This window comes from Bombina bombina, chromosome 1 (assembly GCF_027579735.1).
Source record: "Bombina bombina isolate aBomBom1 chromosome 1, aBomBom1.pri, whole genome shotgun sequence".
Taxonomy (NCBI): domain Eukaryota; kingdom Metazoa; phylum Chordata; class Amphibia; order Anura; family Bombinatoridae; genus Bombina; species Bombina bombina.
The window spans coordinates 670,763,364-670,907,542 of NC_069499.1; positions in this window are offsets into that span (position 1 = coordinate 670,763,364).

The following is a 144,179-nucleotide window of genomic DNA, read 5'->3' on the forward strand; positions in this document are numbered from 1 at the left end:
CATTGTAAAGGACTTCTAAGCAGCAAATCAGTATGTCTATCCCGGGACAAGCAAAGGAGCGAGCTTTGTGCACTCTCATCTTATTTCCCTATTCAGTTAAAGGAAGTTTACTATGAAATCTCATAAGAGTTAATGGAAATCTCATGAGATCACAATAAAATAGTTCATGACCTCAGCACTGTTGATGCTGATTGGCTGCTGTTCATTTCTTAAATTTTTTATTTATTTTTTTACCTGCAGCTGGGCAGCAGCTGAAGTATAACTTTATACACAGAACTAATTCTGGTGAGCTGAGGAAATTGTGAGGTAAAATATCTTCCTTTTTTACATAGAGATGCTCAGGTGATACTTTCCGGTCCGGTCAGCTTTTCACAGTTATACTGCATCAGTTTCAAGTGATTTAGCATATAAGTATTATGTCCCTTTAACATATATATGTATGTATATATATATATATATATATATATACACTCAATGGCCACTTTATTAGGTACACCTTGCTAGTACCAGGTTGGATCCCCTTTTGCCTTCAGAACCGCATTAATTATTTGTGGCATATATTAAACAAGGTGTTGGAAACATTCCTCAGACATTTTGGTCCATATTGACATGATAGCATCACGCAGTTGCTGCAGATTTGTCGGCTGATCATCTAAGATGCAAATCTCCCGTTCCACCACATCCCAAAGGTGCTCTATTGGATTGAGATCTGGTGACTGTGGAGGACATTGGAGAACAGTGAACTCATTGTCATGTTCAAGAAACCAATTTGAGATGATTTGAGCTTTGTGACATGGTGCATTATCCTGCTGGAAGTAGCCATCAGAAGATGGGTACACTGTAGTCATAAAGGGATGGACATGGTCAGCAACAATACCTGTGTAGGCCGTGGTGTTTAAATGATGCTCAATTGGTACTAAGAATTAAATTCAAAATTCTCACCCTTACATACAAAGCTCTCACCAACACCACTCCCCTCTACCTATCCTCTCTAATACACAAGTATACTCCAGCCCGCCCACTAAGATCCAACAATGACCTGCTCCTTGCATCCAAGACTATCACCTCCTCTAATGCTAGACTGCAGGACTTCTGTCGCGCAGCACCTACCCTCTGGAACACTCTCCCTCATGCTGTCAGGCTTTGCCCTAATCTTTCTTCCTTTAAATGTTGCCTGAAGACTTTTTCTGTTCAGGGAAGCCTACCACCCAACTCAATAATAAATTAATTTCACTTACCTAACATTTCCCTTATCTAACTCTGTATTAACATCTTTCTCAATCTTGCCGTCCTCACCTCCTGTTTCTCAACCTCCTACCCTTCTAGATTGTAAATTCCCATGGGAATAGGGCCCTCAATCCCTCCTGTATGTGTTTGTAAATTTTGTCCTGTCTCTTATCAGTCTTATATTGTTTTAGTTAAATGAATTGTATCCATAGAGAGCGCTGCGGAATATGTTGGCGCTTCATAAATAAAGTATATAATATAATAACAATAATATAATACTAAGAGTTTCAAAGTCTGCCAAGAATTATCCCCCACACCATTACAACACCACCACCAGCCTGAACCGTTGATACAAGGCAGGATGGATCCATGCTTTCATGTTGTTACGCCAAATTCTGACCCTAACATCTGAATGTTGCAGCTGAAATCGAGACTCATCAGACCAGGCAACGTTTTCACAATCTTCTATTGTCCAATTTGGTGAGCCTGTGCGAATTGTAGCCTCAATTTCCTGTTCTTAGTTGACAGGAGTGGCACCCGGTGTGGTCTTCTGCTGCTGTAATTATAGAATATAGTGACCAGCGCCAATAAAACATAATTTATGTAAGAACTTACCTGATAAATTCATTTCTTTCATATTAGCAAGAGTCCATGAGCTAGTGACGTATGGGATATACATTCCTACCAGGAGGGGCAAAGTTTCCCAAACCTTAAAATGCCTATAAATACACCCCTCACCACACCCACAATTCAGTTTAACGAATAGCCAAGAAGTGGGGTGATAAGAAAAAAGTGCGAAAGCATATAAAATAAGGAATTGGAATAATTGTGCTTTATACAAAATCATAACCACCACAAAAAAAGGGCGGGCATCATGGACTCTTGCTAATATGAAAGAAATGAATTTATCAGGTAAGTTCTTACATAAATTATGTTTTCTTTCATGTAATTAGCAAGAGTCCATGAGCTAGTGACGTATGGGATAATGACTACCCAAGAAGTGGATCTTTCCACACAAGAGTCACTAGAGAGGGAGGGATAAAATAAAGACAGCCAATTCCTGCTGAAAATAATCCACACCCAAAATAAAGTTTAATGAAAAACATAAGCAGAAGATTCAAACTGAAACCGCTGCCTGAAGTACTTTTCTACCAAAAAACTGCTTCAGAAGAAGAAAATACATCAAAATGGTAGAATTTAGTAAAAGTATGCAAAGAGGACCAAGTCGCTGCTTTGCAGATCTGGTCAACCGAAGCTTCATTCCTAAACGCCCAGGAAGTAGAAACTGACCTAGTAGAATGAGCTGTAATTCTCTGAGGCGGAGTTTTACCCGACTCAACATAGGCAAGATGAATTAAAGATTTCAACCAAGATGCCAAAGAAATGGCAGAAGCTTTCTGGCCTTTTCTAGAACCGGAAAAAATAACAAATAGACTAGAAGTCTTACGAAAAGATTTCGTAGCTTCAACATAATATTTCAAAGCTCTAGCAACATCCAAAGAATGCAACGATTTCTCCTTAGAATTCTTAGGATTAGGACATAATGAAGGAACCACAATTTCTCTACTAATGTTGTTGGAATTCACAACTTTAGGTAAAAATTCAAAAGAAGTTCGCAACACCGCCTTATCCTGATGAAAAATCAGAAAAGGAGACTCACAAGAAAGAGCAGATAATTCAGAAACTCTTTTGGCAGAAGAGATGGCCAAAAGGAACAAAAAACTTTCCAAGAAAGTAATTTAATATCCAATGAATGCATAGGTTCAAATGGAGGAGCTTGAAGAGCCCCCAGAACCAAATTCAAACTCCAAGGAGGAGAAATTGACTTAATGACAGGCTTTATACGAACCAAAGCTTGTACAAAACAATGAATATCAGGAAGAATAGCAATCTTTCTGTGAAAAAGAACAGAAAGAGCAGAGATTTGACCTTTCAAGGAACTTGCGGACAAACCCTTATCTAAACCATCCTGAAGAATACTGTAATATTCTCGGTATTCTAAAAGAATGCCAAGAAAAATGATGAGAAAGACACCAAGAAATATAAGTCTTCCAGACTCTATAATATATCTCTCTGGATACAGATGTACGAGCCTGTAACATAGTATTAATCACAGAGTCAGAGAAACCTCTTTGACCAAGAATCAAGCGTTCAATCGCCATACCTTTAAATTTAAGGATTTCAGATCCTGATGGAAAAAAAGGACCTTGAGACAAAAAGTCTGGTCTTAACGGAAGAGTCCACGGTTGGCAAGAGGCCATCCGGACAAGATCCGCATACCAAAACCTGTAAGGCCATGCCGGAGCTACCAGCAGAACAAACGAGCATTCCTTCAGAATCTTGGAGGTTACTCTTGGAAGAAGAACTAGAGGCGGAAAGATATAGGGAGGATGATACTTCCAAGGAAGTGATAATGCATCCACTGCCTCCGCCTGAGGATCCCGGGATCTGGACAGATACCTGGGAAGTTTCTTGTTTAGATGAGAAGCCATCAGATCTATTTCTGGAAGTTCCTACATTTGAACAATCTGAAGAAATACCTCTGGGTGAAGAGACCATTCGCCCGGATGCAACGTTTGACGACTGAGATAATCCGCTTTCCAATTGTCCATACCTGGGATATGAACCGCAGAGATTAGACAGGAGCTGGATTCCGCCCAAACCAAAATTCGAGATACTTCTTTCATAGCCAGAGGACTGTGAGTCCCTCCTTGATGATTGATGTATGCCACAGTTGTGACATTGTCTATCTGAAAACAAATGAACAACTCTCTCTTCAGAAGAGGCCAAGACTGAAGAGCTCTGAAAATTGCACGGAGTTCAAAAATATTGATCGGAAATCTCACCTCCTGAGATTCCCAAACCCCTTGTGCCGTCAGATACCCCCACACAGCTCCCCAACCTGTAAGACTTGCATCTGTTGAGATTATAGTCCAGGTCGGAAGAACAAAGAAGCCCCCTGAACTAAACGATGGTGATCTGTCCACCATGTCAGAGAGTGTTGTAAAATCGGTTTAAAGATATTAATTGAGATATCTTTGAGTAATCCCTGCACCATTGGTTCAGCATACAGAGCTGAAGAGGTCGCATGTGAAAACGAGCAAAGGAGATCGCATCTGATGCGGCAGTCCTAAGACCCAACATTTCCATGCATAAGGCTACCAAAGGGAATGATTGTGACTGAAGGTTTTGACAAGCTGATATCAATGTTAAACTTCTCTTGTCTGACAAGGACAGAGTCATAGACACTGAATTTATCTAGAAACCTAAAAAGGTTACCCTTGTCTGAGGAATCAATGAACTGATTGGTAAATTGATCCTCCAACCATGAACTTGAAGAAACAACACAAGTCGATTCGTATGAGATTCTTCGAAAATGAGAAGACTGAGCAAATACCAAGATATCGTCCAAATAAGGAAATACCAAAACCCTATTCTCTGATTACAGAAAGAAGGGCACCGAGAACCTTTGAAAAAAATTCTTGGAACTGAGGCTAAGCCAAACGGTAGAGCCACAAAACTGGTAATGCTTGTCTAAAAAGAGAATCTCAGACACTAAAAGTGATCTAGATGAATCGGAATATGTAGATACACATCCTGTAAATCTATTGTAGACATATAATGCCCTTGCTAAACAAAAGGCAGGATAGTCCTACAGTAACCATCTTGAATGTTGGTATCCTAACATAATGATTCAATAATGATAGATCCGGAACTGGTCTGAAGGAATTGACCTTCTTTGGTACAATGAAGAGATAAAATAAGACCCCAGCCCCTGTTCCAGAACTGGAACTGGCATAAATACTCCAGCCAACTCTAGATCTGAAACACATTTCAGAAATGCTGAGCCTTTGCTGTGTTAACTGGGACACGGGAAAGAAAAGAATCTCTTAGCAGGAGGCCTTAACTTGAAGCCAATTCTGTACCTTTCTGAAACAATGTTTCTGAAACCAGAGATTAAGAACGGAATTGATCCAAATTTATTTGAAGAAAACGTAATCTGCCCCATACCAGCTGAGCTGGAATAAGGGCCGCACCTTCATAGGTACTTAGGAGCTGGCTATAGGTTTCTATAAGGCTTGGATATATTCCAAACTGGAAATAGTTTCCAAACTGATACCGCTCCTGAGGATGAAGGATCAGGCTTTTGTTCCTTGTGAGGAAAGGAACGAAACTGATTATTTACCCTGGAAAGAAAGGGAAAGCAAAGTTGACTTAGAAGACATGTCAGCATTCCAAGTTTAATCCATAAAGCTATTCTAGCTAAAATAGCTAGAGACATATACCTGACATCAACTCTAATGATATCAAAAGATGGTATCACCAATAAAATTATTAGCATGTTATAGAATAAAAATAATGCTATAAAATTATGATCTGTTACTTGTTGCGCTAAAGCTTCTAACCAAAAAGTTGAAGCTGCAGCAACATCCGCTAAAAATATAGCAGGTCTAAGAAGATTACCTGAACATAAGTAAGCTTTTCTTAGAAAGGAATCAATTTTCCTATCTAAAGGATCCTTAAATGAAGTACTATCTGCCGTAGGAATAGTAGTACATTAGCAGGAGTAGAGACAGCCCCATAACCTTAGGGATTTTTGTCCCAAAAAACTCTAATCTGTCAGATGGCACAGGATATAATTTGCTTAAACGTCTAGAAGGAGTAAATAAATTACCCAAATTATTCCATTCCCTGGAAATTACTTCAGAAATAGCATCAGGGAGATAAAACACTTCTGGAATAACTACAGGAGATTTAAAAACCTTATTTAAACGTTTACATTTAGTATCAAGAGGACCAGAATCCTCTATTTCTAATGCAAATAACACTTCTTTAAGTAAAGAACGAATAAATTCCATCTTGAACAAATACAAAGATTTATCAGCATCAACCTCTGAGACAGAAACCTCAGAACCAGAAGAACCATTATCAGTATCAGAATGATGATGTTCATTTAAAAATTCATCTGAAAAAAAGAGAAGTTTTAAAAGACTTTTATGTATACTAGAAGGAAAAATAACAGACATAGCCTTCTTAATGGATTTAAAAATAAAATCTCTTATGTTATCAGGAACACTCTGAAAATTAGATGTTGACGGAACAGCAACAGGTAATGTAACAGTACTAAAGGAAATTTTATCTGCATTAATAAGTTTGACATGACATGCAATACAAATAACAGCTGGAGAAACAGATACCAAAAGTTTATAGCAGATACACTTAGCTTGGTAGCTCCAGCATTGTGCAGTGATTTTCCTGAAGTATCTTCTGACTCAGTTGCAACGTGGAACATCTTGCAATATGTAAAAGAAAAAAACAACATATAAAGCAAAATTGATCAAATTCCTTAAATGACAGTTTCAGGAATGGGAAAAAATGCCAAAGAACAAGCTTCTAGCAACCAGAAGCAATAAAAAATGAGACTTAAATAATGTGGAGACAAAAGTGACGCCCATATTTTTTCGCGCCAAATAAGACGCCCACATTATTTGGCGCCTAAATGCTTTTTGGCGCCAAAAATGACGCCACATCCGGAACGCCGACATCTTTGGCGCAAAATAACGTCAAAGAATGACGCAACCTCCGGCGACACGTATGACGCCGGAAACGGAAATAGAATTTTTGCGCCAAAAAAGTCCGCGCCAAGAATGACGCAATAAAATGAAGCATTTTCAGCCCCCGCGAGCCTAACAGCCCACAGGGAAAAAGTCAAATTTTAAGGTAAAAAATGTTAAATTAAAATGCATTATCCCAAATATGAAACTGACTGTCTGAAAATAAGGAAAGTTGAACATTCTGAGTCAAGGCAAATAAATGTTTGAATACATATATTTAGAACTTTATAAACAAAGTGCCCAACCATAGCTAGGAGTGTCACAGAAAATAAGACTTACTTACCCCAGGACACTCATCTACATATAGCAGATAGCCAAACCAGTACTGAAACGAGAATCAGCAGAGGTAATGGTATATATAAGAGTATATCGTCGATCTGAAAAGGGAGGTAAGAGATGAATCTCTACGACCGATAACAGAGAACCTATGAAATAGACCCCGTAGAAGGAGATCACTGCATTCAAATAGGCAATACTCTCCTCACATCCCTCTGACATTCACTGCACGCTGAGAGGAAAACCGGGCTCCAACTTGCTGCGGAGCGCATATCAACGTAGAATCTAGCACAAACTTACTTCACCACCTCCATCGGAGGCAAAGTTTGTAAAACTGAATTGTGGGTGTGGTGAGGGGTGTATTTATAGGCATTTTAAGGTTTGGGAAACTTTGCCCCTCCTGGTAGGAATGTATATCCCATACGTCACTAGCTCATGGACTCTTGCTAATTACATGAAAGAAATATAAATACTCAAACTCCAACTAGAAAATAGGACACCCTCTAAAGAACTATGATAGAAACCAACAGATAAATAAAAATACTAGGGAGCGCTAAAAAAAAAAGCTAAAGAGTATAGTAAAATCAGAACAATGAAAAAACTAATTTAAAATCAAAACTTAGAAAAAACCTATATCTCACAAGCGCAGAAGATTAACCACAAAAGTGGACATAGGAATGATCCACAGTTATAAATATATATATATATATATATATATAGATAATATAATATATATATATAAATAATATAAAATGAGTGAATGTTACCAATAAAAAAATCAAAAAATGATATGTAATGTTAATAGCCAGAGTGAGATGCCGGTTACACAATAGCTGAAATATAAAAAATTGTAATTTATTACACAAAACAATATAGGTCGACCTATTGCAAAATATCACAAATTATACACAAATACAATTTTCACAGAAACAAGAAATACAAGTGCAGCAAAGTCTATATGGCTCTGTAGGACACGGCTATTGCATTGCACCCAAAAGAAATCTGTAGTATTCGTATGAAAGCCATATTCCAAATTGCAGTCTGTTTTTAAAAGTCTTGTATGTCAATCCACCAGAATTTATGCGAAGGAACAGCTGGTTGTGAAGGGCCGTCCTAGCAGTGATAGTAAGTGACGCTGTGTACCTATAGACAGAGAGTCCTCTTAGTGTATTATCAGGACCAATACCAAAACGTATATCTGTACTCACATGTCAGAGAGCAGGAACCGGCTTCCAATCAGCACAAGCACCGATCGTGCCTTAGACCACCCACGGAGAATTTGCGGGTTAGAGTAGTAAAGCAAAGGCGCTAGGCTATATGAGTATGAAAGTTGCGGCTGAAAACCCAGGTGATGCAGTGCAGTTTTTTTTACAGGTTTAGTATTGATCCAGCAAAACTAAACTTCCAAGAACTTTTCTTAAAAGGGCCAATACTGCCGTTCTCAACAGAAGAGGGTTTATTCGCCTGAAAAATAAAAAGCTCCCGTGCTGGAGCTAAAATTAAAGAGCAACGCGTTTCAAAACCAAAGTTTCTTTCTCAAGGTCTAATGAAAGATGACAGTTTGCTTCCTTTTAAACACAGAACTGACACCTGATCTAATTAATTAACTTCCACCTGATTTTTAAACAGAGTTTTTAACTTCCACCTGATCTTTAAACCTGATCTTAAAACAGAGTGCAAATATGCATATATACCTCAATATAAAATATCAAGTGAAAACATCTAATACAAAAATCCATATGATTATAACATTAAACCAAGGGTAATTTGTTTAGAAAATAAACAGAAAAAAACATTAAAAACAGAACAGTAAGTATAATACATATATATAATAAAATCCGGCATCTTCACACTGGCATAATACATTAATACAAAAGACTTAAAGTATAATAAATATGTAAAATTATTTTATAAGAATCTATTTTATTTAAAATTATTCTTAAAAAATGACGCCTGATGGGAATCAAACCAACGACCTTTGATATCCAAAAAACCTTTGATATCCAAAAACAATATACCATACCACTAAACCATCTTTCCATATAGGGGTGGATGATTATTTTAGCACAATAAATACTTTCAGAAAGATAAGTAAAAAAGTGAAAAATACTACAAACACTACGGGAGGCAAACCCGGGACCTTTGAGTCCCCAAAATATAGCTCTAACCACTAGGCTATACTTCTTTCAACTAGGGTATTTAGAATATTTGAAATATTTATAATCAATATATCAACCAGAATACCTGTGTCTATAGATTTAATCTGCCTCAGTATTTAGATTTTAAGGAACCCTTTTTAAGAGCAGTATATTTTAAATTAGCATATTTAATATATTCAAAATATTACAAAATCCAAAAATATATACTCAAAAAAGTACTCAGAAATGTCCAAGATTCGAACCTTGGAGCTATTGTGTCTAGAACCGAACCGAAATTGGAGGTATAATAGACAATCTGATAATAGTTGGAGATATAACAAAAATAACCAACAGAATGAACAGGATAGACCCTGAGGACAGCATAATGAGTCATATAATGACAATAGATGGAAAACAAGGCCGGATTACGGCCTAGGTAATAGAGAATATAGAAATTTTGAGTCTCCAAGGGAGTTCACTACAAAAAATAGGTTCCATCCCCTCACTTTCCCTGAGATAAAATACACCCAAAATGACCCAACACCCAGTACAAGCAATCAAGGGAATTCTAATAGCAATTTTTTAGAGAAAGAGCTAAATTGGAGAGGGGACAATCCAAACTCCCCCCTTATAAATCAAAGAAAAAGAAGGGCATCCGAAAACGGGGAGGAAGAGGGAGTGGATCACAGAAACGTCAAAATAAAAAGAATATAGTAGAAGAAAATAGTAGTATTTTTAATTTGAGCAAAGTTGAACTTAAAACCAAACAAAAGGAAGTACTGAATAGGGGATTTTCCTTTGCACCGACACAAAGAATTAACAAATTTAATGCGTTCATTGATGCACACAAATTTATAAGAAACCTGACAGTAAAGAAATGGTTTCTTCGCAATCCCTCTGAGAGATGTACTAATGTGAAAGTAGAAACAAGTAATGTATCATCATTCATACACACTAACTTAAGAGATAAATCTCGCTTCTATCCTAAATACATAAAAGGTGGGTCAATTGAAACTTTTGAAAAATTGGTCACGCATGATATACAGAATTTAAACATAGATGGAAGTAAAATTAGAAGATCAAATCTGACTAAGGCCCAACTATCTGAGATTAAAGAACTAGAGGATAACAATTTGGTGGTGGTAAAACCAGCAGGCAAAGGAGGGATTGTCCTAATGGACAAAGATAAATATTTAGACATGTGTTACCAACTCCTAAATGATAAGGATACATATCGAATTTTAACAAAAGATCCAACTAGAGATTTTCTAAACGAGTTGACCAAACTTCTAACAGAAGCAAAGGAATTAGGTATCTTAAATTATAAAGAAATGGGTTATTTGCTTCCCAAAGATCCTAAGATTCCACTTATGTATTGTTTACCAAAAATCCATAAAGATAATCTTAACCCGCCCGGAAGACCAATAGTTTCCGGTATCAACTCAATTACTGCTAATCTGTCGGAGTATATAGATCTATATCTCCAGGATTATCTAAAAGCCCTACCTAGTTATCTAAAAGACTCGACTGATGTACTTCGGATACTAGAAAACATCGAATGGGAGGAGGATTGTCTCCTCGCCACTTGTGATGTATCAGCATTATACACCTGTATCAAACATGATCTAGGCATAGCAGCCACAAATTTTTTTCTAGACAAAGATCCCAGTTTATTAATAGAACACAAGAACTTTATTATTAATAGTATTAGATTTATTTTATCACACAACTATTTTAACTTCAATGGTAATTATTATCTGCAAGAATGCGGCTCGGCTATGGGGACCAGATTTGCCCCTAGTTACGCAAATCTTTTTATGGGTCTATGGGAGTTAATTTTTTTGGACTCCACTGACTTAGGGGCAAATCTGGTCTCCTTTAAGAGGTATACTGACGATATTTTAATTATATGGCGAGGTACTCAAGAAGAACTGGAATGGTTCTTCTCCAGAATGAACGTGAATGATAGGAATTTAAAGTTCACATACGAGATCAGTAATACCAGTATAAATTTCTTAGATCTTAATATATATGTGGAAAATGGGAAATTAATAACAAAAACTTATTTCAAACCAGTAGAAAGTTGCCATCTAGAGAGATGGAAAATGAATATTCCAAAAAGCCAATTTTTACGCATTAGAAAGAATTGTACACGAGAGATAGATTTTATTGATCAATCAAATGTTTTAGTTAATACATTTCTACAAAAGGGTTTTAACCCTGACCTAATAGAATCAACTAGATCAGAGGCTTTAAAAATAGATAGAGCCAATTTACTGATGAAGAAAGATATAATAAAGAATGAGGATAATAACACTAATATAATTAAGGATACAGTACTTGTGTTAATGTGGAGGCCTTAAATATTCCATTTATCACTCAATTTAATGTGGACAATAAAGAACTAGAAGGTATTTTAAAAAGACATTGGCATGTCCTTAGGTCAGATGAGACTTTAGGACCTTATTTGACAAACATTCCAAAAGTTGTGTATAGAAAATGTAGGAATCTTAAAACTAGATTGGCCCCAAATGATTTGAAAACCATAGGACAGTATAAAAATAGAAACCAAGATCTAAAGGGAAATAAAATTACATTTTTTTCCCTTGTTTGAGCTGTAAAGTGTGCAAAAATTCAAAAAAGAATAAAACTTTTAAATCAAATGTTACTAATAAAGAATTATTTATTTGTATAGATGCACAGATTCCAATGTTGTTTATCTATTAGAATGCTTTTGTGGGGCCCAGTATATTGGAGAATCCACAAGGGCTGTAAAAGACAGGATTAGGGAACATATAAATTCCATTGAAAATATGGATTTAGAAAGAAATAGAGAATTGCCTGTCCCCAAACATTTTAAAATATGTAACAATGGGAATATAAAACATCTCTCTTACACTGTAATAGACAAGGTGAAACCAAACTGGAGGGGTTCTAATACACAAAAAGAGATCCTTAAATTAGAAGCGAAATGGATTTTCGAATTAAAAACCCTTACACCACAAGGTTTAAATATAGATTTTGATTTAGGATGTTTTTTATAATGGCATTTTTTAGTTTTTAGTATTAAGTTTTAGTAGTTCCCTCTGGGTCTATCTTTGCTATGAAATTATTCTTAATTAATATTCTTAACTATCATATATTTATTATTGAATCTTTTAGTTAGACCCTAACAGATAGCACAGTGGTTAGGGAGTCTGTTCTAGACACAATAGGTCCGAGGATCGAATCTTGGACATTTCTGAGTACTTTTTTGAGTATATATTTTTGGATTTTTGAATATTTTGAATATATTAAATATGCTAATTTTAAATATACCGCTCTGAGGAAAGGGTTCCTTAAATCTAAATACTGAGGCAGATTAAATCTATAGACACAGGTATTCTGGTTGATATATTGATTATAAATATTTCAAATATTCTAAATACCTTAAATACCCTAGTTGAAAGAAGTATAGCCTAGTGGTTAGAGCTATATTTTGGGGACTCAAAGGTCCCGGGTTCATTTCCCGTAGTGTTTGTAGTATTTTTCACTTTTTTACTTATCTTTCTGAAAGTATTTATTTTGCTAAAATAATCATCCACCCCTATATGGAAAGATGGGGTAGTGGTATGGTATATTGTTTTTGGATATCAAAGGTTTTTTGGATATCAAAGGTCGTTGGTTTGATTTCCATCAGGCGTCATTTTTTAAGAATAATTTTAAATAAAATAGATTCTTATAAAATAATTTTACATATTTATTATACTTTAAGTCTTTTGTATTAATGTATTATGCCAGTGTGAAGATGCCGGATTTTATTATATATATGTATTATACTTACTGTTCTGTTTTTAATGTTTTTTTCTGTTTATTATTTTCTAAACAAATTACCCTTGGTTTAATGTTATAATCATATGGATTTTTGTATTAGATGTTTTCACTTGATATTTTATATTGAGGTATATATGCATATTTGCACTCTGTTTTAAGATCAGGGGCGCGATCCGATATAGATCGCAGTTTGTGGCGCAAGCGAGGGAACCGGCGTCGCCCGCAGTTTCAGCTCGCAACTCGAGCTATCCCATATAAGTCGCCGTCAGATGCTAACGTGCCGTAAGTCTGACAAACCAGCGATGTCCAGAAATCTGCGTAAGTACAAATTTCTGGCGTCGCCAGTGACTTGCGGCACGTTAGAAACTGCCGGCGCCTATAAAACCTGACTAAAGTCTAAAACACCCGCACTGTCTAACACGCCTCCCTAACATAGCCCGACAAGTCTAACACGCCTCCCTAACATAGCCCGCACTGTCTAACCCTCTATCCGCTATCCCCCCTCACTATCCTAACAATAAAAAAGCTATTAACCCCTAAACCGCCGCTCCCGTACCCCGCCGCAACCTAATAAAGTTATTAACCCCTAAACCGCCGCTCCCGTACCCCGCCGCCAGCTATATTATATCTATAACCCCCTAAAGTGAGCCCCTAACACCGCCGCCATCTATATTAAAATTATTAACCCCCAATGTAAGCCCCTTACACCGCCGCCATCTCTATTAAAATGATTAACCCCTAATTTAATCTACCTACCCCGCCACCAGCTATATTATCTATGTTAACCCTAAGTATATTATAGTTAATATAGGTATTACATTATATATATTAACTATATTAACCCTAATTATATTAGGGTTAATATAGTTAATATAGTTACTATAGTATTTATATTAACTATATTAACTCTATCTAACCCTAACACCCCTAACTAAATTTATATTAAATTAATCTAATTCATTTATAAACTAAAATATTCCTATTTAAATCTAAATACTTACCTATAAAATAAACCCTAAGATAGCTACAATATAATTAATAAAAAGCAGCCGTACTGAACTTGGAATGAGGTACCTTTAAATGACGTCATCCAAGATGGCGTCCGCCGAATTCCGATTGGCTGATAGGATTCTATCAGCCAATCGGAATTAAGTTAAAAAAATCTGATTGGCTGATTGAATCAGCCAATCAGATTCAAGTTCAATCCGATTGGCTGATCCAATCAGCCAATCAGATTGAGCTCGCATTCTATTGGCTGATCGGAACAGCCAATAGAATGCGAGCTCAATCTGATTGGCTGATTGGATCAGCCAATCGGATTGAACTTGAATCTGATTGGCTGATTCAATCAGCCAATCAGATTTTTTTAACTTAATTCCGATTGGCTGATAGAATCCTATCAGCCAATCGGAATTCGGCGGACGCCATTTTGGATGACGTCATTTAAAGGTACCTCATTCCAAGTTCAGTAGTTGGCCGGGATGGATGCTCCGCAGCGGCGGAGCGAAGAAAGAAGATTGAAGATGCCGCCGGAAGAATGAAGACTTTGCTGCCGCTTGGAGGAAGACGTCGCAGGAGGAAGAATTCTTCTTTGCCGCTTGGAGGAAGACATCGCCGGAGGAAGAATTCTTCTTTGCCGCTTGGAGGAAGACATCGCCCGGATCGGATCAGGAGTTCGGCCCGGTGTGGTGAAGACAAGGTAGGGAGATCTTCAGGGGGGTAGTGTTAGGCTTTTTTAAGGGGGGTTTGGGTGGTTTTAGAATAGGGGTATGTGGGTGGTGGGTTGTAATGGGGGGGGGTATTGTATTTGTATGCAAAAGAGCTGAATTCTTTGGGGCATGCCCCACAAAAGGCCCTTTTAAGGGCTGGTAAGGTAAAGAGCTTTGAAATTTGTTTAATTTAGAATAGGGCAGGGAATTTTTTTTATTTTGGGGGTTTATTATTTTATTAGGGGGCTTAGAATAGGTGTAATTAGCTTAAAAATCTTGTAATCTTTTTTTATTTTTTGTAATTTAGTGTTTGTTTTTTTTGTAATTTAGTTTAGTTAATTTAATTGTATTTTTAGATAGATGTTTGTAGTTGATTTAATTTATTGATAGTGTAGGTGTATTTGTAACTTAGGTTAGGATTTATTTTACAGGTAATTGGGTAATTATTTTAACTAGGTAGATATTAAATAGTTAATAACTATTTAATATCTATTATACCTACTTAAAATAATTAACAATTTACCTGTAAAATAAATATTAACCCTAACATAGCTACAATGTAATTATTAATTATATTGTAGCTATCTTAGGGTTTATTTTATAGGTAAGTATTTAGATTTAAATAGGAATATTTTAGTTTATAAATGAATTAGATTAATTTAATATAAATTTAGTTAGGGGTGTTAGGGTTAGATAGAGTTAATATAGTTAATATAAATACTATAGTAACTATATTAACTATATTAACCCTAATATAATTAGGGTTAATATAGTTAATATATATAATGTAATACCTATATTAACTATAATATACTTAGGGTTAATATAGATAATATAGCTGGCGGCGGGGTAGGTAGATTAAATAAGGGGTTAATCATTTTAATAGAGATGGCGGCGGTGTAAGGGGCTTACATTAGGGGTTAATAATATTAATATAGCTGGCGGCGGTATAGGGGGATTAGATTAGGGGTTAATAATTTTTATATAGGTGGCGGCGGTGTAAGGGGTCAGATTAGGGGATAGATAAGGTAGATGACAGCGGTGTAAGGGGTTCTAATTAGGGGATAGATAAGGTAGATGGCGGCGGTTTTAGGGGCTCACAGTAGGGGGTTAGTTTATGTAGATGGCGGCGGGGTCCGGGAGCGGCGGTTTAGGGTTTATTAACTTTATTAGGGATTTCGGGGGGGGATCGCGGTTGACAGGTAGATAGACATTGCGCATGCGTTAGGTGTTAGGTTTATTTTAGCAGATCGCGGTTGACAGGGAGATAGACATTGCGCATGCGTTAGGTGTTAGGTTTATTTTAGAAGATCGCGGTTGACAGGGAGATAGACATTGCGCATGCGTTAGGTGTTAGGTTTATTTTAGCTGCCAGTTTAGGGAGTTACGGGGCTCCAATAGTCAGCGTAAGGCTTCTTACGGCTGCTTTTTGTGGCGAGGTGAAAATGGAGTAAGTTTTCTCCATTTTCGCCACGTAAGTCCTTACGCTGCATATTGGATACCAAACTGCGCGGGTTTGGTATACCTGCCTATAGCCCAAAAAACTACGGGCGACGGCAGAAATATACACGCGTAACTTAGGATAGCAAAACCCGCGCAAATATTGGCGTCGCCGGCTTTTGCGGGCGACGATTTTTATCGGATGGACCCCCAGGTTTAAAGATCAGGTGGAAGTTAAAAACTCTGTTTAAAAATCAGGTGGAAGTTAATTAATTAGATCAGGTGTCAGTTCTGTGTTTAAAAGGAAGCAAACTGTCATCTTTCATTAGAGCTTGAGAAAGAAACTTTGGTTTTGAAACGCGTTGCTCTTTAATTTTAGCTCCAGCACGGGAGCTTTTTATTTTTCAGGGGAATAAACCCTCTTCTGTTGAGAACGGCAGTATTGGCCCTTTTAAGAAAAAGTCTTGGAAGTTTAGTTTTGCTGGATCAATACTAAACCTGTAAAAGAAACTGCACTGCATCACCTGGGTTTTCAGCCGCAACTTTCATACTCATATAGCCTAGCGCCTTTGCTTTACTACTCTAACCCGCAAATTCTCCGTGGGTGGTCTAAGGCACGATCGGTGCTTGTGCTGATTGGAAGCCGGTTCCTGCTCTCTGACAGATATACGTTTTGGTATTGGTCCTGATAATACACTAAGAGGACTCTCTGTCTATAGGAACACAGCATCACTTACTATCACTGCTAGGACGGCCCTTCACAACCAGCTGTTCCTTCACATAAATTCTGGTGGATTGACATACAAGACTTTTAAAAACAGACTGCAATTTGGAATATGGCTTTCATATGAATACTACAGATTTCTTTTGGGTGCAATGCAATAGCCGTGTCCTACAGAGCCATATAGACTTTGCTGCACTTGTATTTCTTGTTTCTGTGAAAATTGTATTGGTGTATAATTTGTGATATTTTGCAATAGGTCGACCTATATTGTTTTGTGTAATAATTTTTTTTTTTTTATATTTCAGCTATTGTGTAACCGGCATCTCACTCTGGCTATTAACATTACATATCATTTTTTGATTTTTTATTGGTAACATTCACTCATTTTATATTATTTATATATATATATTTTATATTATCTATATATATATTTATAACTGTGGATCATTCCTATGTCCACTTTTGTGGTTAATCTTCTGCGCTTGTGAGATATAGGTTTTTTTCTAAGTTTTGATTTTAAATTAGTTTTTTCATTGTTCTGATTTTACTATACTCTTTAGCTTTCTTCTGCTGCTGTAGCCAATCTGTTTCAAGATTCAACGTGTTGTGCGTTCAGAGATGGTATTCTGCATACCTTGGTTGTAACAAGTGGTTATTTGAGTTACTGTTGCCTTTCTATCATCTTGAGCCAGTCTGCCCATTCTCCTCTGACCTCAACAAGGCATTTTCGTCCACACATCTGCCGCTCACTGGATATTTTCTCTCTTTCAGACCATTCTCTGTAAACCCTAGAGATGGCTGTGCGTGAAAATCCCAGTAGATCAGCAGTTTTTTTAAATACTCAGACCAGCCTGTCTGGCACCAATAACCATATCACTTTCAAAGTCACTTAAATCCCCTTTCTTCCCCATTATGATGCGCGGTTTGAACTTCAGCAAGTATTCTTCACCACATCTAGACGCCTAAATGCATTGAGTTGCTGCTATGTGATTGGCTGATTAGCAATTTGTGTTACCAAGCAATTGAACAGGTGTACCTAATAAAGTGGCCGGTGAGTGTATATATTTATATATTCCAATTATTACTCAGTAGGGGTGGAAAAAGGGACAGTGATCAGAAAGAAAATTTGTTTAAAAAGAGCTTGAAAGAGTGATTAGAAGAAATATATTTCCAAAATGGCCACAACCTTCATGAAGGTCATTGCAAGGCACACAATACTGCAAAATCTGTATCATCTTATGTCACTCTTACTCATAATAACTGCTGGTGATATATCCCCCAATCCTGGCCCCCCACAACTTCCTAAACTCACCCACCCATGTATGCCTTGCCTTTGACCTAAACACCAGAACTTTGGAAACCTTATCCAAGTTCCTCTTGTAACTAAAACACCCCCTTCACTTGTGCAATCTGTAAATCTTGCTCTGTGTGCAACAAGTTCACTTCTATCCACGACCTCTTCATCTCCCACTCCCTCAACCTTCTGGCTCTCACAGAAACCTGTCTCTCTCCCTCAGACATAGCTTCCCCTGCTGCACTGTCACATGGGGGTCTACACTTCAGCCACACAACAAGGCCTGGAAACAGGTAAGGAGGTGGTGTAGGTTTTTTACTTTCCTCTCGTTGCACCTTTCAACAAATACAACTTATCTCTTCTCTCACATATTCTTCCTTTGAAACACACATGATTAGCTTATTCTTTCCTCTCTCTATATGTGTTGTGATTATATATCGCCTCCTGGCTCCTCGACTCAATTTCATGATCATTTTGCATCATGGCTGCCTTATTTCCTCTCCTCAGACATCTTTGCCATCATTCTTGGGGATTTCAACTATCCTGTCAACAATCCGCTACCCCTGCTGCAAAATGTTTTCTCAAGGTCACTTCCTCTTACGGCCTGTCACTATGTTCCGACTCTCCCACTCACAAATATGGATGCTCCATTGATCTGATTTTCAGCTATCGATTCACTCCCTCAAACTTCACAAATTCCCCCTTTCCTCTTTCTGACCATCATCTCCTCACTTGTAATATCACAGCACTTCCTACTGCCCTCCCTCCTTTTAACCCTCACACAAACTCCACAAGAGCATTAAAGGGACAGTCTACAATATAATTTTTATTGTTTTAAAAGATAGATAATCCCTTTATTACCCATTCCCCAATTTTGCACAACCAACACAGCTATATTAATATACTTTTTACCTCTGTGATTACCTTGTATCTAAGCATCTTCTGACAGCCCCCTGATCACATGACTTTGTATTTATTATCTCTTGGCTTGCAGTTAGTACTGTGTTGTTTTAACTCTTAAATAACTTCTTGGACGTGAACACATTGTTATCTATATGGCCCACATGAACTAGCAGTCTCCTGTTGTGAAAAGCAAATACAAAAGCATGCACTTGAGAGGCTGTCTATAGAGCCTTTGAATCAGGCAGAAATTTAGAGGTTTAAATGTTATAAAGTATATTAATCAAACAATGTTGGTTGTGCACAGCTGGGGAATGGATAGTAAAGGCATAATCTATCTTTTTAAACAATAACAATTTTAATGTAGACTGTGCTTTTAAGTAACTTGATCGGCAACATCTTTCAAACTCTCTCAAACCTCTGCTTTCTTCCATCTCCTGCTTTTCCAGTCCTGACAAATCTATCTGTCACTATAATTCCACTCTTACTGCGGTCCTTGGCAATTTTGCACCGCCTACCATAGCTCAAAAGCCACACACACATCCTCAGCCCTGGCATACTCCTCTGACACGCTACCTACGTAGATGTTGCCACACTGCTGAGCGACATTGGAGAAAATCCCATTGTTCATTACAAGTTCATGTTAAACTCCTACTATTCTGCCCTTTACCTCTCCAAGCAGGATTACTACTACTCTTATATCTACTCTTTCTTCACACCCAAAATGTCTATTCTCCACTTTTAACACCATTCTTCGCCCACACGCACCTCCTATTCCCACTTCTTTCTCAGCTCAAAATTTTGCTAACCAATACACCAACAAAATAGATTTCATCAGAAATGAAAACATCTCAACACACTACCAGTCTCCAAACTCGCAACCGATAACTGATGTTCAAAACTCACTACTGAGGAAGAAGTTTCTGCCCTTATATTCTCCTCTAACCTCACTACCTGTCCCCTTAATCCCATCCCCTCACAACTACAGCCCTCCCTCTCTCCTGCTCTTACTCCTATCACACATATTTTGAATTTCTCCCTCAGCACTGGTATATTTCCCTCATCCCTTAAACATGCACTAATCACCCCTATATTCAAAAAATCTTCTCTTGATCACTCATCCCCATCCAACTACCGGCCTATTTGCCTACTCCCCCTTGCCTCAAAACGTCTATAAAGGCTTGTATATACACGTTCATCACATTTTCTCACATTAAACTCTGTTCTTGATCCATTGCAATCTGGATTTCACCCTCAACACTCTACAGAAACTGCAATCATTAAGGTTACTAATGACCTAATTAAAGCAAAATCAAAAGGCCACTTTTCTCTGTTAATCCTTCTTGATCTGTCTGTTGCCTTTGACACTGTTGATCACACTCTCTTGCTCCAAACCCTCCAATCTTTTGGCATCAGTGATACAGCCCTCTTGTGGCTCTACACTTACCTGTCTAACAGGAACTTTAGTTTAACCTTCTTTGGCACATCCTCTGACCCTTTACCACTCTCTGCTGGGGTACCACAAGGCTCTGTCGGTCCCCTTCTCTTCTCAATTTATACTGTACATCATCCTTAGGTTCCTTAATACAGTCCCATGGGTTTCAATACCATTTGTATGCTGATGATACCCAAATCTACATCTCTGCACCAGACCTATCCCCTTCCTTACTAATTCGTGTCACTAACTGTCTTTCTAATATTTTATCCTGGATGTCCTCTCACTACCTTAAGCTAAATCTCTAAACTATTTAGCTCCTTATTCCTCCCCCCCTTTTTCCAAAATCCCTACCCCCAACTTTTTCTAACTATTGATAATAACATCACTTCCCCAACCCCGGATGCCCGATGTCTTGGGGTCACACTTAATTTAAATCTCTCTTTCACTCCACACATTCCTTCTTTGGCCAATTCCTGCCACCTTTACCTTAAAAACATTTCCAAAATGTGCAACTTCCTCACACAAGACACAAGTAAGACTTTAATCCACTCTCTCATCATTTCTTGTCTTGACTATTGCAACTCCATTCTCTCTGGCCTCCCTAGCTGCCGTCTATCTCCCTTACAATCCATAATAAATGCCTTTGCCAGGCTAATCTTGCTTACACATCGCTCCTCATCTGCTGCACCTCTCTGCTAGTCCCTTCACTGGCTTCCTCTAATCTCCAGAATAAAACACAAAATCCTGACTCTTGCTTTTAAAGCTCTCAATAACACTGCTCCACCCTATAGTTCCAACTTTGTCTCTAGATACTCTCCCTCCCATCCCCTTCACTCTGCTCATGACCTCCTTCTCTCCTCCTCTCTTGTTACGGCCTCTCATTGCCATCTACAAGACTTTTCCAGACTGACCCCTATTTTGTGGAACTCTGCCTTCCTCCACAAGACTCTCCCCTAGTTTTCAAACTTTCAAGCGCTCCTTAAAGACTCTACTGTTCAGGGATGCATATAATATACACTAACATTTTCCTATCTTAGTTCTTTTCCTCCTTTAGTGATCCTCTTGACCCCCTTAGCATGTAAGCCTACTAGCCTAGCTGCTTTGTAGATCACCTTCATGAGAGTTGATTTACAACAGTGCAACTCTTGGCAGGGTCCTCTATCCCTTTGTCTCTCATAATTGTGTCACGCCTGTGAAAATTATTGAAATGGTTTTAAGTAGACTGTGAACCTCAAACTGCAGATCCTGCATGAAACATATCCTTAAATACTTGGGAAATTATTTTAGTTATTGATACCTAATTACAATGTAGCTAGAAATTAAGCTAGTTGTTGCAAAGTATATTGAGAAGAGAAATAGATTAAAAAATAGCAATCAGCTTAATCTCAGCAGTTCATATATGGTAATATTGCTTTATGCTCATGAGTTTGTTTGGCCCAGGAAGTTTTGCAGTGAGCATAGAAACAACAACACCAAACTACTGCAGTATAATTTTATTAGAATATATTAATATACTATTACAGGATGGAAGAATAAACAGGCTTACCGATACAGCTGAGAGAAGTGCAATGGCAAATTCCACAGATGGAATCGTAGGAGCCGTAATGTGGTCAGCTGCTAGTATGACCTGGAGTAGAGTAGCGACTGGTTTGGTCTGAGACACCTACTGAGGTTGCTGATGTCAGAGGAATCAGTTCCGTGTTTGGCTTACAGGTAATATTGCCGTAAGATAGTTTTAGAAACTAGAGACTGGTTTGGTCTGAGACACCTACTGAGGTTGCTGATGTCAGAGGAATCAGTTCCGTGTTTGGCTTACAGGTAATATTGCCGTAAGATAGTTTTAGAAACTAGAGATCTACTAGTATTTTATCTGAAATTGGGTATCTGGAAAATTTGTAATAGGATTCTCTATATAGGAGATATGTGAAACAACTCCGGATAGTCTTCAGGAGTGCAGGGAGGTCCCGGCAGGATATGCTCTGGATTGCTTCTGACAGACAGACACTGAAAATAAAGGTATATAAATTACTTCACAATAGAGATGTAGAGTAATTCACACAGCTTGGATAGAATACCAAGCAAGGTGTGGAGGAAATGTGCAGACTTTATAGTGGATCCTTAAAAAGAATGACCTCCCACATTTAAAGGAGTAGACAGTTTAAGAGCATGTCATGACAAATTGTTACCTTGCATATTAGACTAATGCTTTTAGAACTGCTGAATCTGTTGACTCTCTACAAATAACTGATAATAATAATCCTATATAATAAATGGCCAAGTATGTTTGTCAGATGCAGTCATGCGTAGTAGAGACTGCACGTGACAAACATACCTGACCGTCCTGACACTTAGCACTCAGCACAGAGCAAGGCTGAAGCATGGCCGACGGGAGTGTCGCAATGGGGATGTAGCCGGGCGTGGCGAGGGGCGTGGGCGGATGTGTTGAGGGGGCGTGACCGGGCAGTGTCACAGTGATGGGGCATGGCCGGGCGGGGTGCTGCGATGGGGGCGTGGCCAGAGAGGCAAAGGGTTTGAAAGACAGAGCCAGAGAGCGAGCAACAGAGGGGGGAGAAGGGCCAAAGAGTGTGGGAGAGAGCCAAATAGAGAGGGGAGAGAGCCAAAGTGGGGAGAGAGAGCCAAAGAGGGGGAAGAGAGAGAGCAAAAGAGGAAAGCAAACCAAAGAGGAGAGAGCAAAAGAGGAAAGAGAGCCAAAGTGGAGAGAGAGCAAAAGAGGGGAGAGAGCCAAAGAGGGGGGAGAGAGAGCAAAAGAGGGGGGGGGAGCCAAAGAGGGGAAAGAGAACAAAAGAGGGGGCAGAGAGAGCAAAAGAAAGGGGGGAGAGAGAGCAAAGGAGATGGGGAGAGAGCGCAAAAGAGAGGGGGGAGAGAGAGCAAAAGAGAGGGGGAGAGAGCAAGGGGTGGGACCGCTGTCCTGCAAAAAAATGGCCCGTGTACACGGGCTTTAGTACTAGTAATAATAATAAAGGCACACAATAACACCATCACCACATAAATATGTATGCTTTTAGCCAAATGTAGTTAAAAAAATGATATCCCAGAAATATACATAATAGGTTATAATGGCTTAGAAAAAAGTAAGTCAATAATTGCCTGAACCTGATCTTCTCACTAATAATTATGGGGCGTTTAGAGATATAATGGAAAATAAATCAAACAAACTTTAAAAATAGCTATGTTTCATCTTATATTGGCTATGTTTTCAGTCAACAATCTCTCTAACATGCAAGATAGACAAGATAAGCACACTGATATTTCCTTCAGATTTACTTCAGGTGATATCTTTTTGGACAGAAGCTGTGGCTTAACTATTAAAATGTATTTCCAAAATATGATAACTACATGAAAGTGCATTAGAGTATTGTTGCTTTAATGTTTTCCCAATGAGTTGATATACCAGCTGCTTAGCATTATATCTAGCAACTGAAAATGAATATTTTAGCGCACAAGCATAGGCTTTTTTGTATATATACTGAGATAAGACAATAAGGCCATTGTGTTAGAGAAAGATAAGGATATCTGCTCTTCCTGCCGTCTTAGCCCATTGAAATGGGCATTTTCTTGAGATCAAAGGGTTGAGGATTAAGTGAGCAAACCAGCCTTTTCCATATGTTTAAAAAGATAGATAACTTCTTTACTACCCATTCCCGAGCTTTGCATAACCAACATTGTTATATTAATATACATTATATCCTCTAAGTTTGCCTGTTTCTAAATCCCTGCAGGCCGCTTCTTATCTCAGTGCTTTTATTAGCTTTTTAATCTTGCAGCCAGACAGTACTAGATCATATAGATAACATTGTGCTCACTCCCTGTACAGGGTCCTTAAAATATGAAACCCCACAAATGTATGTCATGATTCAGATAGAGCATGCAATTTTAAACAACTTTCTAAGTTATTTCTATTATTAATTTTTCTTCATTCTCTTGGTATCTTTTGTTGAAAAGCAGGGACATATGCTTAGGAGCCGGTTCTATTTCTGGAGCACTATATGACAGCGGTTTTGCAAGAATGGTATCCATTTGCAACAGCACTAGATGGCAGCCCTATTTCCTACCATGTAGTGCTGCAGATCATGGGAACGATGCAAATTTGATAATAGAATATGAAACTTTTTAAAAACGCTATGCTCTGTCTGAATCACAAAAGAAAAAGTTTTGGGTTTCATATCCATTTAAATGTCATGAAATAAATCTCTGAATGTATATTTGATTTCCTCTCAAGATCTCAGGGATGCAAATGGCCAAGTGCAGCATTTTCAGTTTTTGCAGTAACACAGCATCACCAAAGGCTGAGCAGTCCTTAAAGAAGTCAAAATATTGTTCTTGCCTAGAAACATAGAAAATGTACCAGCAGATAATATTACAGTTACAAAAAGTTGCAAAAATGTGATAGAGTTATAAGAAACAATTTTTGTACAGTGTGATAGCTTAATCAGGAAGCAGACACCATTCTTGGGCAGCAGGTAAAGCTATTAAACACCTCATGCGTTTGTGTACAATTTATGCTGTTCCTGTTCTCCCTTGAGATGCCACATTATGCAACATTAAGGGCTAGATTATGAGTGGCGTGCTAACTGTTGCGCGTGAGCAATAAGGGGTTTATCATGGCTCTTTTACGAGTTGAAAGTAAACTTGAGCGCAATTGAATTTAACGTGTGTTGCAGGGACGTGCAGTCAGGGGAGGCAGTGCCTCACCTATCATCATGGTGCAAAAAAAATAATTTTAAATGAAAAAAAAATATATGATTTTTTGGCATGTTAATTTATGGAGAGAGGCAGTGAGCAGGTCTGCCTCTCTCCTTTGCGCAACATGACTACTGTTGACCTATGAGCCGCGAGTGCCAGTTCCACCCACTGAGTGCTTGAAGCTCAGCGAGGCCAATAAGCCCCCAATAGAAGCAGCTCTCATGGCTGCCTTTTGGGGGGGAGCCAATCAGCACCAGTCACGTTCCTGGTGATTAACAGCACCAGGTAGAAAGGCTGTGACACACTGCAAGCGGAGCGACGCTCAGCGTGTACATGCAGCTGTATGCGCTCAGTGTGTCCTGCCTTTTCATCTCTGAGCACTCTGCTGCGTCAGGACGAGTAGATAAGCTCTCAGAGATGAAATAATTGAACTTCAGAAGTGATGCGATGCGGTGCGAAGCAGCTGCTTTGCGCCGCATCGCTTGCAGTGTGTCACAGCCTGAACGTGACCGGACGTTGTCACTGGAGCAAAGGGAGGAAGAGGCAGAGCAGCTGGGACTAGAGCGGGTCAGAGCGTCAGAAAGAAGCTGGGAACTAGTGCATCTCTGCATGAGTGAGGAGACTCAGGAATAAGTGAGACAGACTTCACCTTGGGGAGAGAACAGAAGCCGCCGCCAGCCAGTTATGAGACACGGACACAACAGTAATCCTTCTGTTTAGGTTTCAGCTCGCTCAGCCCCTCCCATCCAGCTCCCATCCCTTTATGTGTTCTGGACAGTCAGTGAGGAGGCTGTACATAGTCAATCAGTGTTCTTGCACCTAAGTCCTGCATTATGTAAGTTATCAGGGCCCAAGCATTGCCTGCAGCTTGTTATTACAACACAATGGTCAGGCAGCCGTGATGAAAGTGTACAACACAAAACTAATACGTGGGCCACCCTTTATTAGCAAAAATTGTATATACTGTTTAAATTAAAAGCCACTGCAATTCCCTGATGCACTGTGACCTCCACCCCAGAAAAATGTACTGTCCACCTCACCAGTTATGTGCGCAAGGATGTATCATAAATGCTGGGCCATTGTTGGTAACTTGTCCCTCCTGCACATGAAGTTCATGCATGCAAAAGTGCCATACATCATATAGTGTTTCTTCCATTGCTTAGGCTAACAAGCTCATACCTAAAAAACTTAGGGCCAGGGGGCATTACTTAGGTCTCCATGATTTTAAGATGGTGCTGTCTGCTCAGCATGTGCATCACATTAATCTCCACAATCTTTGCAGAAGATGGCACATGTCAGGACTGTAAGCAAGTGGATTTACCCGTGTATTGTTTGATGGAGTATTTCTGGGCTTCATCCCTTTATATAGATATGACTCCTAAGGGACAAGATACCATCTAACAAATAATTATTGCAGTGGTATTACAACTTGGTTCAGGGTAACTTGCAAACCTACACAGAGGTAAGAGGTAGTTGGGCGAGATTAGTGTCTAGGTATTAGAGGGTATAGAGACACCAGTTATAGTTATCATGTAAGTCCTGCACTCACAGACAACTGAACAGCTTCCAGTGACTCTTCCATTTTGATTAAAATCTAGTTGTGTGTTTGCAAGAGAGTGCCAGATTAAGCTGTATTAAGAATTTTGTAATTTTCCCTAGGTTGCTTTGCACCAGGCTTGACTGGGGTTAAGTGCCTGATTCACTATAAGCTTTGCAGCTGGCTGTTAGTACTCGTGAGCACACAGGGCTGAGAGTTTTGCAGGATCATGGGATGCCCAGTACTGTGTGTGTGTGTTTTTTTGTGCTAGATGTTGACATAACTAACTGTTTTCAGTTTTTAAACACTTGTTAGTGCCAATAATTTAGTGATTTTATATATATATATATATATATATATATATATATATATATATATATATATATATATATATGTGCAGTGCCCTCCACTAATATTGGCACCCCTGGTAAATATGAGCAAAGTAGGTTGTAAAATGTTTTATTTATTGTTTAACCTTTTGATCTTTTAAAAAATACACAAAAATACTCTTCTCTCATGGATATCAAAAAATTGCACACAACACAGGTCTATCCCAAAAAAAAGTTAAATATATGTGTGCCACAATTATTGGCACCCCTGTGAATTCATTTGAATTCATATGAGAACAATATATTTGAAGTATATTCCAGTTAATATTTTTTTTTTAGTACACCTAGGTGACTAGGAACAGGAAATTGTTCAACCATGGCTTCCTGTTTCACATGGCTATAAATATGAAGTGACACATAGGCCAAATTCCCTTAGTCATTCATCACAATAGGTAAAACTAAGGAATATAGCTGTGATGTGCGCCAAAAGGTTGTTGAGCTTCACAAAATAGTAGGTGGCTATAAGAAAATAGCAAAAGCATTGAAAAACATAATTTATGTAATAACTTACCTGATAAATTAATTTCTTTCATATTGGCAAGAGTCCATGAGCTAGTGACGTATGGGATATACAATCCTACCAGGAGGGGCAAAGTTTCACAAACCTCAAAATGCCTATAAATACACCCCTCACCACACCCACAATTCAGTTTAACGAATAGCCAAGCAGTGGGGTGATAAAGAAAGGAGTAAAAAGCATCAACAAAGGAATGTGGAAATAATTGTGCTTTATACAAAAAAACATAATTTATGTAAGAACTTACCTGATAAATTCATTTCTTTCATATTAGCAAGAGTCCATGAGCTAGTGACGTATGGGATATACATTCCTACCAGGAGGGGCAAAGTTTCCCAAACCTTAAAATGCCTATAAATACACCCCTCACCACATCCACAATTCAGTTTAATGAATAGCCAAGAAGTGGGGTGATAAGAAAAAAGTGCAAAAGCATATAAAATAAGGAATTGGAATAATTGTGCTTTATACAAAAAAATCATAACCACAACAAAAAAGGGCGGGCCTCATGGACTCTTGCTAATATGAAAGAAATGAATTTATCAGGTAAGTTCTTACATAAATTATGTTTTCTTTCATGTAATTAGCAAGAGTCCATGATCTAGTGACGTATGGGATAATGACTACCCAAGATGTGGATCTTTCCACGCAAGAGTCACTAGAGAGGGAGGGATAAAATAAAGACAGCCAATTCCTGCTGAAAATAATCCACACCCAAAATAAAGTTTAATGAAAAACATAAACAGAAGATTCAAACTGAAACCGCTGCCTGAAGTACTTTTCTACCAAAAACTGCTTCTGATCAACCGAAGCTTCATTCCTAAACGCCCAGGAAGTAGAAACTGACCTAGTAGAATGAGCTGTAATCCTTTGAGGCGGAGTTTTACCCGACTCGACATAGGCATGATGAATTAAAGATTTCAACCAAGATGCCAAAGAAATGGCAGAAGCTTTCTGGCCTTTTCTAGAACCGGAAAAGATAACAAATAGACTAGAAGTCTTTCGGAAAGACTTAGTAGCTTCAACATAATATTTCAAAGCTCTAACAACATCCAAAGAATGCAACGATTTCTCCTTAGAATTCTTAGGATTAGGACATAATGAAGGAACCACAATTTCTCTACTAATGTTGTTGGAATTCACAACCTTAGGTAAAAATTCAAAAGAAGTTCGCAACACCGCCTTATCCTGATGAAAAATCAGAAAAGGAGACTCACAAGAAAGAGCAGATAATTCAGAGACTCTTCTGGCAGAAGAGATCGCCAAAAGGAACAAAACTTTCCAAGAAAGTAATTTAATGTCCAATGAATGCATGGGTTCAAAAGGAGGAGCTTGAAGAGCCCCCAGAACCAAATTCAAACTCCAAGGAGGAGAAATTGACTTAATGACAGGTTTTATACGAACCAAAGCTGTACAAAACAATGAATATCAGGAAGATTAGAAATCTTTCTGTGAAAAAGAACAGAAAGAGCAGAGATTTGTCCTTTCAATGAACTTGCGGATAAACCTTTATCTAAACCATCCTGAAGAAACTGTAAAATTCTCGGAATTCTAAAAGAATGCCAAGAAAAATGATGAGAAAGACACCAAGAAATATAAGTCTTCCAGACTCTATAATATATCTCTCTGGATACAGATTTACGAGCCTGTAACATAGTATTAATCACAGAGTCAGAGAAACCTCTTTGACCAAGAATCAAGCGTTCAATCTCCATACCTTTAAATTTAAGGATTTGAGATCCTGATGGAAAAAAGGACCTTGCGACAGAAGGTCTGGTCTTAGCGGAAGAGTCCACGGATGGCAAGAGGCCATCCGGACAAGATCCGCATACCAAAACCTGTGAGGCCATGCCGGAGCTACCAGCAGAACAAACGAGCATTCCTTCAGAATCTTGGAGATTACTCTTGGAAGAAGAACTAGAGGCGGAAAGATATAGGCAGGATGATACTTCCAAGGAAGTGATAATGCATCCACTGCTTCCGCCTGAGGATCCCGGGATCTGGACAGATACCTGGGAAGTTTCTTGTTTAGATGAGACGCCATCAGATCTATTTCTGGAAGCTCCCACATTTGAACAATCTGAAGAAATACCTCTGGGTGAAGAGACCATTCGCCCGGATGCAACGTTTGGCGACTGAGATAATCCGCTTCCCAATTGTCTATACCTGGGATATGAACCGCAGAGATTAGACAGGAGCTGGATTCCGCCCAAACCAGAATTCGAGATACTTCTTTCATAGCCAGAGGACTGTGAGTCCCTCCTTGATGATTGATGTATGCCACAGTTGTGACATTGTCTGTCTGAAAACAAATGAACGATTCTCTCTTCAGAAGAGGCCAAGACTGAAGAGCTCTGAAAATTGCACGGAGTTCCAAAATATTGATCGGTAATCTCACCTCCTGAGATTCCCAAACTCCTTGTGCCGTCAGAGATCCCCACACAGCTCCCCAACCTGTAAGACTTGCATCTGTTGAAATTACAGTCCAGGTCGGAAGAACAAAAGAAGCCCCCTGAATTAAACGATGGTGATCTGTCCACCACGTTAGAGAGTGTCGTACAATCGGTTTTAAAAATATTAATTGAGATATCTTTGTGTAATCCCTGCACCATTGATTCAGCATACAGAGCTGAAGAGGTCGCATGTGAAAACGAGCAAAGGGGATCGCGTCCGATGCAGCAGTCATAAGACCTAGAATTTCCATGCATAAGGCTACCGAAGGGAATGATTGTGACTGAAGGTTTCGACAAGCTGAAATCAATTTTAGACGTCTCTTGTCTGTCAAAGACAGAGTCATGGACACTGAATCTATCTGGAAACCCAGAAAGGTTACCCTTGTCTGAGGAATCAATGAACTTTTTAGTGAATTGATCCTCCAACCATGATCTTGAAGAAACAACACAAGTTGATTCGTATGAGATTCTGCTAAATGTAAAGACTGAGCAAGTACCAAGATATCGTCCAAATAAGGAAATACCACAATACCCTGTTCTCTGATTACAGACAGAAGGGCACCGAGAACCTTTGTAAAAATTCTTGGAGCTGTAGCTAGGCCAAACGGCAGAGCCACAAACTGGTAATGCTTGTCCAGAAAAGAGAATCTCAGGAACTGATAATGATCTGGATGAATCGGAATATGCAGATATGCATCCTGTAAATCTATAGTGGACATATAATGCCCTTGCTGAACAAAAGGCAAGATAGTCCTTACAGTTACCATTTTGAACGTTGGTATCCTTACATAACGATTCAATATTTTTAGATCCAGAACTGGTCTGAAGGAATTCTCCTTCTTTGGTACAATGAAGAGATTTGAATAAAACCCCAGCCTCTGTTCCAGAACTGGAACTGGCATAATTACTCCAGCCAACTCTAGATCTGAAACACATTTCAGAAATGCTTGAGCTTTCACTGGATTTACTGGGACACGGGAAAGAAAAATCTCTTTGCAGGAGGTCTTATCTTGAAACCAATTCTGTACCCTTCTGAAACAATGTTCTGAATCCAAAGATTGTGAACAGAATTGATCCAAATTTCTTTGAAAAAACGTTACCTGCCCCCTACCAGCTGAGCTGGAATGAGGGCCGCACCTTCATGTGGACTTAGAAGCTGGCTTTGCTTTTCTAGAAGGCTTGGATTTATTCCAGACTGGAGATGGTTTCCAAACTGAAACTGCTCCTGAGGATGAAGGATCAGGCTTTTGTTCTTTGTTGAAACGAAAGGAACGAAAACGATTATTAGCCCTGTTTTTACCCTTAGATTTTTTTATCCTGTGGTAAAAAAGTTCCTTTCCCACCAGTAACAGTTGAGATAATAGAATCCAACTGAGAACCAAATAATTTGTTACCCTGGAAAGAAATGGAAAGTAGAGTCGATTTAGAAGACATATCAGCATTCCAAGTTTTAAGCCATAAAGCTCTTCTAGCTAAAATAGCTAGAGACATAAACCTGACATCAACTCTGATAATATCAAAAATGGCATCACAGATAAAATTATTAGCATGTTGAAGAAGAATAATAATATTATGAGAATCATGATCTGTTACTTGTTGCGCTAAAGTTTCCAACCAAAAAGTTGAAGCTGCAGCAACATCAGCCAATGATATAGCAGGTCTAAGAAGATTACCTGAAAACAGATAAGCTTTTCTTAGAAAGGATTCAATTTTCCTATCTAAAGGATCCTTAACGAAGTACCATCTGACGTAGGAATAGTAGTACGTTTAGCAAGGGTAGAAATAGCCCCATCAACCTTAGGGATTTTGTCCCAAAATTCTAATCTGTCAGACGGCACAGGATATAATTGCTTAAAACGTTTAGAAGGATTAAATGAATTACCCAATTTATCCCATTCTCTGGAAATTACTTCAGAAATAGCACTAGGAACAGGAAAAACTTCTGGAATAACCACAGGAGATTTAAAGACCTTATCTAAACGTTTAGAATTAGTATCAAGAGGACCAGAATCCTCAATTTCTAAAGCAATTAGTACTTCTTTAAGTAAAGAACGAATAAATTCCATTTTAAATAAATATGAAGATTTATCAGCATCAATCTCTGAGACAGAATCCTCTGAACCAGAAGAGTCATCAGAATCAGAATGATGATGTTCATTTAAAAATTAATCTGTATAAAGAGAAGTTTTAAAAGATTTTTTATGTTTACTAGAAGGAGGAATAACAGACATAGCCTTCTTGATGGATTCAGAAACAAAATCTCTTATGTTATCAGGAACATTCTGAACATTAGATGTTGATGGAACTGCAACAGGTAATGGTACATTACTAAAGGAAATATTATCTGCATTAACAAGTTTGTCATGACAATTAGTACAAACAACAGCTGGAGGAATAGCTACCAAAAGTTTACAGCAGATACACTTAGCTTTGGTAGTTCCAGCACCAGACAGCGATTTTCCTGAAGTATCTTCTGACTCAGATGCAACGTGAGACATCTTGCAATATGTAAGAGAAAAAACAACATATAAAGCAAAATTGATCAAATTCCTTAAATGACAGTTTCAGGAATGGGAAAAAATGCCAATGAACAAGCTTCTAGCAACCAGAAGCAAAGAAAAAATGAGACTTAAATAATGTGGAGACAAAAGCAACGCCCATATTTTTTTGCGCCAAATAAGACGCCCACATTATTTGGCGCCTAAATGCTTTTTGGCGCCAAAAATGACGACACTTCCGGAACGCCGACATTTTTGGCGCAAAAGAACGTCAAAAATGACGCAACTTCCGGCGACACGTATGACGCCGGAAACAGAAAGATTTTTTGCGCCAAAAAAGTCTGCGCCAAGAATGACGCAATAAAATGAAGCTTTTTCAGCCCCCGCGAGCCTAACAGCCCACAGGGAAAAAAAGTCAAATTTTTAAGGTAAGAAAAATAATTGATTCAAGTGCATTATCCCAAATATGAAACTGACTGTCTGAAAATAAGGAATGTTGAACATCCTGAGTCAAGGCAAATAAATGTTTGAATACATATATTTAGAACTTTATAAACAAAGTGCCCAACCATAGCTTAGAGTGTCACAGAAAATAAGACTTACTTACCCCAGGACACTCATCTACATGTTTGTAGAAAGCCAAACCAGTACTGAAACGAAAATCAGCAGAGGTAATGGTATATATATAAGAGTATATCGTCGATCTGAAAAGGGAGGTAAGAGATGAATCTCTACGACCGATAACAGAGAACCTATGAAATAGACCCCGTAGAAGGAGATCACTGCATTCAAAATAGGCAATACTCTCCTCACATCCCTCTGACATTCACTGCACGCTGAGAGGAAAACCGGGCTCCAACCTGCTGCGGAGCGCATATCAACGTAGAATCTAGCACAAACTTACTTCACCACCTCCATAGGAGACAAAGTTTGTAAAACTGAATTGTGGGTGTGGCGAGGGGTGTATTTATAGGCATTTTAAGGTTTGGGAAACTTTGCCCCTCCTGGTAGGAATGTATATCCCATACGTCACTAGCTCATGGACTCTTGCTAATTACATGAAAGAAATATAACCACCATAAAAAGGGGTGGGCCTCATGGACTCTTGCCAGTATGAAAGAAATGAATTTATCAGGTAAGTTCTTACATAAATTATGTTTTCTTTCATGTAATTGGCAAGAGTCCATGAGCTAGTGACGTATGGGATAGCAATACCCAAGATGTGGAACTCCACGCAAGAGTCACTAGAGAGGGAGGGATAAAAATAAAAACAGCCATTTTTGCTGAAAAATTAATCCACAACCCAAAATATAAGCTTATTCTCATAATGAAAAGAAAAACTTAAAACATCAGCAGAATAATCAAACTGAAACAGCTGCCTGAAGAACTTTTCTACCAAAAACTACTTAATACATCAAAACGGTAGAATTTAGTAAATGTATGCAAAGAAGACCAAGTTGCTGCTTTGCAAATCTGATCAACTGAAGCTTCATTCTTAAAAGCCCATGAAGTGGAGACTGATCTAGTTGAATGAGCTGTAATTCTCTGAGGCAGGGCTTGACCCGACTCCAAATAAGCTTGAAGAATCAAAAGCTTTAACCATGAAGCCAAGGAAACAGCAGAAGCCTTCTGACCTTTCCTAGGACCAGAAAATATAAAAAAATAGACTAGAAGTCTTCCTGAAATCTTTAGTAACTTCAATATAATATTTCAAAGCTCTCACCACATCAAAAGAATGGAAGGATCTTTCCAAAGAATTTTTAGGATTAGGACACAAGGAAGGGACAACAATTTCTGTATTAATGTTGTTAGAATTCACAACCTTAGGTAGGAATGTAAATGAAGTCCGCAAAACCGACTTATCCTGATGAAAAATCAGAAAAGGAGATTCACAAGAAAGAGCAGATAATTCAGAAACTCTTCTAGCAGAAGAGATGGCCAAAAGGAACAACACTTTCCAAGAAAGTAATTTAAAGGGACAGTCTACACCAGAATTTTTATTGTTTTAAAAGATAGATAATCCCTTTATTACCCATTTCCCAGTTTTGCATAACTAACACAGTTATAATAATATGTTTTTAACCTCTGTGATTATCTTGTATCTAAGCCTCTGCAAACTGCCCCTTTTTTCAGTTCTTTTGACAGACTTGCAGTCTAGCCAATCAGTGCCTGCTCCCAGATAACTTCATGTGCACGAGCACAGTGTTATCTATATGAAATACGTGAACTAACACCCTCTAGTGGTGAAAAACTGTTAAAATGCAATCTGAAAGAGGTGGGCTTCAAGGTCTAAGAAATTAGCATATGAACCTCCTAGGTTAAGCTTTCAACTAAGAATACCAAGAGAAAAAAGCAAAATTGGTGATAAAAGTAAATTGGAAAATTGTTTAAAATTACATGCTCTATCTGAATCATGAAAGTTCATTTTGGCCTAGACTGTCCCTTTAATGTCCAAAGAATTCAAAGGCTCAAAAGGAGGAGCCTGTAAGCCTTCAAAACCAAATTAAGACTCCAAGGAGGAGATATTGATTTAATGACAGGCTTGATATGAACCAAACCCTGTACAAAACAGTGAATATCAGGAAGTTTAGCAATCTTTCTGTGAAATAAAACAGAAAGAGCAGAAATTTGTCCCTTCAAAGAACTTGCAGACAAACCCTTATCTAAACCATCCTGAAGGAACTGTAAAATTCTAGGAATTCTGAAAGAATGCCAAGAGAATTTATGAGAAGATCACCATGAAATATACATTTTCCAAAGTCGATAATAAATCTTTCTAGAAACAGATTTATGAGCTTGTAACATAGTATTAATCACTGAGTCAGAGAAACCTCTATGACTAAGCACTATGCGTTCAATTTCCATACCTTTAAATTTAATGATTTGAGATCCTGATGGAAAAACGGACCTTGAGACAGCAGGTCCGGCCTTAATGGAAGTGGCCAAGGTTGGCAACTAGACATCCAAACAAGATCCACATACCAAAACCTGTGAGGCCATGCTGGAGCCACCAGCAACACAAACGATTGTTCCATGATGATTTTGGAGATCACTCTTGGAAGAAGAACTAGAAGAGGGAAAATATAAGCAGGTTGATAACACCAAGGAAGTGTCAACGCATCCACTGCTTCCGCCTGAGGCTCCCGGGACCTGGACAGGTACCTGGGAAGTTTCTTGTTTAGATGAGAGGCCATCAGATCTATTTCTGAAAGGCCCCACATCTGAACAATTTGAGAAAACACATCTGGATGGAGGGACCACTCCCCCGGATGTAAAGTCTGACGGCTGAGATAATCTGCCTCCCAATTGTCTATACCTGGGATATGAACCACAGATATTAGACAGGAGCTGGATTCTGCCCAAGCAAGTATCCGAGATACTTCTTTCATAGCTTGGGGACTGCGAGTCCCACCCTGATGATTGGCATATGCCACAGTTGTGATATTGTCTGTCTGAAAACAAATGAACGGTTCTCTCTTCAACAGAGGCCAAATCTGAAGAGCCCTGAAAATTGCACGGAGTTCCAAAATATTGATTGGTAATCTCACCTCTTGAGATTTCCAAACCCCTTGTGCTGTCAGAGATCCCAAACAGCTCCCCAACCTGAAAGACTTGCATCTGTGATCACAGTCCAGGTTGGCCGACAACAAAAGAAGCCCCTTGAACTAAACGATGGTGATCTAACCACCAAGTCAGAGAGAGTCGAACATTGGGATTTAAGGATAATTATTGTGATATCTTTGCATAATCCCTGCACCATTGGTTCAGCATACAAAGCTGGAGAGATCTCATGTGAAAATGAGCAAAGGGGATCACGTCCGATGCTGCAGTCATGAGACCTAAAACTTCCATGCACATAGCTACTGAAGGGAATGACTGAGACTGAAGGTTCCGACAGGCTGCAACCAATTTTAAACGTCTCTTGTCTGTTAGAGACAGAGTCATGGACACTGAATCTATCTGGAAGCCTAAAAAGGTGACCCTTGTCTGAGGAATCAAGAAACTCTTTAGTAAATTGATACTCCTTGAGCATGTTTTCGAAGAAACAACACTAGTTGATTTGTGTGAGATTCTGCAGAACGTAAAGACTGAGCTAGTACCAAGATATCTTCCAAATAAGAAAACACCGCAATACCCCGCTCTCTGGTTACAGAGAGTAGGGCACTGAGAACCTTTGAAAAGATTCTTGGAGCTGTCGCTAGGCCAAAAGGAAGAGTAACAAATTGGTAATGCTTGTCTAGAAAAGAGAATTTCATAAACTGATAATGATCTGGATGAATCAGAATATGAAGGTATGCATCCTGCAAGACTATTGTGGACATATAATGTCCTTGCTGAACAAAAGGCAGAATAGTCCTTATAGTCACCATTTTGAAAGTTGGTACTCTTACATAACGATTCAAAATTTTCAGATCCAGAACTGGTCTGAATGAATTATCCTTCTTTGGGACAATGAATAGATTTGAATAAAACCCCAGACCCTGTTCCTGAAACGGAACTGGCATGATTACCCCTGAAAACTCCAGGTCTGAAACACACTTCAGGAAAGCCTGAGCTTTTACTGGATTTGCTGGTATGCATGAGATATAAAATCTTCTCACAGGAGGTCTTACTCTAAATCCTATTCAGTACCCCTGAGAGACAATACTCTGAATCCATTGATTTTGGACAGAATTTATCCAAACATCCTTGAAAAATCTTAATCTGCCCCCAACCAGCTGAGCTGGAATGAGGGCTGCACCTTCATGCGGACTTAGCAACTGGCTTTAGTTTCTTAAATGGCTTGGATTTATTCCAATTTGAGGAAGGTTTCCAATTGGAAACAGATTCCTTGGGAGAAGGATTAGTTTTTTGTTCCTTATTTTGTCAAAAGGAACAAAAACGGTTAAAAGCTTTAGATTTACTCTTTTATCCTGAGGCAAAAAAACTCCCTTCCCCCCAGTGACAGTTGAAATAATCGAATCCAACTGAGAACCAAATAACTTATTACCTTGGAAAGAAAGAGATAGCAATCTGGACTTAGAAGTCATGTCAGCATTCCAAGATTTAAGCCACAAAGCTCTTCTAGCTAAAAACATAGATCTAACATCAATTTTGATGATATCAAAAATGGCATCACAAATAAAATGATTAGCATGTTGCAGTAAGCGAACAATGCTAGACAAATCAGAATCCAATTCTTGTTGCGCTAAATTTTCCAACCAAAAGGTTGATGCAGCTGCAACATCAGCCAAAGAAATTGCAGGCCTGAGAAGATGACCTGAATATAAATAGGCTTTCCTTATATAAGATTCAAGTTTCCTATCTAAAGGATCTTTAAAAGAAATACTATCTTCCATAGGAATAGTGGTACGTTTAGCAAGAGTTGAGATAGCCCCATCAACTTTGGGGATCTTTTCCCAAAACTCTATTGTAATTGCTGGTAATGGATACAATTTTTTAAACCTTGAAGAAGGAATAAAATAAGTACCAGGCCTATTCCATTCCTTAGAAATCATATCAGAAATAGCATCAGGAACTGGAAAAACCTCTGGAGTAACCACAGGAGGTTTAAAAACAGAATTTAAACATTTACTAGGTTTAATGTCAAGAGGACTAGTCTCCTCAATATCCAATGTAATCAACACTTCTTTTAACAAAGAACGAATATACTCCATTTTAAATAAATAAGTAGATTTGTCAGTGTCAATATCTGAGGAAGGATCTTCTGAATCAGATAGATCCTCATCAGAGGAGTATAATTCAGTATGTTGTCGGTCATTTGAAATTTCATCAACCTTATGAGAAGTTTTAAAAGACCTTTTACGTTTATTAGAAGGCGGGATGGCAGACAAAGCCTTCTGAATAGAATCAGCAATAAATTCTTTTAAATTCACAGGTATATCTTGTACATTAGATGTTGAAGGAACAGCAACAGGCAATGTATTATTACTGATGGACACATTATCTGCATGTAAAAGTTTATCATGACAACTATTACAAACCACAGCCGGAGATAGAGAGGCCTAGTTATCAAGCCGTCTACTTTACCTGCCTTCGCCGGCCCCAATACGCCCGCCTAAGCTCGCCTACCATCACCGCCGCGGACCCTGAAAAATTTTGCCTAAGTTAGCAATAAAGCTGTCAAAAAGCCACGCACCAAGTACGGGGCGATGAGCAGCGGACTGTGAGAATTATCACTCATCCGATCTCGCTGCTCTTCGGCTTTTTGACAGCTTTATTGCTAGCCTGTCACTAAGCACCCACACTAACTACACTGTTCTACCCCCTATACCGGCGCCCCGGTATATTGTAGCTATCTTAGGATTTATTTTTATTTTACAGGCAACTTTCAATTTATTTTAACTAGGTACAATAGCTATTAAATAGTTATTAACTATTTAATAGCTACCTAGTTAAAAAAAAAGAGAGATTTACCTGTAAAATAAAAACTAACCTAAGTTACAATTACACCTAACACCACACTATCATTAAATAAATGAATCCTATTTAAAACTAAATACTTACCTGTAAAATAAACCCTAAGATAGCTACAATGTAATTAATAATTACATTGTAGCTATTTTAGGGTTTATATTTATTTTACAGGTAACTTTGTATTTATTTTAACTAGGTACAATAGCTATTAAATAGTTATTAACTATTTAATAACTACCTAGCTAAAAGAAATACAAAATTACCAGTAAAATAAATCCTAACCTAAGTTACAATTAAACCTAACACTACACTATCATTAAATAAATTAAATACAAATACCTACAAATAAATACAAATAAATACACTAACTAAAGTACAAAAAATAAAAAAAGAACTAAGTTACAAAAATAAAAAAATAATTTCCAAACATTATAAAAATATTACAACAATTTTAAGCTAATTACACCTACTCTAAGCCCCCTAATAAAATAACAAAGCCCCCCAAAATAAAAAAATTCCCTACCCTATTCTACATTTAAAAGATACCAACTCTATAACCTTACCAGCCCTTAAAATTGCCTTTTGCGGGGCATGCCCCAAAGAAAACAGCTCTTTTGCCTGTAAAATAAAAATACAACCCCCCCAACATTAAAACCCATCACTCACACATCTAACCCAAACCCCCCTTAAATAAACCTAACACTACCCCCCTGAAGATCTTCCTACCTTGAGTCGTCTTCACTCAGCTGAGCCGAATTCTTCATCCAATCCGGGCGATATCTTCATCCAAGCGGGGGCTGAAGAGGTCCATCATCCGGCTGAAGTCTTCATCCAAGCAGGGGCTGAAGAGGTCCATCATCCGGCTGAAGTCTTCATCCAAGCGGGGGCTGAAGAGGTCCATCATCCGGCTGAAGTCTTCATCTAAGCGGGGGCTGAAGAGGTCTTCCATCCAGCTGAAGTCTTTATCAAGCGGCATCTTCAATCTTCTTTCTTCAGGCTCCATCTTCATCCCGCCGACGCGGAACATCCTTCCTCCACGACGAACTCTCGACGAATGAAGGTTCCTTTAAATGATGTCATCCAAGATGGCGTCCCTCGAATTCCGATTGGCTGATAGGATTCTATCAGCCAATCGGAATTAAGGTAGGAATAATCTGATTGGCTGATGGAATCAGCCAATCAGATTCAAGTTCAATCCGATTGGCTGATCCAATCAGCCAATCAGATTGAGCTCGCATTCTATTGGCTGTTCCGATCAGCCAATAGAATGCAAGCTCAAACTGATTGGCTGATTGGATCGCCCGGATTGTGAAGACGACTCAAGGTAGGAAGATCTTCAGGGGGGTAGTGTTAGGTTTATTTAAGGGGGTTTGGGTTTGATTAGGGGTGTGTGGGTGGTGGGTTTTAATGTTGGGGGGGTTGTATTTTTATTTTTCTTTGGGGCATGCCCCGCAAAAGGCCCTTTTAAGGGCTGGTAAGGTAATAGAGCTGGTATCTTTTAAATGTAGAATAGGGTAGGGAATTTTTTTATTTTGGGGGGCTTTGTTATTTTATTAGGGGGCTTAGAGTAGGTGTAATTAGCTTAAAATTGTTGTAATATTTTTATAATGTTTGTAAATTATTTTTTTATTTTTTGTAACTTAGTTCTTTTTTTATTTTTTGTACTTTAGTTAGTGTATTTATTTGTATTTATTTGTAGGTATTTGTATTTAATTTATTTAATTTATTTAATGATAGTGTAGTGTTAAGTTTAATTGTAACTTAGGTTAGGATTTATTTTACTGGTAATTTTGTATTTCTTTTAACTAGGTAGTTATTAAATAGTTAATAACTATTTAATAGCTATTGTACCTAGTTAAAATAAATACAAACTTACCTGTAAAATAAATATAAACCCTAAAATAGCTACAATGTAATTATTAATTACATTGTAGCTATTTTAGGGTTTATTTTACAGGTATTTAGTTTTAAATAGGATTCATCTATTTAATGATAGTGTAGTGTTAGGTGTAATTGTAACTTAGGTTAGTTTTTATTTTACAGGTAAATTTCTCTTTATTTTAACTATTTAATAGCTATTGTACCTAGTTAAAATAAATTGAAAGTTGCCTGTAAAATAAAAATAAATAAAAGATAGCTACAATATAATTATTATTTATATTGTAGCTAGTTTAGGGTTTATTTTACAGGTAAGTATTTAGCTTTAAATAGGAATAATTTAGTTAATAAGAGTTAATTTATTTCGTTAGATATAAATTAGATTTAATTTAGGGGGGGTGTTAGGGTTAGACTTAGCTTTAGGGGTTAATAATTTTATTATAGGTTGCGGCGGTATAGGGGGGGCAGGATTTTGGTTAATAAAAATATTATAGGTGGCGACGGTGTAGGGGGGGCAGATTAGGGGTTAATACGTTTAATATAGGTGGCAACGGGGTCTGGGAGCGGTGGTTTAGGGGTTAAACTATTTATTTCGTTGCGGCAGGGTCCGGGAGCGGCAGGATAGGGGTTCATACATTTATTAGGGGTGGCGGCGGTATAGGGGGGCAGGATAGGGGTTAATAGGTATTATGTAGGTGGCAGCGGGGGCCGGGAGCGGCGGTTTAGGGGTTAACAGATTTCTTAGAGTTGCGGCGGGGTCCGGGAGCGGCGGTTTAGGGGTTAAAATGTTTAATATAGGTGGCGGCGGTGTAGGGGGGCAGATTAGGGGTGTTTAGACTCGGGGTACATGTTAGGGTGTTAGGTGTACACACTTCCCATAGGAATGAATGGGATGTCAGGCAGCAGCGAACTTGAACTTTCGCTATGGTCTGACTCCCATTGATTCCTATGGGATCCGCCACCTCCAGGGCGGCGGTTTGAAAACCAGGTACGCTGGGCCGTAAAAGTGCCGAGCGTACCTGCTGGGATTTTGATAACTCCCAAAAGTAGTCAGATTGTGCCGAACTTGCGTTCAGAACATGTGGAGTGACGTAAGAATCGATCTGTGTCGGACTGAGTCTGGCGGATCGATGCTTACGTCACCAGATTCTACTTTTGCCGGTGTGTAGGCCTTGATAACTAAGGCGAATCAGCCTCGCCTCAAATACACTGCAGAATTCCAGCGTATTTGAGGTTGACGGCTTGATAACTAGGGGCCATAATCTCCACAAGTTTACAACAAATGCACTTAGCGTTGGTAGAACTGATATCAGGCAGCAGGGTTCCAACAGATACTTCTGAGACAGGATCAGATTGAGACATCTTGCAAAATGTAAGAGAAAAAACAACATATAAAGCAAAATGATCAATTTCCTTATATGGCAGTTTCAGGAATGGGAAAAAAATGCAAACAGCATAGCCCTTTGACAATGAAAAAGACAAGAGGCAAATAGGAATGGGGATTTAAATAATAAAATTATTTGGCGGCAAGTATGACGCACAACGTAACTGAAATTTTTTTGGTGCTAACAACATCCGGAAATGACACACTCGCGTCACTAATGACGCAACCTTGTGCAAGGAACTCGGCATCAACTAAGACGCCGGAAATGACAAATTTGCGTCATCGGACGTACCTTTGTGGCAAAAAAAATTCCTGTGCCAAAAATTATGAAATAAACTCTGGCATTTCGCACACCCGCGGGCCTAATTTTGCCTACAAATTTTGAAAGAAAAAAACAGTCAATTTGAAAAAAAAGACTAAACCCCAGGTAAGAAAAATATTTCCTAAATAAGTTTTTTTCCCAAATATGAAACTGACAGTCTGCAAAAGGAAATACAATACATATATTTAGAACTTTATATTAATGCATAAAGTGACAAAACCATAGCTCAGTTGTCTTAAGTAATAAAAACATACTTAACAAAAGACACCCATCCACATATAGCAGATAGCCAAACCAGTACTGAAACAGTTATCAGTAGAGGTAATGGTATATGAGAGTATATCGTCGATCTGAAAAGGGAGGTAGGAGATGAATCTCTACGACCGATAACAGAGAACCTATGAAATAGATCTCCCGTGAGGAAAACCATTGCATTCAATAGGTGATACTCCCTTCACATCCCTCTGACATTCACTGTATTCTGAGAGGAACTGGGCTTCAAAATGCTGAGAAGCGCATATCAACGTAGAAATCTTAGTACAAACTTACTTCACCACCTCCATAGGAGGCAAAGTTTGTAAAACTGAATTGTGGGTGTGGTGAGGGGTGTATTTATAGGCATTTTGAGGTTTGGGAAACTTTGCCCCTCCTGGTAGTATTGTATATCCAATACGTCACTAGCTCTTGGACTCTTGCCAATTACATGAAAGAAATGTAAGTTTCCACCATCATGGCAATAATTAGGAAGTTCCAGTCAACTGAAAATGTTATAAATCAACCAGGAAGAGGATGTGTGTATATATTGTCTCAACGCAATGTGAAGAGGATGGTTCGAGTGGCCAAAATATCTCCATGGATCACAGTTTGAGAATTGCAGAAGCTAGTTGTGTCTTTGGGTCAGAAAGTCTCCAAAACTACAATCTGATGTCACCTACATCACCACAAGTTGTTTGGAAGGGTTTCAAGAAAAAAGCCTCTACTCTCATCCAAAAACAAACTCAAGCATCTTCAGTTTGCCAGACACTACTGAAACTTCAAATGGGATCATGTTCTATGGCTTTTTGACAATAAACACCAGAAGTGGGATTGGCGCACACAGAGGGTAGCCATATGGAAAACTACCTCATAGCCACGGTTAAATATGGCGGTGGCTATTTAATGTTTTTGGGCTGCCAGAGGACCTGGATATTTTGTTAGGCTACATGGCATCATGGACTCTATCAAATATCAACAGATAATAAATGAATACTTGACTGCCTCTGACAGAAAGCTTAAAATGGTCTTTGGTTGGATCTTCCAGCAGGACAACAATACAAAACATACATTAAAATCAACACAAAAATGGTTTACTGACCTACAAAATCAAGGTCCTGCCATGGCCATTCCAGTTCCCTAAATTGAACCCCATAGAAAACCTGTGGGGTGAACTGAAGAGGAGAGCCCTCCAGTGTTGACCTATACATTTGAAGGATCTGGAGAGATTCTGAATAGAGGAATGGTCTCAGTTCCCTTGCCATATATTCTCCAACTTCATCAGGCATTATAGTAGAAGACCCAGAGCTGTTATCTTGGCAAAAGGGAGGTAGTACAAAGTATTGACTAAAAGGGTGCCAATATTTGTGCCACACATATATTTAAATATATGTGTGGCACAATTATTGGCACCCTTTTTGTCAATACTTTGTGCTACCTCCCTTTTGCCAAGATAACAGCTCTGAGTCTTCTCATTACTTTGTAATATAGTTTTAATGTCTTTTGTGAAACTTTTTCGTTTTGCAAAACAGTTAACCAGAGTTCTGGGGATACAGTAATCATTCTCGCAATTGTGCTCAAGGGATCACATTTATTTTAAACTTGTAATACCAGCAGTAAGCCCGACAAGCACAAAGACTGATGATAAACACCTTATTGCTTGCACACAAACATTTGCACTACATTCGTGATCTGGCCCTTAGAATATCTTGCACGTGATAACCTTTTTACCCCATAATAGTTAATAAAGCAAAAAAGTGTAAAAAAACAAAACAAAAATATGTTTTTTTATGTTTTCATCTACTTAACTGCAAAGGGCTCCAATGCACTTGTATATATGTCTATATGTATGAACATATGTATTTATATATATTTATGTCTGTAAATAAATATATACACATATAAATACATATGTACACACCCAAACACACACACACACGCACACATCTTTAAAGATGTAAATGTATGTATGTGTATGTTAAAGCTCTTTGTCTGCCTTTTTTTTTTTTAACACCTGCGACCTCATATCTTTGAGCCCTTCTAACTTTTGTGTGCAATATTGTTTTTTAGAATAATTTTTATTAGATAGTGTTATTATAATTGTGTAACTGTACTTTGTAATGTATTTTTGATGTGTTTTGTGACACTTTTTTGTATAGTGAAACAGTTAACCAGGGCTCTGAGGACATGCTAACCCGATGAGCGTTAACCTGAATTGCGCTCAAGCAATGCGTGGAGTTGAGAATGCCCCAGTTGATCCTTATCACCTGGTTAATAGGTGCTATAGAAGGATGGAAGGTGGTTACCAGAGTCATTCTCTTAACTTCATCAGTTGTTTTTGCAACAGCCAACATTTCTTGTTGAGTCTTATTGGATACACTTTGTTTAACAAACATTAACACATATAACAGTTTTAAAATAAAATGAGAAAATATAACATAACCTAATACTGCACTAGCTTAGCTATCTGTCCAAAGGGAGCTTGGCAAGGAAATGGTTACTAACATTGTTGTCCGCACCCCCCTAGAATAACAATATATTTTTGCTGATTTCATCATTAAATACATTTTTTCTGATCAGACCCTTTCCAGAGTGGGCTAGGTAAGGTAGCCACCCTTTTTTATGGCACACCATAAACCAAAATGTAAGCCCTGGCTAAAGTTATAGGATACCTTATAATTTTAGTTTTGTATATACAGTACACTTATAAACAATCCTATTGTGACATCATTAGGATTATTTTGATACCAAAAATTACATGTCTGTCATATTTGGTCATCAAGTAACACTGAAATACCTGGACACATAGAGAAAATAATTAACATCCTGAAATCATAAGGTTTCATGACAGAAGTTATAGTACTTTGTATTTATTTTCTGGTTTTGCAAATGGTATGCTTTTATTCAGTTTATATACACAAACATGATTACCATAATAATGGCTTTTACTCTTTCTAGTTCCAAATTCTGAAAAATGTTGAATGTCACTCAAGCAGAACAGTAAATTTCTTATAACAATCAAAACACAGTATATTGTCTTTAAATGCATAGCTTAAAGGCACATTGTGCACTAGATTTTATTTGCATAAATATATAAATATAGCCTATCTGGGTATTTTTGTAAAAATGTATAGTTTTTCTTATTTTTAAATAAAATTTGTGTTTATTTTAAGACTCATAGCCAAGCCCCAAAGTTTTAGATGTAAACTGATGTATACAGACTTCAGATTGCTTATTTTTAATTTATGGGTCTTTCTATATGCAGAGGAGGGGGGAAGTGTCTGCTCTCCACCCCTTTCATTGTGTGTCTCATAATCTCATCAGCAGTGCTAAATTGGGAGCTTCTAAGTAAGTTTTTAAAAGGTTTTATACTGGATTTTTATATCAGTATCTGTGAATATTCTTCTTTATAGTAGTGTCTAATACATGCAGTTATATGAAAATTGGTGTATACTGTCCCTTTAATTATAAATGTAAAGCACCTTGTAATGTAATGTCATAAGAGCTTTACTCAAATGAACATTCTAGAATATCAGACGATTCAACAAAACTGAAAAACAATCAAAAATACAACTGAGGAAACTACAAGACGATATTGTGATCTGAAGAAAAGGGCAGGATCAAATGATATGAATCTTTATAAACAGTAGAATGTTTAAAAAATTACTTTTCTGTCTTAAGGAAATAAATTATTGGCATTTGCTGCACCACAGCTGGGAGATAAATCACTCCTTATGGAGGTGATGATGATTGCTAAAAAAAAAAACCCAGAAGAAGGCTTATGACAAAAATAGCTTTGATATTCCATAACAAAGGAGGCTTCCTATGACATTAAAGGGAATTAGAAATATTTATTTTTTTTGGTTCATCAACTTATTTTTAAACTTGAATAAATGCTTTGACTTTCACAGAATGGAATCTTAGTAAGTGACCCTGGGGTTAGGGGTGAATATTCACAGGTCAGTAATCAGAGATAATCTGCTCGGTTTAACCCATTTGGTGTTGGAGTCTATAATATTCCACACTCAACTACAAACCATAAGGAAACATTTATAAGAATCATCAGCTAGTCCACAGGACAAAAACATACTATTTAGAAACTATTAATATTGACAAAGGGCCAGATTACGAGTGGAGCTCTATTTAGCACTTTTGCTAGAGCGCTAATTGCGCTAGAATTAAACTTTTTGCGTGCATTGGGTTGCGCTAGAATTACGAGTTGAAAGTAAAAAGCTATTACTCTCATGCTAACCCGATGCACGCAAAAATCAGAATTTACAATATTGCGTGCGCAAACCTATTCCCCCATAAGGGTCAATGGAGCACCCTACTCATGCAAACCCAATTGCATATTCTCATGTGCGCTAACTCGACATGAAAATATGAATATTTCACATTCCAATGTTCTTCACATAGTAGACTATGCTCTATTTATTCACAAATACATATTTCTATATATAGCTGATGGTATTTTGGTACAATAAAACATAATTTATGTAATAACTTACCTGATAAATTAATTTATTTCATAATGGCAAGAGTCCATGAGCTAGTGACGTATGGGATATACATTCTTACCAGGAGGGGGCAAAGTTTCCCAAACCTCAAATGCCTATAAATACACCTCCCACCACACATATACTTCAGTTTAACGTTTAGCCAAATAGTGAGGTGTAAAAAGGAGTAAAAAAGCATACAAAAAAGAGGAACTGGAAAATAATATTGGGCTTTTATAAAAAAAAAATATAACCACCAAAAACAGGGTGGGCCACATGGACTCTTGCCATTATGAAATTTATCAGATAAGTTCTTACATAAATTATGTTTTCTTTCATGTAAATGGCAAGAGTCCATGAGCTAGTGACGTTTGGGATGTGGAAGTCCACAGAAGAGTCACTAGAGAGGGAGGGATAAAATAAAAACAGCTATTTCCGCTGAGAAATTAAATCCACAAAATAAGTTCTTATAAACAGAAGAATCAAACTGAGGCAGCTGCCAGAAAACTTTTATACCAAAGACTGCTTCAGAAGAAGCAAATACATACAAATGGTATAATTTAGTAAAGGTATGCAAGTTGCTGCTTTGTAAATCTGATCAACTGAAGCTTCATTCTTAAAAGCCCACAAAGTGGCAACTGATCTAGTAGAATGAGCTGTAATTCTCTGAGGCGGAGACTGTCCCACCTCCAAATAAGTCTTGTGAATCAACTTTAACATCCCTCTTGACAATCCCAATGCCTCCTCTGCAATACAACTTCTTCAACTGACTTCCTCTTTCGGCCTGTCACAATGGACTGACTCTCCCACTCACAAAGATGGTCATTCCCTTGATCTGATTTTCACCTATCAATGCACTCTTTCAAATTTAACAAACTCCCCTTTTCCTCTCTCTGACCATCATCTCCTAACTTGCAACATCACTTCCCTACCTACAACTCCCCCTCCCTCTACCCCCCACACCAAACTTCACAGAAGCACTAAGTCACTAGATCTGCATCAGCTCGCTAGCTCTCTCAAACCTCTCCTCTCATACATCAGCTCCTTTTCCTGCCCTGACCAATCTAGCTGCCAGTATAATTCCAAACTTACATCGGTCATTGACACTCTGGCCCCTCCAACCTTAGCTCAGAAACCACACTCTCATCCTCAGCCCTGGCATACTCCTCTGACACGATACCTACGCAGATGCTCCTGTACTGCTGAGTGACATTGGAGGAAATCTCGGAGTTCAGCTTACTTTCTTCACTACAAGTTCATCCTGAACTCCTACTATTCTGCCCTTAATCTTTATAAGCAACAATATTTTTCTAATCTCATCTCTACTCTTTCCTCTAACCCTAAACGTCTGTTCTCCTCGTTCAACACTCTTCTCCTCCCACCCCCACCTCCTAACACAACCTCTCTCTCAGCTCAAGATTTCGCAAGCCACTTCAAAAACAAAATTGACTCCATCAGAAGTGAAATCAGCTCTCAACATACTTCCAATCTCCCACCCCCTCAAAAGCTCACGATCACCCAAAACCCAAATATCCAAAAATGCAGCTCTTTTGCCCCTGTTAATGAGGATGAAGTTTCTGCCCTTATACTGTCCTCCCACCTCACTACCTGTCACCTCGACCCCATCCCCTCACAGCTACTCCCCTCCCTCTCTTCTACCCTTACCCCCATACTCACACACATTTTATAAGCAACAATATTTTTCTAATCTCATCTCTACTCTTTCCTCTAACCCTAAACGTCTGTTCTCCTCGTTCAACACTCTTCTCCGCCCACCCCCACCTCCTAACACAACCTCTCTCTCAGCTCAAGATTTCGCAAGCCACTTCAAAAACAAAATTGACTCCATCAGAAGTGAAATCAGCTCTCAACATACTTCCAATCTCCCACCCCCTCAAAAGCTCACGATCACCCAAAACCCAAATATCCAAAAATGCAGCTCTTTTTCCCCTGTTAATGAGGATGAAGTTTCTGCCCTTATACTGTCCTCCCACCTCACTACCTGTCACCTCGACCCCATCCCCTCACAGCTACTCCCCTCCCTCTCTTCTACCCTTACCCCCATACTCACACACATTTTCAACCTTTCCCTCAGCACTGGTATATTTCCCTCATCTCTAAAACATGCACTGGTCACACCTATCCTCAAAAAAAACCTTCCCTTGATCCAACCTCCCCTTCCAATTACCACCCTATTTCCCTACTCTCTCTTGCCTCAAAGCTCCTCGAAAAGCTAGTTTATGCACGTCTATCCCATTTCCTTACACTAAACTCTCTTCTTGACCCACTGCAATCTGGATTTCGTTCCCATCACTCTACAGAGACAGCAATTATCAAGGTTACCAATGACCTACTTACAGCAAAATCCAAAGGCCACTTCTCTCTGCTTATCCTCCTTGACCTGTCTGCAGCCTTTGACACTGTTGACCACCCTCTTCTGCTCCAAACCCTCCAATCCTTCGGCATCTGTGACACAGCTCTCTCGTGGTTCTCTTCCTATCTGACTAACCGTACATTTAGTGTAGCCTTCTCCGGAGCATCCTCTGCCCCATTACCACTTTCTGTTGGGGTACCTCAAGGCTCTGTCCTTGGTCCCCTTCTCTTTTCAATCTACACGTCATCACTAGGTTCCTTAATAAAGTCCCATGGGTTTCAATACCATTTGTATGCTGATGACACCCAAATCTACCTCTCTGCACCAGACCTACCTCCTTCCTTACTAACCCGTGTCACTAACTGTCTTTCTCACATCTCATCTTGGATGTCCTCTCACTACCTTAAGCTAAATCTCTCCAAAACTGAACTCCTTATTTTTCCCCCTTCTTCCAATGTCTCCACCCCCAAAATTTCTATAACTGTTGATGATTCCATCATTACCCCTACCCCGCACGCCCGATGTCTTGGGGTCACACTTGACTCAGATCTTTCCTTCACTCCTCACATTCAGTCCTTGGCTAAAGCCTGCCGCTTCCACCTTAAAAACATTGCTAAAATTAGACATTTCCTTACACAAGATACAACCAAGATTTTAATCCACTCTCTCATCCTTTCCCGCCTCGACTACTGCAATTCCGTCCTCTCTGGTCTACCTAACTGCCGCATAGCTCCTTTACAATCCATTATGAATGCTTCTGCCAGGCTCATCTTCCTTACTCGTCGCTCTTCATCTGCTGCACCTCTCTGCCAATCCCTTCACTGGCTTCCTCTTGCCTCTAGGATTAAACATAAAATCCTCACCCTGACATATAAAGCTCTCAACTGCACTGTTCCCCCCTACATCTCAGAACTTGTCTCTAGATACTCTCCCTCCCGTCCCCTTCGATCAGCTCAGGATCTCCTCCTCTCCTCCTCTCTTGTTACTTCCTCACATTCACGTTTACAGGACTTCTCCAGACTGGCCCCCTTCTTGTGGAATTCCCTGCCTCGCTCCATAAGACTCTCCTCTAGTTTTAACAGCTTCAAGCACTCCCTAAAAACTCTACTATTCAGGGATGCATACAACCAACACTAACCTTTCCTAACACCATTGCTTTCCCCTTGAACCCCTTAAATTGTAAGCCTATGGGCCCAGCTGTTTACAGATCGCTTCATAAGAGCCAACTACAAAAGTGAAACTCTTGGCAGGGCCCTCTACCCACTTGACCCCTACAAAAGCTATCCTGTACACCGACTATGTTTACAGCGCTGCAGAATCTGTTGGCGCTCTACAAATACCTGATAATAATAATAATAATCAAAAACTTTAACCAAGATGCCAAAGAAATGGCAGAGGCTTTCTGACCTTTCCTAGAACCAGAAAAGACAACAAATAGACTAGAAGTCTTCCTGAAATTCTTAGTAGCCTCCACATAGTATTTTAAAGCTCTTACCACATCCAAAGAATGTAATGATTTCTAAAGAGAATTCTTAGGATTCGGACACAAAGAAGGAACAACAATCTCCCTACTAATGTTGTTAGAATTCACAACCTTGGGAAGAAATTTAAATGAAGTTCGCAAAACAGCTTTATCCTGATGGAAAATCAGAAAAGAAGACTCATAAGAGAGAGCAGATAATTCAGAAACTCTTCTAGCAAAAGATATAGCCAAAAGGAACAACACTTTCCAAGAAAGTAGTTTAATATCCAAAGAATGCATAGGCTCAATAGGAGGAGCCTACAAAGCCTTCAAAACCAAATTAAGACTCCATGGAGGAGAAATAGACTTAATAACAGGCTTGATACGGACCAAAGCCTGAACAAAACAGTGAATATCAGGAAGTTTAACAATCTTTCTATGAAATAAAACAGAAAGAGCAGAGATTTGTCCCTTCAAAGTACTTGCAGACAAACCTTTATCCAAACCGTCCTAAAGAAACTGTAAAATTCTAGGAATTCTAAAAGAATGCCAAGAGAATTTATGAGAAGAACACCATGAAATATAGGTTTTCCACACCGGATACAAAATCTTCCTTGAAACAGACTTACGAGCCTGCAACATAGTTTTGATTACTGAGTCAGAGAAACCTCTATGAATAAGCACTAAATGTTCAATTTCCATACCTTCAAATTTAGTGATTTGAGATCCTGATGGAAAAACGGCCCTTGAGACAAAAGATCTGGCCTTAAAGGAAGTGACCAAGGTTGGCAACTGGACATCCGGACAAGATCCGCATACCAAAACCAAGGCCATGCTGGTGCTATCAGAAACACATGCGATTGTTCCATTATGATCTTGGAGATCACCCTTGGAAGAAGAACTTGCGGAAAAATATAAGCAAGTTGGTAAGACCAAGGAACTGCTAACGTATCCACCATCTCCACCTGAGGATCCCTGGACCTGGAAAGGTATCTGGGAAGTTTCCTGTTTAGATGGGAAGCCATCAGATCTATTTCTGGAAGACCCCACATCTGTACAATCTGAAAAAACACATCTGGATGGAGAGACCACTCCCCCGGATGCAAAGTCTGACAGCTGAGATAATCTGCTTCCCAATTGTCTACACCTGGGATATGAATTGCAGAAATTAGACAAGAGTTGGATTCCGCCCAAGAAAGTATTTGTGATACTTCTTTCATTGCAAAAGGACTGTGAGTCCCTCCCTGATGATTGACATATGACACAGTTGTGATATTGTCTGTCTGAAAGCGAATGAAAAGTTCTCTCTTTAATAGAGGCCAAGCCTAAAGAGCCCTGAAAATAGCACGGAGTTCTAAGATATTGATTGGAAACCTAGCCTCTAGAGGATTCCAAACCCCTTGTGCTGTCAGAGACCCCCAGACAGCTCCCCAACCTGAAAGACTTGCATCTGTTGAGACTACAGTCCAGGAAAGACGAACAAAAGAGGCCCCTTGAATAATACGATGATGGTCTAACCACCAAGTCAGAGAGAGTAGAATGCTGGGATTTAAGAATATCAATTGTGATATCTGAGTATAATCCCTGCACCATTGATTCAGCATGCACAGCTGCAGATGTCTCATATAAAAACCAGCAAAGGGGATCGCATCCGATGCTGCAGTCATGAGACCTAAAACTTCCATGCACATAGCCACTGAAGGGAATGATCGAGACTGAAGGTTTCAACAGGCTGAAACCAATTTCATTTGTCTCTTGTCTGTTAAAGACAGAGTCATGGACACTGAATCTATCTGGAAACTTAAAAAGGTGACCCTTGTCTGAGGAATCAAGAAACTCTTTGGTAAATTGATCCTCCAACTATGTCTTTGAAGAAACAACACTAGTTGATTCGTGTGAGATTCTGCTAAATGAAAAGATTGAGCCAGTACCAAGATATCATCCAAATAAGGAAACACAGCAATACCCTGCTCTCTGATTACAGATGGAAGGGCACCGAGAACCTTCAAAAAGATTCTTGGAGCTGTCGCTAGGCCAAATGGAAGAGCGACAAATTGGTAATGCTTGTCTAGAAAAGATACTCTCAGAAACCGATGCTATTGCGGACATGTAATGACCTTGCTGAACAAAAGGCAGAATAGTCATTATAGTCACCATCTTAAAAGTTGGGACCCTTACAAAACGATTCAAAAACTTCAGATCCAGAACTGGTCTGAATGAATTTTCTTTCTTTGGGACAATGAATAGATTTGAATAAAAACCCAGACCCTGTTCCTGAAGCGGAACTAGTGTAATCGCCCCTGAAAGCTCCAGATCTGAAACACACTTCAGAAAAGCCTGAGCCTGAGCTTTCACAGAATTTGTTGGAACATGAGAGAGAAAGAATCTTCTCACAGGAGGTCTTCTTCTGAAACCTATTCGACACCCTTGAGAAACAATGCTTGGAATCCACTGATTCTGAACAGAAGCTGCCCAAATGTTTTGAAATAATTTCAATCTGCCCCCCACCATTTGAACTGGATTAAGGGCTGCACCTTCATGCAGTCTTGGGGACTGGCTTTGGTTTCTTATAAGGCTTGTTTTTATTTCAACTTGAAGATGGCTTCCGATTGGAGCCAGAGTCCTTAGGGGAAGGAGTGGTTTTCTGTTCTCTATTCTGGTGAAAGGAACAAAATCAATTAGAAGCTTTAGATTTACCCTTAGACTTTTTATCTTGGGGAAAAAAAAATCTTTCCCCCAGTGATAGTGGAAATAATAGAGTCAAACTCAGAACCAAATAAATTATTACCCTGGAAAGATAGAGATAGTAATCTAGATTTAGATATAATGTCAGCATTCCATGATTTAAACCATAAAGCTCTTCTAGCCAGAATAGTTAAATACATAGATTTAACAATAATTTTGATGATATCAAAAATAGCATCACAGATAAAATGATTAGCATGTTTAAGCAAACGAACAATGCTAGACAAATCAGGATCTGTTTCCTGATGTGCTAAGCTATCCAACCAAAAAGTAATGGCAGGCCTTTCCTTAGATAAGATTCAATCTTCCTATCTAAAGGATCCTTAAAAGAAGTACTAGCTTTCATAGGAATAGTAGTATGTTTGGCAAGAGTAGAAATAGCGCCATCAACCTTAGGGACTTTTTCCCAAAATTCCAAATTAGTCACTGGTAAAGGATATAACTTCTTAAACCTAGAAGAAGGAATAAAAGAAGCACCAGGCTTAGACCATTCTTTAGCAATCACATCCGAAACCGCATCTGGAACAGGAAAAAACTGTAATTACAGAAGGTTTAAAAACAGAATTTAAATGTTTACTGGTTTTGTTATCAAGATGATGACTCCTCAATTCCCAAAGTAACCAATACTTCTTTCAACAAAGACCGAATATATTCAATCTTAAAAAGATAAGAAGATTTATCAATTTAAATGTCTGAAGTAGGATCTTCTGAAGCAGAGAGATCCTCTTCAGAGGAGGATATTTCAGTATGTTGTCGGACCGGTCATCACAAATTCCATTAGTTTTATGAGAAGTTTTAAAAGACCTTTTACATTTATTAGAAGGTGGAATAGCAGACATAGGGGCCTATCTATCAAGCTCCGAATGGAGCTTGACGACCTGTGTTTCTGGTGAGTCTTCAGACTCGCCAGAAACAGCAGTTATGAAGCAGCGGTCACAAAGACCGTTGCTCCATAACCTGTCTGTCTGCTCTGAGCAGAAGGACAGACATTGCCGGAAATCAACCCGATCGAGTACGATTGGGCTGATTGACACCTCCCTGCTGGCGAGTCAGCAGGGGGCAGCGTTGCACCAGCAGCTCTTGTGAGCTGCTGGTGCAATGTTAAATGCGGAGAGCGTATTGCTCTCTGCATTTAGAGAGGTCTTGCAGACCTGATCCGCACTGTCGGATCAGGTCTGCAAGACCTTTGATAAATAGAGGCCATAGCCTTCTGTATTGCATCAGCAATATATTTTTTCATATCAACAGGGATGTCATGTACATTAGATGTTGAGGGAACAACAGGTGCTGTACTAGTACTAATAGAAACATTATCGGCATGCAAAAGCTTATCATGACAACTGTTACATAAAATAGCCGGAGATATAATCTCAGCTTGCTTACAACATATACACTTAGCTTTGGTAGAACTGTGTTCATGCAGCATGGTTCCCACAGTAGCTTATGACACAGGATCAGATTGAGACATCTTGCACAATGTAAAAGAAAAAATAACATTTAAACAAAATATCCAATTTCCTCATATAGCAGTTTCAGGAATGGGAAACAAAGCATATGCTAAATAAGCAGAAAAGCAAACAACATAGCCCTCTAGAATATAAAGAGAGCAGGGAGCATAAAGGAAGTGGGGTAATATAACCAAGAAAAAATTGGTGCCAAGTATGACGCACAATGCAAAGTGACATTTTTTGCCGCCAAACAACATCCGGAAATGACGCAACTTGCGTCATAACAAGCGCGACTTGGCGCCAAACAAACTGACGTCAATAAAGACGCAGGAAATGCCGAAACTTGCAACACTATAGACGCAAATTTGCACCAAAAATTTTTCGGGCCTAAAATGACTAGATTTGCCGGTGAATTTAAAGTAAAAAACAAGTCAAATTGGAAAAAAAGACTAAACCCCAGGTAAGAACATTTTAAAAAATAACTTCCTTAAACATAATTCTCATACTGAAACTCTTAGACTGCAAAGGAAATACACATAGACCTGACTCATGGCAAATATAAGTAAATACATATATTTAAAACTTTATATTAATACATAAAGTACCAAACATAGCTGAGAGTGTCTTAAATAATGATACATACTTACCGAAGACACCCATCCAAATATAGCAGACAGCCAAACCAGTACTGAAAACTATCAGCAGAGGTAATGGTATAAGAGTATATCATCAATCTGAAAAGGGAGGTAGGAGATGAATCCCTACGACCGATAACAGAGAACCCTTGAAAAGATTTCCCATGAGTGACACCATAAAAATCAACAGGCAATACTCTCTTCACATCCCTCTGACAAACACTGTACTCTGAGAGGAATTGGGCACAGAATGCTTAGAAGCGCTTATCATCGAAGAAATAATAAAAATCAACAAACTTACTTCACCACCTCCATAGGAGGAAAAGTTTGTAAAACTGAAGTATATGTGTGGTGGGAGGTGTATTTATAGGCATTTGAGGTTTAGGAAACTTTGTCCCCTCCTGGTAGGAATGTATATCCCATCCGTCACTAGCTAATGGACTCTTACCACTTACATGAAAGAAATATTTATACATACATATATATATATATATATATATATATATATAGATGATTATATATAGGTATAGATATATACAGATATATATATATATATAGGAATATCTATTTACAAATAGGAATGTGAAATATTTAAAGTAAAGAGCTCCAATTCACTTACATATGTCTATATATGTGTACATATGTATTTGTGTTTATATGTGTATATACATCTGCAAATACATACTACACATACAAATACATTAATACATATGTACACATATATAGACATTTATATATACATATATATCTTTAGACATGTATATGTATGTATCTCCAGTCCTTTTTCCTAACACCTGAGACCTCATATCTTTGAGCCCTTATACCATTTTTATGCAATATTTTTTAGAATTAATTTGTATTAGATGGTGTTATTATGAGTGTAACTGTACTTTGTAATGTATTTTTAATGTGTTTTGTGACACTTTGTTGTTTCGAGAAGCAGTTAACCACAGCTCTGAGGGAGCGGTTACCCGACAAGCTTTAACTTAAATTGTGCTCAAGCGATCACGTTTACTTTCAACTTGTAATACCATCGCAACTTAACCTGCACGCAAGCAAACGTAAAAACCGCATATCTCTTGCGCAGAAACGTTTGCGCTCCACTCGTAATCTGGCCCAAAGTGCATTGTCTACAGCAAAATTGTGTTTTATCTTAAATAGCCATTCTAGTTAAAAAACTAAATGCTGCATTTCATTAGAGCATGTAATTCTGACATTAGCAACCCTGCTCTCAATAGAGCACGCTTCCATAGGCTCCAATGGGAGCCTTGTTCTCATGCCGTGAGACGCGGCAGAGAACCTAGGATAGCGAAGGGGGTAAGTCGCGCCGCGATGGGCAGCAAAGTGTATATATACATGTATATGAACAAGTCCAGTATAAATGGCACACTCCAACATATACAACTCCCTGGAGCACTGCTAAACACTGATACAGAGATCCAGACTATATCCCAGAGCTGGCTGGAATCCCCAGAATATACAGCAGGTCTACATAGGTAAGTGGCAAAAAATCAGCCTTTTATTAGACAATAATATGAATTGGCCTGTTACCAAATGTTTCAGCACACGCAGGAGCTTTCTTCAGTGAAGGCCCAAGTAGACATAAAGTGCATAGCAATAAAACATCCTTATATACCCTTATAAAGCACAAATTAAACCCACCTGTGTGAATCAATCTCCAGAGCAAACACATCATTTTTGCACTGTCTATAGGCCCCGCCCATCACTAGCCGCGCCTATTATTGACGTCATCAGCATCAGACACAGATACCAAGGCAACCTGTAAACACCACTGGGCATCAATGATCCATACACAATCGTAATGAAGACGCCCACCGGGGCGTGTACTGTTATCTGTACTGATCAGCCCACAGTATTATGTACAGGATTACATAGGCAAACAGTATTAATAACAAAATGAGAGTTCTGGAGACAGAGTCAGAGCAACATATAAACCTACATATTGTGTACTTATATACAAACAAGCTGCATAGGGTTATGGCATTCAAGCGTTCTAGCTAGATAGTGATGCAAAGCATAAGCACATATAACAGACTCTCTTGATATTACACTAAATACATATTGTGCAATATACTTATAATTCTAGCATCATAATAAAACACTTAAGGAGATTTACACATTGCTGTGTCAAGACCTAATGGAGCCATAACCATCTGTATTTGCAGCATATCACATAATTTCATGTCCCAAGAAATAGGTACAAACATATGCCCATATCAGCATAAGAGTACTGAGGACTTAGATACCCATAAGAGTCCATAATAATAAGCAAATCAAATCTTGATTGTAGTCTTCATCCCCATCAATCTGTTATTGTCTGGCACTAAGTTAACAATAGCAGCATGCATAAACAGCACTACTATTCAGTCACCTTGGGGACATAGTGTCCAGACAAGTAGTCTTGATTGTAGTATCCATCCTCACAGTTAAGTTGTAAGAAAACACTCCGATAGTAGCAAGCATAATCAACACTGCAATTCAATCCCCTTGGGGACACAGTGTCCAGAGCAAAAATCCAGCGTGCTTCCAACTTGAGAAGCGCTTTTCCTCTATTTTCCCCTCGTTTCAGGGGTGGGAGATGATCAATTAGCATAGATCTCAGTGAGGAGATCGAGTGTCCAGCCTGCACAAAGTGCCTTGCTACAGGTTGGTCCGAATCTTCTTTGTCAATAGCCAGGTGGATAGCCGACTTATGGTTTGCAAGTCTTTCTCTGAATGAAGTTGTCGTTTAACCGATATAGCAAAGGGAACACGGACAGATCAACATATATATATAAAGTATTCTGATATGCACATTAATCTGTGTCGAATGTTGAACACCTTATTAGTATGGGGATGATGGAAATTGTTCCCTGTAACCATACTATTACACGTTACACAATTGCCACATTGGAAACATCCCAGTTTACCCTTGGGTAACCATGTCCCTTTTCTGTAACAGTGCATAGGATCCGTAAGGACCAGTAAGTCTCTCAAATTTTTGGATCTCTTGTATACCATCCTTGTACTGGGAGTTGTCTCAAAAGGTAAAGTGTTGTCTGACTGGATAATGGACCAGTTATCTTTCACTGCCAAATCCACAAACTGAGATGCTGGGGTGTACGTAGTGATATAGTTGAGACGTACATCTGGTTCCTTAGATTTCCTAATAATAGTATCGGCTTGTGCCATAGACTTAGCCGCCTGGCTGTCAGGGTTTTTTCCTGTTTTGTTTGCCATGTGCTGCTGGCAGCCATTTTACTCACCTCTCTTGCTGACTCTGGTGCATACTGTGTGATGCTGCTCAATTCCTGCACTTCCTTTTATGGCCAGACTGGTGTACATCATCAGTGTGAGACAGGATGTAGTCTCAGAATTGTGATGTCATCACTTAATATTTAAAGGGCCTCTGTTCAGTATGCTTTGCCCTTGCATTGTCTCAGATCTGTTTGTGAGAGCTCCTGTGTATTACCTGGCTGTCTGACGTCCCTCCTGGTTTCTGATCCTTGGCTTGTTCCTGACTCTGCTGTTTTCCTTGTTCCTGATTCCGGCTCGTCTAACTACTCGCTTTGGCTCCTGACTCGGCTTGTCTGACTACCAGCTCTGGTTTTGATTCCTGGCTTGTTATTTGACTTGAAGACTTTTTATTATTTTTTGCTATTAATAAAGTTGTGATTATTTTTGCACTTCTCGTCTCAGTCTGATTCCTGACACCCTGACATTGCGCAAGGGACATGAATCCTGATGGTGCTAATAATCCACCTTTACTTGCCATCATTTCCAGGATGGATGAACAGGATCACCGCTTGGATCAATTTGCACTAGCCCTGCAAACCCTGCTGACTCGCACTGCACATTTGGACCAAAGTGTCCCGCAAGTTATGGCTGCTCCTGTTTCCGCTTCTGCACCTAGTCCTACCAGGAGCATGTCCAGTTCTGCACCTTTACCTCAGCGTTATGGAGGCGATCCTAATCAGTGCAGAAGGTTTTTGAAACCGGTGGGCATTTACTTTGAGATGTTACCTCAGGTGTTTTCCTCTGACAAAGCTAAGGTGGGATTTCTCATCTCGTTACTCTCTGACACAGCTCTTGCCTGGACTAATCCCTTGTGGGAGACTAATAAACCTGTGATTTCAAATTACCCTGAATTTGTGGCCTCCTTTCGAAGGGTATTTGATGTTCCGGCTCGCTCTTCCTCTGCTGCCAAACGACTCATGTCCATTCAGCAAGGTACAAGATCTGTTGCTCAGTATGCCATTGAGTTCCGCACGCTTGCCGCAGAGGTAGGTTGGAACAATGAAGCCCTTGTTGCCGCCTTCTTTCATGGGCTCTCTGATGCGATTAAAGATGAAGTTGCTGCCAGAGATTTACCAGAAGATCTCGAGGCATTGGTGTATTTTTTGATCCTAATTGACATCAGACTAAGTGAGAGACCCTCTTTCATGCAGCGCTTGCGGATGCCTCCTGTTCCGTTGTCTCCTATGTGTTCGTTCCCACCCATGCCTCCCTCTCCTCCCATGCCTCCTGGTCCTGAGTCATCAGGTACTGCTGAGCCGATGCAGTTGGGATTCACGCTTCTCTCCGTAGTGGAGAGGGCCTTTAGGAGGAGGGAGGGGCTCTGCCTTTATTGTGGGTTACAGGGCCACCTTTTGAAGTCTTGTCCTACACTGCCGGGAAACACTCACACCTAAGGTCCTGTCGGGGGCAGACCTTGGGTGGTTTATCCTCATCCCCGAAACCGCTAAAGGAGAAACCTTTGGTTACGTTTGTCCTTTCCTGGGTGGACTCCTCCATAGTCACCCAGGCTCTTGTTGACTCCGGTGCTGTGGGCTATTTCATTGACAGTGCTTTTGTATCAAAGCACTCCATTCCTGTTTTGCCTCGGTCCATTCTGATTACTATTGAGGCCATTGATGGCAGGCCCCTTCAGCCCGCACTCGTTACTCACAAAACTGCTCCGTTATCCATGGCTGTGTGGGCTCTCCATTTTGAAACCCTCCAGTTTCAGGTGATAAACATTTTCCGGTTGTTCTGGGTTATCCCTGGCTCCAAAAGCACAATCCCAGTCTCGACTGGCGCAGGTCCGAAATTTTGTTGTGGTCTCCGCAATATATTTCCACTTGTCTTCGGAAACCAGTTAAAGTCTTGTGCACTTCTTCGGTATCTCAATTGCCAGAGGAGTACCGAGAGTTCCTAGACGTTTTTGACAAGGTGCATGCCGGTACAGTGCCTCCTCACCGGTCTTACGATTGTGCCATAGACCTGCAACCTGGAGCCATTCCTCCTCGGGCCGGGTTTACCCTCTGTCTGTTGTGGAGAATTGTGCTATGGAGGAGTATGTTGCCGATGCTCTGTCACGGGGGATCATCCACAAATCCTGCTCTCCTGCAGGGGCTGGCTTCTTCTTTGTGAAGAAAAATGGTGGCGAGTTAAGACCATGCATCGTTTATATGGGTCTTGATAATCTTACCATTAAGAATGCCTACCCTATTCTGCTCATTACGGAACTCTCGGATCGCCTCAAGGGAGCTACGGTCTTTACTAGACTTTATTTGAGAGAAGCGTACAATCTCGTTAGGATCAAGGAGGGCCACGAATGGAAAACAGCATTTAACACCAGGAGCGGGCATTATGAGTATCTTCTAATGCCCTTTGGCCTATGTAATGCTCTTGCTGTTTTCCAGGAATTTATTAATGATGTCCTACGAGATATGTTGCAACAGTGTGTTGTGATGTACTTGGACGACATCCTCATACACTCACCCACACTTGAGGCTCATCGTTTTGATGTTACACGGGTTCTTCAGAGACTACGTCTTGTTTTGTAAACTCGAGAAATGTGAGTTCCATCAGACTCAAGTAACCTTCCTAGATTATGTTATCTCCGTTGCAGGGTTCTCCATGGATCCTGACAAGTTATCTGCAGTTCTGCAGTGGCCTCGCCCAGTTGGTCTTCAGTCTATTTAACATTTTTTGGGGTTCGCCAATTACTATAGAAAGTTCATTAAAAACTTTTCTTCCTTGGTCAAACCTATCACAGACATGTAAAGAGAATGATCCACTCCATTGGTCACCTACTGCCATTAAGGCCTTTGATAGTCTTAAGACTGCCTTTGCTGCCGCTCCAGTTCTGGCTCATCCTAACCCTGTCCTGCCTTTCATTCTTGAGGTCGATGCGTCTGAGACTGGAGTAGGTGCCCCCTTGTCTCAACGTCCTATGCCTGACGGTTCCTTGCATCTGTGTGGTTTCTAGTCTAAGAAATTGTCTCCAGCGGATTGCAATTATGAAATTGGCAACAGGGAATTATTGGCCATAATTTTGGCACTCAAGGAATGGAGGCATCTTCTCGAGGGTACTAGCATGCCAGTGCTCATTCTTACTGACCACAACAATTTAACGTATCTATCTGAAGCAAAACGTTTGTCGCCCGACAGGCCAGATGGGCGCTATTTTTGTCTCGGTTTAATTATGTGGTCTCCTACCTGCCTGGTAGTAAGAATGTTAGGGCTGATGCCCTCTCTCGACAATTTTCCCCTCTGTCCAAGGAGGAGTCTGTACCTACTCCAGTTATACCTCCTGACCATATTTTGGCTACCATACATACTAATTTGACTTCTCCCTTGGGGGAGGAGATCCTGGCTGCACAAACCAATGCACCTCCTGAGAAACCTAGTGGTAAGTGTTTTGTTCCTGAGAATCTTTGAACTAAACTTTTGCACACTTACCAATTCTGGCGGCCAGGTCTTCGTTCTGATGTTGCTGCGTATGTTGCCTCCTGCTCAGTTTGTGCACAGAATAAGATTTCTCAACATCTTCGTGTGGGTCTTCTTCAACCTATTGCTAATGGTGAGCGTCCTTGGACACATCTTTCCATGGACTTCATTGTCGAGCTCCCTGTTTCCAATGGCAATACTGTTATCCTTATGGTGGTTGACCATTTTTCTAAAATGTCACATTGCATTCCCTTGAAGAAGTTGCCTACTGCTCAGGAGCTTGCTTAAATTTTTGCCCAGGAGGTCTTCCATTTACAAGGAGATAGTGTTGGACCGGGGTAGCCAGTTTGTCTCCAGATTTTGGCGTTCCTTTTGTGCTCAAATGGGGATCCAGCTTTCCTTCTCCTCGGCATATCACCCTCAATCCAATGGGGCTGCGGAATGGTCTAATCAAGCTCTGGAACAGTTCCTCCATTGCTATGTCTCAGATCACCACAATAATTGGTCTGAACTGTTACCTTGGGCAGAGTTTGCTCGTAATAGTGCTATTAATGCTTCCTCCAAGTTATCCCCATGGCGAATTATGGGTTTCAACTAGTGATGTCGCGAATAGTTTGCCGGCGAATAGTTCCCGGCGAACATAGAATGTTCGCATTTGCTGCGGCGGGCGAACACATGCGATGTTCGATCCGCCCCCTATTCGTCATCATTGAGTAATACGTTGACCCTGTACCTCACAGTCAGAAGACACATTCCAGCCAATTAGCAGCAGACACTCCCTCCCAGACCCTCCTATCTCCTGGACAGCATCCATTTTAGATTAATTTGGAAGCTGCATTCTTAGTGAGAGGAGGGACAGTGTAGCTGCTGCTGATTTAATAGGGAAATTGATAGCTAGGCTAGTGTATTCAGTGTCCACTACAGTCCTGAAGGACTCATCTGATCTCTGCTGTAAGGACAGCACCCCAACAAGCCCTTTTTAGGGCTAGAACATCAGTCTGCTTTTTTTTTTTTTTTTTTCCTGTGTAATCTAATTGCAGTTGCCTGCCTGCCAGCGTGTGTGTCAGGCTCACAGCTTATACTGTGCCCACTTGCCCAGTGCCACCACTCATATCTGGTGTAACAGTAGTGTAGATTTAAAAAAAAAAAACACTTTTTTGACTGTGTTAAATAATAGCAGTCAGTTTCCTTCACACGTGTGTGTTTCAGAGCCTGCCTGCCAGGGCACAGTGTCACCCCAGTGCAACTCATATATGGTGTAACAGTAGTGTAGATTTAAAAAAAACAACACTTTTTTGACTGTGTTAAATAATAGCAGTCAGTTTCCTTCACACGTGTGCGTTTCAGAGCCTGCCTGCCAGGGCACAGTGTCACCCCAGTGCAACTCATATCTGGTGTAACAGTAGTGTAGATTTAAAAAAAAAACACTTTTTTGACTGTGTTAAATAATAGCGGTCATTTTCCTTCACACGTGTGCGTTTCAGTGCCTGCCTGCCAGGGCACAGTGTCACCCCAGTGCAACTCATATCTGGTGTAACAGTAGTGTAGATTTAAAAAAAACACTTTTTTGACTGTGTTAAATAATAGCAGTCAGTTTCCTTCACACGTGTGTGTTTCAGAGCCTGCCTGCCAGGGCACAGTGTCACCCCAGTGCAACTCATATATGGTGTAACAGTAGTGTAGATTTAAAAAAAACAACACTTTTTTGACTGTGTTAAATAATAGCAGTCAGTTTCCTTCACACGTGTGCGTTTCAGAGCCTGCCTGCCAGGGCACAGTGTCACCCCAGTGCAACTCATATCTGGTGTAACAGTAGTGTAGATTTAAAAAAAAAACACTTTTTTGACTGTGTTAAATAATAGCGGTCATTTTCCTTCACACGTGTGCGTTTCAGTGCCTGCCTGCCAGGACACAGTGTCACCCCAGTGCAACTCATATCTGGTGTAACAGTAGTGTAGATTTAAAAAAAACACTTTTTTGACTGTGTTAAATAATAGCGGTCATTTTCCTTCACACGTGTGCGTTTCAGTGCCTGCCTGCCAGGGCACAGTGTCACCCCAGTGCAACTCATATCTGGTGTAACAGTAGTGTAGATTTAAAAAAAACAACACTTTTTTGACTGTGTTAAATAATAGCATTCAGTTTCCTTCACCATGTGCGTTTCAGGGCCTGCCTGCCAGGGCACAGTGTCACCCCAGTGACACTGGGGTGACACTACCTGATCAATACAACATCATACCTGATGTTTTAAAGCACATTATTCCAAACAATTTAGGAATGTTAGGTGATTTATGCCCTTTATGGCTTAAAACCAGACTCTGCATCAACTATGTAATTTTCCATGGAGTTTTGCCATGGATCCCCCTCCGGCATGCCACAATCCAGGTGTTAGTCCCCTTGAAACAACTTTTCCATCACTATTGTGGCCAGAAAGAGTCCCTGTGGGTTTAAAAATTTGCCTGCCCATTGAAGTCAATGGGGGTTCGCCTGGTTCGCGAACTTTTGGGGAAGTTCGCGTTTGCTGTTCGCGAACCCAAATTTTTAGGTTCGCGACATCACTAGTTTCAACCATCCTTGTTGCCCAATTCATTCATGTCTCAGAGTATTCCGGCTTTGGAGGAGCATCTCCGGCAACTCTGTTCCACGTGGGTGAAGATTCAGAATTGCCTTCATAGTTCTATGCAGCACCAAAAGTTCCAGGCTGATCGTAGGCGTCTGTCCGCGCCTTCCTACCAGGTTGGTGAGAGAGTTTGGCTGTCCTCCCACAATTTGAATCTTCGTGTGCCTTCCAATAAACTGGCTCCCCGTTATGTTGGTCCTTTTTGAATACTCCGACGGGTCAATCCTGTGGCCTATGCTCTTGACCTTCCTCCTGCTATACGCATCTCCAATGTTTTTCATGTCTCCCTCTTGAAACCATTGCTGCTAGATTATCAGTCTTGCGTTAGCCTTAAAAAGCAGCGTTGAGAGGTCCCAACGCTGCTTTTTAATGCCCGCTGGTATTACAAGTCTTGAAATGACAGGCTCACCGCTCACTTTTTCGTCCAGACTCGAAAATACCGCAAATCCACTTACGTCAATTGCGTATCCTATATTTTCAATGGGACTTGCATAGCGACGGTATTTCAAGTCTTCGAAAAAGTGAGCGGTAGACCCTCTCCTGTCAACCCTGGTACCGCATTTAAAAGTCAGTAGTTAAGAGTTTTTTTGGGCTAACTACCTATTAAGCCCTAAACCGAGGGCCCCCCCCCACATCGCAAACACTATAATACATTTTTTAACCCCTAATCTATCGCACCTTAGATCGCCGCCACTATAATAAATATATTAACCCCTAAACCACCGCACTCCGCATCGCAAACACTAGTTATATTTTATTAACCCCTAATTTGCCGCCCCTAATATCGCCAACACCTACCTACATTTATTAACCCCTAATCTGCCGACCCCAACTTCTCCCTTGGGGGAGGAGATCCTGGCTGCACAAACCAATGCACCTCCTGAGAAACCTAGTGGTAAGTGTTTTGTTCCTGAGAATCTTCAAACTAAACTTTTGCACACTTACCACTATCCTAAAGCCACAGGTCACCCAGGCAAGAACCAAATGATTTGGTCTGTCACTCGACAATTCTGGTGGCCAGGTCTTCATTCTGATGTTTCTGCGTATGTTGCCTCCTGCTCAGTTTGTGCACAGAATAAGACTCCTCAACGTCTTCCTATGGGTCTTCTTCAACCTATTGCTAATGGTGAGCATCCTTGGACACATCTTTCCATGGACTTCATTGTCGAGCTCCCTGTTTCCAATGGCAATATTGTTATCCTTATGGTGGTTGACCGTTTTTCTAAAATGTCACATTGCATTCCCTTGAAGAAGTTGCCTAAATTACAGAAAATAATAAAATAATTACAAGTTTTTTTAAACTAATTACACCTAATCTAATCCCCCTAATAAAATAAAAAAGCCCCCCAAAATAATAAAAAGCCCTACCCAAAGTAATCAACTCTTTTACCTGTAAAAAAAAGTACAATACCCCCCACCAACATTAAAATCCACTACCCACACACCCAACCCTACTCTAAAACCCACCCAATCCCCCCTTAATAAAACCTAACACTAACCCCTTGAAAATCACCCTACCTTGAGAAGTCTTCACCCAACCGGGCCGAAGTCCTCAACAAATCTGGGCGAAGTGGTCCTCCAGACGGGCAGAAGTCTTCATCTAAGCCGGGAAGAAGAGGTCCTCCAGACAGACAGAAGTGTTCATCCAGGCGGCATCTTCTATCTTCAAGGCATCCGACGCAGAGCATCCTCTTCAAACGACGTCCAACTGAAGAATGAAGGTTCCTTTAAATGACGTTATCCAAGATGGCGTCCCTTCAATTCCGATTGGCTGATAGAATTGGCAATCAGCCAATAGGATTGAGCTCACATTCTATTGGCTGATCCAATCAGCCAATAGAATGCCAGCTCAATCTTATTGGCTGATTGGATCAGCCAATAGGATTTTGTCTAACTTAATTCCGATTGGCTGATAGAATTCTATAAGCCGATCGTAATTGAAGGGACACCATCTTGGATGACGTATTTAAAGGAACCTTCATTCTTCAGTTGGATGAGTCGTTTGAAGAGGATGCATCGCGTTGGATGTCTTGAAGATGGAGCCGCTCCGCGCCGGATGGATGAAGATAGAAGATACCGCCTGGATGAAGACTTCTGCCCATCTGGAGGACCTCTTCTTCCCGGCTTGGATGAAGACTTCTGCCCGTCTGGAGGACCACTTCGCCCGGCTTCGTTGAGGACTTCAGCCCGGTTGGGTGAAGACTTCTCAAGGTAGGGTGATTTTCAAGGGGTTAGCGTTAGGTTTTATTAAGGGGGGATTGGGTGGGTTTTAGAGTAGGGTTGGGTGTGTGGGTGGTGGGTTTTAATGTTGGTGGGGGGGTATTGTACTTTTTTTTACAGGTAAAAGAGCTGATTACTTTGGGGCAATGCCCCACAAAAGGCCCTTTTAAGGGCTATTTGTAATTTAGTGTAGGGTAGGGCTTTTTATTATTTTGGGGGGCTTTTTTATTTTATTAGGGGGATTAGATTAGGTGTAATTAGTTTTAAAAACTTGTAATTATTTTATTATTTTCTGTAATTTAGTGTTTGTTTTTTTAGTACTTTAGATAATTGTATTTAATTGTATTTAGTTTAGGTTAGTTTAGGTTAGGTTTTATTTTACAAGTAAATTTGACTTTATTTGAACTAGGTAGCTATTAAATAGTTAATAACTATTTAATAACTATTCTACCTAGTTAAAATAAATACAAACTTGCCTGTAAAATAAAAATAAATCCTAAGCTAGCTACAATGTAACTATTAGTTATATTGTAGCTAGCTTAGGGTTTATTTTATAGGTAAGTATTACTTTTAAATAGGAATAATTTAGTTAATTGTTGTAATTTTATTTAGATTTATTTAAATTATATTTAAGTTAGGGGGTTAGGGTTAGACTTAGTTTTAGGGGTTAATAACTTTAATATAGTTGGAAGAAAAAGGGGGGGTCCAATGGCACTACTTAAAAAGTGGTAAAAACTTCAAATAGCTCAAATTTATGGGTGGAAAAAATCCATATAATGTACTAAGAGCTAAAGGGTGCTGTGTATATAGTAAACTTGAGGACAGCTGAATTAGGAGGGAAAAAGGACTCCTAATGAGAGTATACACTTATAGCACTCAGGAAGTTTGAAGATCTTCTGAGAGATCTGTAACAGTGATTTACAGCTTTTGTGCTGTTGCCAATCTTACAAAAAGAAGTGGGCAGATGAAAAAAGTGTTAAAATATAACTTTTAATAGAGTTGTGTTTAACCCCTTAATGACAACTGATGTACCAGGTACGCCATGCAAAAACTAACTGTTAATGACAATAGACGTATCTGGTACGTCAGTTGTCTAACAGAGTGCTGGAAGTGATCACAATCGCTTCCAGCAGCTCTGAGGGTATTGCAGTGATGCCTCGATATGGAGGCATCCTGCAATACCCCTTTACAAGCCTCCGATGCAGAGAGAGCCACTCTGTGGCCCTCTCTGCACGGTAGTGATGGTGCCGATGTCCGATTGTCCGGGTGCACGGGGGGCGCGTGCACGTAGGCGCGTGTGCGTGTGCACGTGCGCGCATTAGCCACACTGACACCAATGAAGGAAGGAAGGGGAAAAAAAAGTTATTTTTTGTTTTTTTACATATAAAAGGATCTGGGAGGGGGTGGGGGTATTGTGGGGGGGGGGGGCTGCTACACTACAGAAATAATTAAAAATAAAAATAAAAGTTATAAATAAAATTAAAATACTTTGGTTTGTGGGGCCAAACTGGGTACTGGCAGACAGCTGCCAGTACCCAAGATGGCGGTAATTAGGTAGGGGAGAGGGTTAGAGAGCTGGAGGGGGGGATCAGGGAGGTTGGTGCTAAGGCAGGGGTCCATCACAACTAAATATTTTATTATTTTTATTTAAAAAAAAAAAAAAAAAACTCTTTTATTTAGTACTGGCAGACTTTCTGCCAGTACTTAAGATGGCTGGAACAATTGTGGGGTGGGAGAGGGAAGAGAGCTGTTTGAGAGGGATCAGGGGGTGGGATGTGTCAGGTGGGAGGCTGATCTCTAAAATTAACCCTGCAAGCTCCCTACAAGCTACCTAATTTAACCCCTTCACTGCTGGGCATAATTCATGTGTGGTGCGCAGCAGCATTTAGCAGCCTTCTAATTACCAAAAAGCAACGCCAAAGCCATATATGTCTGCTATTTCTGAACAAAGGGGATCCCAGAGAAGCATTTACAACCATTTGTGCCATAATAGCACAAGTAGGTATTTTATTTAATTAATTTATTGATAGTGTAGTGGTAGGTTTAATTGTAACTTAGGTTAGGATTTATTTTACAGGTAAATTTGTAATTATTTTAACTATTTTAGCTATTAAATAGTTCTTAACTATTAAATAGCTATTGTACCTGGTTAAAATAATTACAAAGTTGCCTGTAAAATAAATATTAATCCTAAAATAGCTACAATGTAATTATTCGTTATAGTGTAGCTATATTAGGGTTTATTTTATAGGTAAGTATTTAGCTTTAAATAGGAATAATTTATTTAATAAGAGTTAATTAATTTCGTTAGATTAAAATTATATTTAATTTAGGGGGGTGTTAGTGTTAGGGTTAGAGTTAGCTTTAGGGGTTAATACATTTATTAGAATAGCGGTGAGCTCCGGTCGGCAGATTAGGGGTTAATAATTGAAGTTAGGTGTTGGCGATGTTAGGGAGGGCAGATTAGGGGTTAATACTATTTATTATAGGGTTAGTGAGGCGGATTAGGGGTTAATAACTTTATTATAGTAGCGGTGCGGTCCGCTCGGCAGATTAGGGGTTAATAAGTGTAGGCAGGTGGAGGCGACGTTGAGGGGGGCAGATTAGGGGTTAATAAATATAATACAGGGGTCGGCGGTGTTAGGGGCAGCAGATTAGGGGTACATAAGTATAACGTAGGTGGCGGTCGGCAGATTAGGGGTTAAAAATTTTAATCGAGTGGCGGCGATGTGGGGGGGGGCCTCAGTTTAGGGGTACATAGGTAGTTTATGGGTGTTAGTGTACTTTAGAGTACAGTAGTTAAGAGCTTTATGAACCGGCGTTAGCCCAGAAAGCTCTTAACTACTGACTTTTTTCCTGCGGCTGGAGTTTTGTCGTTAGATGTCTAACGCTCACTTCAGACACGACTCTAAATACCGGAGTTAGAAAGATCCCATTGAAAAGATAGGATACGCAATTGACGTAAGGGGATCTGCGGTATGGAAAAGTTGCGGCTGAAAAGTGAGCGTTAGACCCTTTTTTGAGTGACTCCAAATACCGGAGTTAGCCTAAAACCAGCGTTAGGAGCCTCTAACGCTGGTTTTCACGGCTGATGCCAAACTCCAAATCTAGGTCAGTGTTTGTTGTGTGCCTTAATAATACTAAGTATGATTCATTCTGATATAAACCACATTATATATAGTCATTGATCTCACCACCGGTGAAAGTAATGATCAATGTGATTAAATCACATAAATGTGATTTGATACCTATGATGAATTCAATTGTAATTACAATATCAGGGAATGGAGATCTCAAATTATCATTAAGTCTGCAACAATATTGTTGAATCAAAAGTAACGGAGGCCTCAAAGATTCACTGAGTCTGCAAAGATATTGTTGAATCAAAAGTAAGCCTATTGTAAAGACTATAATTTGTAGTTCTGTAACAGCAATGAGGTTATCTGCGTTAAATGAAACTAGACTACAAGAAAGTTATAACTTGTGGCTTATATACTGTATTACTTATAGTAGCTAAGAATATGATTGTGCATAAATTGTGACAATCATAACAACTCTAAATAGCGTTGAAATAACCTTGGATTCTGAGGAGTTATAAATTGTGACTTGTATGCTGTATTGTAATAGCTATAAGTACAGTTATATATTGATTGTGACAATCTTCAGGATAAATTATAACTGGTGTGTTGTATTGATACAACGTTGTTACTGAATCCTATAGATATTCAGTAATTATACTTGTATCACTATAAAATAAAATGTTGTGATCAAGTACAGTGTGTCAACTGATTAAGTCTTAATTATTATTATTGATTCTGAATTTGCTGAAAGTGTCTTATGAATTGTGATTATATGTTCACAAATGGACAGTTTATTATAAGATTGCAACAAAGAAATAAATGCATTGGGCATCAAATATTGCATATGAGAGCAAAAACCTTTTTGGCCAGAATTTATAGGTGTAACACCGTATACTTCATAACACAGATAAGGAAAATGTTAAAACATTTATTGTGATGTAATTCACACTTTTTTTACTTTTATTTTTCCACTTTTGTTTTTTCTGTGTAGTGTTAGTTAATAATATTGTGATATTTGTTTCTTGGCGATAAGGTTAGCTCTTGTATATTTTACTTGTTATTTTTGCACTTTAGTTTTTTCTGTGTAGTGTTAGATAATAATATTGATATTTGTTTCTTTGCGATAAAGTTAGCTCTTGTATATTCGGAACTTACAGTTGTCTGCACAATTGTTTGAAAATTATTTTTGTCTTAATTAGAAACGTTGCACTCTGTAATAGTGGTTAAGATTCTCACTTGTTGGTTAAGATATGTGATGTTAAGACACAGTATTTTAAATTTATTTGTAATAAAGTTGACCTTTTGGCTGTTTAAACTTTGCAAATGACTGTGTGTGAACAACGTATTGATTTTGAGTGTGTGTTTTTAGCTTAAACTTTTTTCTTCCCGATTTTAAACACAACTCTATTAAAAGTTATATTTTAACACTTTTTTCATCTGCCCACTTCTTTTGTAAGATTGGCAACAGCACAAAAGCTGTAAATCTCTGTTACAGATCTCTCAGAAGATCTTCAAACTTCCTGAGTGCTATAATTGTATACTCTCATTAGGAGTACTTTTTCCCTCCTAATTCAGCTGTCCTCAACTTTAATATAGTGTCGGCGACGTTTGGGGCGGCAGATTAGGGTTTAATAATTGTAGGTAGGTTGTGGCGACATTGGGGGCTGCAGATTAGGGGTTAATAAATATAATGTAGGTGTCAGCGATGTTGGGGTCAGCAGATTAGGGGTTCATAAGTATAATGTAGGTGGCGGCCGTGTCCGGAGCGGCAGATTAGGGGTTAATAATGTAATGTAGGTGTCGGCAATGTCGGGGCAGCAGATTAGAGGTTAATAAGTGTAAGATTAGGGGTGTTTAGACTCGGGGTTCATGTTAGGGTTTTAGGTGTAGACATAAAATGTATTTCCCCATAGGAATCAATGGGGCTGCGTTAGGAGCTGAACGCTGCTTTTTTGCAGGTGTTAGGTTTTTTTCAGCCGGCTCTGCCCCATTGATTCCTATGGGGAAATCGTGCCTGAGCATGTTTTGCCAGCTCACCGCTACCGTAAGCAGCGCTGGTATTGAGGTGAGATGTGGAGCAAATTTTTGCTCTCCGCTCACTTTTCTGCGGCTAATGCCGGGTTTGTAAAAACCCGTAATACCAGCGTTGTCTGTAGGTGAGCATAAACTGCTTGTTAGCACCGCACAGCCTTACCGACAAAACTCTTAATCTAGCCGTTGGTTTGTAATCAGTTTACCACTGTGTTGCCTCATCCCCGTCCTATCTTTGTTGACAACCATGAGGAGTATGAGGTCAGCAGCATTATTGACTCTCGTATGTCCAGAGGCCGCGTACAGTATTTGGTTCACTGGAGGGGCTACAGTCCGGAGGAGTGTTCATGGGTTCCCTCCTCTGATGTTCATGCTCCCGCCCTCCTCCATGCCTTCCATGCCCGTTTCCCCAATAAGACTTTTGTCCTCCCGCGGGGAGGGGTCATTGAGGGGAGGGTACTGTCAGGGTTTTTTCCTGTTTTGTTTGCCATGTGCTGCTGGCAGCCATTTTACTCACCTCTCTTGCTGACTCTGGTGCATACTGTGTGATGCTGCTCAATTCCTGCACTTCCTTTTATGGCCAGACTGGTGTACCTCATCAGTGTGAGACAGGATACAGTCTCAGAATTGTGATTCATCACTTACTATTTAAAGGGCCTCTGTTCAGTATGCTTTGCACTTGCGTTGTCTCAGACCTATTTGTGAGAGCTCCTATGTATTACCTGGCTGTCTTATGTCCCTCCTGGTTCCTGATCCTTGGCTTGTTCCTGACTCTGCTGTTCTCCTTGTTCCTGATTGCAGCCCGTCTGACTACTCGCTTTGGCTCCTGACTTGGCTCGTATGACTACCAGCTCTGGTTTTGATTCCTGGCTTGTTATTTGACTTGTGGACTTTTTATTATTTTTTGCTATTAATAAAGGTGTGATTATTTTTGCACTTCTCATCTCAGTCTGATTCCTGGCACCCTGACACTGGCATTGTTAAGTGATAAGTTGTTTCGGATATGCTCTGGAAAAAAAACTTTCCAGACATCTCTTCCAGTTGAGTAATTTTATGGGTATCTAGGGTGTTATTGTGTACAACCCGCAAGAACTGAGAAGAGCTTACCCCATTCTAGGATGATAGCTGTTATAATGCAATATATAATTCTTATCTGTTGTTTTATTGTATAGTGTGGTTTGTAGTGAACATCCTTCACTGTTGACTAATTTAAAGATTTCTAGGTCAATAAAATGTATTGTGGCTAGATCTGCTTCAATCTTGAATCTAATGGTTGATTCTAAAGTGTTAAGACCCTCAAACCATAAGATAAGGGCTTATTTTGTGCCTCTCCATATTAAAAAGACATCGATGTAGCGGCGGAAAAATAAAATGGACTCATGTCTTTAAAAAAATAATATAATTTTCTTTATATTTAGCCATGTATAAATTGGCATATGCTAGGGCAATTCCTTAATCGCCTGAGTTAGTTCAGTAATAGCAATTGGGGCTGATAATAGTTCTTCAGCTTCTGTAGGGACCCGGGGTAATTTAAGGTCTCGTAAAAACCTCACTATATCTTCTCTGGGAAGAGTTTGTCTTTTCTCTGATGAAGAAATTTGGTAGAGTTTATTGTAATACTCCACAAAGGCTTCTCCAATGTCCTTAGGCGAGTAGCATCTGCACTCTCCTTTTTGGATATAGGGTATTCTATTCATTAGTGTTTTTTGGCGTAGCCTTTTTGCTAAAAGGCGATCAGCCTTATTGCCACTATGGTAAAATCTAATTTTCAAATATTTGAGGTGTCTCTGAGTTTGTTCCATTTCCAAGTCCTGAATTTGGGCCTTTATAGACTGCCACTCCTTGATATCCGAGGGGGAGGCACTACTCCCGGCCTTCCCCCTAACCCAGACCAGCCTACTATACAGCTGTGCCAATGTCTCTTTTTTTTCTTTTTACATTGAGACTCCCTTTTTATGAGAATCCCCCTCATATAGGCTTTCAAGGCTAACCAAACCATGGACATCAATGTTTCCCCATTAGCATTATTCCTTAGGATTTCAAGGGTCTCCTTAGACCATTCGGGCATAAAAACATCTTGAAATAGATGTTCGGGCATACGCCATCTCCTGGGTCCATCACCGCATCGTGGTCGGACCATGTGCAAGGCATTATGGTAGAACCTTGCACCCTCTGTATCACCCAGGGATCGCAGAAGACATAGTTCAGCCTGGAAAAGGAAGAGTGCGGGGCTGAATAAAAGGTATGATTGCCTGCTAGGAGGGTGTGGCCTTGTTTTACTTTGTCGACTTGTAAGAGCAGTTTCCTAAGGAAACTAGCTTGTTTAGTGTTAGGTAGCTATTTGGCAACCAGTGTATAGAGGACACAGTTTAAGCGACACACACAAATCACGTAACAACCTGCCAAGTCACAGTCTATATATATATAGGTTCATAGGCTATCTGGTCCCCTATCAGTATCGTCACCCCCCTTTCCTTCTTATGAAAAGTGGAGGAAATATTAACTGGGCATCTCGTTGTTTTAAGTCTAACGGCTGCATCTTTTGTCCAGTGTGTCTCCTGGAGGAAAGCTAAGTCAATATGTCGAGTTTGAAGGAATTTGAGTAACAAACTCCTTTTAGTTGGGGAATTGAGGCCTTTAGTATTTAGCGTACATAATTTCATGTTTGGGGCTTAGTAATGAGAAGGGGGTGAGAAGAAAAAAAAAAAAAACAAATACCAGGGGGGAGGAAATAGAATAGGCAGGGCATGGGGAAAAGGGGTATATAAAGCTTATTTTAACAGGCCAAAGGCCCTGTCACCCCGGAATGGCGGAGACTTCCCAACTCTGCCAAGAGTATGCAGAGGGTTTTACAGTCCCCTAACCACAATCTATGTAGTGTAATGAGATGAGATGAGATGTAATGTAAAAAAAAAATGAAATGGAATGTGATGAACTAAGATGGAATAAAATGAAGTGAAATGAGATGAAATTAAATGAAATAAGATGAAACAGAATGGGATAGAATGGGATGAAATGAGATGGAATGAGATGGAGTGAGATGAGATGGGGGGCGGAGCTAGCATTAGACCCGTACCCCCCTAAACTTATAAATTGAAAAAGAATATATATTGAGATAACATAAATAGAAAACATAAACATTTGAATAGGGCCAGTGGCCACAGTGAACTATGTATCCATCATAATATTCAACTATTCAACTATTGGAGTCCAAATATACTTCTCACATTAGTTCTAATGTAAGTTAGCTTGTGAGCTCATCAGTGGATCAGGCATTGAATATAAAGAATGAAACTGCAACATTAGAATTTTAAACAATGAAAGGAAATTAATGCCCACATTGAACCTCCATTCACCTATTAGGGTAGTCAATTATTAGAGCCTAACACATTACTTATAGAAGACCTAAGGTAAATCAAGCTTATGAGATCCATGGATCTGGCATTAGTTTATGAAATGTATTGGAATTACGTCTCATAAAAGACCTAGTGCAAAGCAGCTTGCAAGATCAATTAATCAAGCCTTAAATATAAACAATACAATAACATCAAACCTTTTGCTACATTTAACAACTAATCACCCCCTAGGGAATGCACATATTAAGATCGAGGCATATTTTGCATAGTAGGCCTAGTACCAATCAGGCTTGTAAGAACAGTAAGTTTGATATAAATTTATGGACTTCCTGGGTTCCACTCTGGGGCGTTCGCCCTCAGATCAGGGCTCCGTCTGCGCAGTCGGGCAGGCACATTGGGTTCATTGGCCTCCTCGGGGAGGCCAGGGGGGTACGCTCCTGGGATTACAAATGTAATAGGTGGTTTGCTATACACATCATTTTCTGTCAGTATATGTCTGACCATTTTAATTCCATGTTTGTGTGGGCTAACCGTGTAGAGACTCACTACATCCATGGTTACAAGCAGGTCAGTCTCCCTGTCAGGGATTTTAGGAGATTAATGAGCTCAAATGAGTCTTTCAAGTAGGATAGAGTGTTTTGTAGCACAGGTTGGAGGTGAAAGTCTAGAAATTTGGCAATAGGCTGAAGTAAAGAACCTCAGGCAGATACAATAGGATACCCCGGAGGCTTGATAAGGGATTTATGTATCTTTGGTAATAGATATAAAATTGGACAAATCGGGTTGTCCACACATAAATAAGAATACACATCCTCATCTATAAAATTTGCCTGAAGAGCTAGACTTAACACCTCATCAACCTGTTTCTTAAAGGTACAAATCGGGTTAAAAGTTAGTCTATGATCTGTAATCCCATCATTAATTTGTTTCAAAGCTTCATCTTTGTACTCTGCATAGTCCAACACTACTATGGCACCGCCCTTATCTGCGGGGCGGATAACAATGGAAGGGTCCTTTGATAAGGCTTGGATTGCATCTAGTTCACCTGCATTCAAATTGTTCCAAGTCTTTCCAATCTTTTTATGTGGTTGGACAGTGCAGAAGAACAGAGACGATGGAATGTTTTGATGGACGTATGAGTATTTGCAGGTTCAAAGTTGCTTGCAGCATTAAATGGTTTATGTACAAGATGATTTTTTTTTTTTAAATCATGCAATTTCAGCTGCCTCTGAAACCCACCAAGATCCAATCTGAGGTGTAGGGGCAGTGATATTATCATTAGCAGAGGAGTCACCTCCATTGCTATCAACCATAGTAAGATTGATACGTCTAGTTTTATTTAGATTGTGCCTACGATTAAAAGGAGCACTTTTACACACCCCCTGTAAACATATATATTTACAGGGAACAGACAGTCCCCATAGGCCGCTATGTAAAGGCACTTTTCAGTGCCATTTTTTTTTCTTACACTCCCGATATGGTGGTGATAAGCTCCATACCTCACAAAATCCAAGGGCTTGTGCACGCTTTCCCCATAGACATCAATGGGGAGAGAGTGTTAGAAAAAAACACCTGAAGCGCAGAATGAAAAGCTCCGTAACGCAACCCTATTGATGTCTAGGGGGAAAAAGGAAAAAACACCCCTAATCTGCTGCCGCCAACACCTAAATAAAGTTATTAACCCCTAATCTGCTGCTCCCAACATCAGCGCCACTAATAAAAGTTAGTAACCCCTATTCCGCCGCTCCCTGACAACGCTGCCACTATAATAAATTTAATAACCCCTAAACCTCTAGCCTCCCACATCAACGCCACTCAATAAACCTATTAACCCCTAAACTGCCAGCCCCCCACATCGCAAAAAAACTAAATTACACTATTAACTCCTAAACCTAACAACTCCCTAACTTTATATTAAAATTACAATATCCCTATCTTAAAATAAATAAAAACTTACCTGTGAAATAAAAAAAAAACTAAGTTTAAACTATAAATTAACATAACATAACTATTATACTAAAATTAAAATAACTACCAATTAAAAAAAACTAAATTACACATAAAAAAAAACTAACACTACTAAAAAAAATTAAGTCTAGAATTACAAAAAATAAAAAAAACTAAATTACAAAAAACAATAAACACTAAATTACGAAAAAATAACAAATGAAATTATCAAAAATAAAAACAACTACACCTAATCTAATAGCCCTATAATAATAAAAAAGCCCCCCCCCCCCAAATAAAAAAACCCCTAGCCTACAATAAACTACCAATAGCCCTTAAAAGGGCCTTTTGGGGGAGGCGGAGCCTGACCGAGCTCCAAGATGGAGTTGTGATTCAGGAGCTCCGGTGCAAGCAAGCACATATTAGTGGCAAACTAAACTCTAGAACAGCAGAAAAAGTCAAGATCCTTTAGAGACACAAAGTGAATCGATGTGAGAGTAATCTAAACACTCTCAAATGGCCTACACCGCATGGCGTCGTTATGAGAACCTGAAGCACCCGGTCTCATAGAGGTCCCCTAATACAGCGGCCGTAAGTTGGAACTGTAAAGCATTAGGGCTATTAGTGCCCCAGAAGTACTGTGCTACAAGTAAACAAGTAGGGAGGACAACTAATGAAAGGAGCCTTAGAATGACTGAGGGTGGAAGGAGTGTAGCGCAGTAAGTGACAGCCAGCATTAAGCAGGGTTTTTTAATCAGGAAAAAAAAAAAGGTAAGACACGCTCTGGAAAAAATGCTTGGTACAAATATAATGATCCAAGACACAGGCACAATAAATAGGGTATGAGAGACACTATACAGACTGCAGGGTAAACTGCTGGGCTACTAAGAAGTACACATAATATCCTCACCAAAGAATAAGGTTAACACTACTATGTGAAGCAGTGTGTTTACTAAAAGTTCCACAACTAAAGCAACATATCTGCAGGGACACAACTATTTATATTAGCAAAAGCCAACTGCTCTGACATTTTAATCCATCTTATCAGTACTCCTAAACTGAGGGTGGAAAGATGTCAACTAGAAAGCTGAATAGGCCCGATAAAAATTCCAAAACTACTTCTTTGGATGCTTTCTTGAAATCATCAAAGACAACTAAACCACTTGAAAAGGCAGATAAAGATCAGGAAGAAGATATGGACTCAGGTCAGGGTTCACAAGTAGAAGATCCGGATCAGACCCCAGCAACTAGGGCCGATTTACAGGGCTGATTTACAGGAATTGGTTTCAAAGAAAGATATTAATGCTAATTTTGAGAAAATCTGGAGCAAGATTGATAACTTACATAACTCAGTCACTGCTAGTCTGAAAGATATTAAAAGTGATATTGCAGAAATGGGGAATCGTGAGGAATTGCTGGAGAACACTCACGACATGTTAACGGATGACATAAGTACTATCTCAACTACTTTAATGTCTCAACAACTAGAATAACAAGACCTACAGGAACAAATGGAGGACATGGAGAATAGGGGGAGAAAATGCAATCTAAGGCTCAAGGGGATTCCTGAGACAGTAACAACAAAGGACTTAGCCACCTATCTCCAACAATTATTCCACACTATCACTGGAGATTCATCCGAAGAAGCAATCCAAATAGGGCGCTTCGACCAAGACCAAGAGATGATCTCCCACCTAGAGATATTATTGTCAAATTTTTTAGATTTCCTGATAAAGAAAAAATACTACAAGCTGCAAGACAGAAACCAACATTTACATTTCAGGGCAATATAGTCTAATTCTATCAGGACCTATGTATTCGGACTCTTCACTGCAGAAATCTACTACGTCCATTCACCTCTCTATTAAGGAAGCATCAAATCCCATATCGCTGGGGTTTCCCTTTTGCACTCCACATCACAAAAGACAACAGAACTCTAACAATTAGATCAATTGAAGAGATGCAAAACCTTAGGTCTTGAAGTGCCAGAGATACCAACACCAGAAGCATCCTCAACTTTGCTAGGCGGGCAAGATCTACAAAGCCCAGTCAATAAAGCAAGATGGACTAGGGTCACCAGGAAGAAATTTAAAATGTGACTTTAGAAAATCTAACCTGAAGAGATTGAAACCTCAGATGCGGGGAGAGAGACTTTGGTAAAGTATGGATTAATTTACACCAGTTTTTAGAATGAGGCCCGTACATTTAACCCACACAGACTCTAAATACAGACAGGTGGTAAAAGCTACAGAGACATGGCATTGAACTGAGTTCCCCTTTACCCTTGAATTTTTCATAGTTGGTTTGGGTAAAAGGTATGAGAAAGGAGCAAAATGTTGCCACTATTGGTTCATGAAAGGGTCTTGAGTACTCAGGCCCATATCATTTAAAGTGCTTGCTTGCTAGTGCTTAGTACTTAATTCTGTACCTGTTCCTCACTCTAAATGTGCTATTTAGTTTTTGTGTTATATTTATACATTGTTAACATAGTTGTTTACTGTTATTTAATGTGTCACCTTTGCAAAAATTCACGAAAATGTCATAAGAATCAGAGTATGCTCACAGGGATACTGAGAGCAAGAGAAACTGACTCTGGGGGGAGTACAATGAAAAGAAACGGGTGTGGGAAGAAGGAGGGCACTTTAACATTCCTAGGAGACAAAATTGTTTTACGCATATTTAGATTTGAGCTGTCTCGAGAGAAGGTTGAGGATTATATATATATACTCTTAATTTTATAGAGCAACTAATCACATCTCAAAATACTAATGTCTTTGCCTAATATCAATGTCCTCTCACATAATGTGAGGGGGCTCAATTCAAATATTAAGAGGAGAACAGCGCTAAACCAGTATAAACGACTTCAAGCAAATGTTATCTACCTTCAAGAAACTCATTTCGTTAAATCTCTTATACCCAAATACTGGTCTAAAGAGTATTCACACCATTTCCACTCCACAACGGACACTAAAAAAAGGGGGGTCTCGATTTTAATACACTCCTCATTACAGTTCGCCCACAAAGAGACACTATCAGATGAGGAAGGCAGATACTTAATAGTCCACAGCCAAATTCAAGGTGTAGACATAGTGTTGTACGAAATATATGCCCCAAATGATAATCAAACATCATTCTTTGCAACTTTTTCTCATCTTCTTACAGGTTGGGCTAAAATGCATATAATACTGGCAGGGGACTTAAACATAGATATGCAAGAACTCACTAGCAAACAAACACTAGAGCTGAGCAAGAAAAAGGCTAGACTAAGATTGATTGCTGAAAGAGTAGGTGACTTGTTAGCTCCACATACTTTAATAGACTCATGGAAATCCTTATATGGGATTACATCGGACTCCACGTATTACTCAGTGACACATAACAAGTACTCAAAATTAGACTATATATACACAAGTCAAATTCTCCAGCCAATTAGTAGATCAGCTGATGTTCATGTGTGTGCGTGGTCGGATCATTCGATTACCCAGCTGCAGTTGGGTGAGTTGAGTGACCCTAGTAGAATTAAATCATGGACATACGACCCTTCATGTTTAAAAAATCCCACAACAAGAATTAGTTTATTGCGAGCCATAGGGGAATATTGGCAGATTAATCTGAATACCACTCATAATCCCACTTTAGTTTGGACTGCACATAAGGCAGTTGTTAGGGGACACTTGATTAAAGAAAAGGCCATTTACAATAAAAAAAATAAAGACATATACCGCGCAACTACATGCAGAAATAGAAACACCAGAAAAAAAACATAAGATTACAAAAGCAAATTTGACCCTTCTGACAATTCAGGATAAAAGACAAAAACTAGCTACTTTATTGAATGATAAGTCAATCAAAACAGCACACAGGTTGAAAGTGAACTACTTCCTCTTTGCTAACAAACCTGACAGATATCTTGCTAACAAAATCAGAGACAATTATTGGTCCATGTTGATACCATATATACAATCTTCAGGTAATAATATAACTTCTAATCCACAAGAGATTGTGGATAGCTTTGCACATTATTACAGAAAATTATACAATCGGAAGAAGGTGGAGCAAAGTCAGTCAACCAAGGGTCTGTTGCATTCCTTTCTAGAGGCAGCTAATCTACCTAAAATTACAGAAGCTGACAGAGAAAATTAAAATAGAGAGATTACACATTCTGAAATTGCAAGGTGATCAAGGATCTCAAGCCTGGAAAGGCCCCAGGTCCTGATGGCTTTACAGGCAAATATTATAAATTGTTTGCTTCAGCATTAATGCCTGATCTAGTGAAATTCGCAAATCATGTGCTAGAAGGACATGATTTGCCAGAGGAATTGCTGCAGGCAAAAATGATAGTTTTACCCAAACCACGGAAAAATCCTAGGCTGTGCTCTAGTTACAGACCTATATCCTTAACTAATCAGGACATTAAAATTGTGACGAAAGTATTGGCCAACAGACAAACTAATTCTTCCGATGGTTATACATTCAGACCAAGTAGGGTTCATTAGGGACAGGAAGGCTCCTGACAACATATGCAGGATGACAGCGGTGATCGACTACTTGACAGAAAACAAGGTGCCTTCTCTGCTGCTATCACTAGATGTGGAAAAGGCATTTGACAGAGTGAACTGGACCTATATGCGAACGGTTCTAGATGAGATGGTTTCAGAGGTCCCTTTGTTACAGCAATCAAAAATTTATATTCCAAACTGACAGCCTTTGTTAGAGCAATAGGTCACCAGTCCAGCACATTCCAAATTCTGAACGGCACCAGACAGGGGTGCCCGCTTTCTCCCCTTCTGTTTACTCTATGTACAGAATCACTTGCAATTACAATACCAAATTCCCCAGACATTACAGGTCTAGAGACCGGTTCCTTTAACCACAAAATTACTTTATTTGTGGACGATGTTTTACTAACTCTGACGGGACCGTTGATATCGCTTCCCAATCTTTACTCGACCCTGGAGGACTTTTTGATTATTTCGGGATACAAAATGAATAGAGATAAATGTGAAGCTCTCCTAATCGCACTACCCAAGATTACAGCAAAAATTATAGAGACCAACTTTGATTTTAAGTGGACCAAAAAATTCAATCCAATATTTGCGGATAAAGTTAACCACTCACTCTACACTCTTATATTATATATTATACTCCATTATACCAAACAATCAAGGCAGATATTAATAAATGGCAGAAGGCAAACTTCTTCTGGTATGGCAGACTGTCCTCTCTAAAGATGAATGTACTACCAAGATTAATGTATTTATTTAGAGCTCTACAAATTAAACTACATAAACCAGACATCGACACGCTACAATCAGCTTTGAACGGGTTTCTTAGAGGTAAAAAGCAAGGTAGAATACCCTTTCAAGTCTTAACAGGACACAGACGGTTGGGGGGAGTGGGGGCCCCAAATCTTTGGGATTATTATTATGCGGCGAGATTAGCACAAATTTCACTACTTGATAAAAGTGGGGTCAATATGATTTGGCCAGGATTAGAATCCCATCTGGGGGCTATGAGTCCCCGGGGGAAATTATTTGGGGTAGGACAGAAGCAGGAAGAGAGAGTAAATCAGGGATCACTGAAATGTCAAAACAATTATGGGTATCCATGACCAAAAAATTAAAATTATTGCCGGCTAAATCCACTCTAATCCCTCTAAAATTTATTATACCAAAAGATTGTAGAAATCTAGTAGATAAGTGGCAAAATAAGGGACTCTACAGGGTAGCAGATTTTACTTCTAATGGGAATCCTATTAGATACGCCCAACTACAACTTAAACTAGATGATTTGCCCTTACACTGGTTTTTATATTTGCAGATCACCACAGCTATAAGGAGTTACCTCTCAGACACCACAAAACATCACACTACGACATTGGATCGTATCTGCTGCTCTTGAGACAGATCAAAACATGCTATATCACAATTATACATTTGTATCCAAGAGGCTAGAAACATCACAAAATCCCTGGTTGTTTGTAAATGGGAAGTAAATCTGGCGAGACAGGAAGAGCTAGGAGTTTGGGAACAAACATTTTTTCAATCGTGTAGGGTATTAGCGCAGATCTAAGGGAAAATACCATAAAGACCTCTTTCAGGTGGTATCTCACACCCCTCAAAACATCTCTTTTCCCTAATGGAGGTTCTAGATGTTGTTACAGGGGATGTGGGGCAATTGGTACCTATCTTCACATGTGGTGGGAGTGCCCAGGAGTTAGAGCTATATGGTCAAATCTTTCTAAATTATTAAGCAAATTATTAAGTGAACATATTGTTCTCACAAGGGAACAAACTTTATTACATGAGAAAATCCCAGGGTTAAATTCTTCCACAAATACTCTAGCCAGGATCCTATGTACCATTGCGAGAACCAGTATCGCCAAGCATTGGAAGATGGGGGTTCCAGATTGGTCAGAGGTTATAGTTCGAATTAAACACACATACTCTATGTACGAGTCGGCAGCTCATATACAAAACACAATAGAATCTTTTAACAAAGTGTTGTTCTACTGGATACTCCAGGGAGACAACATATAACACAAACATGGGTGCGTCCCATCGGATTGGGGGGGGGGGAATATGGAGAGTCAGACAAGAGTAATTCCACGACGAGAATAAGGTTAGGTAGCACAGGCAGGGAACTGTCAGTGAAATAAGCTCTATAGAGATATAAAGCATAAAATTATCTAATTCTATGTGGGCAACTCTGTATATAATAGGGTGACAAAGTTTTTCTTATGTGGTTTAGGTTAATTTTGTTCATTTTTGTTACAACTCATTAAATATATATGCTATTCTTCAGTGAGAATACAAATGTAAGAGTCAAGGAGGGCAATATTGGAAATCTCAATCTCACACTAGCTAGAGAGGAAGTATACAAAGGTATCCCCATATGGTTAATATATTAAACTGTATTATGACAGAGTGCCATTTGTTTCCAATGTAATGAGTTTGTAACTCATGTTGTATTGTTTGTATGTTACTAAATTTTCAATAAAAATTATTTCAATCTAAAAGGGCCTTTTGTAGGGCATTGCCCTAAAGAAATAAGCTCTTTTACCTGGAAAAAAATTACAAAGACCCCCCAACAGTAAAACCCACCACCCAACCAACCCCCTAAAATAAAAAAACCTAACAAAAATCTAAGCTACCCATTGCCCTGAAAAGGGCATTTGTATGGGCATTGCCTTAAAAGGGCATTCAGTTATTTTACATTGCCCTGAAAAGGGCATTCAGTTCTTTTACCTGAAGCCCGAACCCTAATCTAAAAAAAAAACCACCCAAAAAGATAAAAAAAAAAACCTAACATTAACCCCCAAAGATCCACTCACAGTTTCTGAAGTCCGGACATCCATCCTCATCCAGGCAGCAAGAAGTCTTCATCCCGGCGGCGTCTTCTATCTTCATCCCGGCGGCATCTTCTATCTTCATCCCAGTGGCGCAGAGCGGGTCCATCCTTGAAGACATCTGGCGCGGAGCGTCCTCTTCAAACGGTCCACGCCCTACACTGGATCTTCAATGCAAGGGAGCCTTTTCAAAATGGTGTTCCTTGAATTCCCATTGTCTGATTTGATTCTTCAAATTAAAATCAGCCAATAGGATAAGAGCTACTGAAATCCTTTTGGCTGTTCAAATCAGCCAATAGGATGAGAGATAATGAAATTCTATTGGCTGATTTGTCAGAGGAAGGGACAGCATCTAGTCCCAAAACGTCACACTAAATAAAGTTTTTCACTGATGTCTGAAGACCAGAGAGTGCTTATTTTTATGAATATATATATATATATATATAAGCTTAATATATATATATATATATATATATATATATATATATACAGGTGGCCCTCGGTTTACGCCGGTTCAATTTGCGCCGTTTCAGAATAACAACCTTTTTTTTTAATCTTGTAACTGCTATTGAAAAGCTTTGGAAAGCAAAGTGCACTAATAAAAATAGCCAGTAGGTGGAGCTGTCCGCTTGTTTTGCAGCAAAGATATGCACTTTAACAGCCTGATATTGATCTGTGTACACAGAGCAGACATTAGCTATTGAGCAAAAAGTTTTAGCAGCCACTTCCCTATTATCTTCCGGTCCAGCAGCTTCAGGTGAGGGTGCCTAACTGCTTAATCACCACAGATTGAAATGCATAGAATAGGTGCAGACCCAATATTATCTAAAATGCTAGCAATGCAGAGAACTGATTGCAGAAAAATGCAAGTAAAAAAAGTTTTGTTCATTAAACTTAGTTTGATGATGATGCAGTCTATTGTGTGATTATTTAATTAGGTGCTGTTAGCAAATGTTTTTGTTCATTAAACTTAGTTTGATGATGATACAATCTATATTATTAGGTTTATAATGATGTTTAGCATTTAAAGTCTTCATTTCAAAGCTTTAAAAATAATGTATTAGGTGTTACTTATGTCAATTTTGAGAGGGGCCTGGAACCTATCTTCCTCACTTCCCATTTACTTACATTATAAACTGGGTTTCAATTTACAACCATTCCTCCTGGAACCTAACCCCGGCGTAAACTGAGGGCTACCTATATATATATATATATATAGGTGTATATATATATATATAATTTTTTTAAATATATATATATATATATATATATATATATATATATATATATAAATATATCTATACCTATATATTTATATGAATAAATACTGATATAGATATACAGGGAGTGCAGAATTATTAGGCAAGTTGTATTTTTGAGGATTCATTTTATTATTGAACAACAACCATGTTCTCAATGAACCCAAAAAACTCATTAATATCAAAGCTGAATAGTTTTGGAAGTAGTTTTTAGTTTGTTTTTAGTTATAGCTATTTTAGGGGGATATCTGTGTGTGCAGGTCACTATTACTGTGCAAAATTATTAGGCAACTTAACAAAAAACAAATATATACCCATTTCAATTATTTATTTTTACCAGTGAAACCAATATAACATCTCAACATTCACAAATATACATTTCTGACATTCAAAAACAAAACAAAAACAAATCAGTGACCAATATAGCCACCTTTCTTTGCAATGACACTCAAAAGCCTGCCATCCATGGATTCTGTCAGTGTTTTGATCTGTTCACCATCAACATTGCGTGCAGCAGCAACCACAGCCTCCCAGACACTGTTCAGAGAGGTGTACTGTTTTCCCTCCTTGTAAATCTCACATTTGATGATGGACCACAGGTTCTCAATGGGGTTCAGATCAGGTGAACAAGGAGGCCATGTCATTAGATTTTCTTCTTTTATACCCTTTCTTGCCAGCCACGCTGTGGAGTACTTGGACGCGTGTGATGGAGCATTGTCCTGCATGAAAATCATGTTTTTCTTGAAGGATGCAGACTTCTTCCTGTACCACTGCTTGAAGAAGGTGTCTTCCAGAAACTGGCAGTAGGACTGGGAGTTGAGCTTGACTCCATCCTCAACCCGAAAAGGCCCCACAAGCTCATCTTTGATGATACCAGCCCAAACCAGTACTCCACCTCCACCTTGCTGGCGTCTGAGTCGGACTGGAGCTCTCTGCCCTTTACCAATCCAGCCACGGGCCCATCCATCTGGCCCATCAAGACTCACTCTCATTTCATCAGTCCATAAAACCTTAGAAAAATCAGTCTTGAGATATTTCTTGGCCCAGTCTTGACGTTTCAGCTTGTGTGTCTTGTTCAGTGGTGGTCGTATTTCAGCCTTTCTTACCTTGGCCATGTCTCTGAGTATTGCACACCTTGTGCTTTTGGGCACTCCAGTGATGTTGCAGCTCTGAAATATGGCCAAACTGGTGGCAAGTGGCATCTTAGCAGCTGCACGCTTGACTTTTCTCAGTTCATGGGCAGTTATTTTGCGCCTTGGTTTTTCCACACGCTTCTTGCGACCCTGTTGACTATTTTGAATGAAACGCTTGATTGTTCGATGATCACGCTTCAGAAGCTTTGCAATTTTAAGAGTGCTGCATCCCTCTGCAAGATATCTCACTATTTTTAACTTTTATGAGCCTGTCAAGTCCTTCTTTTGACCCATTTTGCCAAAGGAAAGGAAGTTGCCTAATAATTATGCACACCTGATATAGTGTGTTGATGTCATTAGACCACACCCCTTCTCATTACAGAGATGCACATCACCTAATATGCTTAATTGGTAGTAGGCTTTCGAGCCTATACAGCTTGGAGTAAGACAACATGCATAAAGAGGATGATGTGGTCAAAATACTCATTTGCCTAATAATTCTGCACTCCCTGTATACAGACATATATATATATATATATATATATATATAATATAGCATACAGAAAAAGTCCAGCACTCACTTACAAGCTCACAACTAAGATAAAAAAGTAACAATGGAAGAGTTAGTTACAGCATCTGGCCAAATGGGACAAGCCCAGGTACCACGTCAAGGTCTCCCAAAACCTGGGTCCCTAAACAGCCACACAATGCAGGCTCACAGTCAAACAAACTGGGAAGAAATGAAGGCTGCGCGGGCTTATGTAATCTCCCCAGACATATACAAAACACAAAAGGGGACTGCACTCTCAGGCCGGATTGGGTACACATCCCATGACCCTGCAACATGCACAGCCCTGGGTGCAAAAACAGCACTCTCTACTTTTTATCTTAGTTGTGAGCTTGTAAGCGAGTGCTGGACTTTTTCTGTATGCTATATTATCGTATATATTTTTTGTAATTTACCCATTTGGGACGTGCACCCAGATCTGTCTGGGGTTAACTGCCTGTGGCTCTGTGGACGGTGCAGCTGTGCATATTACAGAGTAAATATATATGCTATTCATGGGATGTGTACCCGGTCTGGCCTGAGAGTGCTGTCCCCTTTCGTGTTTTGTATATGTCTGGGGAGATTACATAAGCCCGTGCACCCTTCATTTTTCCCCAGTTTGTTTGACTTTGAGCCTGCATTATATGGCTGTTTAGGGACCCAGGTTTTGGAAGAGACCTTGATGTGGTACATGGGCTTGTCCCATTTACCAGATGCGGTAACTAACTCTTCCATTGTTACTTTTTATCTTAGTTGTGAGCTTGTAAGTGAGCACTGGACTTTTTCTGTGTGCTATATTATCGTATATATTTTGTGTAATTTACCCATTTGGGATGTGCACCCAGACCTGTCTGGGGTTAACTGCCTGTGGCTCTGTGGACGGTGCAGCTTCCTGAGAGTGCTGTTTTTGCACCCAGGGCTGTGCATGTTGCAGGGTCATGGCAGGGGCGAAACTACAGGGGGTGCCCAGCTTAAAATTTATATATATATATATATATATATTTTTTTAATAAAAAACGTTAACCTACCACTGCCTGCGCTGATATAATGTGAGTGTGACATGACTACAGGGGTTAGTGTTTCTGTTTTACCCATTGGTGTTTATGTGTGTGTGTATGGTGTGTATGTGACTGTGTGTGTAGTTATGCATGTATGTGTGTTTGTGTATGTTTGTGGAACCAGCAAATTACAGACCTTGTTACTACAGCATGGGGGTGGGGGCAGGGGGTAAACAGTGTCACTATACAGTACCACTATATACAGTATGGGTGGGTGGACCATGTCACTGACTACTGTGGTCACTTTATAAAGTACTGGGCGGGTAGGGTCAGGCCAGCCATCTCACCGGCAGATTACAGACTGTGTCACTAACTTACTATATACAGTACTGGGGGGTTAAATAGTGTCACTATATATATATATATATATATATATATATATACAGTAATAGGGGGTCAGACCATCTCACAGACTGTGGGCACAGGGTACCTCCTTTTGCAGACATGTAATCTGATTCACATTTTTTTCTGTGTTAAATGTAAAAAAAAAAAATATATATATATATGTATTAAATTCACCTTTTTTTGGAGAGGGAGGGGTGGTGGGGGGGCCCCTTCTTAGATTCTTGCACCTGGGCCCTGTGGTTTCTAGTTACGCCTCTGGGTCATGGGATGTGTATCCGGTCTGGCCTGAGAGTGCTGTCCCCTTTCGTGTTTTGTATGTATATATATATATATATATATATATATATATATATATATATATATATATATGAGTATATATTTAAAAATACTAAGAACATTTTCTAATACATATCCTATTTTTCTCCCTAAATGGGATTAAATTCAATTTAATTTGTTTTTGTATTTAACTACTGTTAAACTATAAAGTTAAATGGATAGTAATGTCCAAATGAAATGTTCATGATTCAGATAGGGCATGCAATTTTAAACAACTTTCTAATTTACTTTTATCATCAAATTTGCTTTGATCTCTTGTTATTCTTAGTTAAAAACTAAACCTAGGTAGGATCATATGCTAATTTCTAAGCGCTTGAAGGCCGCCTCTTATCTGAATACATTTGACAGTTTTTCATAGGACGTTAGTTATAGATAACACTGTGCTCATGCACGTGAAGTTATTTAAGAGTCAGTACTAATTGCCTGAAATGCAAGTCTGTCAAAATATCTGAGATGAAGTAGTCATCAGAAGCTTAGATATAAGGTGATCACAGAGGTAAAAAGTATATTTCTATAACAGTGTTGGTTATGCAAAACTGGGGAATGGTAAATAAAGGGATTATTTATCGTTTTAAACAATAACATTTTTGGTGTTTACTATCCCTTTAAACAATTCTGCTGTACCTGTGAGCAGCACAATCACATTGCAAGAGATTGCTGGAAAAGATGATGGCAATGGCAAGAAAAGGCCACAAGATGGCATGATGCTGCATATTAAAATACAAAAATACTTACATTTGCAATAATAGCTGGCTTATAGAATCAGGTACAAAGTCACATGTGCAGAAGTTCTAGATTATTTCAAGAGATAGACAACTATGCTACAGTTATGGTGAGGCCAGCTAATGATTGCAGAATAGCTGTACAAAGGAAGGGGAAAAGGATTTCTGACGTGTTACAAAGTCTAGACTGCATCCACTTGTGATATATGTATGTATATGGAGACACATTTCTGAGATATAGAATAAAGGTTTAGCAAGGATACACAAAAAATCCTTGAAAAGGAGGGGATATAGAAGAACGTGAAAGTTGTGTGAGTAACTTTTTATTTATTTTTGTCTTTTATTTAATTTTTCCAAATAAACATTGACAAAACCGTGTATGACACAGATTCCAACGTCTTTGCATGCAGAGGTAACTCTGGACATCAACAAATGGTGTCCCAAATAAATAAGAATTTAACAAATATGTCTTTACAAATGATTGCACATGAGATAGACATTATTTCATACCTTATACCAAAGAACAATAATCCATACTCTGAGTGTGTCTGTATACTGCTCACTATATTAGTTGATGATGTCTATTTCAAAAACTTTTTCCACTGTTTCTGTTAGAGGGCACTCCCTCAACGGCAATGACTACCCTTTTTCTGTACCCTTCCCATCCCCACCTTCTCTCCTTCTCTACCAAGCCTTTTACCTATTATTGGTGGGCGCAATCACTATATTGTTTCTAAAAAGTGGCCATTCGTTACTGGAATACTTTTGCTTTGCTAACTCTCTGCAAGTCCTTGGCCTGGGGAAAAAAAATAGCTCTCCCCTCTCATTCTCCCTCCCGTTTAACTCATAATAATGATTGTATAGTAGTGCCTCCCCCTCCTCTATGAGGAGGAACTATATAAGATTTTCTATTCCCATGTATTGGAGCAACAAATCTTCTGCAATCAATTCTCTTAAATAAATGCAGTCCAATCCAACCAAAGTCTTGTAGGCATAATAAATCTGTGCTATCATTTATTGTTCTAGGACTTATTGAAAGACAAGGAAGATAACACAGAAATGTTAAAAACCTATATCTCACGTGTTGAGAACTAGTTGGGCTGGAAGTCTCAGAAGGACACGACACCCATCATTTGACAGACTCTCTCTACTTTTAAATGACGATGAAATATACTGTAACGACTCTTACTTCGTTTTGAGTATTCCGCTGGCACTTCTCCCTCCTCCTTATCCCAGAGTAAACCCAACGATCGCCCGTTCACTCAAACATCAGCCTGGACCAGAACAACTTAAATTGAGTACCAACTGCAAAATATATATCCAGATCCCCAGCAGGGGAACACCTTACTTAGTATATGGAATCCTACCCTGGTGCCTCACTGTCTGGGAGATAATTAACTCAAGTCCTTCTGATTCAATTATCCTCCAGACTCTCTGCACCTGATACATTGTTACAGAAACCTGTTTTTATTAACTAGTTGTATCATAAAACTTATTTTAAAATAAACAGCATGGTGGAGCACCCAATTTATAAAAAAAAAAACACTAATATTGGAGCAAACATATCTTAAAGCTGAACAGTCCATGAATATATTCTGTTTTATGGCTTTTTGTGACACTGCTCCCCTCCTTAGGTAGTTAGCGGACACGGTCAGACTCCCACGGGTTGACCTGTGACTTAAGTTTTATTGAATGAGGTTGAGGTCCCAGTTCAGTTTGCCGAGACAACCCGTCGACGTTGTTGTGCTTGCCTAGTTGATATTGCATGGTGAAATTGTAAGGTTGTAGAGTCAGGCTCCATCTTAATAAGCAGGAGTTGTCACCAGCTACACCATTTAGTCACACAAGGGGGTTATGGTCCATCATCAGTGTAAAAGAACACCTGTATAGGTAGGGTTGTAATTTTTTCAAGGCCGACACTAAAGTCAGACATTCCTTTTCTATGGCCACATAACTGACCTCCCAAGGTAAAACCTTTTGACTTAGGTATGCCACAGGATGCTCATGTTCATCCTCTCTGACCTGACTTAGTACGGCTCCCAGTCCAACTAAGCATTTTGTATGGTCAGGTGCGGCCAATACCGGGGTCAGTCAGGGGCTTGGCTAAGGTACTGTAGTCTGGCACAAATTTACGGTAGTAACCGGCCATGCCTAGGAAGCCCATTACCTGGGTTTTAGTGCGTGGCCGTAGCCAGTTAGCTTCCGCTTCTACTTTAGCGAGTTCAGGACGTTGCTTGCCTGCTCCGACCCTGTGCCTGAGGTACTGTACTTCAGCCATGCCAATGTGGCATTTGTCGGGTCTAAGGGTCAGTCCTGCGACTTAAATTCTATCCAACACAGTGGCTATGAGCAAGAAGTGTTCGTCCAACCTGTGGCTATAGATGGCAATGTCATCTAGATACACGCAGGTAAAATCTTGCAAGCCATCAAGGAGCCGGTCGGCCATTCTCTGAAATGTGGCCGGGCATTCTTCATCCCAAACGACATGACTTGAAATTGGTATAAGCCGAATGGGGTGATGATTGCTGACTTGGGAATGGCCTCCGGCTCCAGGGGAATCTGCCAATACCCATTGAACAAGTCAATAGTGGTTAGAAAGTGGTTGCTCGCTATACGATCTAAGAGCTCGTCAATACGGGGCATGAGGTGAGCATCTGTTACAGTCTGGTCATTTAACCTTTGGTAATCTACGCAGAGACAAGGGCATATACTGCAGTCATATTTACATGGAAGGATCGTTTGATCCTCTCATCGGAGCATTAAGCGACTATATAGGTAATGTCGCTGATTCTTTGTACTATCTTGTAGGGACCCTGCCAGGTTGCTCAGAGTTTATTTTGGCGTGTGGGTTTAAGCACTAGTACCTTTTGCCCTTTCTAGAAAGTACAGACGTAGGTGCTTCTATTATACCACTGCTTCTGGCATCCTTGGGTTGCCAGCAGGTTCTCCCGAATGACTTTGGTTAGATACTGCAGGCAATCAAGTAATTTCCAGAATTTAAGGCACAATTGAGGTGCCTTTCTCATCTGTAATGCCCTCCCAATGTTCTCATAGGGGTCTAGAGGCCCCCTTACTCTCCGCCTGTATAGTAGCTTAAACGGAGAGAACCCCGTGGATTCCTGTGGTACCTCTCTGTATGCAAAAAGGAGGTGCGGCAGAAACCTTTCCCAATTTTTTCAGGTGGAGGTAAAAATCCGGATCATCTGTTTGAGCGTTCCATTGAAACACTTACAGAGACCATTAGTTTGTGGGTGGTACAAAGAGCTAAAATTTGGTTTTAGTCCACAGCTTTTCCACAACTGTTGGGTTCTTTCTGCTGTAAATTGCATTCCTTGGTCATAGACTATCTCCTGGGGAAACCCAACACGGGAGAAAATTTTGACTAGAGCATCGGCAACCAACTCTACATATATATTAGAGAGAGGTACCACTTCAGGGTTCCGGGTAACGTAGTCTACCATGGTTAAAATGTACTTTTTACCAGAAGCACTGGGGTTTGCTGAGGGGTCCTTCTAGATCTACTGCTACTCAGTAAAACGGTTCCCCCACTATGGGTAGGGGTCTTAACTTGGCCTTAATGTGGTCCCCGCGCTTGCCTACCCTTTGGCAGGTATTGCAGGTATGACAGTAATCTTGAATATCTTGCGATACTCTGGGCCAGAAAAAGACTTAAGTTAGTCGATGAGTCATTTTGCTCACCCTCAGATGCCCTGCCAGGGGTATGTCATGGCTGAGTTTGAGTAGCTCAGCCCTATACTTCTTGGGAACTATCAACCCCCCCCCCCTGCTGCCTTTGGTTACTCGATAAAGCAATTCCATGGACCACTCAATCCTTTCAGTTTCTAATCCCCTTGAGTTCAACTCTGCTTGCCTACGATATTTAACTAAAGTCGGGTCGTCCTTTGTCTCCTGGGCAAAGTCATAGGGGCTACCCAATTAGTCAAGTTCGGGGCAATGTGTCTTACCTGTGGCTCCGGAGCATGTGAGAGATCCGGGTAGGCTGCTGGGGCAGTTTTCACAGAAAACTGGGAAGTCAAATGGCCCAAATTTTTTCCCAAAAGGACCTCTGCGGGTAAATCTTGCATAATCCCGACCTTGGCGTAACGGGTGCCTGTTCACCACTCCAGGTGTACCCTGGTGGTCAGTAGCTTGTGTACAGCTCCTCATGTTACCCGCACCGCTACAGAATGCCAGAAGCGATGTCATCTAGATACACGCAGGTAAAATCTTGCAAGCCATCAAGGAGCCGGTTGGCCATTCTCTGAAATGTGGCCGGGCATTCTTCATCCAAAACGACATAACTTGAAATTGGTATAAGCCGAATGGGGTGATGATTGCCGACTTGGGAATGGCCTCCGGCTCCAGGGGAATCTGCCAATATCCCTTGAACAAGTCAATAGTGGTTAGAAAGTGTTTGCTCGCTATACGGTCTAAGAGCTCGTCAATACGGGGCATGAGGTGAGCATCTGTTACAGTCTGGTCATTTAACCTTTGGTAATCTACGCAGAGACAAGGGCATATACTGCAGTCATATTTACATGGAAGGATCGTTTGATCCTCTCATTGGAGCATTAAGCGACTATACAGGTAGTGTCGCTGATTCTTTGTACTATCTTGTAGGGACCCTGCCAGGCTGCTCAGAGTTTATTTTGGCGTGTGGGTTTAAGCACTAGTACCTTTTGCCCTTTCTAGAAAGTACAGTCTCTATTATACCACTGCTTCTGGCATCCTTGGGCTGCCAGCAGGTTCTCCCGAATGACTTTGGTTAGATACTGCAGGCAATCAAGTAATTTCCAGAATGTAAGGCACAATTGAGGTGCCTTTCTCATCTGTAATGCCCTCCCAATGTTCTCATAGGGGGTCTAGAGGCCCCCTTACTCTCCGCCTGTATAGTAGCTTAAATGGAGAGAACCCCGTGGATTCCTGTGGTACCTCTCTGTATGCAAAAAGGAGGTGCGGCAGAAACCTTTCCCAATTTTTTCAGGTGGAGGTAAAAATCCGGAGCATCTGTTTGAGCGTTCCATTGAAACACTTACAGAGACCATTAGTTTGTGGGTGGTACAAAGAGCTAAAATTTGGTTTTATTCCACAGCTTTTCCACAACTGTTGGGTTCTTTCTGCTGTAAATTGCATTCCTCGGTCATAGACTATCTCCCGGGGAAACCGAACACGGGAGAAAATTTTGAAGTATATATTAGAGAGAGGTACCACTTTAGGGTACCGGGTAGCGTAGTCTACCATGGTTAAAATGTACTTTTTACCAGAAGCACTGGGGTTTGCTGAGGGGTCCTGCTAGATCTACTGCTACTCAGTAAAACGGTTCCCCCACTATGGGTAGGGGTCTTAGCTTGGCCTTAATGTGGTCCCCGCACTTGCCTACCCTTTGGCAGGTATTGCAGGTATGACAGTAATCTTGAATATCTTGCGATACTCTGGGCCAGAAAAAGACTTAATTTAGTCGATGAGTCATTTTGCTCACCATCAGATGCCCTGCCAGGAGTATGTCATGGCTGAGTTTGAGTAGCTCATCCCTATACTTCTTGGGAAATATCAACCCCCCCCCCGCTGCCTTTGGTTACTCCATAAAGCAATTCCATGGACCACTCAATCCTTTCAGTTTCTAATCCCCTTGAGTTCAACTCTGCTTGCCTACAATATTTAACTAAATTCGGGTCGTCCTTTGTCTCCTGGGCAAAGTCATAGGGGCAATGTGTCTTACCTGTGGCTCCAGAGCATGTGAGAGATCCGGGTAGGCTGCTGCGGCAGTTTTCACAGAAAACTGGGAAATCAAATGGCCCAAATTTTTTCCCAAAAGGACCTCTGCGGGTAAATCTTGCATAATCCCGACCTTGGCGTAACGGGTGCCTGTTCCCCACTCCAGGTGTACCCTGGTGGTCAGTAGCTTGTGTACAGCTCCTCATGTTACCCGCACCACTACACAATGCCAGAAGCGATCCCTGTCGTTAATCTGATGAGGCTGGATGATGGTTAACATGGCTCTAGTATCTCATAAGCCTTGCGCCGCCTGACTGTTGACCTTCACCGTGCTTCCAGTTGTCTCCCGCAGCTTGTATGGGGTCTGCTTTGTGTAAAACTGGCCATAGCTCAGGAAGCTCAGTGACCACGTGTCGGGCGGGGATTGTCTCAGTCCTGCGGTAATCCTCTTTGAGACAATGCACAGCTGCTGTTGGTTGGCTGTTCCCAAGAAGGCTTACCTTGTTTTAGGCAATTACTCTGCAAGTGGCCGGCCTGATGACACTGGTAACAGATGGAACCGGATCTAAGTTGTGGGGGTTGGTTCAATGGGGCTAGAGTGGAATTAGCTCGATTTGGGGCTGGTGTCAGGTTTATGGGGCTGATAAATCACTGAAGCGGTCAGCTCCCATTGGGTTCACTCCGACAACTATCCTGATACTCGTTGGCTAGTTTGGTGGCCTCCACTGTGCTGGGTCTCCTGTCACGGACCCAGTCCCTCACTTCGGGAGCAGCACAATCAAAGAATTGCTCCTGCAGTATAACTTGTAGGACATCCTGCAGAGTCTTAGCCTTGCACCCCTGCATCCAATTTTCGGCCACCTGCTGCATGCCCACTCTGCATGGGAGTCTTTGTTTCCCTTCTTCTGGATTCAGAACTTTCTCTGTTACGCCTCTGGCGTTACGGTGTATACAAGAAGGTCTTGGTCTGAGCAAAAGGCTTCTGAAGGTTTATTGATATTTTACATTAAATACAAGCTTTAGACAATCATTTTCCAAAAATTAAACATAGTCTTAGTATAATATTCTCATAGCTTATACTTTTTTATTTTTTACTAAAGCTGGCAATATATATACTTATTCTGGTATAACCGGTTTCCTAAATTGTGCTTTTAGAAAAACTAAACATCATGATAAAGAGAGAAAAAAAGAGTAGCATAGTAAAAAAAAAAAAAAAAAGAAAAAATCTGGCATACCTTCTATCTTTTCCTTTTCATCCACGCAGAATTTCTACATAAGATATATTCAATTTGAATTAGTTGTTTCTTACAACACGGGTCACCAAAGTGACCAAATTCCCCCCCGCCATTTTACCAAAAAGAAGGAGAGAAAAAAAAGAAAAAAAAAGAAAAAAAAGGAAAAAGGGGAAATGTGACCTCTCTCCCAAACCATCTCTCCCCTCCCTCCCCTAACCTATTCATTTTCTGCAAAAATCCATTCCCTTCTCAGTCTGCAGTTTTCTATCTATACTGCGTTTTCAAAATTTTTAATTATTTTTTTCTGCTTGTCAATCTCTCTAGTTTTAATCCAGTTCTCCCATTTATCAAAGAAGCGTGCTATATTAATTTCAGTATGAGTTAGAGTATCTTGGAACTCTATAAAAAATTGGTATTGTATGTTTTCCCCCAAGTTCGCAAAGGAAGGAGATTTCGGATTCTTCCATCCCTTTAATATAAGGTTCCTACCTATTAATATTACCATCTTTATAAATTTCCTATATTGCATATACTCTTTCTCATAGTGAAAGAAGAATACTTGTTCTGATTGTAGAGTAATTTGCTTTTGATAGACCTTGCTTAACCAATACTTTATCTTCCCCCAGAATCTTGGGGCAAAGCCAGAAACTGTATATCAAATTTGTCCTTGATTGTCTGCACTTAACACACATTGTACCTTCTCCTATACCACCCCATTTAGCAATTTTCTCAGGTGTTATATACACCATCCATATTATCTTTACGTGTTGTTCCCGCATAGGGATGGCCAATAATGCCTCTTCTACCCTCTTCATGCTTTTTAGTATTATTTGTGTGCTCAGATTCGGAAAGAACAGTTCTCTCCATTTTGCAGTTCCCTTCTCAATATGTTGATTATGATTTATATTATTTATTAGGTTATATAACGTTGATATGGAGTATTTACCATTTTTAATAAGATTGATTACTGAGGTATTAATGGCGTAAGTTCCCAATTATTCTGTTGTATTTTTAATAATTTCAAGCAATAGTGTCTAATTTGTAGAAATGGGAAGAAGTGTTTTTCTGAGAGAGAGTATTTATTTTTAATTACTTCAAAATCTTCAACCTGCAGTATGCCCTGGTTGCTTTTCACTAGTTGAATAATTTTCAATAAACCCTTCTCTCACCATTCAGAGAATATCTTTGAAGAGAGGCCTTGCTTAAATTGTGAGTTTCCTTCAATAGATAAATATTGCGTTGCAGAGAAATGTATCCCTAGGTGTTTGCATGTCCTATGACATGAGCAAAAGGCTTCTGCCGCTCGAATGGTCAGCTTACTGCTGAGGATGTTAGACTAGTCAGTGACGTCCAGCCCTTGCATGGTACACTGTCGCTCGCAGTCTTGAAGACATCCATCTATTTCGTCCTCTTTATCCACAAATATATTAAACACAGCATAGGGGAGCTGCTTGTGGCTACCACTCACGGATCCCGGTAGCACTGTCGTGTCCCTAACCAAGGGGTTGTTGCTATGCCTCGAGCAGCTCTATCAACGTTCGTCGGGTTAGCAGTTGGTACCGCTGCTCCATTCACCGGGTTCCTTTCTCAGATCGCTGTTAGGAAGGGAGATGATCCCGCTGCTGCCACCACTGTAACGGCTCTTACTCAGTGCGAGTATTCCGCTGGCACTTCTCCCACCTCCTAATCCCAGAGTAAACACAACGATCGCCTGTTCACCCAAACATCAGCCTGGACCAGATGAAGGGTGTAAACACAGAACAACCATATTGAGTACCAACTGCAATATATATCCAGATCCCCAGCAGGGGAACACCTTACTCAGTGTATGGAATCGCACCCTGGTGCCTTAGTGTCTGGGAGAAGTCCCTCAGTATATGGAGCCCCACCCTGCTGCCTAAGTGTATGGTAAATAATTAATTAAAGTCCTGCTGATTCAATCATCATGCAGACCCTCTGCACCTGATACATTGTTACAGAACTAGTTGTAACATAAAACTTATTTTAAATAAACAGCATGGTGGAGAGCCCAATTTGCACTAATTATTCATTATGTCTTACTTTTGCACCAGCTGTTCATTTTTTAATACAAGATAGGTGTGAGAAAACTCATGTAGGCATCTTGTAATTTTAAAATGTTTTTATTTGTTTTTGTGTGTTCAACCAATACAATAAACAATGAATATTCTGGAAATATCATTTTAAAAACCTAAACAGTTAGCTAAATTAGAGAAACAAAAAAAGGGAAAAAGACGACGGCACTACAGATGCTGTGTCCCACTATGTATTATAATCTCATTTAAGGTGTGAGAAATGCCAATAGTGTATTCGGGGACTTAGGTGCTGTACATTAGGAGAAGCAGACTAGAAAGTATCAATTGCTGGACACAATTGAAAGAATGTACTTAAATAGCACTCAACAGCAAGTGGTCAATAGTTGGCCATAAATACCAAAGATAAAGAAGCCCCAAGTAGGGCGGATTTAAAACTTAACTTTTAATAATGATATTAAAATAAATGCAAAAAATTTAAAATCACAGACAGTATGGAGGTGAAAGAATGCGACTCCTGAGGAGAATTATCAATATAATTCCCAGTATGTTCCCCAGAGGATGCACTCACTATTTGTAAGGGTACTATATATATCACGTGTGTTACCCTTTATAATAGGGTCCTGTGTCACATTTGGGATGTAGTTAGACCACTAATCTTTATGCTATCCTCTGTGGGGAGGGTGTGAGTGGTAATAATCACTTGTTGAGGACCCAGGTTATAGATATCCCCATCAGCTTGTAAAATGTCAATATATCTATTTATGAATATATGATATTCTCTGGATTACCCCACGGGTGTTTTATCACTCAAAGGTGATTAGAACAAAATTGATCACTACTAACTGTCAATAAATGATTTGAGAATAATGGTGATATTATATTATTGTCGTGCAGCTTGGTAATCTCTATATAATTGAAATGGCACCTGGTGTGTGTGTATAAGAGAGTTATCTATAGCATCACCCTGGGTTAGGGTAGTGGTACTATATTGAGTCGCGTTATTTTCGCACTTTATCGAATTTCTGCTTGGTATAGAATTAAATACACTTAGAGACAGGGGGTCCAAAAATATTTCCCAGGTTACAGAAATAATGGAATCTAGGGTATTATTTTATTGTTGTAATCGTGCATTACTCTATGATCGTACATGAGTAGCTCTGTGAGTTAGTTTGTTATATTTCTAATTATGTTGATTAGATCCCACTCTAAGGGCTAAATATGCATATAAATCTAGTATGCAATCTATTTATTTGTTATAGGATTACACTGTACTTTTGCATAATGTAGCGGTACTTTGGATCATAGTAAAAACTGATTGCAACAAATTCGGGTAGGTAGCTGCTATTAAACAACAGCTGTGATATCAGGATAATTTCTTTTAGGTTTAACGTGTACATAGACCTCCGTTGTGGTAATACCAGTCACTTTATTCTATACTACCAAATTTCTTGCGTGCGCTCAAATTCAGTGTGCAAGTAACGGGTAATCAGTATCCGTACTAACCCCCGTGCCCAGTCAGGTAGTATGTTTAATACACAGTTTAGTATGTCCCCTGGATTACTAGTCCAGAGTATTGGAACTTATACTACTGTTTGAATCACATATAACATAGATTAGGTAGTCGCAAAGCTGATGTAAAAAACTCTGGTATTAAAATTGATATTGTTAAATCTCCCCGTTTTTTATAATACAGTGGGTCTCTGTATGTTTTAAGCTGTAGAAGATCAGAGCCAGCTCCCCTTAATTTGTCAATTTCAAGTACACATACTATACATGCTGTTTGTGGTTGCGGTTCGTAGGGTACTAATATAAATAATTGATGAAAGGTTTGGCGGTTACTTCCGCTTATCGCACTCACACACACGCATACCGTTTTTTTAAGTTAAATTCTAGTTAAGCATTCATGCACCAAGTCACACTGCTGTTTAGTTAAAAACATAATTTATGCTTACCTGATAAATTCCTTTCTTCTGTAGTGTGATCAGTCCACGGGTCATCATTACTTCTGGGATATTACTCCTCCCCAACAGGAAGTGCAAGAGGATTCACCCAGCAGAGCTGCATATAGCTCCTCCCCTCTACGTCACTCCCAGTCATTCGACCAAGGACCAACGAGAAAGGAAAAGCCAAGGGTGAAGTGGTGACTGGAGTATAAATTAAAAAATATTTACCTGCCTTAAAAACAGGGCGGGCCGTGGACTGATCACACTACAGAAGAAAGGAATTTATCAGGTAAGCATAAATTATGTTTTCTTCTGTTAAGTGTGATCAGTCCACGGGTCATCATTACTTCTGGGATACCAATACCAAAGCAAAAGTACACGGATGACGGGAGGGATAGGCAGGCTCTTTATACAGAAGGAACCACTGCCTGAAGAACCTTTCTCCCAAAAATAGCCTCCGATGAAGCAAAAGTGTCAAATTTGTAAAATTTGGAAAAAGTATGAAGCGAAGACCAAGTTGCAGCCTTGCAAATCTGTTCAACAGAGGCCTCATTCTTGAAGGCCCAAGTGGAAGCCACAGCTCTAGTAGAATGAGCTGTAATTCTTTCAGGAGGCTGCTGTCCAGCAGTCTCATAAGCTAAACGAATTATGCTACGAAGCCAAAAAGAAAGAGAGGTAGCGGAAGCTTTTTGACCTCTCCTCTGCCCAGAGTAAATGACAAACAGAGAAGACGTTTGTCGAAATTCCTTAGTTGCCTGTAAGTAAAATTTTAGAGCACGGACTACATCCAGGTTGTGCAGTAGACGTTCCTTCTTTGAAGAAGGATTTGGGCATAAAGAAGGAACAACAATCTCTTGATTGATATTCCTGTTAGTAACTACCTTAGGTAAGAACCCAGGTTTAGTACGCAGGACTACCTTATCCGAATGAAAAATCAAATAAGGAGAATCACAATGTAAGGCTGATAATTCAGAGACTCTTCAAGCCGAGGAAATAGCCATTAAAAATAGAACTTTCCAAGATAACAACTTTATATCAATGGAATGAAGGGGTTCAAACGGAACGCCCTGTAAAACATTAAGAACAAGGTTTAAACTCCATGGTGGAGCAACAGTTTTAAACACAGGCTTAATTCTGGCCAAAGCCTGACAAAAAGCCTGGACGTCAGGAACTTCTGACAGACGTTTGTGTAACAGAATGGACAGAGCTGAGATCTGTCCCTTTAATGAACTAGCAGATAAATCCTTTTCTAAACCTTCTTGTAGAAAAGACAATATCCTAGGAATCCTAACCTTACTCCAAGAGTAACCTTTGGATTCACACCAATATAGGTATTTACGCCATATCTTATGGTAAATCTTTCTGGTAACAGGTTTCCTAGCCTGTATTAAGGTATCAATAACTGACTCAGAAAATCCACGTCTTGATAAAATCAAGCGTTCAATTTCCAAGCAGTCAGCTTCAGAGAAGTTAGATTTTGATGTTTGAAGGGACCCTGTATCAGAAGGTCCTGTTTCAGAGGTAGAGACCAAGGTGGACAGGATGACATGTCCACCAGGTCTGCATACCAAGTCCTGCGTGGCCACGCAGGTGCTATTAGAATCACTGATGCTCTCTCTTGTTTGATTCTGGCAATCAATCGAGGAAGCAACGGGAAGGGTGGAAACACGTAAGCCATCCTGAAGTCCCAAGGTGCTGTCAGAGCATCTATCAGGACTGCTCCTGGATCCCTGGATCTGGACCCGTAACGAGGAAGCTTGGCGTTCTGTCGAGACGCCATGAGATCTATCTCTGGTTTGCCCCAACGTCGAAGTATTTGGGCAAAGACCTCCGGATGAAGTTCCCACTCCCCCGGATGAAAAGTCTGACGACTTAAGAAATCCGCCTCCCAGTTCTCCACTCCCGGGATGTGGATTGCTGACAGGTGGCAAGAGTGAGACTCTGCCCAGCAAATTATCTTTGATACTTCCATCATAGCTAGGGAGCTTCTTGTCCCTCCCTGATGGTTGATGTAGGCTACAGTCGTGATGTTGTCCGACTGAAACCTGATGAACCCCCGAGTTGTCAACTGGGGCCAAGCCAGGAGGGCATTGAGAACTGCTCTCAATTCCAGAATGTTTATTGGCAGGAGACTCTCCTCCTGACTCCATTGTCCCTGAGCCTTCAGAGAATTCCAGACGGCACCCCAACCTAGAAGGCTGGCGTCTGTTGTTACAATTGTCCAGTCTGGTCTGCTGAATGGCATCCCCCTGGACAGATGTGGCCGAGAAAGCCACCATAGAAGAGAATTTCTGGTCTCTTGATCCAGATTCAGAGAAGGGGATAAGTCTGAGTAATCCCCATTCCACTGACTTAGCATGCACAGTTGCAGTGGTCTGAGGTGTAAGCGTGCAAAGGGTACTATGTCCATTGCCGCTACCATTAAGCCGATTACCTCCATGCATTGAGCCACTGACGGGTGTTGAATGGAATGAAGGGTGCGGCAAGCACTTTGAAGTCTTGTTAGCCTGTCCTCTGTCAGGTAAATCTTCATTTCTACAGAATCTATAAGAGTCCCCAGGAAGGGAACTCTTGTGAGTGGAACGAGTGAACTTTTCTTTTCGTTCACCTTCCATCCATGTGACCTTAGAAATGCCAGCACTAACTCTGTATGAGACTTGGCAGTTTGAAAGCTTGAAGCTTGTATCAGAATGTCGTCTAGGTATGGAGCTACCGAGATTCCCCGCGGTCTTAGTACCGCCAGAAGAGCACCCAGAACCTTTGTGAAGATTCTTGGAGCTGTAGCCAATCCGAATGGAAGAGCCACAAACTGGTAATGCCTGTCTAGGAAGGCAAACCTTAGGTACCGATAATGATCTTTGTGAATCGGTATGTGAAGGTAAGCATCTTTTAAATCTACAGTGGTCATGTATTGACCCTCTTGGATCATAGGTAAAATTGTCCGAATAGTCTCCATCTTGAACGATGGAACTCTTAGGAATTTGTTTAGGATCTTTAAGTCCAGGATTGGTCTGAAAGTTCCCTCTTTTTTGGGAACCACAAACAGATTTGAGTAAAACCCCTGTCCCTGTTCCGATCGTGGAACTGGATGGATTACTCCCATTAACAAGAGCTCTTGTACGCAGCGTAGAAACGCCTCTTTCTTTGTCTGGATTGTTGACAATCTTGACAGATGAAATCTCTCTCTTGGAGGAGAGTATTTGAAGTCCAGAAGGTATCCCTGAGATATTATCTCTAGCGCCCAGGGATCCTGAACATCTCTTGCCCAAGCCTGGGCGAAGAGAGAAAGTCTGCCCCCCACTAGATTCGATCCCGGATCGGGGGCCCTCAATTCATGCTGTTTTAGGGGCAGCAGCAGGTTTCCTAGTCTGCTTGCCCTTGTTCCAGGACTGGTTAGGTTTCCAGCCTTGTCTGTAGCGAGCAACAGCTCCTTCCTGTTTTGGTGCAGAGGAAGTTGATGCTGCTCCTGCTTTGAAATTACGAAAGGAACGAAAATTAGACTGTCTAGTCTTGGCTTTGGCTTTGTCCTGAGGCAGGGCATGGCCTTTACCTCCTGTAATGTCAGCGATAATCTCTTTCAACCCGGGCCCGAATAAGGTCTGCCCTTTGAAAGGTATATTAAGCAATTTAGACTTAGAAGTAACATCAGCTGACCAGGATTTTAGCCACAGCGCCCTGCGTGCCTGAATGGCGAATCCTGAATTCTTCGCCGTAAGTTTAGTAAGATATACTACGGCCTCCGAAATGAATGAATTAGATAGTTTAAGGACTCTAAGCCTGTCCGTAATGTCGTCCAGAGTAGCTGAACCAATGTTCTCTTCCAGAGACTCAATCCAGAATGCCGCTGCAGCCGTGATCGGCGCAATGCATGCAAGGGGTTGCAATATAAAACCTTGTTGAACAAACATTTTCTTAAGGTAACCCTCTAACTTTTTATCCATTGGATCTGAAAAAGCACAGCTATCCTCCACCGGGATAGTGGTACGCTTAGCTAAGGTAGAAACTGCTCCCTCCACCTTAGGGACCGTTTGCCATAAGTCCCTTGTGGTGGCGTCTATTGGAAACATTTTTCTAAATATCGGAGGGGGTGAGAACGGCACACCGGGTCTATCCCACTCCTTAGTAACAATTTCAGTAAGTCTCTTAGGTATAGGAAAAACCTCAGTACTCGTCGGTACCGCAAAATATTTATCCAACCTACACATTTGCTCTGGTATTGCAACTGTGTTACAATCATTCAGAGCCGCTAACACCTCCCCTAGTAATACACAGAGGTTTTCCAGTTTAAATTTAAAATTTGAAATATCTGAATCCAGTCTGTTTGGATCAGAACCGTCACCCACAGAATGAAGTTCTCCGTCCTCATGTTCTGCCACCTGTGACGCAGTGTCTGACATGGCCCTAATATTATCAGCGCACTCTGTTCTCACCCCAGAGTGATCACGCTTACCTCTTAGTTCTGGTAATTTAGCCAAAACCTCAGTCATAACAGTAGCCATATTCTGTAATGTGATTTGTAATGGCCGCCCAGATGTACTCGGCGCTACAATATCACGCACCTCCCTCTGAGCGGGAGATGTAGGTACTGACACGTGAGGCGAGTTAGTCGGCATAACTCTCCCCTCGTTGTTTGGTGAAATTTGTTCAATTTGTACAGATTGACTTTTATTTAAAGTAGCATCAATACAGTTAGTACATAAATTTCTATTGGGCTCCACTTTGGCATTGCAACAAATGACACAGGTATCATCCTCTGAATCAGACATGTTTAACACACTAGCAAATAAACTTGCAACTTGGAAATACAATTCAATTAGAATAATATTAAAACGTACTGTGCCTTTAAGAAGCACAGAAGATCTATGACAGTTGAAAATTAATAAATTGAAACAGTTATAGCCTCAATCCTTGTAAACAACACAACTTTAGCAAAGGTTTAATCCCATTAGCAAAGATAACAAATTCTGAAAGCAGGAAACAAATTACAGAATAAACGTTTTTTATCTCAGTCAAACTATAATTCTCACAGCTCTGCTGAGAGAAATTACCTCCCTCAAAATAAGTTTTGAAGACCCCTGAGCTCTGTAGAGATGAACCGGATCATGCAGGGAATACAATGAGTTGCTGACTGAAATATTTGATGCATAGTAAAAGCGCCAAAAAACGGCCCCTCCCCCTCACACACAGCAGTGAGGGAGAACAGAAACTGTCAGAAAAACAGATTAAGCAACTGCCAAGTGGAAAAATAGTGCCCAAACATTTATTCACACAGTACCTCAGCAAATGAAAACGATTTTACAATCCAGCAAAAACGTTAAACATAATCTCTAGTTATTAAACAGCTTTATGTATTTCTTACAGTGTAATTCTAGTGAAGTACCATTCCCCAGAATACTGAAGTGTAAAGTATACATACATGACATTATATCGGTATGGCAGGATTTTCTCATCAATTCCATTGTCAGAAAATAAAAACTGCTACATACCTCTATGCAGATTCATCTGCCCGCTGTCCCCTGATCTGAAGTTTACCTCACTCCTCAGATGGCCGAGAACAGCAATATGATCTTAACTACTCCGGCTAAAATCATAGAAAAACTCTGGTAGATTCTTCTTCAAACTCTGCCAGAGAGGTAATAACACACTCCGGTGCTATTTTAAAATAACAAACTTTTGATTGAAGATATAAAACTAAGTATAATCACCATAGTCCTCTCACACATCCTATCTAGTCGTTGGGTGCAAGAGAATGACTGGGAGTGACGTAGAGGGGAGGAGCTATATGCAGCTCTGCTGGGTGAATCCTCTTGCACTTCCTGTTGGGGAGGAGTAATATCCCAGAAGTAATGATGACCCGTGGACTGATCACACTTAACAGAAGAAAGGAGAAATATTCCCTGTCTCTGGTAATCCAGAGAATATCATATATTCATAAATAGATATATTGACATTTTACAAGCTGATGGGGATATCTATAACCTGGGTCATCAACAAGTGATTATTACCACTCACACCCTCCCCACAGAGGATAGCATAAAGATTAGTGGTCTAACTAGATCCCGAATGTGACACAGGACCCTATTATAAAGGGTAACACACGTGATATATATAGTACCCTTACAAATAGTGAGTGCATCCTCTGGGGAACATACTGGGAATTATATTGATAATTCTCCTCAGGAGTCGCATACTTTCACCTCCACACTGTCTGTGATTTTTAATTTTATGCATTTATTTTAATATCATTATTAAAAGTTAAGTTTTAAATCTGCCCTACTTGGGGCTTCTTTACCTTTGCTATTTATGGCCAACTATTGACCACTTGCTGTTGAGTGCTATTTAAGTACATTCTTTCAATTGTGTCCAGCAATTGATACTTTCTAGTTAGCTAAATTAACCTGTTTGATTTCTAATGGATTGGAATACCATTGAAAAGAAAGATAAAAAATATTTGTGCTGAATCTGTAGTTTTTGCACATAATTTTTTTAATGGATTGGGATAGATCCTTATATAAGAAAATCAGTCTTGAAATCAATGCTCTGGAACTGGATTTTTCTTGTTGTTGTTGCATGTAATGATTTCTTAATTGATTCCTGGCTTCTGAACCTGTGACTTTTCTTTATCTTTGTTTGATTGCTACCTACCTCGACCTTGAGCTTTCATGTTCTTCATTTTGCTAAATATAGCCACCAATCAGCAAGCGCTACCCATGGTGCTGAACCACCTTCCTGCTTTTTCAAATAAAGATAGCAAGAGAACAAAGAAAATTTGATAATAGGGGGCCCATTTATCAAGCTCCTGATGGAGCTTGAGGGCCCGTGTTTCTGGCGAACCTGGAGGCTCGCCAGAAACAGCAGTTATGAAGCAGCGGTCTAAAGACTGCTGCTCCATAACCTGTCCGCCTGCTCTGAGCAGGCAGTCAGACATCGCTGCAATTCAACCTGATCAAGTATGATCGGATTGATTGACACCCCCTGCTGATTGGCCGCGAATCTGCAGGGGGTGACGTTGCACCAGCAGCTCTAAGAGCTGCTGGTGCAATGCTGAATACGGAGAGCGTATTGCTTTCCGCATTCAGCGAGGTATAGAGGACCTGATCCGCACTGTCGGATCAGGTCCACCAGACCTTTGAAAAATATCCCCCTAGGAGTAAATTAGAAAGTTGCTTAAAATTACAGTTATGTGGGAATGAAGAGGCTGAGAGGCCTATTTATCAAGCCATCAACCGCAAATACGCTGGAATTCCGCAGCGTAATTGTGGTGAGCTTGATTCGCCTCATTTATCAAAGCATACAGACCGGGAAAAGTTGAAATCTATGACATAACATACGATCCGCCAGGCTCAGTCCGAAACACATAGATTGTTGCGTCTGTCATTACAGATGTTCCAAATGCAAATTCGGCACTATCTGACTACTTTTTCTATTTATCAAATAGTTAACCGGTACGCTCGCCACTATTCCGGGCCAGCGTACCTACTTTTCAATCCGCCGCCCTGGAGGCAGCGGATGCCATAAGAATCAATGCCGCCACCTACTTAAAAGTATTAACCCCTATCCCGCCGCTCCCGGACCCCGCCGCCACCAAAATAATGTATTAACCCCTATCCCGCCGCTCCTGGAGCCCACCGCAACTAAATAAAGTTATTAACCCCTAAACCCCTGGCCTCCCACATCACTATCACTTACTAAACTTATTAACCCCTAAACCGCCAGCCCCCCACATCGCCATAAACTAAATTAACCTATTAACCCCTAAACCTAACAACCCGCTAACTTTATATTAAATATTAACATCCCTATCTTATAATACATTTAAACTTACCTTTAGAATTAAATTAAACTATATTAAACTACTAATTAACCTACCCTATCTATTATACTAAAATTACATTAAACTACAAATTAAATTAACTATATTATATAGTTAAAAACCTAATCCTACTATTAAAAATTACAAAGTTACAAAAAACTAACAACTAAGTTACACAAAATAACAAACACTAAGGTACAAAGAAAATTAAACACTAAGTTACACAAAATAAAAAATAAATTATCAAATATTTAAACTAATTACACCTAATCTAAGAGCCCTATGAAAATAAAAAAGACCCCCCAAAATAAAAAAAAAAAACCCAAGCCTACAATAAACTACCAATGGCCTTTAAAAGGGCCTTTTGCGGGGCATTGCCCCAAAGAAATCAGCTCTTTTACCTGTAAATAAAAAACATAATTTATGTAAAAACTTACCTGATATATTCATTTCTTTCATATTGGCAAGAGTCCATGAGCTAGTGACATATGGGATATACAATCCTACCAGGAGGGGCAAAGTTTCCCAAACCTCAAAATGCCTATAAATACACCCCTCACCACACCCACAATTCAGTTTAACGAATAGCGAAGCAGTGGGGTGATAAAGAAAGGAGTAGAAAGCATCAACAAAGGAAATTTGGAAATAATTGTGCTTTATACAAAAAATCATAACCACCATAAAAAGGGTGGGCCTCATGGACTCTTGCCAATATGAAAGAAATGAATTTATCAGGTAACATAAATTATGTTTTCTTTCATGTAACTAGCAAGAGTCCATGAGCTAGTGACATATGGGATATCAATACTCAAGATGTGGATCTTCCACTCAAGAGTCACTAGAAAGGGAGGGAATAAAAATAAAAACAGCCATATTCCGCTGAAAAAATTAATCCACAACCCAAAAAAATAAGTTTATTTTCATTTTTGAAAGAAAAAAACTTAAATCAAAAGCAGAAGAATCAAACTGAAACAGCTGCCTGAAGAACTTTTCTACCAAAAACTGCTTCCGAAGAAGCAAATACATCAAAACGGTAGAATTTAGTAAATGTATGCAAAGAGGACCAAGTTGCCACTTTGCAAATCTGATCAACTGAAGCTTCATTCTTAAAAGCCCACGAAGTGGAGACCGATCTAGTAGAATGAGTTGTAATTCTCTGAGGCGGGGCCTGACCAGACTCCAAATAAGCTTGATGAATCAAAAGTTTCAACCAAGAAGCCAAGGAAATAGCAGAAGCCTTCTGACCTTTCCTAAGGCCAGAAAATAAAACAAATAGGCTCAAAGTCTTCCTGAAATCTTTAGTAGCTTCCACATAATATTTCAAAGCTCTTACCACATCCAAAGAATTTAAGGATTTATCAAAAGAATTCTTAGGATTAGGACATAAGGAAGGGACAACAATTTCTCTACTAATGTTGTTAGAATTCACAACCTTAGGTAAAAATTGAAAAGAAGTCCGCAAAACTGCCTTATCCTGATGAAAAATCAGAAAAGGAGACTCACAAGAAAGAGCAGATAACTCAGAAACTCTTCTAGCAGAAGAGATGGCCAAAAGAAACAACACTTTCCAAGAAAGTATTTATTTTAATGTCTAAAGAATGCATAGGTTCAAATGGAGAAGCCTGTAAAGCCTTCAGAACCAAATTAAGACTCCGAGGAGAAATTGACTTAATGACAGGCTTAATACGAATTAAAGCCTGTACAAAACAGTGTATATCAGGAAGTATAGCAATCTTTCTGTGAAATAAAACAGAAAGAGCGGAGATTTGTCCTTTCAAGGAACTTGAAGACAAACCCTTATCCAAACCATCCTGAAGAAACTGTAAAATTCTAGGAATTCTAAAAGAATGCCAGGAAAATTTATGAGAAGAACACCATGAAATGTAAGTCTTCCAAACTCTATAATAAATCTTTCTAGAGACAGATTTACGAGCTTGTAACATAGTATTAATTACTGAGTCAGAGAAACCTCTATGACTTAGAACTAAGCGTTCAATTTCCATACCTTCAAATTTAATGATTTGAGATCCTGATGGAAAAATGGACCTTGAGATAGTAGGTCCGGCCATAACGGAAGTGGCCAAGGTGGGCAACTGGACATCCAAACCAGATCCGCATACCAAAACCTGTGTGGCCATGCTGGAGCCACCAGCAACACAAAAGACTGTTCCATGATGATTTTGGAGATCACTCTTGGAAGGAGAACTAGAGGCGGGAAGATGTAAGCAGGATGATAACACCAAGGAAGTGTCAGCGCATCCACTGCTTCCGCCTGAACATCCCTGGACCTGGACAGGTATCTGGGAAGTTTCTTGTTTAGATGAGAGGCCATGAGATCTATCCCTGGAAGATCCCACATCTGAACAATCTGAGAAAACACATTTGGATGGAGAGACCACTCCCCTGGATGTAAAGTCTGGCGGCTGAGATAATCCGCCTTCCAATTGTCTACACCTGGGATATGCCCCGCAGAGATTAGACAGGAGCTGGATTCCGCCCAAGCAAGTATCCAAGATACTTCTTTCATAGCTTGGGGACTGTGAGTCCCACCCTGATGATCGACATTGTCAAGGTATATGTAAGGTTAATAAATATATATTTTAATCATATATTTTAAGGTTAATAAATATATATATTTATTCAGATCTGACTGGTCAGTAGAAAATGATTAATTTCTTTCAGACAAACTGACTTCAATCATGGTTAATTCTCCCCCACTGAGCATATCTCAAGACTAAAATTGCAGACAGATGTCCCAAGAAACAAAAGGGAAGCATTTGCTCTTAATTGGAAGATTGAATGAAAAAAAAAAGATTGAATGAAAATTGTAATAATCCTATATTTGAATTACATTATATATATATATATATATATATATATATATATAACATGCTTTCCTGTTTTTTTTTTCAGATGGGGCTAAAGGAAAATAAATACAAGATACTGCATAGAAGTGTATGTGTATGTAGGTATGTATATATATATATATATATATATATATATATATATATATATATATATATATTTGTATATATGTGTATTATGTATTATATATATACACATGCATATTTTGAAAGCATAAAATATCTTAGCGTCTGTGTGTTTAAGAACATGAATAGATGTTTATGGACCTGAAGAGAAGTGATTATTAACCTTTATTTTTATTTCAGATCTACATAGACAGGATTCATGTATTCAGGAAGAAATACACAGAAATGTAACATGCTGTATCTGAATAAATGCAATATATCAGGAGTTTTAAATACTAAAAATCTGGAAAAACTAGCAGTATAATTGTTTTGATATGGTATGGTGTTAAGGACATACTGTGTTTCATGTCAAATTGATCAGAATAAATAATGTGATATAATACAGTACATATAACTTATTAATGTAAGGAAATTATGACAGTTATTACACACTTTAAAGAAATATTTTAAATGCTAGAAATGTTAAAAATGTATTGCTGTGTTGTATGTCTGCTGCCACCCGTGGGCCAAAACCAAATATGACAGTTAAAGGATTTAGCTGTTCAAAAGAGGCGCTCCCATGGTGAACATGCTCAGCTCCGTTAAGGGCCAATCCGATTAGATATTCCAGATAACCAATCCGAGACAAGCTTCCGTTTTGGGCGTTTCCAATCTAACCAATGATGGGTAATGATCAAAAAAGGGGAGGGGTGAGATCAGATGATTTAACCCCAAGCATAGAGGCTGCAAGAGGCTGGCTGCTGCTATCTCTGGCTATCCCTGAAGGAAAATAACTGCAACATTTATTACAAAGCAAACGGCTATCTATATGCTCCATATGCAGATACCCCCAATCTTGGTCTTCTGAGGTTAGATCATTCCTGTTAAGAGATATTGGATATTGGTTGGTGCTCACCTTGGTAACGTATTGAGAAATTGCTGTGACAAATAGATTTAAAGAGCAAACTATATTTTTAGACTGTGTTTCATAGTTTTGAATAATTTTTAGTTTGCCTTTTTATTTGCAAAACATTTCAAATTCATTGTTGCTGTGTTTGGCAGACTTAAAGGAATAAATTGTATTTTAAAACTGATAGCCATAGCCCTGTATAGTGTTAAATTTGTATCTTGCAGGTTAAGTAACTTATCTGTGCAATTTCTGATGTTGTGAATTTGTATTAGGATAAATTGCAACTAAATAGCTAAATATATATATTATCCAATTGTTTATAAGCACTGTTAGGATTGTATTGCTTGGATGTTAAAAGTTAAAGGTTTTAGTCTCATTGTGATAACTGAATGAAAGGCTATTTGTAAAATAAGGCTGGTTTTTAAAGGTAAACTTTTCTGGGCTTTGTAAGAAGGATAGCATATCTTAATAGTTTTTAACGCAAATAATATTGTTTCATGTTCTGGTATTATAAATATATTTCAATATGTTCATAGATATTAACTAAATAAAATAATTCAGGTATTTATATTAATTTTATGGTTCCTAGTAGATGCATATTGATTGAGGGTTTATTTTAAAGGATAATTATTTAAATATATTGTGTTATAACCCTGCAATAAGCTGATATATTATTTGGAGAGCACTACTGAAGGTTCTTATCATAAATACTGACAACATAAGCCACAGTTGTGATATTGTCTGTCTGAAAACAAATGAACGGTTCTCTCTTTAGCAGAGGCCAGAACTGAAGAGCCCTGAAAATTGCACGGAGTTCTAAAATATTTATTGGTAATCTCGCCTCTTGAGATTTCCAAACCCCTTGTGCTGTCAAAGATCCCCAAACAGCTCCCCAACCTGAAAGACTCGCATCTGTTGAGATCACAGTCCAGGTTGGCCGAACAAAAGAAGCCCCTTGAACCAAACGATGGTGATATATCCACCATGTCAGAGAGTGTCGTACATTGGGATTCAAGGATATTAATTGTGATATCTTTGTATAATCCCTGCACCATTGATGAGGTCTCATGTGAAAACGAGCAAAGGGAATCGCGTCCAATGCTGCAGTCATGAGACCTAAAACTTACATGCACATAGCCACTGAAGGGAATAACTGAGACTGAAGGTGCCGGCATGCTGCAACCAATTTTAAACGTCTCTTGTCTGTTAGAGACAGAGTCATGGACACTGAATCTATCTGGAGGCCTAAAAAGGTGACCCTTGTCTGAGGAATTAAAAAACTTTTTGGTAAATTGATCCTCCAACCATGTTTCCAAAGAAACAACACTAGTTGATTCGTGTGAGATTCTGCAGTACGTAAAGACTGAGCTAGTACCAAGATAAGGAAACACCGCAATACCCTGTTCTCTGATTACAGATAGTAGGGCACCCAGAACCTTTGAAAAGATTCTTGGAGCTGTTGCTAGGCCAAATGGAAGAGCAACAAATTGGTAATGCTTGTATAGAAAAGAGAATCTCAGAAACTGATAGTGTTCTGGATGAATCGGAATATGAAGGTATGCATCCTGCAAGTCTATTGTGGACATATAATGTCCTTGCTGAACAAAAGGCAGAATAGTCCTTATAGTCACCATCTTACATAACGATTCAAAATTTTCAGATCCAGAACTGGTCTGAATAAATTTTCTTTCTTTGGTACAATGAATAGGTTTGAATAAAACCCCAAACCTTGTTCCTGAGGAGGAACTGGCATAATTACCCCTGAAGACTCCAGGTCTGAAACACACTTCAGAAAAGCCTGAGCTTTTACTGGATTTACAGGGATACGTGAGAGAAAAAATCTTCTCACAGGAGGTCTTACTCTGAATCCTATTCGATACCCTTGAGAGACAATGCTCTGAATCCAATGATTTTGGACAGATTTTATCCAAAAATCCTTGAAAAACCTTAATCTGCCCCCTACCAGCTGAGCTGAAATGAGGGACGCACCTTCATGCGGACTTAGGGGCTGACTTTGGTTTCCTAAATGGCTTGGATTTATTCCAATTTGAAAATGCTTCCAATTGGAAGCAGATTCCTTGGGAGGAGGATTGAGTTTTTGTTCCTTATTCTGACGAAAGGAACGAAAACGGTTAGAAGCCTTATATTTACCCTTAGGTTTTTTATCCTGAGGCAGAAAAACTCCTTTTCCCCCAGTGATAGTTGAAATAATAGAATCCAACTGAGAACCAAATAAATTATTACCTTGGAAAGAAAGAGATAGTAAAGTTGATGAAGCCGCAACATCAGCCAAAGAAATAGCAGGTCTGAGAAGATGACCTGAATATAAATAGGCCTTCCTTAGATAAGATTCAAGCTTCCTATCTAAAGGATCCTTAAAGGTAGTACTATCTTCCATATGAATAGTGGTACGTTTATTAGACTGAACGTCAATAGGACTGGTTACCTCAATATCCAAAGTAATTAACACTTCTTTTAATAAAGAACGCATATATTCTATTTTAAATAAATAAGTAGATTTGTCAGTTTCAATGTCTGAGGAAGGATCTTCTGTCTCAGATCCTCATCAGAAGAGGATAAATTATTATGTTGTTGGTCATTTGAAATTTCATCAGCTAAATGAGAAGTTTTGAAAGACCTTTTACGTTTATTAGAAGGTGGAAATGCAGACAAAGCCTTCAGAATAGAATCAGAAACAAATTCTTTAAAATTTACAGGTATATCATGCACATTAGAAGTTGAAGGAACTGCAACTGGCAATGTACTATTACTGATGGAAACACTATCTGCATGTAAATGTTTATCATGACAACTATTACAAATGACATTCGGTGAAATAATTTCTACAATTTTACAACAAATGCACTTAGCTTTGGTAGAACCGATGTCAGGCAGCAATGTTCCAGCAGAAACTTCTGAGACAGGATCAGATTGGGACATCTTGCACAATGTAAGAGAAAAAACAACATATAAAGCAAAATTATCTATTTCCTTATATGACAGTTTCAGGAATGGGAAAAAATGCAATAGCATAGGCCTCTGATAGAGAAAAAAAGCAAGAGGCAAACATACAAGGGGTATTGAAATAATGAAAAAGTTTGGCGCCAGGTATGACGCACAACGTAACGTAAACTTTTTTGGAAATGACACACTCGCGTCACTAATGACGCCGCCGTGTGAAAGGTCTCGGCGTCACGTATGACGCCAGAAATGACGAAGTTGCGTCATAAACGTATTTTTTCGCGCCAAAAATATTTTCGCACCAAGAATGACGCAATAAAGTTTAGCATTTGACGCACCCGCGGACCTAATACCCGCAATTGCAAAAAGTAGTCAATTGAAAAAAAGACTAAACCCCAGGTAAGAAATACATTTCTTAAAATGTTTATATTTCCCAAATATGAAACTGACAGTCTGCTGAAGGAAATACATGAACCTGACTCATGGCAAATATAAATACAATACATATATTTAGAACTTTATATAAATGCATAAAGTGCCAAACCATAGCTGAGAGTGTCTTAAGTAATGAAAACATACTTACCAAAAGACACCCATCCACATATAGCAGATAGCCAAACCAGTACTAAAACAGTTATTAGTAGAGGTAATGGTAAATTGAGAGTATATCGTCGATCTGAAAAGGGAGGTAGGAGATGAATCTCTGCGACCGATAACAGAGAACCTATGAAATAGACCCCCCGTTAGGGAAATCATCGTATTCAAATAAGTGATACTCCCTTCACGTCTCTCTGATATTCGCTGTACCCTGAGAGGAATCGGGCTTCAACAATGCTGAGAAGCGCATATCAACGTAGACATCTGAGCACAAACTTACTTCACCACCTCCATAGGAGGCAAAGTTTGTAAAACTGAATTGTGGGTGTGGTGAGGGGTGTATTTATAGGCATTTTGAGGTTTGGGAAACTTTGCCCCTCCTGGTAGGATTGTATATCCCATATGTCACTAGCTCTTGGACTCTTGCCAATTACATGAAAGAAATACAAATACCCCCAACAGTAAAACTCACCACCCACACAACCAATCCCCCAATAAAATACTAATCTAAAAAAATCCTAACATCTCCATTGCCCTGAAAATGGCATTTGAATGGGCATTGCCCTTAAAAGGGCATTTAGCTCTTTTTCCTTGCCCAAACCCTAATCTAAAAATAAAACCCACCCAATAAACCCTTAAAAAAAAAAAAAAACTAACACTAACCCCCGAAGATCCACTTAAAGTTTCTGAAGACCCGACATCCATCTTCAATGAAGCGGCAGAAGTCCTCAGTGAAGCCGGCAGAAGTCTTCATCCAAGCGGGCCAAAGTCTTCATCCAAGCGGGTAGAAGTCTTCATCCAGACAGCATCTGCTATCTTCATCCACCTGGCGCGGAGCGGCTCCATCTTCAATACATCCGGTGCGGAGCACCCTCTTCTTTCAACATCTTCTTTACAATAAGGTTCTCCTTTAAATGATGTCATCCAAGATGGCGTCCCTAAGATTCCAATTGGCTGATAGAATTCTATCAGCCAATCGGCATTAAGGTTGAAAAAATCCTATTGGCTGATTGCAATCCAATCAGCCAAAAGGATTGAGCTTGCATTCTATTGGCTGATTGGAATAGCCAATAGAATGCAAGCTCAATCCTATTGGCTGATTGGATCAGCCAATATGATGAAAGCTCAATCCTATTGACTGATTGCAACAGCCAATAGGATTTTTTCAACCTTAATTCCGATTGGCTGATAGAATTCTATCAGCCAATCGGAATCTAAGGGACGCCATCTTGGGTGACATCATTTAAAGGAAAACCTCTTTGTAAAGACGACGTCGAAAGAAGAGGATGCTCCGCGCGGATGTCTTGAAGATGGAGCCGCTCCACGCCGGATGGATGAAGATAGAGGATGCCATCTGGATGAAGACTTCTGCCGCTTCGTTGAGGATGGATGTCTGGTCTTCAAAAACTGTAAGTGGATCTTTGGGGGTTAGTGTTATGTTTTATTAAGGGTTGATTGGGTGGGTTTTAATTTTAGATTAGGGTTTAGGCAAGGAAAAAGAGCTAAATGCCCTTTTAAGGACAATGCCCATCCAAATGCCCTTTTCAGGGTAATGGGGAGCTTAGGTTTTTTTAGATTAGGTTTTTATTGGGGGGGGATTGGTTGTGTGGGTGGTGGGTTTTACTGTTGGGGGGTATTTGTATTTTTATTTACAGGTAAAAGAGCTGATTTCTTTGGGGCAATGCCCGCAAAAGGCCCTTTTAAGGGCCATTGGTAGTTTACTGTAGGCTAGGGGTTTTTGTTTTATTTTTGGGGGTCTTTTTTATTTTCACAGGGCTCTTAGATTAGGTGTAATTAGTTTAAATGTTTGATAATTTATTTTTTATTTTGTGTAACTTAGTGTTTATTTTTTTTTTTGCAACTTAGTGTTTGTTGTTTTTTGTAACTTTGTAATGTTTAACCCCTTAATGACCAACGACGTATGGGGTACGTCCTGCAAAAAAATGCAGTTAATGACCAAGGACGTACCCCATACGTCGTTGGTCTTTGAAAGCAGTGGAAGCGATCCTGATAGCTTCCAGCTGCTTTCATGTTATTGCAGTGATGCCTCAATATTGAGGCATCCTGCAATAACTGTTTTTAGCCATCCGATGCAGAGAGAGCCACTCTGTGGCCCTCTCTGCATCGGCTATCAATGGCCGTTATCGTTGGTGGGTGGGAGCTCATCCAGGGAGGAGGGTGGGCAGTCATTGGTGGAGGAGGGGGGAGGGATCTAGTGCGGGTGCGCGCGCGTGCACGAGCGCCGTGAACGAGAGCTCTATAAAAACAGCATCAATATGCTGTAGACCTGGAGGGTGGGAGAGAGGACTGGGGAGGGTGGGATTTTAAAATCAAAGCATCTGGGAGAGGGTGGGGGGTTGGTTGTTGAGGGGGGGGGGCAGCTACACTACAGAAATAAATAAAATATTTAATAAAATAAAAAAATAAAAATACATTATTATTTTAAAACTGGGTACTGGCAGACAGCTGCCAGTACCCAATATGGTACCCAATAAAGGCAGAGGGGGGGGGGGGTTAAAGAGCTATTTGGGGGGGATCAGGGAGGTTGGGGGCTAACGGGGGTCCTACACAGCAGAAGAATTTTTTTATTTTTTTAAAAAAAACTAAACCCCCCCAAAAAACTTTTATTTTAGTACTGGCAGACTTTCTGCCAGTACTTAAGATGGTGGGGACAATTGTGGGGTGGGGGAGGGAAGGGAGCTGTTTGGGAGGGATCAGGGGGTGGGATGTGTCAGGTGGGAGGCTGATCTCTACACTAAAGCTAAAATTAACCCTGAAAGCTCCCTACAAGCTACCTAATTAACTCCTTCACTGCTAGACATAATATACGTGTGATGCGCAGCGGCATTTAGCGACCTTCTAACTACCAAAAAGCAACACCAAAGCCATATATGTCTGCTATTTCTGAACAAAGGGGATACCAGAGAAGCATTTACAACAATTTGTGCCATAATTGCACAAGCTGTTTGTAAATAATTTCAGTGAGAAACCTAAAATTGTGAAATATTTAAAGTTTTTTTTAATTTGATTGCATTTGGCGGTGAAATGGTGGCATGAAATATACCAAAATGGGCCTAGATCAATACTTGGGGTTGAAAGGACAAAAAAGAAAAACAACAACGGCACTACATTAGCTGTGTCCCTCAGTATGTTGTATTCTCCTGGAATTTGAGAAATAACACAAAATCAATATATGTTGGGACTTAGGTGCTGTACACTAAAAGAGGCAAACTGGAAAAATCGATTGCAAACTGCAATTGAAAGAGTGTACTGGTAGCACTCAACAGCAAAACACTGGTGAATTGGCCTGATATGCCTAGGTACTCGGCCCCAGACAAGACGATTTAAAACTTAACTTTTATTAGTTTTATGATAAAAAAGAAAAAAGGGGTGTTAAAATTCCAACTAGTGTTGAAATGGGAGAATGTGACTCCTAGGGAGAATATTCTGGCAAATAGGTGATATGCTCTCCAGGTTGTGTTTACTTGAAGGGGAGGAAGAGATAATTACACATATAATAATTCCCAAAATTATAGGATGGTATTTCTTCCTTGTAGCTACCCCCCTCTTTTAGGTAGATTCCTCACAAAATACAGGGGTGAGTGAGACCACAAAATAGGGAACCCCTAATTATAGTTTCCGAATGGAATATACTTGTATAGGAGTCACGGTTGTGGATATTGTACTTTGAAATATCATGCAATAGTCCCCATGCACCACAACAGGTATTTAATTCGAAATAACAAATAAACTGGAATTGCTCTAATATGTAACCCCCTTCAAAAGGGCACTGTATTTACAGTTCTATACTGTTGAATGGACTCAAATAGCGGTGTCCTATCGGCTGTTCTAACTTATAATCATACCACAAGTGAATCAGAGTCAGTTCTCACTCTGTGAGAGTGTAACAAATATCTTCAATCCTAGATTCCTGGTTACTTTTTAATATTGCACTATATTTGTGCTTAACTTGTCTGTATTGATGATCTTAGATAGACAACGCGTTACCATATGTCCTAATAGGGAGCTATTGGTAGAATTCTAAAGGTAGTGTGAAGGTTACGTTAAAGTTATTAAGCCTAGGGGAAACCCCTTTTAAGATACCACCGGTTATATAGAACCCGCTATTTTTATATTATTATCAAAGTAATTTATTTGGGTATACAATGTTAGAGCAGTTCTAATAAACAGTAGATTCGTGTCTGTTCAGTGTGTTTGGTGCACTATATAAATCTCGAGATAAATTGTTACTCCAGGGTATTTATTCCTTGTATATTTGCAGTGGAGTCGTTGTACCGTTTGTAAATGACTCTCCGGTATTGTAATCAGTGTATTCCAGAATACCGGTGTTAGTATTAGCAGGGTCTCTATGTATTAGAGGCTTAATGTAGTTTAAGCTGAATCGACTCACGGCTTGGGTCTAAAGTACTTCGTATGCGGTTATGCACTATATATTTAAAGACCAAATGTAGTTTAAGCTGAGTCGGCTCACCGCTTCTGTCTAAGGTGCCTGTTTGTTATTGGACACCGTTCGGTAATTACATTAAAGAAGGAATTCCTTCATTAGTAAGGCTACATAGAACTGAAGCGGCTCTTTTTTCTAGGTCTCACTCACACGCAGGCATACCATTTAAGTTAAATTCTAATAAAACATTCTGCTACCATTCCACACAGTTGTTTAAGTTTAAAAAAGGAGAATAGTCTCCAGCTTTGACAAAGCCTTTAGTGGCGAAACATGTCAGGGAAGCTGGAGACTATTCTCCTTTTTTAAACTTAAACAACTGTGTGGAATGGTAGCAGAATGTTTTATTAGAATTTAACTTAAATGGTATGCCTGCGTGTGAGTGAGACCTAGAAAAAAGAGCCGCTTCAGTTCTATGTAGCCTTACTAATGAAGGAATTCCTTCTTTAATGTAATTACCGAACGGTGTCCAATAACAAACAGGCACCTTAGACAGAAGCGGTGAGCCGACTCAGCTTAAACTACATTTGGTCTTTAAATATATAGTGCATAACCGCATACGAAGTACTTTAGACCCAAGCCGTGAGTCGATTCAGCTTAAACTACATTAAGCCTCTAATACATAGAGACCCTGCTAATACTAACACCGGTATTCTGGAATACACTGATTACAATACCGGAGAGTCATTTACAAACGGTACAACGACTCCACTGCAAATATACAAGCAATAAATACCCTGGAGTAACAATTTATCTCGAGATTTATATAGTGCACCAAACACACTGAACAGACACGAATCTACTGTTTATTAGAACTGCTCTAACATTGTATACTCAAGTAAATTACTTTGATAATAATATAAAAATAGCGGGTTCTATATAACCGGTGGTATCTTAAAAGGGGTTTCCCCTAGGCTTAATAACTTTAACGTAACCTTCACACTACCTTTAGAATTCTACCAATAGCTCCCTATTAGGACATATGGTAACGCGTTGTCTATCTAAGATCATCAATACAGACAAGTTAAGCACAAATATAGTGCAATATTAAAAAGTAACCAGGAATCTAGGATTGAAGATATTTGTTACACTCTCACAGAGTGAGAACTGACTCTGATTCACTTGTGGTATGATTATAAGTTAGAACAGCCGATAGGACACCGCTATTTGAGTCCATTCAACAGTATAGAACTGTAAATACAGTGCCCTTTTGAAGGGGGTTACATATTAGAGCAATTCCAGTTTATTTGTTATTTCAAATTAAATACCTGTTGTGGTGCATGGGGACTATTGCATGATATTTCAAAGTACAATATCCACAACCGTGACTCCTATACAAGTATATTCCATTCGGAAACTATAATTAGGGGTTCCCTATTTTGTGGTCTCACTCACCCCTGTATTTTGTGAGGAATCTACCTAAAAGAGGGGGGGTAGCTACAAGGAAGAAATACCATCCTATAATTTTGGGAATTATTATATGTGTAATTATCTCTTCCTCCCCTTCAAGTAAACACAACCTGGAGAGCATATCACCTATTTGCCAGAATATTCTCCCTAGGAGTCACATTCTCCCATTTCAACACTAGTTGGAATTTTAACACCCCTTTTTTCTTTTTTATCATAAAACTAATAAAAGTTAAGTTTTAAATCGTCTTGTCTGGGGCCGAGTACCTAGGCATATCAGGCCAATTCACCAGTGTTTTGCTGTTGAGTGCTACCAGTACACTCTTTCAATTGCAGTTTGCAATCGATTTTTCCAATACTTGGGGTTGTTTACTACACTACACTAAAGCTAAAATTAACCCTACAAGCTCCCTACATGCTTCCAAATTAACCCCTTCACTGCTGCGCATAATACACTTGTGGTGCGCAGTGGCATTTAGCGGCCTTCTAATTACCAAAAAGCAACGTAAAAGCCATATATGTCTGCTATTTCTGAACAAAGGGGATCCCAGAGAAGCATTTAAAACCATTTGTGCAATAATTGCACAAGTTGTTTGTAAATAATTTCAGTGAGAAACCTAAAGTTTGTGAAAAAATTTGTGAAAAAGTGAACATTTTTTTTTTATTTGATCGCATTTGGCGGTGAAATGGTGGCATGAAATATACCAAAATGGGCCTAGATCAATACTTTGGGATGTCTTCTAAAAATATATATATACATGTTAAAGGATATTCAGGGATTCCTGACAGATATCAGTGTCCCAATGTAACTAGCGCTAATTTTGATAAAAAGTGGTTTGGAAATAGCAAAGTGCTACTTTTATTTAGTGCCCTATAACTTGCAAAAAAAGCAAAGAACATGTAAACATTGGGTATTTCTAAACTCAGGACAAAATTTAGAAACTATTTAGCATGGGTGTTTTTTGGTGGTTGTAGATTTTTGTGGTCAAGGTTTGAAAAAATTGTTTTTTTTCCATTTTTTCCTCATATTTTATAATTCTTTTAATAGTAAATTATAAGATATGATGAAAATAATGGTATCTTTAGAAAGTCCATTTAATGGCGAGAAAAATGGTATATAATATGTATGGGTACAGTAAATGTGTAAGAGGAAAATTACAGCTAAACACAAACACCGCAGAAATGTAAAAATAGCCTTGGTCCCAAACGGTCAACAAATGGAAAAGTGCTCTGGTCACTAAGGGGTTAAAAGTAGATTTAAATTATTTGAGTAGGGTTAGGTTTTTAACTATATAATATATTTAATTTTATTTGTAGTTTAATGTAATTTTAGTATAACAGTTAGGGGTAGATTAATTATCAGTTTAATCTAGTTTATTTAAAAAATGTTATAATAGTTAGGGTAGATTAATTATTAGTTTAATATAATTTTATTATAATAGGGTAGATTAATTATTAGTTTAACATAGTTTAATGTAATTTTAGTATAATAGTTAGGGTAGGTCAATTAATAGTTTAGTATAGTTTAATTTAAATCTAAAGGTAAGTTTTAATTTATTATGAGATAGGGATGAGTTAATATTTAATATAAAAGTTAGCGGGTTGTTAGGTTTAGGGGTTAATAGGTTAATTTAGTTTATGGCGATGTGAGGGGCTGGCAGTTTAGGGGTTAATAGGTTTAGTAAGTGGTAGTGATGTGGGAGGCTAGGGGTTTAGGGGTTAATAACTTTATTTAGTTGCGGTGGGCTCCGGGAGCGGAGAGATAGGAGTTAATACATTTAGTTAGTTGTGGCGGTGTCGGGGAGCGGCGGAATAGGGGTTAATAAGTTTATGAGAGTTGCGGTGGGGTACGGGTGCGGCGGGATAGGGGTTAAACATTTTAGTATAGTGGCTGTGTTTAGTGACAGTATATAAAGCTGGGGAAAAGCCGAATAGCAGCGAGATCGATGACTGTTAGTTAACAACAGTCCACTGCTCATCGTCCCGTACTTGAAACGCGGCTTTTTGACAGTTTTTAAAATAAATATGGAGAGTGTATTCAGGTCCGTGGCCGCGATGTTAGGCAATGTCAGGCGAGCGTATTGGTGCCGTCGAATGCAGCACAGTTGACGGCTTGATAAGTAGGCCTCTGAGACTGCATTAGACCAGGAAAGTGTAGCACATAATGTTGGAGTCACAGATGCTGAGGTTATGATAGCAAGAAATTAAGGCTGTAACAGATATCAGAATGTTAGACAAGTATGACAGGAGCTAAGGAAGTTCTAGCACTCAGGGTCTGAAGAATTGATGCACAGTACCTACAAAGCTCATGTTGGTGGTATTTAGATGCACAAATAATGGAACAGGTGCTCAAGAATAGTGTAGGAGTTTCTGGAATTGCTTGTTTGCAGGTATAGTGAAATAGCAAAATAGCTGTACAAGTACTCAGGGACAAAAGAGTTTAAAGGGATACTAAACCCACATTTTTTTCATGATTCTGATAGAGCATGCAATTTCTCACTGTACATAGAAATAACATTTAAATTTTTCCATTGTTCTCTCAAAGTAATGGTATCACTGTGTATACAGTAAGAGAAAAGATAAGGACAATTTAAGGTCTGCACTCCCTACAGGCTCAGCCCATTAGATTGCCTAACCTATTAACCCCTAAACTGCCACAACCCCCTATTCCAATTAAAGGGACTCTCAATCAAAATTAAACTTTCATGATTCAGATAGAGTTTAGTTTAGTTAATGGTTTACTTCCATTAACTAAACGTGCACAGTCTTTTTATATTTAAACTTTTTGAGTCACCAGCTCCTACTGAGCATGTGCAAGAATAAGTGTGTATGCATTTGTGAATGGCTGTTGGCTGTCACATGGTACGTGTATGCATTTGTGATTGGCTAATGGCTGTCACATGGTACGGGGGAGTGGAAAAAGACATACATTTTAAAATTGTCAGAAAAAAAAATCTACTACTCATTTGAAGTTCAGACTAAGTGCTATCACATTGTCTTATCTTGCATTTGTTGAATATGCAAATCTACTGTGTTGACTGGTCCTTTAACCCCCAACCCACCACAACGCCTCATCGCAAACTTTCCCTACACTACTTAACTCCATAACAGCTAACCCCCCCAAATAACCCCCCCCCCATAGTGTAGGGATAGTTTGTAGTGGGGTATTGGTGGTTAGGGGTTAAGTAGTGTAAGGAGATTATTGTGGTGGCTTATGTTGGTTTAGGGGTTAATAGCTATATTTATTAGGTTTGGTGTTATATTTAAAAGGGATCCTTTACTTTACATCATCAATGTAGGTTGCAATACTGCTTGGAATATTTCGCCAGCATCGCCACCATTGAGATGTATAGTAAAATGACTTTCAACACTTATGTCAGCCGCTTGGAATATTTGGTCGGCTTTCTTGACATGACTATGGATCCCATTTAAATATATGGCCTCTTCACCGTAGTTTTTCGCTTTGTCAATGTATTTTAACATTTTTGTGGTTCAAAATTTTTAGGTAAATATTTATCTATTATCTATTTCATATGTATCTCTTTATGAATCACTGTTTCTATTAGTATATCTATTTCCCTCTCTTTATTTCTCTCTGTCTAGATCTCATAGTCTCTATCTCTTTATCTGCCCCACTCTCAGATTGTTTCTCTTTTTCTGAATAGATCTCATAATCTCTTTTTCTTTATTGAAATATATATATATATTTTAAAAATTACATTTTAATAGCATATAAATAATTACATTTACACATCTAGGGCCAGAATAGAAATGGAGTGCTAAATTACTTTTTCACTCGCAAGCTAAATGTGCTCAAAGTAAAAAGTTCCGCAGCTGAATTAGCCCGCATATTGCAAGTTGAAAGTAAAAAGTTAGCGCATGAGTGAAAGACCAATGCGCACCTTCAGGACTTCAGATACCGCGTTTGATCTTCCTCTACCATAAACGTCTATGGGCCACGCTTTGTTAGACCAACTGCCCTAAACCCAAAGTGAGTTAGGAATACTTTGCATTCCAATGCTCTTCACATAGAAGAAAATGTTGTTGTTTTTTTGCGTAAGTGAAAACTCTGGTTGGATTTAAATTTTTGCGCTTTCGGGTTGCGTTCATATTACAATTTCCCCAAAAATTATTTTGTGCTAGCATTAACCCGAATAGTGCGAAAAACCAAACGTACGTTTTTGCGTGCGCGTGCATGTATTCCCCCATAGAGATCAATGGAGGGAAAAAAACAGATTGGGCAAAGTGCATCACCTTTTCACATTCCCTATAAAAGTCAATAGAAAAAACAAACAAACAAACAAACACCTATCGCACAAACAACATAGCATATTCACATTAGTAAATGTGAAGTACTTACAGTAAATACATAATTAAATCTTTATTAAATATGAATTTTGCATAAATATGTTTTATCATGTTTTTATCTGCTTAATGGCAAAGGGATATAATGCATTTATATATGTGTACATATATATTAATGTTTGTATATGTCTATATACAGTATGGCTATAAATGTATACTGTATACACATATAAATACATTTATATATATATGTACACATACTGTATATAAACATATATTTTTTTATATATATATATATACACATACAAATACATATTTAACAATGTATATGAATGTGTCTCAATTTTAAAGCCATTTACCTGCCTTTTTTTTCTCTAACACCCGAGATCTCATATCTTTGAGCCCTTATAACTTTTTTGTGCAATTTATTTTTAAAATAATTTTTATTAGAGTGTAAGTGTACTTTGTAATGTATTTTTGAAGTGTTTTTGCAACTTTTTAGTTTTGGAAAACAGTTAACCACCACTCTGAGATCGCTGAAAGGATTTAAGCGTTAATGGCGATTTAGCTCCACTTGTAATATCAGCAAAATTAAAATGGCTCTCAAAAACACGATTGCGCTAGCGCAAAACCGTTTCTGCCTCACTTGTAATCTAGCCCATACTGTATGTGTGTGTATATATATATATAAAAATCAAAATATATACAGAATATATCTTTGTATATGTGCATACATGTGTATTTATGTGTGTTTGTGTACATATATACACTCACCTGCCACTTTATTAGGTACACCTTGCTAGTACACCTTCAAAAAGGTGTTGGGAACAGGCCTCAGACATGTTGGTCCATATTGACATGATAGCATCACGCGGTTGTTGCAGATTTGTCGGCTGCACATCCATGATGCAATGTGATTGGCTGATTAGCAATTTGTGCTACCAAGTAATTGAACAGGTATACCTAATAAAGTGACGAGTGAGTGTATATTTACACACACATATATATATATATATATATATATATACACACATTTAGAAATTTATATATACATTAAAACCCTTTCTAGTCAAACACTTTGCCATATACCATATCCCTTTAACAGATTTTGTTAATATCAATATAATATATATTTTTATTAAGTGTATATATGTGTGTAATACTTTATTTTATTTGCATGTGTTTTGTGAAACTTTTAAAAAAAAAACTCTTACAGGTTAATCAGGTCTAAAGTTGAAAAGTATAGGCTGCATTTGAGTGAAATTGGCTGCGCTAACCCTTCTCTGGTTAACGCGCTTTACTATGGACTTGTAATATCAAAGTTGCACGCTAATAGTAGCCATCATTAGTATGCCACTTGTAATCTTGCCCCCATTTTTTAAAGATAAAAATATACATTTGTTACATTTATAGACACAAATGCTTCCATGAAGGACCCCCATGAAACTCAAGAAACTGGCCAAGACAATAATTATCAATGTTTATATTATTTTAACTAAATTAATATAAATTCTCATCAATGTTTGTGACACAAAAGTCCTATTATACAGTTTTCTGCAACATAAAAGTTTCACGAAACACTTCCAAAATACATTGCAAGTACAGTTACACTCATAATAAAACAGGCGCCTTCCTGCTTGTCTCTCCCATGCCACAGCCACTGCCCTGCCCCCCAGCACAGGTAACTCTTTCTTAACTTTCTTTTTACAGCCACTGCCCTGCCCCCCCGCCTCCCACCTCTCTGCATCTATTTAATGGAGGTCGCTGCTGCCTTAGTCTGAGACAGGAGCTCCTTCCTGTCTGCTCTCTCCCATGCCACAGCACCCCAGCACAACACAGTTAACTCTCTTTCTTAACTTTCTTTCTACAGCCACTGCCCTGCCCCCCGCCTCCCTGCACCTATTTAATGGAGGTCGCTGCTGCCTTAGTTTCAGACAGCAGCTCCTTCCTGCTTATCTCTCCCATGCCACAGCCCTGCCCCCCCGCCTTCCAGCACAGGTAACTCTCTTTCTTAACTTTCTTTCTACAGCCACTGCCCTGCCACCCGCCTCACAGCCCTCCCACTTCTCTGCACCTATTTAATGGAGGTCGCTGCACGACCGCAGCGCTGGAGCGCCAAAGGCAAGCCCTCAGCGCCTCGACCGTGCCCAATGCCACAAATCCTGGCTCCTACAACCGCCACTGCTATGACGCCAGCACCCTCCTCCATCTCAACACCAGTAGATAATCCGCCTGCCACCATGCATCCCCAACAAACACCATAGGACCCTTCACCTGCCGCAACTGCTCCTTCTCCTCCCCCCGGACCACTAACCCACCAGTCACCTCACGCAAAAAGAACTGCAACTACCTCAACTGCATCCTCCGCAACACCTGCTCCATCCACAAGCACGCCGTCGAAATCTGGAACCTGCTCAACGCCACCTCCCAAAACGTTGCCTTCCTCACTGAAACCTGGCTGAACCCCATATCAACGCCTGACATTGTTAACCCTGACGGATACAAGATCTCCCACAAGGACCGCAGCAACCGACCGGGAGGAGGCATCGCCATCGTCCATAACACTCCCTCCACATCACAACCAGCTCTGACCACCACTCACCAGGCTTGGAACACCTACACTTCAAGATCCAGGTTAGTCCCAACACCATTCTCCGCGGCAACCACATCTACAGACTTCCCGTACCTCGTCCTGCCTTCTGCGACTCTATCACCGACCTCATCGCACCCCACGCCCTCGCCTCAACAGACTACATCCTCCTTGGTGACCTCAACTTCCACCTAGACAACCCCAACGACCACAACACCACCAACCTCTTGGAAAACCTTGGAACCATCGGACTGAAGCAACTCGCCAACTCCCCAACCCACTTAGCCGGACACACCCTCGACCCTATCTTCTCTGCAGGCAACCACATCTCAGTCAACCACATCACCAAACTCCATTGGACCAACCACCATTGCATACACTTTTCCTTCAACCATCCCACCACACACCTCCGGCAGCACCACCCACCCCGCAAAAACTGGAACATCATGAAGAACAATTGTACTCAACCCTGAACAAGTCCCCCCAATTCTACCTCCACAGACGCCAACTCCTCCGCCTGCAACCTCCACCACTGGCTCACAGACTGCGCCAACACCCTCGCCCCCCCAATAAACCGCCCAACCGCAAACCCACCAACAAGGCTAGTTGGTTCACCCTGGCCCTCCAGGACTCCAAACGCCACTGCAGGTGATTGGAAAGGACCTGGTGATCCAGCAAGACCCCTGCGAATAAAACGGCCTACAAAGAAGCCATCACTACCCACCACCACCTTATCAAAACCACCAAGAAGACAGCCATCCAAGACAGAATCAATGCCAATGTCCACAACAGCAAGGAGCTATTCACAGTCATCAAGAAATTCTCCAATCCCAACAGCGACACCAATGACATCCCGCCCTCCCAGGACCTCTGCTATAACCTTGCAACATACTTCCACCGCAAGATCATCAACATCTATGACAGCTTTGCACCCCAGAACTCACCCACCACCGCCGACCCACCAACACCCACCGATACCTCACCCAAATCCACCACCGCCTACCCCCACGGATTATCTGGAGCCCCCTCACCACAGAGGACACCATCAGAATCATGAGATCAATCCACTCCAGAGCACCCTCCGACCCATGCCCGCATCACATATTCAACAAAGCGGGTTACACCATCGCCCCCGAGCTCTGCAGCACCATCAACTGCTCCATCGAAACCGGCACGTTCCCGGATGATTGGAAGCATGCAGAATTAAAACTCTACTGAAAAAACACACGGCTGACCCCAATGATCTGAAGAACTACCGCCCACACCCTGGACCCCTCCCAATCCGGTTTCAGGAGCAACCACAGCACCGAGACCACCCTCCTCGCAGCCACAAACGACATCCTCGCCCTACTCGACCGCCGCCCTCATCCTCCTAGACCTCTCAGGGCATTCAACACTGTCTCCCACCTCACCGTCCGCACCCGCCTACACGACGCTGGCATACGCAACAAAGCCCTGGAATGGATCACCTCCTTCCTCACCGATAGAGCCCAGAAAGTTAGACTCCCACCCTTCACCTCCAAGCCCACAGAGATCAGCTGCGGTGTACCCCAAGGCTCTTCACTGAGCCCCACCCTATTCAACGTCTACAGGGCCCCTCTCGCCGCCATCGCCCGACGACACAACCTCAACATAATTTCCTATGCCGACGACACCCAGCTAATCATCTCACTCACCAGTGACCCCACCACCGCCAAGAGAAACTTCCACAAAGAGCTGACAGCAGTCACCATCTGGATGAGCTACAACTGCCTAAAGCTGAACGCATACAAGACTGAAGTCCTCCTCCTCGGTCCCACCACATCTGCCTGGAATAACTCCTGGTGGCCCACAGTCTTCGGACAACCTCCAACCCCCACCGACCATGCACGAAATCTAGGTCATCCTGGACTCATCGTTCTCCATGGACAAATAAACGCCGTCTCCTCTGCATACTTCCACACACTCCACCTGCTGCGAAAGATCTTCAAATAGATCCCAACCAAGACCAGGAAGACTGTCACCCATGCCCTCGTCAGCAGCCAATTGGACTACGGCAACGCACTCTACACCGGCTCCACCATCAAGCTCCAAAAGAGACTCCAGCACATCCAGAACGCCTCGGCCAGACCCATCCTCGACATCCCTCGCCAATGCCACATCACCAAAAGAATGACCTTCAATCTTCTCACCCACGCATTCAAGGCCCTCCACAACATCGGTCCCGAATACATGAACCACTGCGTTACCTTCTACACCCCTGCCAGACAACTTTGATCGGCTGACCAAGCCCTCGCAGTCATCCTCCGCATCAGGAAAACCACAGCGGGAGGCAGATCCTTCTCTCACCTGGCAGCCAAGACTTGGCACACCCTCCCGCTGCACCTCAGACAAGCTACCGCCCTAACTAAGTTCAGAAAGGACCTCAAGACCTGGCTCTTCGACTGAACTGCAACCCTCAGAGCCTTGAGACCCTTACGGGTGAATAGCCGCACTTTACAAGAACCCGATAGATAGATAGACTGTCTAATAAAAAAATATTGCACACAAAAGTTCTAAGGGCTTAAAGATACGAGATCTCGGGTGTTAGAAAAAGAAAAAAAAAAAACAGCATCACCACCTACATTGAAGATGTAATGTAAATAATCCCTTTACACAGTATTCTATGGCAATACAATTTACATGTGTTAACAGAAACTCAAGCCCTTTTGTTACAATAGAATAGTGGAATTATGATATTGTGGATATCGGATAGATGTACATACAATGTTTCGTTTATCTGTATAGTATAATGTTGTAATATATATTTAAAGTCGTAAAATTTGTATATTTTGCCTTTGCCATGTTTTTTCTATTTTTTAGGAACAAGATTTCATGCTTGCAATATTAATATTTCATAAAAGACAGTAGCTGTGACTTCTGTTTTAATTTATGTATTGCTGATATAAGATATCACTGTTCTGAATTTGTTATACTTATAATACTGCGACCGTACTGTAACAGATGTGTATTAATATAGAACACGTTTGTTACAGTGCAGTCGCAATATTATATGTATAACATGTTCAGAACAGTGAGAGCATACATCGCAATACATAAATAAAATTAGAAGTCGAGGCTACTGTCTTATGAAATATTAATAATGCAAGCATGAAATCTTGTTCCTAAAAAAAGAAAAAAAAACATGGCAAAGGAAAAATAGACAATTGTGCGCATTATTCATTGATGCTGAGCATTATCTGGGCTTCGGATGTGAACTTTATTGGTCTCCTGCTTTGTTTTGCAGTTTCACTTACCGCACCTTGTACTTGTAAGTCTTTTAAAGCTCCTTTAGGAGTGGGTACATTTTTTCACTCCTCAAGAGTTGTTTTAAAAAGGGATGTTTTTTTTTTTAGCTTTGCTCAATGCTATAATGGAGTCTGATTCAGTTCTTAAATCTATCTTAGAAGTCCCCTGAACACCTTCTTACCAACATTAAAAGTATGTTTATTGTAAAAAAGCTGATGTTTCTCCTTATTTATGCGACTCATGCTTATCTATGTTAATGTATCCAGAACAATTTAACGCTGCTTATATGGGTATTACTGCTCCTTCTGTCTATTCTTTACAAGATAGTGATACAGATATATTACCAGGAATGAAAAATCTCATAACATCTGCTGTTTCTGAGGCTCTGGCTGCTCTCCCCCCTTCAAGTAATTGTAATTTCAGATTTTACCTTCTACTAGTACTTTGTCCCCTGAAGTCAGGGATACTGCTGTTTCTTTAGAAAGTGAGATTTCCTCTAAAGATGAAGAGTTTGGCCCAGTTGTCCTCTTCCTCTAGGGTTAGACCTTCTGTCTCAAGGTCTGCTTTTCCATCCAGATATCAGGTATCTGAACTTGATGGCATGGAAATTGAATGGTTTGTCCTTAGATATAGATGTTTCTCTGATTCTGTGATTGAAAATGTAATTCAGGCATGTAACCTTTAACTAGAAAGATTTATCATAAGGTTTGGAAGGCTTTTAGAATTCCTAGGATTTTGCAGTTTTTACAGGATGGTCTGGATAAGGGCCTATCTGTCAGTTCTCTGAGGGGGCAGATTTCTGGTCTTTCAAATTTGTTTCATAGAAAGATTGCTAATTTTCCTGATATTTATGGTTTTGTTAAGGCTTTGGCCCATATTAAGCATGTAATAAAACCAATTTCTCCTTGGAATCTTAACTTGGTGTTAAAGGTTTAGCAGGCTCCTTCCTTTGAATCTATGCAGGTGGATGTTAAACTGCTCCCTTGGAATATTTTATTCCTTTTAGCTATCTCTTCTGCTAGAAGATTTTTAGAGTTATCGGCTCTTTCCTGTGATTCTCCTTATCTTATTTTTCATCAGGATAAGGCAGTGTTATGGACTAGATTTTACTTTTTGCCTAAAGTTATTTCTTCAGACAATATCAGCAAATAGATTGCTGTTCCTTCTTTGTGTCCTAATCCTAAGAATGCTTCAGAGAGATATTTGCATAATTTGTATGTTAGAGCATTGAAATATTATATTGATGCTACTAAGGACTTTAGACAGACTTATCATTTGTTCACGTTTCTGGTTCTAGAAAAGGACAGAAAGTTTCTGCAGTTTCTTTGGCTCTTGGTTGAAACCCTTGATTCACAAGGCTTACTTGGAAGAAGGTCAGCCTCCACCACAACGGATTACTGCTCATTCTACTAGATCAGTTGCCACTTCTTGGGCTTTCAAGAATGAGGCTTCAGTTAACCAAATTTGCAAGGTGGCAACTATGTCTTCTTGGCATAATTTTACTAAATTCTACCATTTTGATGTTTTTGCTTATTTTGAAGCAGCCTTTGGTAGGAAGGTCCTTTAGGCAGTTTTGTCAGCATATTTTAATTCCTTTACAGTCTTTGCGTTTACCACCTCAATTGAAAGTTTATTCCAGAATCCAGCACCCTTTCAGAATCAGCCATTTTCACTATCAGCATCATTTCATGCTGAAAAAAGTTATGTAAATATGACACACGTATATAGATACACACATGCAAATGCGCACACATATACACTTTTGATCCTTTACCAGTCAACACCTTGCCATATACCATATCAATGTTTTATTTTTAAGAACACCTATTTTACATTTAACATGTATACATATATATCATGTGTGTGAATAACTTAATTCTAATATATCATACATGCGTTGTTATACTTTTTTTCTAGCCCTAACACTTTACTTCAGGTCTCCAGGCATGCTAGATTTTTTTAGAGCAATTACGTGTTGTGCAGTGCAACATATAACTCACCACTTGTAGTATATATGAGGGATATCTATTGAAAGTATAGGGCGTTTAACTTTCCTACTATTTACTTGTAATACCATATTGTGCGCTATTCTTAGTGCAGGGCTGCGATATGGGTAGCGCACCCGGGACTATCAATAACACACCACTTGTAATTTAGGCCTATTTGTTTAACCTCTACAAAGTAAAAGTAGTGCTGTTACCAAATGGAAACAGCTGTGTGACTACCATTTATCGGTTCATTGGAAATTTCAATCAGGACCAGCAGTTCTCTGAAGCAACTGAGCAGCACTTTAACTATGTGTTTAACACCTTCACGCCCTTAGGATGTTCTATGCTGTCCTAACTGAACTTTAATGCCCTTAGGATGGCATAGAACGTTCTACCCTTTTGGCTGTACCCAAGCCAATGGTGCTTCCTGAATGGGATCATGGGCTGGAGGGCATGTCTAGCATCATAGGCACTACCTCCAGACACAATCCCATTATTGAAATCACAGGATCTCATGATTCACTTTTTAACTTATTTGTTTACATCAGTTAGGGCTATAAATTATTAAAAGGGATTAGTCAACATACAAGCCCTGTAACATGTTATGTAATCACTAAACACACATTCTTCTAAACATTCATAAATATTTATAGAACACGGTGTGTTCCACACTTGTGGCTCACACTATACTGCAAGGCATCTTTTTTTTTTTTAGGTCATTAATCCCGCACATTTTTCCCCCTCCATTACAAAATCGGAAGGTTAACGACGCAGATAATTTTCAGGAGGAGGGGTAGCGGAGGAGGATAGAAAGCATTTTAGAATTGAAAATCTTACTGAAAACAACCCCATTAGTTCTGTAAGACCCAAAACCTTTACTGATCATGACTCAATGAATTCAGGCTTTGATAATGTAAAGCATATCAATGATGTACTCCTTGTAAAATCTATTAGCATTTTATGTCTCTAGTCTTATTTTTTTTGCTCTGGTGAAGTTTACAGACTTCCGTTTACATAGATAAATGGAAGTCTGCACTCCCTTTCTCTGGTCCCTCTAAAAAGCAGTTTGCAAAGGTAAATTATAGATAGTGTACAAAATTGCTGTACTTTGCAATATTTATTCATTTTCCACTCCAAGAGACAGATATTCCTGTTCCGAATAAAAAGTAATTTTATGCTTAACCTTAACCCCTTCAGGACAGAGGCAATTGTCCAAGTTCGGAACATAAACAAAAACCTAGAATTTGAGCTATAAGTTTGTTCAACCGTAATTTACCTGTTTCACATTAAAGGACCAGTAAATACAGTAAATTTGCATAAACAACAAAACAATGCAACAGCACTTAATCTACTCACTTGAAGTTCAGACTTTTTTTCTGACAAATTTCAGTTATGTCTTTTTCCACTCCTCCTGTATCATGTGACAGCCATCAGCCAATCACAAATGCATACACCTTTACGTATATGCTGTAAATTCATGCACATGCTCAGTAGGAGCTGGTGACTCAAAAAGTGTAAATATAAAAAAAGAGAGAGACTGCACATTTTGTTAATGGAAGTGATTTGGGAAGTCATAATTAAACTTTCATTACTCAAATATACCATGTAATTTTAAATTCACTACTATGAAATTTCATGTACATATTCTCAGCAGCAGCAGTGCACTACTGGGAGCTAGCCGGTGGTTGGTGACTACACACATATGCTTCTTGATACTGGCTCAGATGTTTTCAGCTAGCTCCCAGTAGTGCATTGCTGCTCTGGAACTGACTTTAATTATGTGTTAAAAAGACATGCCAAGTTTTAATTCATGATTCAGATAGAGCATACAATTTTAAACAACTTTCCATTTTACTATTATCAAATGTGCTTCATTTTCTTGGTATCCTTTGTTGAAGGAGCATAAATGTATTACTTGGATCTCAACTAGTTCCCAGTAGTGCACTGCTGCTCATAAGACTACCTTGGCAAGAAAATGAAGCAAGTTTGATGACAGTTGTTTAAAGTTGTATGATCTGTCTGAACCATGAAACATACATTTTGGGTTTCAAGTCCCTTTAAGGATGAAGGTTCTTTACAATTTTCAAAGACAATTTAGGAATTTTTGCTCTGTACTGGTTTCACCAGAATTATTTACGCTCTTGTTACATGCACCTATATGTAGTATATACCAGTACAAATCATCAGATCTAGAATTCAAAAATCCAAACTTTTTAATTAAAAAAAAACCAAAACATTTTCCACCTGTAAGTCACAATCGTCTCTGCCAGAGTTTTTTGTGTGTGTTCAAAAAGGCAAAAAATAGACTATATTTATTAAAAAAACACAAACATGACATGATTACAGTGCTGTACTATCTGTATGAGGGTACTATGTATGCAAAAGTATTAAACATTATATAAACTAATTTTACATTACATGTATAAGATGTATTATGACATATTGGCTAAAAGATATTAGATACTGATGTTTACATTTGGTTCAATTATATCTCCAAACTGTCTCATTTTAAATATGTCAATATTCCAAGATCTAAACCTTTTCCGGTTCCAAGCAGTTTGGATAAAGGGTTTTTCTATGTGTACTGCATTTTTAATAGACAAAATCTTTTTTTAATCCCCCTTATGGATACATAAAATAAGTTATAATTTAATAATGAAAATGGGGCACAGATGACAAAAAAAACACTTTTTTCCAGTTCTCTTTATAATTATTTCTGCACTACTAGTGTAGCAACAGAAAATTACCTCAAAATAGATTTGTCCTGATTAAAAGGACAGTCGTCAAAATTCATGATTCAGATAGGGCATGCAATTTTTAACAACTTTCCAATTTACTTTTATCATCAAATTTGCTTTGTTGTATTGGTATTCTTTTTTTGAAAGCTAAACCTAGGCAGGCTCAAACTGATTTCTAAACCGTTGAAAACCGCCTTTTATCTCAGTGCATATTGACGGTTTTTCACAGTTATACAATGCTAGTTCATGGGTGTCATAGAGATAACATTGTACTTACACCGTGGAGCTATTTATGAGTCAGCACTGATTGGCTGAAATGCATGTGTCAAAAACACTAAGGGGCAATCTGCAGAGTCTTAGAAACAAGACCATCACAGAGGTAAAAAGTATATTAATATAACAGTGTTGGTTATGCAAAACTGGGGAATGGGTAATAAAGGGATTATCTATCTTTTTAAACAATATTTTTTCAAGTAGACTGTCCCTTTAACCTCGAGAAGTCTAGGTTTACGAGTAATGGGACATACTAAACTGCATATTGGGATGATTGGCTGCAATACTAAACACTATCACTAGATGTCATACTTTTTACACGCATTCATGGTAATGACTCTGCTGTAACTCAAAATATGTTGTTCTTTTCTGCAGTGTTTGATACTAAGTTACAAACAGTAGTTGCAAATGTTAAACTATTCACTTGCTGATATATATACTGTTGTATAATGGAATTACATTAAATAATATAATGGAAAAATGACAATACTTTTGTAGGACTAGATTACTAATTTAATATAGTACATGTATGTTCAAAGGAGCACCTTTTACCTGTTTTGATAGGAACCTGTGAATAGATGTTTTAAACATGGGGATTATGGGTTACACATGCCAAGGAAAATATGTATTTTATTTCTGATAGGAATATGGTTATAATTATTTTTATACATTGGGATTATGGATGGAATGTCATGGTTACACATGCAGAGTAACCATTTGATCGGTTTCTGATAGGAATATGGTTATAATTATTTTTATACATTGGGATTATGGGTGGAATGTCATGATTATACTTGCAAAAGAACACATTTGACCTGTTTCTAATAGGAATATAATAATATTTTTTTTTTATACATGGGAATTATGAGTGGAATATCATGGTTACACATGCAGAGGAACACATTTGACCTGTTTCTGATAGGAATATGGTTATAATTATTTTTAAACATGGGGATTATGGGTGCAGTATCATGGTTACACATGCAGAGGAACACATTTGAATTGTTTTTGATAGGAATATGGTTATAATTATTTTTATACATTGGGATTATGGGTGGAATGTCATGATTATACTTGCAAAAGAACACATTTGACCTGTTTCTAATAGGAATATAATAATATTTTTTTTTTATACATGGGAATTATGAGTGGAATATCATGGTTACACATGCAGAGGAACACATTTGACCTGTTTCTGATAGGAATATGGTTATAATAATTTTTAAACCTGGGGATTATGGGTGCAGTATCATGGTTACACATGCAGAGGAACACATTTGAATTGTTTTTGATAGGAATATGGTTATAATTATTTTTATACATTGGGATTATGGGTGGCATGTCATGATTATACTTGCAAAAGAACACAATTGACCTTTTTCTGATAGGAATATGGCTATAATTATTTTTATACATGGGGATTATGGGTGCAATATCATGGTTACACATGCAGAGGAACACATTTGACCTGCTTATGTTAGGAATATGGTTATACTTATTTATCTACATTGGGATTATGGGTGAAATATGGTTACACATGCAGAGGAACAAATGTGACCTGTTTCTGAAAGGAATATGGTTATAATTTTATACATTGGGATTATGGGTGGAATATCAATGTTACACATGCAGAGAAACACATTTGACCTGTTTGTGATAGGAATATGGTTATAATTATTTTTATACATTGGGATTATGGGTGGAATATCATGGTTACACATGCAGAGGAACACATTTGACCTGTTACTGCTAAGAATATGGGTATAATTATTTTTATATAAGGGGATTATGGGTGGAATATCATGGTTACAAATGCCAAGGAACATATTTTACCTTTTCCTTATTGGAAACATGGGTATAAATATTGTTTACATTGGGATTATTGGTGCAATATCATGGTTACACATGCCAAGAAACATAATTGACCGGCTTCTTATAGGAATATGGGTATAATAATTTTTCTATGTGGGGATTATGGGTGGAATATCATGGTTACACATCCCAAGGAACACATTTGACCTGTTTCTGATAGGAATATGGTTATAATTATTTTTATACATGGGGATTATGGGTGCAATATCATGGTTACACATCTCAAGGAACACATTTGATCTGTTACTGCTAAGAGTATGGGTATAAATATTTGTTTTATATATGGGGATTATGGGTGGAATATCATGGTTACACATGCCAAAGAACATATTTGACCTGTTTCTGATAGGAATATGGTTATAATTATTTGTATACATGGGGATTATGGGTGCAATATCATGGTTACACATGCCAAGGAACATATTTGACTTGTTACTGCTAAGAATATGGGTATACATATTTTTATACATGGGGATTATGGGTGGAAAATCATGGTTACACATGCCAAGGAACATATTTGACTTGTTACTGCTAAGAATATTGGTATATTTTTATATATGGGAATTATGGGTGGAAAATCATGGTTACACATGCCAAGAAACATATTTGACTTGTTACTGCTATGAATATGGGTATAAATAAGGTTTATATATGGAGATTATGGGTAGAATATTATGGTTACACATGCCAAGGAACGTATTTGACCGGCGTCTGATAGGAATATGTGTATAATTATTTTTATAGAAGGGGATAATGGGCAGAATATCATGGTTACACATTCCAAGAAACATATTTGACTTGTTACTGCTATGAATATGGGTATAAATAAGGTTTATATATGGAGATTATGGGTAGAATATTATGGTTACACATGCCAAGGAACGTATTTGACCGGCGTCTGATAGGAATATGTGTATAATTATTTTTATAGAAGGGGATAATGGGCAGAATATCATGGTTACACATGCCAAGGAACATATTTGATTTGTTACTGCTAAGAAACATGGGTGGAATATTATAGTTTCATGTGCCAAGGAACACATTTGACCAGTTTCTGTTAGGAATATGGTTATAATTATTTTTATACATTGGGATTGTGGGTGCAATATCATGGTTACACTTGCAGAAGAACACATTTGACTTGTTACGGTTAAGAATATGGGTATAAATATTTTTATATAAGGGGATTATGGGCAGAATGTCATGGTTACACATGCCAAGGAACATATTTGACTTGCTACTGCTAAGAATATGGGTATACATATTTTTATATATGGGGATTATGGGTGGAATATTATAGTTACATGTGCCAAAAAAATACTTTAACCGGTTTCTGATAGGAACAAGGGTATAATTATTTTTCTACATGGGGATTACGGGTGGGATATCATGGTTACACATGCCAAGGAACATATTTGATTTGTTAATGCTAAGAATATGGGTATAATTGGTATATATGGGGATTATGGGTGGAATATCATGGTTACACATGTATATGAACATTTGACCTGTTTCTGATAGGAATATGGTTGTAATTATTTTTCTACATGAGGATTATATGTGGAATATCATGGTTACACATGCCAAGGAACATTTTTTTTACCTGTTTCTGATAGGAATATGGGTATAAATATTTTTATATATGAGGATTATGGGCAGAATGTCATGGTTACACATGCCAAGGAACATATTTGACTTGCTACTGCTAAGAATATGGGTATACATATTTTTATATATGGGGATTATGGGTGGAATATTATAGTTACATATGCCAAAAAAACATAATTTATGTAAGAACTTACCTGATAAATTCATTTCTTTCATATTAGCAAGAGTCCATGAGCTAGTGACGTATGGGATATACATTCCTACCAGGAGGGGCAAAGTTTCCCAAACCTCAAAATGCCTATAAATACACCCCTCACCACACCCACAAATCAGTTTAACGAATAGCCAAGAAGTGGGGTGATAAGAAAAAAGTGCGAAAGCATAAAAAATAAGGAATTGGAATAATTGTGCTTTATACAAAAAAATCATAACCACCACAAAAAAGGGTGGGCCTCATGGACTCTTGCTAATATGAAAGAAATGAATTTATCAGGTAAGTTCTTACATAAATTATGTTTTCTTTCATGTAATTAGCAAGAGTCCATGAGCTAGTGACGTATGGGATAATGACTACCCAAGATGTGGATCTTTCCACGCAAGAGTCACTAGAGAGGGAGGGATAAAATAAAGACAGCCAATTCCGCTGAAAAATAATCCACACCCAAAATAAAGATTAAATGAAAAAAACTGAAATTATAAGCAGAAGATTCAAACTGAAACAGCTGCCTGAAGTACTTTTCTACCAAAAACAGCTTCAGAAGAAGAAAACACATCAAAATGGTAGAATTTAGTAAAAGTATGCAAAGAAGACCAAGTTGCTGCTTTGCAAATCTGATCAACCGAAGCATCATTCTTAAACGCCCAGGAAGTAGAAACTGACCTAGTAGAATGAGCTGTAATCCTTTGAGGCGGAGTTTTACCCGACTCGACATAAGCATGATGAATTAAAGATTTCAACCAAGATGCCAAAGAAATGGCAGAGGCCTTCTGACCTTTCCTAGAACCAGAAAAGATAACAAATAGACTAGAAGTCTTTCGGAAATTCTTAGTAGCTTCAACATAATATTTCAAAGCTCTAACTACATCCAAAGAATGCAATGATCTCTCCTTAGAATTCTTAGGATTAGGACACAATGAAGGAACCACAATTTCTCTACTAATGTTGTTAGAATTCACAACCTTAGGTAAAAATTTAAAAGAAGTTCGCAACACCGCCTTATCCTGATGAAAAATCAGAAAAGGAGACTCACAAGAAAGAGCAGATAATTCAGAAACTCGTCTGGCAGAAGAGATGGCCAAAAGGAACAAAACTTTCCAAGAAAGTAATTTGATGTCCAATGAATGCATAGGTTCAAACGGAGGAGCTTGAAGAGCCCCCAGAACCAAATTCAAACTCCAAGGAGGAGAAATTGACTTAATGACAGGTTTTATACGAACCAAAGCTTGTACAAAACAATGAATATCAGGAAGATTAGCAATCTTTCTGTGAAAAAGAACAGAAAGAGCAGAGATTTGTCCTTTCAAGGAACTTGCAGACAAACCTTTATCCAAACCCTCCTGAAGAAACTGTAAAATTCTCGGAATTCTAAAAGAATGCCAGGAAAAATGATGAGAAAGACACCAAGAAATATAAGTCTTCCAGACTCTATAATATATCTCCCTAGATACAGATTTACGAGCCTGTAACATAGTATTAATCACAGAGTCAGAGAAACCTCTTTGACTAAGAATCAAGCGTTCAATCTCCATACCTTTAAATTTAAGGATTTGAGATCCTGATGGAAAAAAGGACCTTGCGACAAAAGGTCTGGTCTTAATGGAAGAGTCCACGGTTGGCAAGAGGCCATCCGGACAAGATCCGCATACCAAAACCTGTGAGGCCATGCTGGAGCTACCAGCAGAACAAATGAGCATTCCTTCAGAATCTTGGAGATTACTCTTGGAAGAAGAACTAGAGGCGGAAAGATATAGGCAGGATGATACTTCCAAGGAAGTGACAATGCATCCACTGCTTCCGCTTGAGGATCCCTGGATCTGGACAGATACCTGGGAAGTTTCTTGTTTAGATGAGAGGCCATCAGATCTATTTCTGGAAGTCCACACATTTGAACAATCTGAAGAAAAACCTCTGGGTGAAGAGACCATTCGCCCGGATGTAACGTTTGGCGGCTGAGATAATCCGCTTCCCAATTGTCTATACCTGGGATATGAACCGCAGAAACTAGACAGGAGCTGGATTCCGCCCATACCAGAATTCGAGATACTTCCTTCATAGCCAGAGGACTGTGAGTCCCTCCTTGATGATTGATGTATGCCACAATGTGACATTGTCTGTCTGAAAACAAATGAACGATTCTCTCTTTAGAAGAGGCCATGACTGAAGAGCTCTGAAAATTGCACGGAGTTCCAAAATATTGATCGGTAATCTCACCTCCTGAGATTCCCAAACCCCTTGTGCTGTCAGAGACCCCCCAAACAGCTCCCCAACCTGTCAGACTTGCATCTGTTGAAATTACAGTCCAGGTCGGAAGAACAAAAGAAGCCCCCTGAACTAAACTATGGTGATCTGTCCACCACATCAGAGAGTGTCGTACAATCAGTGTTAAAGATATTAATTGAGATATCTTTGTGTAATCCCTGCACCACTGGTTCAGCATACAGAGCTGAAGAG